Below are 144,179 nucleotides of genomic sequence, written 5' to 3'. Positions count from 1 at the left end.
AGCACCACTCACCACTACACACACCACTCACCACTACACAGCGCCACTCACCACTACACAGCGCCACTCACCACTACACAGCGCCACTCACCACTGCACACACCACTCACCACTACACACACCACTCACCACTACACAGCGCCACTCACCACTACACACACCACTCACCACTACCATACACCACTTACCACTACACACACCACTCACCACTACCACACACCACTCACCACTACACACACCACTCACCAATACACCACTCACCACAACACCACTCACCACTACACAGCACCACTCAACACTACACAGCACCACTCACCACTACACACACCACTCACCACTACACACTCCACTCACCACTACCACACACCACTCACCACTACACACACCACTCACCACTACACCACTCACCACTACACCACTCACCACTACACACACCACTCACGACTACACACACCACTCACCACTACACACACCACTCAGCATTACACACCCCACTCACCACTACACAGCACCACTCACCACTACACACACCACTCACCACTACACACACCACTCACCACTACCACACACCACTCACCACTACACACACCACTACACACGCCACTCACCACTACACAGCGTCACTCACCACTACACACACCACTCACACTACACACACCACTCACCACTACACCACTCACCACTACTACACACCACTCACCACTACACAGCACCACTCAACACTACACACACCACTCACCACTACACACACCACTCACCACCACACACACCACTCACCACTACACAGCGCCACTCACCACTACACAGCATCATTCACCACCACACACACCACTCACCACTATACACACCACTCACCACTACCACATACCATTCACCACTACACAGCACCACTCACCACTACACAGCACCACTCACCACTACACACACCACTCACCACTACACACACCACTCACCACTACACAGCGCCACTCACCACTACACAGTGCCACTCACCACTACACAGCGCCACTCACCACTACACACACCACTCACCACTACCACACACCACTCACCACTACACAGAACCACTCACCACTACACACACCACTCACCACTACCACACACCACTCACCACTACACACACCACTCACCACTACCACACACCACTCACCACTACACACACCACTCACCACTACACCACTCACCACTACATAGCACCACTCACCACTACATAGCACCACTCACCACTACACAGCACCACTCACCACTACACACACCACTCACCACTACACAGCGCCACTCACCACTACAAAGCGCCACTTACCACTACACACACCACTAACCACTACACACACCACTCACCACTACACACACCACTACACACACCACTCACCACTACCACACACCACTCACCACTACACCACTCACCACTACACACACCACTCACCAGTACACACTCCACTCACCAGTACACACACCACTCACCACTACACACACGACTACACACACCACTCACCACTACACACACCACTCACCACTACACAGCGCCGCTCACCACTACACAGCGCCACTCACCACTACACAGCGCCACTCACCACTACACAGCGCCACTCACTACTACACACACCACTCACCACTACACACACCACTCACCACTACACAGCACCACTCACCACTACACAGCACCACTCACCACTACACAGCACCACTCACCACTACACAGCACCACTCAGGACTCACCACTACACACACCACTACCACACACCACTCACAACTACACACACCACTCACCACTACACACGCCACTCACCACTACACACACCACTCACCACTACACACACCACTCACCACTACACACACCACTCACCACTACACACACCAGTCACCACTACACACACCACTGACCACTACTACACACCACTCACCACTACACAGCACCACTCAACACTACACACACCACTCACCACTACACACACCACTCACCACCACACACACCACTCACCACCACACACACCACTCACCACTACACAGCGCCACTCACCACTACACAGCATCATTCACCACCACACACACCACTCACCACTACACACACCACTCACCACTATACACACCACTCACCACTACCACATACCATTCACCACTACACAGCACCACTCACCACTACACACACCACTCACCACTACACACACCACTCACCACTACACACACCACTCACCACTACCACACACCACTCACCACTACAAAGCGCCACTTACCACTACACACACCACTCACCACTACACACACCACTCACCACTACACCACTCACCACTACACACACCACTCACCACTACCACACACCACTCACCACTACACCACTCACCACTACACCACTCACCACTACACCACTCACCACTACACACACCACTCACCAGTACACACTCCACTCACTAGTACACACACCACTCACCAGTACACACACGACTATACACACCACACACCACTCACCACTACACACACCACTCACCACTACACACACCACTCACCACTACACAGCGCCGCTCACCACTACACAGCGCCACTCACCACTACACAGCGCCACTCACCACTACACACCACTCACCACTACACACACCACTCACCACTACACAGCGCTACTCACCACTACAAAGCGCCACTTACCACTACACACACCACTAACCACTACACACACCACTCACCACTACACAGCACCACTCACCACTACACAGCACCACTCACCACTACACAGCACCACTCACCACTACACAGCACCACTCAGGACTCACCACTACACACACCCCAACCACACACCACTCACCACTACACACACCACTCACCACTACACACACCACTCACCACTACACACACCACTCACCACTACACACACCACTCACCACTACACACACCACTCACCACTACTACACCCCACTCACCACTACACAGCACCACTCAACACTACACACACCACTCAACACCACACACACCACTCACCACTACACAGCGCCACTCACCACTACACAGCATCATTCACCACCACACACACCACTCACCACTACACACACCACTCACCACTACACACACCACTCACCACTACCACACACCACTCACCACTACACAGCGCCGCTCACCACTACACAGCGCCACTCACCACTACACAGCGCCACTCACCACTACACAGCGCCACTCACTACTACACACACCACTCACCACTACACACACCACTCACCACTACACAGCACCACTCACCACTACACAGCACCACTCACCACTACACAGCACCACTCACCACTACACAGCACCACTCAGGACTCACCACTACACACACCACTACCACACACCACTCACAACTACACACACCACTCACCACTACACACGCCACTCACCACTACACACACCACTCACCACTACACACACCACTCACCACTACACACACCACTCACCACTACACACACCAGTCACCACTACACACACCACTGACCACTACTACACACCACTCACCACTACACAGCACCACTCAACACTACACACACCACTCACCACTACACACACCACTCACCACCACACACACCACTCACCACCACACACACCACTCACCACTACACAGCGCCACTCACCACTACACAGCATCATTCACCACCACACACACCACTCACCACTACACACACCACTCACCACTATACACACCACTCACCACTACCACATACCATTCACCACTACACAGCACCACTCACCACTACACACACCACTCACCACTACACACACCACTCACCACTACACACACCACTCACCACTACCACACACCACTCACCACTACAAAGCGCCACTTACCACTACACACACCACTCACCACTACACACACCACTCACCACTACACCACTCACCACTACACCACTCACCACTACACACACCACTCACCACTACCACACACCACTCACCACTACACCACTCACCACTACACCACTCACCACTACACCACTCACCACTACACACACCACTCACCAGTACACACTCCACTCACTAGTACACACACCACTCACCAGTACACACACGACTATACACACCACACACCACTCACCACTACACACACCACTCACCACTACACACACCACTCACCACTACACAGCGCCGCTCACCACTACACAGCGCCACTCACCACTACACAGCGCCACTCACCACTACACACCACTCACCACTACACACACCACTCACCACTACACAGCGCTACTCACCACTACAAAGCGCCACTTACCACTACACACACCACTAACCACTACACACACCACTCACCACTACACAGCACCACTCACCACTACACAGCACCACTCACCACTACACAGCACCACTCACCACTACATAGCACCACTCAGGACTCACCACTACACACACCCCAACCACACACCACTCACCACTACACACACCACTCACCACTACACACACCACTCACCACTACACACACCACTCACCACTACACACACCACTCACCACTACACACACCACTCACCACTACTACACCCCACTCACCACTACACAGCACCACTCAACACTACACACACCACTCACCACTACACAGCGCCACTCACCACTACACAGCATCATTCACCACCACACACACCACTCACCACTACACACACCACTCACCACTACACACACCACTCACCACTACCACACACCACTCACCACTACACAGCGCCACTCACCACTACACAGCGCCACTCACCACTACACAGCGCCACTCACCACTACACACACAACTCACCACTACCACACACCACTCACCACTACACAGCATCACTCACCACTACACAGCACCACTCACCACTACACACACCACTCACCACTACACAAACCACTCACTACTACCACACAGCATCACTCACCACTACACACATAGCATCACTCACCACTACACACACCACCACTCACCACTACACACACCACTCACCACTACACACATCGCTCACCACTACCACACAGCACCACTCACCACTACACAGAACCACTCACCACTACACACATCGCTCACCACTACCACACAGCACCACTCACCACTACACACACCACTCACCACTACACACATCGCTCACCACTACCACACAGCACCACTCATCACTACACAGCACCACTCACCACTACACCACTCACCACTACATACACCACTACCACACACCACTTACCACTACACACACCACTCACCACTACACACACCACTCACCACTACACAGCATCACTCACCAATACACAGCACCACTCACCACTACACAGCACCATTCACCACTACACACACCACTCACCACTACACACACCACTCACCACTACACACACCACTCACCACTACCACACACCACTCACCACTACACCACTCACCACTACACCACTCACCACTACACACACCACTCACGACTACACACACCACTCACCACTACACACACCACTCACCACTACACACACCACTCACCACTACCACATACCATTCACCACTATACAGCACCACTCACCACTACACACACCACTCACCACTACACACACCACTCACCACTACACAGCGCCACTCACCACTACACAGCGCCACTCACCACTACACACACCACTCACCACTACCACACACCACTCACCACTACACAGCCCCACTCACCACTACACACACCACTCACCACTACACACACCACTACCACACACCACTCACCACTACACACGCCACTCACCACTACGCACAACACTCACTACTACACACACCACTCACCACTACACACACCACTCATCACTACACACACCACTCACCACTACACAGCGCCACTCACCACTACACACACCACTCACCACTACACACACCACTCACCACTACACAGCGCCACTCACCACTACAAAGCGCCACTTACCACTACACACACCACTCACCACTACACACACCACTACACACACCACTCACCACTCACCACTACACCACTCACCACTCACCACTACACCACTCACCACTACACACACCACTCACCACTACCACACACCACTCACCACTACCACACACCACTCACCACTACACCACTCACCACTACACCACTCACCACTACACACACCACTCACGACTACACACACCACTCACCACTACCACATACCATTCACCACTATACAGCACCACTCACCACTACACAGCACCACTCACCACTACACACACCACTCACCACTCACCACTACAAAGCGCCACTCACCACTACACAGCGCCACTCACCACTACACAGCGCCACTCACCACTACACACACCACTCACCACTACCACACACCACTCACCACTACACACACCACTCACCACTACCACACACCACTCACCACTACACACGCCACTCACCACTACACCACTCACCACTACACACAACACTCACGACTACACACACCACTCACCACTACACACACCACTCATCACTACACACACCACTCACCACTACACACACGACTACACACACCACACACCACTCACCACTACACACACCACTCACCACTACACAGCGCCACTCACCACTACACACACCACTCACCACTACACACACCACTCACCACTACACAGCGCCACTCACCACTACAAAGCGCCACTTACCACTACACACACCACTCACCACTACACACACCACTCACCACTACACCACTCACCACTACACCACTCACCACTACACCACTCACCACTACACACACCACTCACCAGTACACACTCCACTCACCAGTACACACACCACTCACCACTACACACACGACTATACACACCACACACCACTACACACACCACTCACCACTACACACACCACTCACCACTACACAGCGCCACTCACCACTACACAGCGCCACTCACCACTACACAGCGCCACTCACCACTACACACACCACTCACCACTACACACACCACTCAGGACTCACCACTACACACACCCCAACCACACACCACTCGCCACTACACACACCACTCACCACTACACACACCACTCACCACTACACACACCACTCACCACTACTACACCCCACTCACCACTACACAGCACCACTCAACACTACACACACCACTCAACACCACACACACCACTCACCACTACACAGCGCCACTCACCACTACACAGCATCATTCACCACTACACAGCATCATTCACCACCACACACACCACTCACCACTACACACACCACTCACCACTACACACACCACTCACCACTACTACACCCCACTCACCACTACACAGCACCACTCAACACTACACACACCACTCACCACTACACAGCGCCACTCACCACCACACACACCACTCACCACTACACAGCGCCACTCACCACTACACAGCATCATTCACCACCACACACACCACTCACCACTACACACACCACTCACCACTATACACACCACTCACCACTACCACATACCATTCACCACTACACAGCACCACTCACCACTACACACACCACTCACCACTACACACACCACTCACCACTACACACACCACTCACCACTACCACACACCACTCACCACTACACAGCGCCACTCACCACTACACAGCGCCACTCACCACTACACAGCGCCACTCACCACTACACACACAACTCACCACTACCACACACCACTCACCACTACACAGCATCACTCACCACTACACAGCACCACTCACCACTACACACACCACTCACCACTACACAAACCACTCACTACTACCACACAGCATCACTCACCACTACACACATAGCATCACTCACCACTACACACACCACCACTCACCACTACACACACCACTCACCACTACACACATCGCTCACCACTACCACACAGCACCACTCACCACTACACAGAACCACTCACCACTACACAGCACCACTCACCACTACACAGCACCACTCACCACTACACCACTCACCACTACACACACCACTACCACACACCACTTACCACTACACACACCACTCACCACTACACACACCACTCACCACTACGCCACTACACAGCATCACTCACCAATACACAGCACCATTCACCACTACACAGCACCACTCACCACTACACACACCACTCACCACTACCACACACCACTCACCACTACACCACTCACCACTACACCACTCACCACTACACACACCACTCACGACTACACACACCACTCACCACTACACACACCACTCACCACTACACACACCACTCACCACTACCACATACCATTCACCACTATACAGCACCACTCACCACTACACACACCACTCACCACAACACACACCACTCACCACTCACCACTACACAGCGCCACTCACCACTACACAGCGCCACTCACCACTACACAGCGCCACTCACCACTACACACACCACTCACCACTACCACACACCACTCACCACTACACAGCACCACTCACCACTACACACACCACTCACCACTACACACACCACTCACCACTACACACGCCACTCACCACTACACCACTCACCACTACACACAACACTCACGACTACACACACCACTCACCACTACACACACCACTCATCACTACACACACCACTCACCACTACACACACCACTACACACACCACACACCACTCACCACTACACACACCACTCACCACTACACAGCGCCACTCACCACTACACAGCGCCACTCACCACTACACACACCACTCCCCACTACACACACCACTCACCACTACACAGCGCCACTCACCACTACACAGCGCCACTCACCACTACAAAGCGCCACTTACCACTACACACACCACTCACCACTACACACACCACTACACACACCACTCACCACTACCACACACCACTCACCACTACACCACTCACCACTACACCACTCACCACTACCACACACCACTCACTACTACACCACTCACCACTACACACACCACTCACGACTACACACACCACTCACCACTACACACACCACTCACCACTACACACACCACTCACCACTACCACATACCATTCACCACTATACAGCACCACTCACCACTACACAGCACCACTCACCACTACACACACCACTCACCACTACAAACACCACTCACCACTCACCACTACACAGCACCACTCACCACTACACAGCGCCACTCACCACTACACAGCGCCACTCACCACTACACTCACCACTACCACACACCACTCACCACTACACAGCACCACTCACCACTACACACACCACTCACCACTACACACACCACTCACCACTACCACACACCACTCACCACTACACACGCCACTCACCACTACACCACTCACCACTACACACAACACTCACGACTACACACACCACTCACCACTACACACACCACTCATCACTACACACACCACTCACCACTACAAACACGACTACACACACCACACACCACTCACCACTACACACACCACTCACCACTACACAGCGCCACTCACCACTACACAGCGCCACTCACCACTACACAGCGCCACTCACCACTACACACACCACTCACCACTACACAGCGCCACTCACCACTACAAAGCGCCACTTACCACTACACACACCACTCACCACTACACACACCACTCACCACTACACCACTCACCACTAAACCACTCACCACTACACCACTCACCACTACCACACACCACTCACCACTACACCACTCACCACTACACCACTCACCACTACACCACTACACACACCACTCACCAGTACACACTCCACTCACCAGTGCACACACCACTCACCACTACACACACGACTATACACACCACACACCACTCACCACTACACACACCACTCACCACTACACAGCGCCGCTCACCACTACACAGCGCCACTCACCACTACACAGCGCCACTCACCACTACACACACCACTCACCACTACACACACCACTCACCACTACACAGCGCCACTCACCACTACAAAGCGCCACTTACCACTACACACACCACTAACCACTACACACACCACTCACCACTACACAGCACCACTCACCACTACACACACCACTCACCACTACACACACCACTCACCACTACACACACCACTCACCACTACTACACCCCACTCACCACTACACAGCACCACTCAACACTACACACACCACTCAACACCACACACACCACTCACCACTACACAGCGCCACTCACCACTACACAGCATCATTCACCACCACACACACCACTCACCACTACACACACCACTCACCACTACTACACCCCACTCACCACTACACAGCACCACTCAACACTACACACACCACTCAACACTACACACACCACTCACCACCACACACACCACTCACCACTACACAGCGCCACTCACCACTACACACCATCATTCACCACCACACACACCACTCACCACTACACACACCACTCACCACTATACACACCACTCACCACTACCACATACCATTCACCACTACACAGCACCACTCACCACTACACACACCACTCACCACTACACACACCACTCACCACTACCACACACCACTCACCACTACACAGCGCCACTCACCACTACACAGCGCCACTCACCACTACACACACAACTCACCACTACCACACACCACTCACCACTACACAGCATCACTCACCACTACACAGCACCACTCACCACTACACACACCACTCACCACTACACACACCACTCACTACTACCACACAGCATCACTCACCACTACACACATAGCATCACTCACCACTACACACACCACCACTCACCACTACACACACCACTCACCACTACACACACCACTCACCACTACACACATCACTCACCACTAAACACACCACTCACCACTACACAGAACCACTCACCACTACACAGCACCACTCACCACTACACCACTCACCACTACACACACCACTACCACACACCACTTACCACTACACACACCACTCACCACTACCACACACCACTCACCACTACACACACCACTCACCACTACACCACTACACAGCATCACTCACCAATACACAGCACCACTCACCACTACACAGCACCACTCACCACTACACACACCACTCACCAATACACACACCACTCACCACTACACACACCACTCACCACTACCACACACCACTCACCACTACACCACTCACCACTACACCACTCACCACTACACCACTCACCACTCACCAGTACACACTCCACTCACCACTACACACACGACTACACACACCACACACCACTCACCAATACACACACCACTCACCACTACACAGCGCCACTCACCACTACACAGCGCCACTCACCACTACACAGCCCCACTCACCACTACACGCACCACACACCACTACACACACCACTCACCACTACACAGCGCTACTCACCACTACAAAGCGCCACTTACCACTACACACACCACTAACCACTACACACACCACTCACCACTACACAGCACCACTCACCACTACACAGCACCACTCACCACTACACAGCACCACTCACCACTACCACACACCACTCACTACTACACACACCACTCACCACTACACACACCACTACACAGCACCACTAACCACTACACACACCACTCACCACTACACACGCCACTCACCACTACACAGCGCCACTCACCACTACACACACCACTCACCACTACACACACCACTCACCACTACACACACCACTCACCACTACACCACTCACCACTACTACACACCATTCACCACTACACAGCTCCACTCACGACTACACACACCACTCACCACTACACACACCACTCACCACTACCACACACCACTCACCACTACACAGCGCCACTCACCACTACACAGCGCCACTCACCACTACACAGCGCCACTCACCACTACACACACCACTCACCACTTCACACACCACTCACCAGTACACTCCACTCACCAGTACACACACCACTCACCACTACACACACGACTACACACACCACACACCACTCACCACTACACACACCACTCACCACTACACAGCGCCACTCACCACTACACACACCACTCACCACTACACACACCACTCACCACTACACAGCGCCACTCACCACTACAAAGCGCCACTTACCACTACAAACACCACTAACCACTACACACACCACTCACCACTAAACAGCACCACTCACCACTACACAGCACCACTCACCACTACACAGCACCACTCAGCACTCACCACTACACACACCACTCACCACTACACACACCACTACACAGCACCACTAACCACTACACACACCACTCACCACTACACAGCGCCACTCACCACTACATACACCACTCACCACTACACACACCACTCACCACTACACAGCACCACTCAACACTACACACACCACTCACCACTACACACACCACTCACCACTACACAATCCACTCACCAGTACACACACCACTCACCACTACACACACGACTACACACACCACACACTCACCACTACACACACCACTCACCACTACACAGCGCCACTCACCACTACACAGCGCCACTCACCACTACAAAGCGCCACTTACGACTACACACACCACTAACCTCTACACACACCACTCACCACTACACAGCACCACTCACCACTACACAACACCACTCACCACTACACACACCACTCACCACTACCACACACCACTCACCACTACCACACACCACTCACCACTACACACACCACTCACCACTACACACACCACTACACAGCACCACTAACCACTACACACACCACTCACCACTACACACGCCACTCACCACTACACAGCGCCACTCACCACTACACACACCACTCACCACTACACACACCACTCACCACTACACCACTCACCACTACTACACACCACTCACCACTACACAGCACCACTCACCACTACACACACCACTCACCACTACACACACCACTCACCACTACACACACCACTCACCACTACACACACCACTCACCACCACACACACCACTCACCACTACACAGCGCCACTCACCACCACACACACCACTCACCACTACACACACCACTCACCACTATACACACCACTCACCACTACCACATACCATTCACCACTACACAGCACCACTCACCACTACACACACCACTCACCACTACACACACCACTCACCACTACCACACACCACTCACCACTACACACACGACTACACACACCACACACCACTCACCACTACACACACCACTCACCACTACACAGCGCCACTCACCACTACACAGCGCCACTCACCACTACACAGCGCCACTCACCACTACACAGCGCCACTCACCACTACACACACCACTCACCACTACACACACCACTCACCACTACACAGCGCGACTCACCACTACAAAGCGCCACTTACCACTACACAGCACCACTCAGCACTCACCACTACACACACCACTCACCACTACACACACCACTCACCACTACACACACCACTCACCACTACACACACCACTCACCACTACACACGCCACTCACCACTACACAGCGCCACTCACCACTACACACACCACTCACCACTACACACACCACTCACCACTACTACACACCACTCACCACTACACAGCACCACTCAACACTACACACACCACTCACCACTACACACACCACTCACCACCACACACACCACTCACCACTACACAGCGCCACTCACCACTACACAGCATCATTCACCACCACACACACCACTCACCACTACACACACCACTCACCACTACCACATACCATTCACCACTACACAGCACCACTCACCACTACACACACCACTCACCACTACACACACCACTCACCACTACCACACCGCCACTCACCACTACCACACCGCCACTCACCACTACACAGCGCCACTCACCACTACACAGCGCCACTCAGCACTACACACACAACTCACCACTACCACACACCACTCACCACTACACAGCATCACTCACCACTACACAGCACCACTCACCACTACACACACCACTCACCACTACCACACACCACTCACCACTACACACACCACTCACCACTACACCACTACACAGCATCACTCACCAATACACAGCACCACTCACCACTACACAGCACCACTCACCACTACACACACCACTCACCTCTACACACACCACTCACCACTACACACGCCACTCACCACTACCACACACCACTCACCACTACACACACCACTCACCAGTACATACTCCACTCACCAGTACACACACCACTCACCACTACACACACGACTACACACACCACACACCACTCACCACTACACACACCACTCACCACTACACAGCGCCACTCACCACTACACAGCGCCACTCACCACTACACAGCCCCACTCACCACACACCACTACACACACCACTCACCACTACACAGCGCCACTCACCACTACAAAGCGCCACTTACCACTACACACACCACTCACCACTACACAGCACCACTCACCACTACACAACACCACTCACCACTACACAGCACCACTCACCACTACACACACCACTCACCACTACCACACACCACTCACCACTACCACACACCACTCCACAGCACCACTAACCACTACACACACCACTCACCACTACACACGCCACTCACCACTACACAGCGCCACTCACCACTACACACACCACTCACCACTACACACACCACTACACACACCACTCACCACTACACACACCACTCACCACTACACCACTCACCACTACTACACACCACTCACCACTACACAGCACCACTCACCACTACACAGCACCACTCACCACCACACACACCACTCACCACCACACACACCACTCACCACTATACACACCACTCACCACTACCACATACCATTCACCACTACACAGCACCACTCACCACTACACACACCACTCACCACTACACACACCACTCACCACTACCACACACCACTCACCACTACACACACGACTACACACACCACACACCACTCACCACTACACACACCACTCACCACTACACAGCGCCACTCACCACTACACAGCGCCACTCGCCACTACACAGCGCCACTCACCACTACACAGCGCCACTCACCACTACACACACCACTCACCACTACACACACCACTCACCACTACACAGCGCGACTCACCACTACAAAGCGCCACTTACCACTACACACACCACTAACCACTACACACACCACTCACCACTACACAGCACCACTCACCACTACACAGCACCACTCACCACTACACAGCACCACTCACCACTACACAGCACCACTCAGCACTCACCACTACACACACCACTCACCACTACACACACCACTCACCACTACACACACCACTCACCACTACACACACCACTCACCACTACACACGCCACTCACCACTACACAGCGCCACTCACCACTACACACACCACTCACCACTACTACACACCACTCACCACTACACAGCACCACTCAACACTACACACACCACTCACCACTACACACACCACTCACCACCACACACACCACTCACCACTACACAGCGCCACTCACCACTACACAGCATCATTCACCACCACACACACCACTCACCACTACACACACCACTCACCACTACCACATACCATTCACCACTACACAGCACCACTCACCACTACACACACAACTCACCACTACCACACACCACTCACCACTACACAGCATCACTCACCACTACACAGCACCACTCACCACTACACACACCACTCACTAGTACCACACAGCATCACTCACCACCACACACACAGCATCACTCACCACTACACACACCACCACTCACCACTACACACACCACTCACCACTACACACATCACTCACCACTACCACACAGCACCACTCACCACTACACAGAACCACTCACCACTACACAGCACCACTTGCCACTACACCACTCACCACTACACACACCACTACCACTACACACACCACTCACCACTACACACACCACTCACCACTACACAGCATCACTCACCAATACACAGCACCACTCACCACTACACAGCACCACTCACCACTACACACACCACTCACCACTACACACACCACTCACCACTACACACGCCACTCACCACTACCACACACCACTCACCACTCACCACTACACACACCACTCACCAGTACATACTCCACTCACCAGTACACACACCACTCACCACTACACACACGACTACACACACCACACACCACTCACTCACCACTACACAGCGCCACTCACTACTACACAGCGCCACTCACCACTACACACACCACTCACCACTACAAACACCACTCACCACTACACAGCGCCAATCACCACTACACACACCACTCACCACTACCACACACCACTCACCACTACCACACACCACTCACCACTACCACACACCACTCACCACTACCACACACCACTCACCACTACCACACACCACTCACCACTACACACACCACTCACCACTACCACACACCACTCACCACTACACACACCACTCACCACTACACACACCACTACACAGCACCACTAACCACTACACACACCACTCACCACTACACAAGCCACTCACCACTACACAGCGCCACTCACCACTACACACACCACTCACCACTACACCACTCACCACTACACAGAACCACTCACCACTACACACACCACTCACCACTACACACACCACTCACCACTACACACACCACTCACCACTACACACACCACTCACCACCACACAGCGCCACTCACCACCACACACACCACTCACCACTACACACACCACTCACCACTATACACACCACTCACCACTACCAAATACCATTCACCACTACACAGCGCCACTCCCCACTACACACACCACTCCCCACTACACACACCACTCACCACTACACACACTACTCACCACTACCACACACCACTCACCACTACACAGCGCCACTCACCACTACACAGCGCCACTCACCACTACACAGCGCCACTCACCACTACACACACCACTCACCACTACAAACACCACTCACCACTACACAGCGCCAATCACCACTACAAAGCGCCACTTACCACTACACACACCACTAACCACTACACACACCACTCACCACTACACAGCACCACTCACCACTACACAGCACCACTCACCACTACCACACACCACTCACCACTACCACACACCACTCACCACTACACACACCACTCACCACTACCACACACCACTCACCACTACACACACCACTACACACACCACTACACAGCACCACTAACCACTACACACACCACTCACCACTACACAAGCCACTCACCACTACACAGCGCCACTCACCACTACACACACCACTCACCACTACACCACTCACCACTACACAGAACCACTCACCACTACACACACCACTCACCACTACACACACCACTCACCACTACACACACCACTCACCACTACACACAGCGCCACTCACCACCACATAGCGCCACTCACCACCACACACACCACTCACCACTATACACACCACTCACCACTACCACATACCATTCACCACTACACAGCACCACTCCCCACTACACACACCACTCACCACTACACACACCACTCACCACTACACACACCACTCACCACTACCACACACCACTCACCACTACACAGCGCCACTCACCACTACACAGCGCCACTCACCACTACACAGCGCCACTCACCACTACACACACCACTCACCACTACACACACCACTCACCAGTACACACTCCACTCACCAGTACACACACCACTCACCACTACACACACGACTACACACACCACACACCACTCACCACTACACACACCACTCACCACTACACAGCGCCACTCACCACTACACAGCGCCACTCACCACTACACAGCGCCACTCACCACTACACACACCACTCACCACTACACACACCACTCACCACTACACAGCGCCACTCACCACTACAAAGCGCCACTTACCACTACACACACCACTAACCACTACACACACCACTCACCACTACACAGCACCACTCACCACTACACAGCACCACTCACCACTACACAGCACCACTCACCACTCACCACTACACACACCACTCACCACTACACAGCATCACTCACCACTACACACACCACTCACCACTACACACACCACTCACCACTACACACACCACTCACTACTACCACACAGCATCACTCACCACTACACACACAGCATCACTCACCACTACACACACCACCACTCACCACTACACACACCACTCACCACTACACACATGACTCACCACTACCACACAGCACCACTCACCACTACACAGAACCACTCACCACTACACAGCACCACTCGCCACTACACCACTCACCACTACACACACCACTACCACACACCACTTACCACTACACACACCACTCACCACTACCACACACCACTCACCACTACACACACCACTCACCACTACACCACTACACAGCATCACTCACCAATACACAGCACCACTCACCACTACACAGCACCACTCACCACTGCACACACCACTCACCACTATACACACCACTCACCACTACCACACACCACTCACCACTACACCACTCACCACTACACCACTCACCACTACACACACCACTCACCAGTACACACTCCACTCACCAGTACACACACCACTCACCACTACACACACGACTACACACACCACACACCACTCACCACAACACACACCACTCACCACTACACAGCGCCACTCCCCACTACACAGCGCCACTCACCACTCACCACTACACACACCACTCACCACTACACACACCACTCACCACTACACAGCGCCACTCACCACTACACACACCACTAACCACTACACACACCACTCACCACTACACAGCACCACTCACCACTACACACACCACTCACCACTACCACACACCACTCACCACTACCACACACCACTCACCACTACACACACCACTCACCACTACACACACCACTCACCACTACACACACCACTACACAGCACCACTAACCACTACACACACCACTCACCACTACACAAGCCACTCACCACTACACAGCGCCACTCACCACTACACACACCACTCACCACTACACACACCACTCACCACTACACCACTCACCACTACTACACACCACTCACCACTACATAGCACCACTCACCACTACACACACCACTCACCACTACACACACCACTCACCACTACACACACCACTCACCACTACACCACTCACCACTACACCACTCACCACTACACACACCACTCACCAGTACACACTCCACTCACCAGTACACACACCACTCACCACTACACACACGACTACACACACCACACACCACTCACCACAACACACACCACTCACCACTACACAGCGCCACTCCCCACTACACAGCGCCACTCACCACTCACCACTACACACACCACTCACCACTACACACACCACTCACCACTACACAGCGCCACTCACCACTACACACACCACTAACCACTACACACACCACTCACCACTACACAGCACCACTCACCACTACACACACCACTCACCACTACCACACACCACTCACCACTACCACACACCACTCACCACTACACACACCACTCACCACTACACACACCACTCACCACTACACACACCACTACACAGCACCACTAACCACTACACACACCACTCACCACTACACAAGCCACTCACCACTACACAGCGCCACTCACCACTACACACACCACTCACCACTACACACACCACTCACCACTACACCACTCACCACTACTACACACCACTCACCACTACATAGCACCACTCACCACTACACACACCACTCACCACTACACACACCACTCACCACTACACACACCACTCACCACTACACACACCACTCACCACCACACACACCACTCACCACTACACAGCGCCACTCACCACCACACACACCACTCACCACTACACACACCACTCACCACTATACACACCACTCACCACTACCACATACCATTCACCACTACACAGCACCACTCACCACTACACGCACCACTCACCACTACACACACCACTCACCACTACACACACCACTCACCACTACCACACACCACTCACCACTACACAGCGCCACTCACCACTACACAGCGCCACTCACCACTACACAGCGCCACTCACCACTACACACACCACTCACCACTACACACACCACTCACCAGTACACACTCCACTCACCAGTACACACACCACTCACCACTACACACACGACTACACACACCACACACCACTCACCACTACACACACCACTCACCACTACACAGCGCCACTCACCAATACACAGCGCCACTCACCACTACCACACACCACTAACCACTACACACACCACTCACCACTACAAAGCATCACTCACCACTACACAGCACCACTCACCACTACACACACCACTCACCACTACCACACACCACTCACCACTACCACACACCACTACACACACCACTACACAGCACCACTAACCACTACACACACCACTCACCACTACACAAGCCACTCACCACTACACAGCGCCACTCACCACTACACACACCACTCACCACTACACCACTCACCACTACTACACACAACTCACCACTACACAGAACCACTCACCACTACACACACCACTCACCACTACACACACCACTCACCACTACACATACCACTCACCACCACACACACCACTCACCACTACACAGCGCCACTCACCACCACACACACCACTCACCACTACACACACCACTCACCACTATACACACCACTCACCACTACCACATACCATTCACCACTACACAGCACCACTCACCACTACACACACCACTCACCACTACACACACCACTCACCAGTACACACCCCACTCACCACTACACACACGACTACACACACCACACACCACTCACCACTACACAGCGCCACTCACCACTACACAGCGCCACTCACCACTACACAGCGCCACTCACCACTACACACACCACTCACCACTACACACACCACTCACCACTACACAGCGCCACTCACCACAACAAAGCGCCACTTACCACTACACACACCACTAACCACTACACACACCACTCACCACTACACAGCACCACTCACCACTACACAGCACCACTCACCACTACACAGCACCACTCAGCACTCACCACTACACACACCACTCACCACTACACACACCACTACACAGCACCACTAACCACTACACACACCACTCACCACTACACACGCCACTCACCACTACACAGCGCCACTCACCACTACACACACCACTCACCACTACACACACCACTTACCACTACCACACAGCATCACTCACCACTACACAGCACCACTCACCACTACACACACCACTCACTACTACACACACCACTCACTACTACCACACAGCATCACTCAACACTACACACACAGCATCACTCACCACTACACACACCACCACTACACACACCACTCACCACTACACACATCACTCACCACTACCACACAGCACCACTCACCACTACACACACCACTCACCACTACACCACTCACCACTACTACACACAACTCACCACTACACAGAACCACTCACCACTACACACACCACTCACCACTACACACACCACTCACCACTACACACACCACTCACCACCACACACACCACTCACCACTACACAGCGCCACTCACCACCACACACACCACTCACCACTACACACACCACTCACCACTATACACACCACTCACCACTACCACATACCATTCACCACTACACAGCACCACTCACCACTACACACACCACTCACCACTACACACACCACTCACCAGTACACACCCCACTCACCACTACACACACGACTACACACACCACACACCACTCACCACTACACAGCGCCACTCACCACTACACAGCGCCACTCACCACTACACAGCGCCACTCACCACTACACACACCACTCACCACTACACACACCACTCACCACTACACAGCGCCACTCACCACAACAAAGCGCCACTTACCACTACACACACCACTAACCACTACACACACCACTCACCACTACACAGCACCACTCACCACTACACAGCACCACTCACCACTACACAGCACCACTCAGCACTCACCACTACACACACCACTCACCACTACACACACCACTACACAGCACCACTAACCACTACACACACCACTCACCACTACACACGCCACTCACCACTACACAGCGCCACTCACCACTACACACACCACTCACCACTACACACACCACTTACCACTACCACACAGCATCACTCACCACTACACAGCACCACTCACCACTACACACACCACTCACTACTACACACACCACTCACTACTACCACACAGCATCACTCAACACTACACACACAGCATCACTCACCACTACACACACCACCACTACACACACCACTCACCACTACACACATCACTCACCACTACCACACAGCACCACTCACCACTACACAGAACCACTCACCACTACACAGCACCACTCGCCACTACACCACTCACCACTACACACACCACTTACCACTACACACACCACTCACCACTACCACACACCACTCACCACTACCACACACCACTCACCACTACACACACCACTCACCACTACACCACTACACAGCATCACTCACCAATACACAGCACCACTCACCACTACACAGCACCACTCACCACTGCACATACCACTCACCACTATACACACCACTCACCACTACACACACCACTCACCACTACCACACACCACTCACCACTACACCACTCACCACTACACCACTCACCACTACACAGCGCCACTCACCACTACACAGCGCCACTCACCACTACACAGCGCCACTCACCACTACACAGCGCCACTCACCACTACAAAGCGCCACTTACCACTACACACACCACTCACCACTACACACACCACTCACCACTACACACACCACCACTCACCACTACACAGCACCACTCACCACTACACAGCACCACTCACCACTACACACACCACTCACCACTACCACACACCACTCACCACTACCACACACCACTCACCACTACACACACCACTCACCACTACACACACCACTACACAGCACCACTAACCACTACACACACCACTCACCACTACACAAGCCACTCACCACTACACAGCGCCACTCACCACTACACACACTACTCACCACTACACACGCCACTCACCACTACACAGCGCCACTCACCACTACACACACCACTCACCACTACACACACCACTCACCACTACACAGCACCACTCAACACTACACACACCACTCACCACTACACACACCACTCACCACCACACACACCACTCACCACTACACAGCGCCACTCACCACTACACAGCATCATTCACCACCACACACACCACTCACCACTACACACACCACTCACCACTACCACACACCACTCACCACTACACACACCACTCACCACTACCACACCGCCACTCACCACTACACAGCGCCACTCACCACTACACAGCGACACTCACCACTACACAGCGCCACTCAGCACTACACACACAACTCACCACTACCACACACCACTCACCACTACACAGCATCACTCACCACTACACAGCATCACTCACCACTACACACAACACTCACCACTACACACACCACTCACTAGTACCACACAGCATCACTCACCACCACACACACAGCATCACTCACCACTACACACACCACCACTCACCACTACACACACCACTCACCACTACACACATCACTCACCACTACCACACAGCACCACTCACCACTACACAGAACCACTCACCACTACACAGCACCACTTGCCACTACACCACTCACCACTACACACACCACTACCACACACCACTTACCACTACACACACCACTCACCACTACCACACACCACTACACACACCACTCACCACTACACCACTACACAGCATCACTCACCAATACACAGCACCACTCACCACTACACAGCACCACTCACCACTACACACACCACTCACCACTACACACACCACTCACCACTACACACGCCACTCACCACTACCACACACCACTCACCACTCACCACTACACACACCACTCACCAGTACATACTCCACTCACCAGTACACACACCACTCACCACTACACACACGACTACACACATCACACACCACTCACTCACCACTACACAGCGCCACTCACCACTACACAGCGCCACTCACCACTACACACACCACTCACCACTACAAACACCACTCACCACTACACACACCACTCACCACTACCACATACCATTCACCACTACACACACCACTCACCACTACCACACACCACTCACCACTACCACACACCACTCACCACTACACACACCACTACACAGCACCACTAACCACTACACACACCACTCACCACTACACAGCACCACTCACCACTACACACACCACTCACCACTACCACACACCACTCACCACTACCACACACCACTCACCACTACACACACCACTACACAGCACCACTAACCACTACACACACCACTCACCACTACACAAGCCACTCACCACTACACAGCGCCACTCACCACTACACACACCACTCACCACTACACCACTCACCACTACACACACCACTCACCACTACACACACCACTCACCACTATACACACCACTCACCACTACACACACCACTCACCACCACACAGCGCCACTCACCACCACACACACCACTCACCACTACACACACCACTCACCACTATACACACCACTCACCACTACCACATACCATTCACCACTACACAGCACCACTCCCCACTACACACACCACTCACCACTACACACACCACTCACCACTACACACACCACTCACCACTACCACACACCACTCACCACTACACAGCGCCACTCACCACTACACAGCGCCACTCACCACTACACAGCGCCACTCACCACTACACACACCACTCACCACTACACACTCCACTCACCAGTACACACACCACTCACCACTACACACACGACTACACACACCACACACCACTCACCACTACACAGCGCCACTCACCACTACACAGCGCCACTCACCACTACACAGCGCCACTCACCACTACACACACCACTCACCACTACACACACCACTCACCACTACACACACCACTCACCACTACACAGCGCCACTCACCACTACACACACCACTAACCACTACACACACCACTCACCACTACACACACCACTCACCACTACACACACCACTCACCACTACACACACCACTACACAGCACCACTCACCACTACACACACCACTCACCACTACACACACCACTCACCACTACACAGCGCCACTCACCACTACACACACCACTAACCACTACACACACCACTCACCACTACACAGCACCACTCACCACTACACACACCACTCACCACTACCACACACCACTCACCACTACCACACACCACTCACCACTACACACACCACTCACCACTACACACACCACTCACCACTACACACACCACTACACAGCACCACTAACCACTACACACACCACTCACCACTACACAAGCCACTCACCACTACACAGCGCCACTCACCACTACACACACCACTCACCACTACACACACCACTCACCACTACACCACTCACCACTACTACACACCACTCACCACTACATAGCACCACTCACCACTACACACACCACTCACCACTACACACACCACTCACCACTACACACACCACTCACCACTACACACACCACTCACCACCACACACACCACTCACCACTACACAGCGCCACTCACCACCACACACACCACTCACCACTACACACACCACTCACCACTATACACACCACTCACCACTACCACATACCATTCACCACTACACAGCACCACTCACCACTACACGCACCACTCACCACTACACACACCACTCACCACTACACACACCACTCACCACTACCACACACCACTCACCACTACACAGCGCCACTCACCACTACACAGCGCCACTCACCACTACACAGCGCCACTCACCACTACACACACCACTCACCACTACACACACCACTCACCAGTACACACTCCACTCACCAGTACACACACCACTCACCACTACACACACGACTACACACACCACACACCACTCACCACTACACACACCACTCACCACTACACAGCGCCACTCACCAATACACAGCGCCACTCACCACTACCACACACCACTAACCACTACACACACCACTCACCACTACAAAGCATCACTCACCACTACACAGCACCACTCACCACTACACACACCACTCACCACTACCACACACCACTCACCACTACCACACACCACTACACACACCACTACACAGCACCACTAACCACTACACACACCACTCACCACTACACAAGCCACTCACCACTACACAGCGCCACTCACCACTACACACACCACTCACCACTACACCACTCACCACTACTACACACAACTCACCACTACACAGAACCACTCACCACTACACACACCACTCACCACTACACACACCACTCACCACTACACACACCACTCACCACCACACACACCACTCACCACTACACAGCGCCACTCACCACCACACACACCACTCACCACTACACACACCACTCACCACTATACACACCACTCACCACTACCACATACCATTCACCACTACACAGCACCACTCACCACTACACACACCACTCACCACTACACACACCACTCACCAGTACACACCCCACTCACCACTACACACACGACTACACACACCACACACCACTCACCACTACACAGCGCCACTCACCACTACACAGCGCCACTCACCACTACACAGCGCCACTCACCACTACACACACCACTCACCACTACACACACCACTCACCACTACACAGCGCCACTCACCACAACAAAGCGCCACTTACCACTACACACACCACTAACCACTACACACACCACTCACCACTACACAGCACCACTCACCACTACACAGCACCACTCACCACTACACAGCACCACTCAGCACTCACCACTACACACACCACTCACCACTACACACACCACTACACAGCACCACTAACCACTACACACACCACTCACCACTACACACGCCACTCACCACTACACAGCGCCACTCACCACTACACACACCACTCACCACTACACACACCACTTACCACTACCACACAGCATCACTCACCACTACACAGCACCACTCACCACTACACACACCACTCACTACTACACACACCACTCACTACTACCACACAGCATCACTCAACACTACACACACAGCATCACTCACCACTACACACACCACCACTACACACACCACTCACCACTACACACATCACTCACCACTACCACACAGCACCACTCACCACTACACACACCACTCACCACTACACCACTCACCACTACTACACACAACTCACCACTACACAGAACCACTCACCACTACACACACCACTCACCACTACACACACCACTCACCACTACACACACCACTCACCACCACACACACCACTCACCACTACACAGCGCCACTCACCACCACACACACCACTCACCACTACACACACCACTCACCACTATACACACCACTCACCACTACCACATACCATTCACCACTACACAGCACCACTCACCACTACACACACCACTCACCACTACACACACCACTCACCAGTACACACCCCACTCACCACTACACACACGACTACACACACCACACACCACTCACCACTACACAGCGCCACTCACCACTACACAGCGCCACTCACCACTACACAGCGCCACTCACCACTACACACACCACTCACCACTACACACACCACTCACCACTACACAGCGCCACTCACCACAACAAAGCGCCACTTACCACTACACACACCACTAACCACTACACACACCACTCACCACTACACAGCACCACTCACCACTACACAGCACCACTCACCACTACACAGCACCACTCAGCACTCACCACTACACACACCACTCACCACTACACACACCACTACACAGCACCACTAACCACTACACACACCACTCACCACTACACACGCCACTCACCACTACACAGCGCCACTCACCACTACACACACCACTCACCACTACACACACCACTTACCACTACCACACAGCATCACTCACCACTACACAGCACCACTCACCACTACACACACCACTCACTACTACACACACCACTCACTACTACCACACAGCATCACTCAACACTACACACACAGCATCACTCACCACTACACACACCACCACTACACACACCACTCACCACTACACACATCACTCACCACTACCACACAGCACCACTCACCACTACACAGAACCACTCACCACTACACAGCACCACTCGCCACTACACCACTCACCACTACACACACCACTTACCACTACACACACCACTCACCACTACCACACACCACTCACCACTACCACACACCACTCACCACTACACACACCACTCACCACTACACCACTACACAGCATCACTCACCAATACACAGCACCACTCACCACTACACAGCACCACTCACCACTGCACATACCACTCACCACTATACACACCACTCACCACTACACACACCACTCACCACTACCACACACCACTCACCACTACACCACTCACCACTACACCACTCACCACTACACAGCGCCACTCACCACTACACAGCGCCACTCACCACTACACAGCGCCACTCACCACTACACAGCGCCACTCACCACTACAAAGCGCCACTTACCACTACACACACCACTCACCACTACACACACCACTCACCACTACACACACCACCACTCACCACTACACAGCACCACTCACCACTACACAGCACCACTCACCACTACACACACCACTCACCACTACCACACACCACTCACCACTACCACACACCACTCACCACTACACACACCACTCACCACTACACACACCACTACACAGCACCACTAACCACTACACACACCACTCACCACTACACAAGCCACTCACCACTACACAGCGCCACTCACCACTACACACACCACTCACCACTACACACGCCACTCACCACTACACAGCGCCACTCACCACTACACACACCACTCACCACTACACACACCACTCACCACTACACAGCACCACTCAACACTACACACACCACTCACCACTACACACACCACTCACCACCACACACACCACTCACCACCACACACACCACTCACCACTACACAGCGCCACTCACCACTACACAGCATCATTCACCACCACACACACCACTCACCACTACACACACCACTCACCACTACCACACACCACTCACCACTACACACACCACTCACCACTACCACACCGCCACTCACCACTACACAGCGCCACTCACCACTACACAGCGACACTCACCACTACACAGCGCCACTCAGCACTACACACACAACTCACCACTACCACACACCACTCACCACTACACAGCATCACTCACCACTACACAGCATCACTCACCACTACACACAACACTCACCACTACACACACCACTCACTAGTACCACACAGCATCACTCACCACCACACACACAGCATCACTCACCACTACACACACCACCACTCACCACTACACACACCACTCACCACTACACACATCACTCACCACTACCACACAGCACCACTCACCACTACACAGAACCACTCACCACTACACAGCACCACTTGCCACTACACCACTCACCACTACACACACCACTACCACACACCACTTACCACTACACACACCACTCACCACTACCACACACCACTACACACACCACTCACCACTACACCACTACACAGCATCACTCACCAATACACAGCACCACTCACCACTACACAGCACCACTCACCACTACACACACCACTCACCACTACACACACCACTCACCACTACACACGCCACTCACCACTACCACACACCACTCACCACTCACCACTACACACACCACTCACCAGTACATACTCCACTCACCAGTACACACACCACTCACCACTACACACACGACTACACACATCACACACCACTCACTCACCACTACACAGCGCCACTCACCACTACACAGCGCCACTCACCACTACACACACCACTCACCACTACAAACACCACTCACCACTACACACACCACTCACCACTACCACATACCATTCACCACTACACACACCACTCACCACTACCACACACCACTCACCACTACCACACACCACTCACCACTACACACACCACTACACAGCACCACTAACCACTACACACACCACTCACCACTACACAGCACCACTCACCACTACACACACCACTCACCACTACCACACACGACTCACCACTACCACACACCACTCACCACTACACACACCACTACACAGCACCACTAACCACTACACACACCACTCACCACTACACAAGCCACTCACCACTACACAGCGCCACTCACCACTACACACACCACTCACCACTACACCACTCACCACTACACACACCACTCACCACTACACACACCACTCACCACTATACACACCACTCACCACTACACACACCACTCACCACCACACAGCGCCACTCACCACCACACACACCACTCACCACTACACACACCACTCACCACTATACACACCACTCACCACTACCACATACCATTCACCACTACACAGCACCACTCCCCACTACACACACCACTCACCACTACACACACCACTCACCACTACACACACCACTCACCACTACCACACACCACTCACCACTACACAGCGCCACTCACCACTACACAGCGCCACTCACCACTACACAGCGCCACTCACCACTACACACACCACTCACCACTACACACTCCACTCACCAGTACACACACCACTCACCACTACACACACGACTACACACACCACACACCACTCACCACTACACAGCGCCACTCACCACTACACAGCGCCACTCACCACTACACAGCGCCACTCACCACTACACACACCACTCACCACTACACACACCACTCACCACTACACAGCGCCACTCACCACTACAAAGCGCCACTTACCACTACACACACCACTAACCACTACACACACCACTAACCACTACACACACCACTCACCACTACACAGCACCACTCACCACTACACAGCACCACTCACCACTACACAGCACCACTCAGCACTCACCACTACACACACCACTCACCACTACACACACCACTCACCACTACACACACCACTACACAGCACCACTAACCACTACACACACCACTCACCACTACACACGCCACTCACCACTACACAGCGCCACTCACCACTACACACACCACTCACCACTACCACACAGCATCACTCACCACTACACACACCACTCACCACTACACACACCACTCACCACTACACACACCATTCACCACTACACACACCACTCACTACTACCACACAGCATCACTCACCACTACACACACAGCATCACTCACCACTACACACACCACCACTACACACACCACTCACCACTACACACATCACTCACCACTACCACACAGCACCACTCACCACTACACAGAACCACTCACCACTACACAGCACCACTCGCCACTACACCACTCACCACTACACACACCACTACCACACACCACTTACCACTACACACACCACTCACCACTACCACACACCACTCACCACTACACACACCACTCACCACTACACCACTACACAGCATCACTCACCAATACACAGCACCACTCACCACTACACAGCACCACTTACCACTGCACACACCACTCACCACTATACACACCACTCACCACTACCACACACCACTACACACACCACTCACCACTACACACACGACTACACACACCACTCACCACTACACACACCACTCACCACTACACAGCGCCACTCCCCACTACACAGCGCCACTCACCACTCACCACTACACACACCACTCACCACTACACACACCACTCACCACTACACAGCGCCACTCACCACTACACACACCACTAACCACTACACACACCACTCACCACTACACTGCACCACTCACCACTACACAGCACCACTCACCACTACACACACCACTCACCACTACCACACACCACTCACCACTACCACACACCACTCACCACTACACACACCACTACACAGCACCACTAACCACTACACACACCACTCACCACTACACAAGCCACTCACCACTACACAGCCCAACTCACCACTACACACACCACTCACCACTACACCACTCACCACTACTACACACCACTCACCACTACATAGCACCACTCACCACTACACACACCACTCACCACTACACACACCACTCACCACTACACACACCACTCACCACTACACACACCACTCACCACCACACACACCACTCACCACCACACACACCACTCACCACCACACACACCACTCACCAGTACACACTCCACTCACCAGTACACACACCACTCACCACTACACACACGACTACACACACCACACATCACTACACACACCACTCACCACTACACAGCGCCACTCACCACTACGCAGCGCCACTCACCACTACACACACCACTCACCACTACACACACCACTCACCACTACACAGCGCCACTCACCACTACACAGCACCACTCACCACTACACACACCACTCACCACTACCACACACCACTAACCACTACACACACCACTCACCACTACACAGCATCACTCACCACTACACAGCACCACTCACCACTACACACACCACTCACCACTACCACACACCACTCACCACTACCACACACCACTCACCACTACACACACCACTCACCACTAACCACTACACACACCACTCACCACTACACAAGCCACTCACCACTACACAGCGCCACTCACCACTACACACACCACTCACCACTACACCACTCACCACTACTACACACAACTCACCACTACACAGAACCACTCACCACTACACACACCACTCACCACTACACACACCACTCACCACTACACACACCACTCACCACCACACACACCACTAACCACTACACAGCGCCACTCACCACCACAGACACCACTCACCACTACACACACCACTCACCACTATACACACCACTCACCACTACCACATACCATTCACCACTACACAGCACCACTCACCACTACACAGCACCACTCACCACTACACACACCACTCACCACTACACACACCACTCACCAGTACACACACCACTACCCACTACACACACGACTACACACACCACACACCACTCACCACTACACACACCACTCACCACTACACACACCACTCACCACTACACACACCACTCACCACTACACACACCACTCACCACTACACAGCGCCACTCACCACAACAAAGCGCCACTTACCACTACACACACCACTAACCACTACACACACCACTCACCACTACACAGCACCACTCACCACTACACAGCACCACTCACCACTACACAGCACCACTCAGCACTCACCACTACACACACCACTCACCACTACACACACCACTACACAGCACCACTAACCACTACACACACCACTCACCACTACACACGCCACTCACCACTACACACACCACTCACCACTACACACACCACTTACCACTACCACACAGCATCACTCACCACTACGCAGCACCACTCACCACTACACACACCACTCACTACTACACACACCACTCACTACTACCACACAGCATCACTCACCACTACACACACCACCACTACACACACCACTCACCACTACACACATCACTCACCACTACCACACAGCACCACTCACCACTACACAGAACCACTCACCACTACACAGCACCACTCGCCACTACACCACTCACCACTACCACACACCACTTACCACTACACACACCACTCACCACTACCACACACCACTCACCACTACCACACACCACTCACCACTACACACACCACTCACCACTACACCACTACACAGCATCACTCACCAATACACAGCACCACTCACCACTACACAGCACCACTCACCACTGCACATACCACTCACCACTATACACACCACTCACCACTACACACACCACTCACCACTACCACACACCACTCACCACTACACCACTCACCACTACACCACTCACCACTACACACACCACTCACCACTACACAGCGCCACTCACCACTACACAGCGCCACTCACCACTACACACACCACTCACCACTACACACACCACTCACCACTACACAGCGCCACTCACCACTACACACACCACTCACCACTACACAGCGCCACTCACCACTACAAAGCGCCACTTACCACTACACACACCACTAACCACTACACACACCACTCACCACTACACACACCACTCACCACTACACACACCACTCACCACTACACAGCACCACTCACCACTACACAGCACCACTCACCACTACACACACCACTCACCACTACCACACACAACTCACCACTACCACACACCACTCACCACTACACACACCACTACACAGCACCACTAACCACTACACACACCACTCACCACTACACAAGCCACTCACCACTACACAAGCCACTCACCACTACACAGCGCCACTCACCACTACACACACCACTCACCACTACACACACCACTCACCACTACACCACTACTACACACCACTCACCACTACACAGCACCACTCAACACTACACACACCACTCACCACTACACACACCACTCACCACTACACACACCACTCACCACCACACACACCACTCACCACTACACAGCGCCACTCACCACCACACACACCACTCACCACTACACACACCACTCACCACTACCACATACCATTCACCACTACACAGCACCACTCACCACTACACACAACACTCACCACTACACACACCACTCACCACTACCACACACCACTCACCACTACACAGCGCCACTCACCACTACACAGCGCCACTCACCACTACACACACCACTCACCACTACACACACCACTCACCAGTACACACTCCACTCACCAGTACACACACCACTCACCACTACACACACGACTACACACACCACACACCACTCACCACTACACACACCACTCACCACTACACAGCGCCACTCACCACTACACAGCGCCACTCACCACTACACAGCGCCACTCACCACTACACAGCACCACTCACCACTCACCACTACACACACCACTTACCACTACACACACCACTCACCACTACCACACACCACTCACCACTACACACACCACTCACCACTACACCACAACACAGCATCACTCACCAATACACAGCACCACTCACCAATACACAGCACCACTCACCACTACACAGCACCACTCACCACTGCACATACCACTCGCCACTATACACACCACTCACCACTACACACACCACTCACCACTACCACACACCACTCACCACTACACCACTCACCACTACACCACTCACCACTACACCACTCACCACTACACACACCACTCACCACTACACAGCGCCACTCACCACTACACAGCGCCACTCACCACTACACACACCACTCACCACTACACACACCACTCACCACTACACAGCGCCACTCACCACTACAAAGCGCCACTCACCACTACAAAGCGCCACTTACCACTACACACACCACTAACCACTACACACACCACTCACCACTACACACACCACTCACCACTACACAGCACCACTCACCACTACACACACCACTCACCACTACACAGCACCACTCACCACTACACAGCACCACTCACCACTACACACACCACTCACCACTACCACACACCACTCACCACTACCACACACCACTCACCACTACACACACCACTACACAGCACCACTGACCACTACACACACCACTCACCACTACACAAGCCACTCACCACTACACAGCGCCACTCACCACTACACACACCACTCACCACTACACACACCACTCACCACTACACAGCACCACTCACCACTACACACACCACTCACCACTACACACACCACTCACCACTACACACACCACTCACCACCACACACACCACTCACCACCACACACACCACTCACCACCACACACACCACTCACCACCACACACACCACTCACCACTACACACACCACTCACCACTACCACATACCATTCACCACTACACAGCACCACTCACCACTACACACAACACTCACCACTACACACACCACTCACCACTACCACACACCACTCACCACTACACAGCGCCACTCACCACTACACAGCGCCACTCACCACTACACACACCACTCACCACTACACACACCACTCACCAGTACACACACCACTCACCACTACACACACGACTACACACACCACTCACCACTACACACACCACTCACCACTACACAGCGCCACTCACCACTACACAGCGCCACTCACCACTACACAGCGCCACTCACCACTACACAGCACCACTCACAACTACACAGCACCACTCACCACTCACCACTACACACACCACTCACCACTACACACACCACTCACCATTACACACACCACTACACAGCACCACTAACCACTACACACACCACTCACCACTACACACGCCACTCACCACTACACAGCGCCACTCACCACTACACACACCACTCACCACTACACACACCACTCACCACTACACACACCACTCACCACTACTACACACCACTCACCACTACACAGCACCACTCAACACTACACACACCACTCACCACTACACACACCACTCACCACCACACACACCACTCACCACTTCACAGCGCCACTCACCACTACACAGCATCATTCACCACCACACACACCACTCATCACTACACACACCACTCACCACTATACACACCACTCACCACTACCACATACCATTCACCACTACCACACCACTCACCACTGCACATCGCCACTCACCACTACACAGCGCCACTCACCACTACACAGTGCCACTCACCACTACACACACAACTCACCACTACCACACACCACTCACCACTACACAGCATCACTCACCACTACACAGCACCACTCACCACTACACACACCACTCACTACTACCACACAGCATCACTCACCACTACACACACAGCATCACTCACCACTACACACACCACCACTCACCACTACACACATCACTCACCACTACCACACAGCACCACTCACCACTACACAGAACCACTCACCACTACACAGCACCACTACACACACCAAATACCACACACCACTTACCACTACACACACCACTAACCACTACACCACTCACCACTACACCACTACACAGCATCACTCACCAATACACAGCACCACTCACCACTACACAGCACCACTCACCACTACACACACCACTCACCACTACACACACCACTCACCACTACACACACCACTCACCACTACACAAGCCACTCACCACTACACAGCGCCACTCACCACTACACACACCACTCACCACTACACACACCACTCACCACTACACCACTCACCACTACTACACACCACTCACCACTACACAGCACCACTCACCACTACACACACCACTCACCACCACACACACCACTCACCACCACACACACCACTCACCACTACACAGCGCCACTCACCACCACACACACCACTCACCACTACACACACCACTCACCACTACACACACCACTCACCACTACCACATACCATTCACCACTACACAGCACCACTCACCACTACACACAACACTCACCACTACACACACCACTCACCACTACACAGCGCCACTCACCACTACACAGCGCCACTCACCACTACACACACCACTCACCACTACACACACCACTCACCAGTACACACTCCACTCACCAGTACACACACCACTCACCACTACACACACGACTACACACAACACACACCACACACCACTACACACACCACTCACCACTACACAGCGCCACTCACCACTACACAGCGCCACTCACCACTACACATCGCCACTCACCACTACACAGCGCCACTCACCACTACACAGCACCACTCACCACTACACAGCACCACTCACCACTACACACACCACTCACCACTACACACACCACTACACAGCACCACTAACCACTACACACACCACTCACCACTACACACGCCACTCACCACTACACTCACCACTACACACACCACTCACCACTACACAAGCCACTCACCACTACACAGCGCCACTCACCACTACACACACCACTCACCACTACACACACCACTCACCACTACACCACTCACCACTACTACACACCACTCACCACTACACAGCACCACTCACCACTACACACACCACTCACCACTACACACACCACTCACCACCACACACACCACTCACCACTACACAGCGCCACTCACCACCACACACACCACTCACCACTACACACACCACTCACCACTACACAGCACCACTCACCACTACACACACCACTCACCACTACACAGCGCCACTCACCACTACACAGCGCCACTCACCACTACACACACCACTCACCACTACACACACCACTCACCAGTACACACTCCACTCACCACTACACACACGACTACACACACCACTCACCACTACACACACCACTCACCACTACACAGCGCCACTCACCACTACACAGCGCCACTCACCACTACACAGCGCCACTCACCACTACACAGCACCACTCACCACTACACAGCACCACTCACCACTCACCACTACACACACCACTCACCACTACACACACCACTACACAGCACCACTAACCACTACACACACCACTCACCACTACACATGCCACTCACCACTACACACACCACTCACCACTACACACACCACTCACCACTACTACACACCACTCACCACTACACAGCACCACTCAACACTACACACACCACTCACCACTACACACACCACTCACCACCACACACACCACTCACCACTTCACAGCGCCACTCACCACTACACAGCATCATTCAACACCACACACACCACTCACCACTACACACACCACTCACCACTATACACACCACTCACCACTACCACATACCATTCACCACTACACAGCACCACTCACCACTACTACACCCCACTCACCACTACACAGCACCACTCAACACTACACACACCACTCAACACCACACACACCACTCACCACTACACAGCGCCACTCACCACTACACAGCATCATTCACCACCACACACACCACTCACCACTACACACACCACTCACCACTACACACACCACTCACCACTACCACACCACTCACCACTGCACATCGCCACTCACCACTACACAGCGCCACTCACCACTACACACACAACTCACCACTACCACACACCACTCACCACTACACAGCATCACTCACCACTACACAGCACCACTCACCACTACACACACCACTCACTACTACCACACAGCATCACTCACCACTACACACACAGCATCACTCACTACACACACCACCACTCATCACTACACACATCACTCACCACTACCACACAGCACCACTCACCACTACACAGCACCACTCACCACTACACCACTCACCACTACACACACCACTACCACACACCACTTACCACTACACCACTCACCACTACACCACTACACAGCATCACTCACCAATACACAGCATCACTCACCAATACACAGCACCACTCACCACTACACAGCACCACTCACCACTACACACACCACTCACCACTACACACACCACTCACCACTACACACACCACTCACCACTACCACACACCACTCACCACTACACCACTCACCACTACACACACCACTCACCAGTACACACTCCACTCACCAGTACACACACCACTCACCACTACACACACGACTACACACACCACACACCACTCACCACTACACACACCACTCACCACTACACAGCGCCACTCACCACTACACAGCGCCACTCACCACTTCACACACCACTAACCACTACACACACCACTCACCACTACACAGCACCACTCACCACTACACAGCACCACTCACCACTACACACCCCACTCACCACTACACACCCCACTCACCACTACACACACCACTCACCACTACTACACACCACTCACCACTACACACACCACTACACAGCACCACTAACCACTACACACACCACTCACCAATACACACGCCCCTCACCACTACACACACCACTCACCACTACACAAACCACTCACCACTACACCACTCACCACTACTACACACCACTCACCACTACACAGCACCACTCACCACTACACACACCACTCACCACTACACACACTACACAGCGCCACTCACCACCACACACACCACTCACCACTATACACACCACTCACAACTACCACATACCATTCACCACTACACAGCACCACTCACCACTACACACACCACTCACCACTACACACACCACTCACCACTACCACACACCACTCACCACTACACAGCGCCACTCACCACTACACAGCGCCACTCACCACTACACACACCACTCACCACTACCACACACCACTCACCACTACACAGCATCACTCACCACTACACAGCATCACTCACCACTACACACACCACTCACCACTACACAGCACCACTCACCACTACACACACAAACTCACCACTACCACACACCATTCACCACTACACACACCACTCACCACTACACAGCGCCACTCACCACTACACAGCCCAACTCACCACTACTCACACCACTAACCACTACACAGCACCACTCACCACTACACAGCACCACTCACCACTACACACACCACTCACCACTACACACACCACTCACCACTACCACACACCACTACACAGCATCACTCATCACTACACACACCACTCACCACTACACACACCACTCACCACTACCACACACCACTCACCACTACCACACACCACTCACCACTACCACACACCACTCACCACTACACAGCATCACTCACCACCACACACACCACTCACCACTACCACACACCACTCACCACCACACACCACTCACCACTACCACACCACTCACCACTACACAGCACCACTGACCACTACACACACCACTCACCACTACCACACACCACTCACCACTACCACACACCACTCACCACTACACACACCACTACACAGCATCATTCACCACCACACACACCACTCACCACTACACACACCACTCACCACTACACACACCACTCACCACTATACACACCACTCACCACTACCACATACCATTCACCACTACACAGCACCATTCACCACTACACACACCACTCACCACTACACACACCACTCACCACTACCACACACCACTCACCACTACACACACCACTCACCACTACACACAGCACTCACCACTACACAGCATCATTCACCACTACACACACCACTCACCACTACCACACACCACTCACCACTACACAGCATCACTCACCACTACACAGCACCACTCACCACTACACACACCACTCACTAGTACCACACAGCATCACTCACCACTACACACACAGCATCACTCACCACTACACACACCACCACTCACCACTACACACACCACTCACCACTACACACACCACTCACCACTACACACATCACTCACCACTACCACACAGCACCACTCACCACTACACACACCACTCACCACTACACACACCACTCACCACTACACACACCACTCACCACTACACACACCACTACACAGAACCGGTCACCACTACACAGCACCACTCACCACTACACACACCACTCACCACTACACACACCACTCACCACCACTCACCACTACACAGCACCACTCACCACTACACACACCACTCACCACTACACAGCACCACTCACCACTACACACACCACTCACCACTACACACACCACTCACCACTACACAGCACCACTGACCACTACACAGCACCACTCACCACTACACACACCACTCACCACTACACAGCACCACTCACCACATGTAGTAGCTACTACTACACATGTAGTAGTAGCTACTACTACTAAATGTGTAGTAGCTACTACTACTAAATGTGTAGTAGCTACTACTACACATGTAGTAGTAGCTACTACTACACATGTAGTAGTAGTAATAGTTACAACATATATAGTAGCTACGGGCCCCGCACTTCCAAGGGCCCTGCGCTAAATGCTTTAAAGCTATCAATTCCGGTTCAGTGATTCTACACTTGCACTATTATTATAGTACTATAGTGCCTTCAACTTTTATGAACGACTGGGTGTTTAAGGTTAGCGATTTGTCGTATTATCCGGCTGTATAGCAAAATGAAAAAAAAAAGACAATTACTTTTCTATGCAACTTTAAAATCTGTGTTTTCATATTTACGTGTTTTTTTTTAGGACCCCTTTATAACATCATGCTACAGGCCCGGCACTCGCTTCATCCGGCACTGGGTTGGACTAATCCTGACAGATCACGCTCTGAGTGGGGGACTGTGAGACACGCGGGGACTGTGAGACACGGGGGGAAACTGTGAGACACGGGGGGAAACTGTGAGACACGGGGGGGGGGACTGTGAGACACGGGGGGGACTGTGAGACACGGGGGGGGGGACTGAGACACGGGGGGACTGTGAAACACGGGGGACTGTGAGACACGGGGGACTGTGAGACACGGGGGGACTGTGAGACACGGGGGGGGACTGAGACACGGGGGGACTGAGACACGGGGGACTGTGAGACACGGGGGACTGTGAGACACGGGGGGACTGTGAGACACGGGGGGAGTGTGAGACACGGGGGGACTGTGAGACACGGGGGGGGGACTGTGAGACACGGGGGACTGTGAGACACGGGGGACTGTGAGACACGGGGGGGACTGTGAGACACGGAGGGGGAGTGTGAGACACGGGGGGACTGTGAGACACGGGGGGACTGTGAGACACGGAGGGGGACTGTGAGACACGGGGGGACTGTGAGACACGGGGGGACTGTGAGACACGGGGGGAGTGTGAGACACGGGGGGAGTGTGAGACACGGGGGACTGTGAGACACGGGGGGACTGTGAGACACGGAGGGGGACTGTGAGACACGGGGGGAGTGTGAGACACGGGGGACTGTGAGACACGGGAGACTGTGAGACACGGGGGGAGTGTGAGACACGGGGGACTGTGAGACACGGAGGACTGTGAGACACGGGGGGACTGTGAGACACGGGGGGACTGTGAGACACGGGGGGGGGGGGACTGTGAGACACGGGGGACTGTGAGACACGGGGGGACTGTGAGACACGGGGGGACTGTGAGACACGGGGGGACTGTGAGACACGGGGGGGGACTGTGAGACACGGGGGACTGTGAGACACGGGGGGACTGAGACACGGGGGGACTGTGAAACACGGGGGGACTGTGAGACACGGGGGACTGTGAGACACGGGGGAGTGTGAGACACGGGGGGACTGTGAAACACGGGGGGACTGTGAGACACGGGGGACTGTGAGACACGGGGGACTGTGAGACACGGGGGGACTGTGAGACACGGGGGGACTGTGAGACACGGGGGGACTGTGAGACACGGGGGACTGTGAGACACGGGGGAGTGTGAGACACGGGGGGACTGTGAGACACGGGGGGACTGTGAGACACGGGGGACTGTGAGACACGGGGGACTGTGAGACACGGGGGAGTGTGAGACACGGGGGGACTGTGAAACACGGGGGGACTGTGAGACACGGGGGACTGTGAGACACGGGGGACTGTGAGACACGGGGGAGTGTGAGACACGGGGGGACTGTGAGACACGGGGGGACTGTGAGACACGGGGGGACTGTGAGACACGGGGGACTGTGAGATACAAGGGGACTGTGAGACACGGGGGGACTGTGAGACACGGGGGGGGGGACTGTGAGACACGGGGGACTGTGAGACACGGGGGGACTGAGACACGGGGGGACTGTGAGACACGGGGGGACTGTGAGACACGGGGGGGGACTGTGAGACACGGGGGACTGTGAGACACGGGGGGACTGAGACACGGGGGGACTGTGAGACACGGAGGGGGACTGTGAGACACGGGGGGAGTGTGAGACACGGGGGACTGTGAGACACGGGAGACTGTGAGACACGGGGGGAGTGTGAGACACGGGGGACTGTGAGACACGGAGGACTGTGAGACACGGGGGGACTGTGAGACACGGGGGGACTGTGAGACACGGGGGGGGGGACTGTGAGACACGGGGGACTGTGAGACACGGGGGGACTGTGAGACACGGGGGGACTGTGAGACACGGGGGGACTGTGAGACACGGGGGGGGACTGTGAGACACGGGGGACTGTGAGACACGGGGGGACTGAGACACGGGGGGACTGTGAAACACGGGGGGACTGTGAGACACGGGGGACTGTGAGACACGGGGGAGTGTGAGACACGGGGGGACTGTGAAACACGGGGGGACTGTGAGACACGGGGGACTGTGAGACACGGGGGACTGTGAGACACGGGGGGACTGTGAGACACGGGGGGACTGTGAGACACGGGGGGACTGTGAGACACGGGGGACTGTGAGACACGGGGGAGTGTGAGACACGGGGGGACTGTGAGACACGGGGGGACTGTGAGACACGGGGGACTGTGAGACACGGGGGACTGTGAGACACGGGGGAGTGTGAGACACGGGGGGACTGTGAAACACGGGGGGACTGTGAGACACGGGGGACTGTGAGACACGGGGGACTGTGAGACACGGGGGAGTGTGAGACACGGGGGGACTGTGAGACACGGGGGGACTGTGAGACACGGGGGGACTGTGAGACACGGGGGACTGTGAGATACAAGGGGACTGTGAGACACGGGGGGACTGTGAGACACGGGGGGGGGACTGTGAGACACGGGGGACTGTGAGACACGGGGGGACTGAGACACGGGGGGACTGTGAGACACGGGGGGACTGTGAGACACGGGGGACTGTGAGACACGGGGGGACTGAGACACGGGGGGACTGTGAGACACGGGGGGGACTGTGATACACGGGGGGGGGGGGGGGGCTGTGAATCACGGGGGGACTGTGAGACACGGGGGGACTGTGAGACACGGGGGACTGTGAGACACGGGGGAGTGTGAGACACGGGGGGGACTGAGACACGGGGGGACTGTGAGACACGGGGGACTGTGAGACACGGGGGGACTGTGAGACACGGGGGGACTGTGAGACACGGGGGGGACTGTGAGACACGGGGGGACTGTGAGACACGGGGGGACTGTGAGACACGGGGGATTGTGAGACACTGGGGGATTGTGAGACACGGGGGGAGTGTGAGACACGGGGGACTGTGAGACACGGGGGGAGTGTGAGACACGGGGGACTGTGAGACACGGGGGACTGTGAGACACGGGGGGGGACTGTGAGACACGCGGGGTGGGGGGGTGGGGACTGTGAGACACGGGGGGACTGTGAGACACGGGGGGGACTGCGAGACACGGGGAGACTGTGAGACACGGGGGGACTGTGAGACACGGGTGGGGGGGACTGTGAGACACGGGGGGGGGGGGGGACTGTGAGACACGGGGGGACTGTGAGACACGGGGGACTGTGAGACACGTGGGGGGGGACTGTGAGACACGGGGGGGGACTGTGAGACACGCGGGGGGATTGTGAGACACGGGGGGACTGTGAGACACGGGGGGGACTGTGAGACACGGGGGGGACTGTGAGACACGGGGGGGGGGACTGTGAGACACGGGGGACTGTGAGACACGGGGGGACTGTGAGACACGGGGGGGACTGCGAGACACGGGGGGACTGTGAGACACGGGGGGAGTGTGAGACACGGGGGGACTGTGAGACACGCGGGGGGGGGGGGGGACTGTGAGACACGGGGGGACTGTGAGACACGGGGGGGACTGTGATACACGGGAGGGACTGTGAGACACGGGGGGACTGTGAGACACGGGGGACTGTGAGACACGGGGGGACTGTGAGACACGGGGGGACTGTGAGGCACGGGGGGGGGGGGACTGTGAGACACGGGGGACTGTGAGACATGGGGGGGGACTGTGAGACACGGGGGGACTGTGAGACACGGGGGGACTGCGAGACACGGGGGGACTGCGAGACACGGGGGGACTGTGAGACACGGGGGGACTGTGAGACACGGGGGGAGTGTGAGACACGGGGGGACTGTGAGACACGGGGGGGGACTGTGAGACACGCGGGGGGGGGGGGACTGTGAGACACGGGGGGACTGTGAGACACGGGGGACTGTGAGACACGGGGGGAGTGTGAGACACGGGGGGACTGTGAGACACGGGGGGGGACTGTGAGACACGCGGGGGGGGGGGACTGTGAGACACGGGGGGACTGTGAGACACGGGGGACTGTGAGACACGGGGGGAGTGTGAGACACGGGGGGACTGTGAGACACGGGGGGACTGTGAGACACGGGGGGAGTGTGAGACACGGGGGGACTGTGAGACACGGGGGGGGACTGTGAGACACGCGGGGACTGCGAGACACGGGGGGGACTGCGAGACACGGGGGGACTGCGAGACACGGGGGGACTGTGAGACACGGGGGGACTGTGAGACACGGGGGGGGGGGGACTGTGAGACACGGGGGGAGTGTGAGACACGGGGGGACTGTGAGACACGGGGGACTGTGAGACACGGGGGGGGGAGGGGACTGTGAGACACGGGGGGGGGGGGGACTGTGAGACACGCGGGGGGATTGTGAAACACGGGGGGACTGTGAGACACGGGGGGACTGTGAGACACGCGGGGGGACTGTGAGACACGGGGGGGGGGGACTGTGAGACACGGGGGGGACTGTGAGACACGGGGGGGGGGGACTGTGAGACACGGGGGACTGTGAGACACGGGGGGACTGTGAGACACGGGGGGGGGGGACTGTGAGACACGGGGGAGTGTGAGACACGGGGGGACTGTGAGACACGCGGGGGGACTGTGAGACACGGGGGGGGGGACTGTGAGACACGGGGGGGACTGTGAGACACGGGGGGGGGGGACTGTGAGACACGGGGGACTGTGAGACACGGGGGGACTGTGAGACACGGGGGGGGGGACTGTGAGACACGGGGGAGTGTGAGACATGGGGGGACTGTGAGACACGGGGGACTGTGAGACACGGGGGGGGAGTGTGAGACACGGGGGACTGTGAGACACGGGGGGACCGCAGTCCCGTGGCTGTCTCGGTGGCCACCACTGTGGAGGAGGAGCGAGTGGAGGAAACGTTGGTTCGTAGCCCTCGCTGAGTGGAGAGGGTAGGCGGCCTACTCGGCCGGTGTGGAGGAGAGGCGAGCAGCGTGAGTTGTGTGGAGGGGACGGTGGAGGGGACGTGCCCGCCAGAGTCGAGAGAGAGAAGCGAGGGCGCTTCCCAGTTGCTATGGGTGAGGGGCAGGGGTCGTCAACCTGCAGCTCATGAAGGACGGCTCCGTGGCGTCGTTTATTCAGGCCCCCACCGTCTCGTCTTCACCGCGTGCATTGCGCCTCTTGAAATATTCTTGAGTTTCTTGCCGAATTCGAACAAAAAATGCCTCCTCTTGTTATATTGGTTGCCGGCCCTTGGGTTAGGGAGTCATGCACGTGACTCTGTCTACGCGTTATCACGCTATTATTTCCCTCGTTACGTTGTCAATAAATATATATATATAAAATCGCAAATCTGTCTGTCTGTGTGTGTGTCTGTGTGTCGCCGGACCATACGCAGTTTCATTGGACGGCGGTTGCCCCTGGCAACGGGTAGCGACGCATTCGCTGCGGGGTGGACGCCATTTTTAATTCCCGTTAAAAATATGCGCACGCATTAACACGCGACTCTGAGGTAAATTCATCAAAGTTTCACGTCCTCTTCACTCCCCTCCCACCCCAATGTGTGCAATTACTATTATAGGGTCGGTAGATAATAAAATTATAGCGATTAGACAGTATTATTTTAGCGCGGGGGGGGGGGGAACGGCACCCGTACCCAGCCTCAGCTGGGTGGGCAATTTAGGCGAGGCCGGAGGCTCTGCACGGTACTAGGCCTCGACACCCACCACGCGACTCTGAGGTAAATTCATCAAAGTTTCACGTCCTCTTCGCTCCCCCCCACCACAATGTGTGCAATTACTATTATAGGGTCGGCAGATAATAAAATTATAGCGATTACACAGTATTATTTTAGCGCGGGGGGGGGGGGGGGGTAACGGCCCCTGTACCCAGCCTCAGCCGGGTGGGCAATCTAGGCGAGGCCGGAGGCTCTGCACGGTACTAGGCCTCGACACCCCACCCGTGTCAAGCGACGACTTTGTGGTATAAAATCCATATACCCGGCGTTGCCCGGGGTGAAAATACATTTAAAATCTTCTGAAAACTTTAAACATTACATAGCAATGAAAATACAACTGTGTAATTACTTTTAAACCCGACGCGCCAAGAATCGATTCTCTGAATCGCGCAAAGGAATCGAAGGTTGTAGATTCCTTTAGATTCGGACGATTCCCGTTTACTATAAGTTGGTTAAAGTCGATATAAACTGCTACGAACGGGAAATATTCGGCGTTGACCGGGGCAAAAATGTAATTAAAAACTCCTGAAAACATTAAAACATAACATAACAATGAAAATGAAACTCTATCATTCAAAATGTAAACCCCCAACATGCCAGGAATCGATTCTTTGAATCGCACAAAGGACTAATCGAAGGTTGTAAATTACTTTAGGATCGCGCTTCCTGTATCATATAAGTTCGTTATAGAGTTGATATAAACTGCTACGAATGGGAAATATCCGGCGTTGACTGGGGCAAAAATATAATGGTGAGGGCGGTTGTGAGTGGCGATTGTGAGTGGTGATTAGTGAGTGGTGAGGGGAGGTTTAGTGGTGAGGGTGAGGGTGAGTGGTGAGGGTGAGTGTTGAGGGTGAGTGGTGATTGGTGAGGGTGTGATTGGTGAGGATGAGTGGTGAGGGAGAGTGGTGAGGGAGAGTGGTGAGGGTGTGATTGGTGAGGATGAGTGGTGAGGGAGAGTGGTGAGGGTGAATGGTGAGGGTGAGTGGTGAGTGGTGAGGGTGAGTGTTGAGGGTGAGTGGTGAGTGGTGATTGGTGAGGGTGTGATTGGTGAGGATGAGTGGTGAGGGAGAGTGGTGAGGGAGAGTGGTGAGGGTGAATGGTGAGGGTGAGTGGTGAGTGGTGAGTGTGTGGATATATGTAAGGTTATTAAGAAATATATTTTTCACCCGGGCAACGCCGGGTACTTATGCTAGTCTGTGTATATATGTAAGGTTATTAAGAAATATATGTTTCACCCGGGCAACGCCGGGTACTTCTGCTAGTAAATAAATAAAAGCTTCATTTCAGTGCATTCTCTCGCCAGCCTCCGTCATGACGGTGGAAGGGAAGACCACCCCGAGCTTCGTGTGGAGCGATAGGCTAGGCAGCGTCCACACCGCGACACGATGGTCAACAACAACAACCGCCATTCGCCATTAAGTGGTGGTGACGTCACCACGACGCTTGTGCCAGGCTATGTGCACGTTGAGGCCACGTGAAGTATCGAACGCCCGCTGGCACGAGGTCACGGGGAAGATGATGCACCACCTGTGCCCCCTACTGTGCCAACTTGCTGTGCTTTATCCACCAGGCGCTCCGCTCATTGTTGTGAGCATCGCTCCTCCGCCCTCCGTTGTTGTTGGAGGGCGACTGCCTCCAACTGCCCAGTAGCGTCCTTCACGAGCCTCCTCCACAGAGGCCGATCTTGACACCGCTGGTACCAGTCATCGGCAAGTCCACTCAGCTCCACGTCCTCCTGTACCACATCACTCTATCTCTTCTATAGCCCGTCACGCGCCCGTTTTGCCCCGTCGATCCGGCCAAACAAAAGCTGTTTAGGCATGCGGTGGCTGGGCATGCGGGCTACATGACCCAGCCAACGCGATGGTCAAAGCACACAGAGACAGAAGACAGCCGCCTCACTGATTGCCAGCACCGAGGGCACGGAAGCAGCAAGACGCCAGCATCATTAGAAATCCACAAATGTTTAAACATTTTGGAGAACGACAGACCATCGTTCACGACAGATTTCTAATCTTTTTTTTTATTACAACTATATATCCCAAGAATCGGACCAATTCACCGATGGAAGAGGAGGCTCCCTAAGTCACACGTGGAGCAGACAGCCGTGCCCTTTTACTGGATACAGACGGGGAATAACGTCTTAACCGGAGAGTTGAACCGTGGACGTCATCAGAGAGGTGGGAGCAGCTTCGCGGCCCCTAAAACTCGAGAACCTGTTCCGTGAACGTTTGACAAATGAAGTCATTAAATACCGCAACCACGGAACGAGGCCTCGATCATTCTTCGATGTAAAGAGGGTGATAAAACCGACTCGAAGAACTGAAGACACGTGACTAGTCACCTATCACACGTGTGTGTATATTTACATTGTTCGCGAATGTTGTTGGGACCGGAATCACGGATCATTGGAGCACTTAGAGCATTCGCGATTTCGGAAAGGTGTCTCTCCCATCGACCACATATAAACCATCGGTCAGGGTGCTGGAAGAGAGCAATTGCGTTTCAGACGGCACTGCGTCTCGCCTTTCGTGGACTCTGCCAGCAAGCCCTCGCAAACCCAAAGGGCCAACAATGAGGAAATTTTTGAAATTATAAAAAACATCCCATTGACATCAATGAAACAGCTGCACGAAAGATGACACGAGGAGGTGGGGGGGGGAGTCGGACGAGACGACGCGGCGCTGTCACCTCTGAAAAAAAAGAGCTCACGGCTCAGTGGGCTGTACCTGCCAACTACGATCATGGCCTCGTGGGGAGAGATCGATACGTCAGCTGGGTGAATTGCTCAGCGCCTCGACTTACGGATGGATTGCGCACGGACGCGGAACTGGAAATGAGGTCGCGCACTACTTCACGCAATTGAGGGACAACTCGATAGTCAGGCTGCCCGGATACTCCTCGCGATTGTCCGACGTTTCACGCGGGGGGGGGGGGGGGACCCCGCCAGGGTGTGATCTCCAAACGCGGCACCTGCCTCACCGCGTGGTGACCGCGAGCCGCGAGGAGGATCATTGTTTCTCGTGATGCGTGATGGTGGCGGTGCTGTGGTGGCGATCATTTCGTGAATATCGTGATCTTTGTGACGATGATCACGTGATAATACTGCGATAATACTGTGAAAATGCTGTGATAATACTGTGGTGGTGGTGATGATGATGATGGTGCTGATTACGGTGTTGGTGGTGGTGGTTGGGCGAGTTACCTGCAGACTCCGTCTCCAGCCTCGAGGACTCCAGCCATGTGAGAGACGATTCACTCTCCTCTCAGATCTCACCGCTCCACGGCACTCACCCAGCCCCTCCCCCTCTCTCCCAGCCCCTCCCCTCTCACCCAGCCCCTCCCCTCTCACCCAGCCCCTCCCCTCTCACCCAGCCCCTCCCCTCTCTCCCAGCCCCTCCCCTCTCTCCCAGCCCCTCCCCTCTCACCCAGCCCCTCCCCTCTCTCCCAGCCCCTCCCCTCTCTCCCAGCCCCTCCCCTCTCTCCCAGCCCCTCCCCTCTCACCCTGTCACCTTCCAACTCATCCCTCCCCTCCCACACAGCCCCTCCTCTCACTTACCAACATCAACGACAGCAGCCGGCATCCTCCACGAAGTGACAGTGGCATCACCACGGCGCTTGTGCCAGGCTCAGGTGCACTTTGAGGTAATGTCAAAATGTCCAAGGCTCGCTGGCAGGTCACGGACCAGAGCCAGCTCCTCCCTGCTGCGCTCCCTCCAGTGCTGCTCGTTGTTGTGAGCGTCGCTGTTCCGCCCACCGCTTGTTGTTGAAAGGCGACTGCCTCCAACTGCCCAGTAGCAGCGTCCTTCACGAGCCCCCTCCACAGAGGCCAATCGTGACACTGCTGGAAAGTTCACTCAGCTCCACACCCTCCTGTACTGCATCACTCCATCTCTTTAGCCCGTCCCGCTCTCGTTCCTATATCCGGCCAAACATAAGCTGATTGGGCATGCGGTTTACATGACCCAGCCAACGCAGCCTCGCATCGTAGGCAGGCCACCCTAAATGTTTCTAACGGGCGCAGATGCTCCTTTAGAGGACTCCGCGTTTCACAAACAGAGAGGAGGGAGGGCATCACTGACTGAGAAGACCCAGAGATTCGTATGATGCGATAGACCAGGAATCTCCCACACAGCGTTACGCAGATGATGAAAAGATAATGCCGTTCGACTGATTCGGAGTGAGACGTCTGCTGCCGAATCGGAGCTGGTCATAAGCACACAGCCCAGGTACGGAAATGTCTACACGCTTTCCACAACGTCCCCATCTTTCATGGGGAGTTGAGGGGGTGGAGTGTTTGATGACACAATACCACTCAGGTGCTTAGTTTTGCTCGAGCTGATGTTAAGGCCCCCATCTCGTGGCACGCTCCAGGTACAGCAGCAGAGCCTACAGCAATCATAGTGAGCAGCAATAACCAGATCATCGGCATACATAACGTGGTTGCACCCAGGCGTTGATCAGCCTCTCATTGTATCTGTACCAGATATAAATTCCGCCGGAACAGCCACGGAAAGATTCTCGAACGACGTGGTCGAAAGCACGAAGAATAACCCAGAGCCCTGGGCTATTGACGGTATCATAGTCATTGACCAGGCCAATAAAGGTCCCGTTCAATTTCCTACACATCGCACTCTTCCCCTCCCACCCAAACTACCCCCCTCTCATCCCTCCCCTCTCACCCCCCCTCTCACCCAGCCCCGTTCAACCCTCCCCTCTAATCCAGCCCGCAACACCCTCTCACCCAGCCCACACCCCCCTCTCACCCAGCCCCTCCCACCCAGCCCCCCTCCTCTCACCCAGCCCCTCCCACCCAGTCCCCCCTCTCACCCAGCCCCTCCCACCTAGCCCCCCACTCTCCCCCCAGCCCCTCCTACCCACCCAGCCCCCCCCTAACCCCCCCCCTCTCACCCAGCCCCTCCCTCTCTCTCTGGAGGACCATGTGTGGCTGGTTCCACGGTCCCTGCCCCGTGGATGTGCAGTGTCCGCGGCGCAGGTGAATGCTGATGTCGCTTCCTCTCGTGCACGACAAACAGAAGCGATAATTGCAGCAATTACTCAGCCGGCTATTAATGCCTCGCCGCCGCAGCCGCCGCGCTAATGCAAGCGGCGGCTCGTGATGGAGCCACGAGGAGCCGCCCCCGCAGGGCCGAGGTGGGGGGCACCACACGGAGCCTCTTGGTCAGCGTGAGAGCGCGGCCGGCACCACCGCCACACCGGGCCGTGGTGGCCACGCTGCTGCACGTGGCCGCTGCCTCTCTGCGTGCTCCAGCGCTGTGGAGGCAGCAGCGAGGGTTGGTGGATCGCCGATGTTGTGAAACTCCCTTCCTGTGGGCGTCGAGGTGGCGCCATACCCTGGCTCGCCAGGAGACAGCGGTACAGCACGCGGACTAACCTCTATCTGTTCCATTTGCAGGGGGAAAGAGTGTTTCGCCTTCGCGCAAGGCGTGGGGGTTTTCTGCGGGTGCTCCGGTTTCCTCCTCCCACACGTGAATAGTAAACACAACTCATGAATGAAGACAACTTGTCATCAGTCGACTGAAAACATCTTACTAATAAAAATCCAGTGGCAGGATGCTCCTGAAAAGGAGTCGTATGACCGAGTGCGGCTCTCCTGGATTAAGAAACAAAATTTCCCACGACAACAACAATCACCAAACCACACGAGGAGGCCGCGTCTGCCGCTCTCCGAAACAGCTCCAAGCCCTCGCTGCCCAGCCGAACCTAAAACTCATTTTTAAACTAAGCGGCTTTTATTTTGCCAGATATAAAGCTCACTGAGCTATATGGCTATTGTTCAGAAGTGAGCTGGCTATCACAAATGATAGCTCAACGTATTGGCTTATCATTGCGTGGAAATGTAACCAAATACTCTTTGGTTCTTTCGGTAAAGTCACGTAGGTATAAAATAAAATAAAATCACGACGTTTTGGGCGCAACACAAGCGTCCGTCATAAGGTGGGACAACCACAGCAAGAAACAATTGCTGAAGTGGGCAAATGGGCTGCTGTAACAAGAGGCTATCAAGGTAAGAGAGGGGGGAGGAGCCAGGGAGGAGAGATAGAGAGGGGGGTGTGGGGTAGGGGGATTAGGAAAAGGGCGAGCACGGTCCGATTCAGTACAGTACACAAAATCCGTGATATAATCCCATCTGTGAAGGATGTCATTCCTGACATGCAATATCCTGGCGTCTACAAACTATGTTGCACCTGTGGTGGGTGTTACATTTGTAATAAAGGACTTTGCCACGCTTTGCTTGGTCTCCGTCTACTCTTTATTTAGGTCAACACTCGCACCCTGCTGGTCCCGACACTGGACCAGCTGTTCCTCGCGACGCGCTCTGCACGCGCTCTTCCGTCAGTCTTTCCAGCTCCCCCTGCTCCGCACACCGCTGGCCTACGGTGTGCAGAGCCCCTGCAGCAACGTGGCTGATGGCGCGAATTCCCTCCGGCCACCCAACGTGGTCCCGCTTCTTCACTCCAACAACTGACCCGGAGCCCTTCCGGGCTCCCACCTATATCCCCTTTACCACGTGACCCTGTCTCCTCCCTCACACCACGTGCCTTCAGATCTCGCCTCTCCATCGCGTCCTGCTGGCTCCGCCCCTAGGTTCCGCCCCCACTCACCTCGCTTCCGATTGGACCCGAGGTGAGCGGGGACCTTCACATACGCCCCCATACTGGCTCCGCCCCCCAATACCCCGCCCATATGATTGGCCCAAAGGCCAGCAGCGAACCCCGCTTGCGCTCACATTACATGACCCCCCCCCTGATGTAAAGGACCAGCCGTCCCGGCTTAATCAGGATGGAATAATGCGAGCGACAGGCCACAACAAAAACGATGGAACAAACCAACGACGAATAGAATCAACGAAAGGGAAGGGATCTGGAACGAGTGTGGGCCGCCGGACCGTCCTTCACGAGAACCGGCGCCCTCGGAGATCGCAGTTTGGACGGGGTTTTAGGAGCGACGGAAACGGAATCATCCGCCGCTGGTGGAGGCCCGTCCTTTGCAGAATCCCACACATCAAACCGGCCCGAAATCGGGCCGTCTTGCAGCCACAGCCTCGGCGGGGTCAGAGGGGCGGCGGAAACAGGTGCTCCCGTCGCCGTGGTAGGCCCACCCGGTGCAGAAATCCCCGTGTCTGGTAGGATCACCGTCGGCCGGTCTACAGGAGGCACGATAGGCGCGCTTGCAGGTTGAACAGGCAAGGGCAGTGGCACGTCGGACTCGACAGACACTGGCAAGGCAACGTTAGGAGATGACGCATCGACACGAGGGGCAATGTAGGGCTTCAACCGGGACATGTGGACGTACCAATGGCGCGACCCAACACGAACGCGTGCAGACTGGGAACTAGGAACCTCAATGAGCACCACTGGGCCATGCCAGGGTTTGTGCAATTTAGGGGAGGTCCCCACCGGCACCTGTGGGCAGTGGAGCCAGGCCATGTCCCCCACCCGCCAAGGGGACACACGATGAGAGCGCCGGGCACACCGTTCGTTCCGAGCCTGGGTCTTGGCCGTAGCCAATCGGGCCATGTCCCGCGCTACCGCCACATGCCAAACCGACTCGCGAATATATTCAGGGAGGGTTCTAACAGGACCCTTCGCCCGCGTGTCAAGTTGCACTTCCACAGGCTTCACATTCTCGCGACCCCGCAAGGCCGCAAGCGAGTCATCGAGCAATTGTTCCTGAACCCACACGGAACGCGGCAAATTCCAAACCCCATCAGTCGGCTCCGGACACGTGGAGTCCGCGGGCTTCTCCACAGCGGATATGACCGGCCTCGGGGGCCATGGAACCCGCGTGCACCTATTCGTGCCCGAGGCACACGCGCAGGCGGACCCATGCGGCAGTCGGGAGAGTGCGTCCGCATTAGTGTGACGCGAACCCCTACGGTAATGAATGTCAAATGAGAACTCCTGCAAAGTTTCCAGCCATCGTGCCAGCTGGCCAGATGGCTAGTCAACTTTCAGGGAGTATTGCAAAGCTGCATGGTCCGTGCGTACAATGAATTTCCGGCCATACAGATACGTACGGTATTGGCGGACAAAATGCACGATAGCTAACAATTCCTACCGGGTGACGCAATAGCGTGTCTCTGCTGGAGAGAGAACGCGACTCCCGTAAGCCACAACGCGTCCGACGCCCCCTTACACTGCGATAGGATAGTGCCAATACCCGTGTTACTAGCGTCGGTATCCAAAATGAAGGGCAAAGCGAAATCAGGGTAATCCAGCGTCGGCGCTGAAGCCAATCGATCGAGCAGGCCGCGAAACGCCTTCTCCTCCTCCGGCCCCCATTTGAACCGCTGATTCTTCGCCGTAAGGAGGTGCAGCGGCCTAGCGATCGTAGCAAAATTTGGTACAAATCTGCGGTAATAGGAAGCGAACCCGACAAATCGACGTACGTCACCCACCGTGGCCGGAGTTGGCCAGTCCCGAACGCAGGCCGTCTTGTCCGGGTCCATGGCCACACCATCAGGGCTGACAATGTGACCCAAATAGTGCAACAGAGTGTTGCAAAAGGTGACACTTCTTGGGCTTAAATTTCAAATTAGCGGAACGCACCCTAGCGAAAACAGCATCCAATCTGATAATTGTTTTTTTACCCTTCTATCTGGCAACAAAACTGACACCTTTTTACAAGGAGTCATGTGTGCATAGACCACAATACCTGCAGTCATAATGCAAACAAAAAACATAACTCTGATAATGTGCACTGTCCTTGAAGTTGATTGGTCCACACCTGAGACAGCTTTCCTTAGAGCCTAGTCTCACATGGGTTGGACCAGATGACGCCAAAAGGCGCATGCCTTATGACTGCAGGTATTGTGGTCGATGCAAACATGACTCCTTGTAAAAAGGTGTCAGTTTTGTTGCCAGTTAGAAGGGTAAAAAACCAATTATCATATTTTTACTGGCAAATGAGGTTCCCATGGAGCATCCAATCTCTGAAGATGCTCCTCAAACGTGCGACTGAAAACAATGACGTCGTCCAAATATATCAGGCACGTGTCCCACTGCAGGCTGGTCAACACGAGTTCCATTAACCTCTGGAACGTAGCAGGGGCGGTGTTCAATCCCATCGGGAGACAATTAAATTGAAAAGCCTCTGCGCGTACGGAAAGCCGTCTTTTCCCTCGAGGACTCGTCCAGGGGAAGCTGCCAGAACCCCCAGGAGAGGTCGAAGGTCGAAAAATATTTCGTCCCAGACAAGGCATCGAGGTAATCATCCATACGCGGCAAGGGGTACGCATCTGCAACCGACACCTTATTTAGCTTCCGAAAATCTACACAAAATCGCAGGCTACCATCCTTCTTCTTCACCAGAACAACTAGAGCACCCCATGGGTTATTGGACAGAGAGATAATGTCAGTGGCCAGCATATCATCCACTGCACTGCGGACGTGATCCCTCTCCGAGGTGCTCAACCGATGCGGATTCATACGTATGGGGCTAGCATCCCCGGTATCAATGTGATGGGAAAGCAGCGAGGTGCGTCCCAGATCGAAATCATCCTTGCTAAGGACGTCGGAATATTTGGACAGCAGCGCGCGAAGCGCGGACCACTGGTACGTAGTCAAGGACGCGCTTTTCTGACACAACCCGGCGATCCATCGATCGTCCGGCAACGTAGAAGCCAAAACCCCCGCCATGAGACCCTGGCAATCCCCTTCAGCGTGGGCTGTAAAAGCGGTAGTGGCATGGGCCAAGACTGTACCGGCTGGCACCACAACATTGTCCGCGCCTCCATTCAAAACTTGCAACAACGGAGGCTGACCCGGCCGAACAATCATCCGGGCTGCGACTAGCGCCAAGCCGCCCGTAACGGCGTTGGACGGCGACAGCAACACACCCGCCGCCCCCTGAACCCCAGGCACGGGTTTCCGATAGCGCAGCGGAATGAGCATCAGCGAACCCGGAGGAATGTCGACTGAGACGTCGGCCAGCGCCTGCACCGGGAGGTCCGGGGCGGACCGGCCCCACGGCGACGGCAGAAAGAAAATCTTACGGCCCGCCGGTAACTCAATGTAACCCTGATCGACCCTTTTCTTAATTGGCATCTTTGCCAGGAAATCGGTCCCCAACAAGCAAGGTACCGCGAGGGACCTGGAGATCAACACCGTCCCCGAAGCCGACACATCCCCAATGGAAATGCGTGCTTCCACCTGACCCACGATGCCCATACTCCCCCCGTTAGCAGCAACACATGATTCGAAAACCGGACGTACCCGCGACGGCGGAATAGATAGGAGATGGAAAATGACATCCGAGACGATAGTGGCGGACGCGCCCGAATCGACCAAAATCCACACGTCGACCCCTTGTATCGAGCCCGGCACGGTCGACGACCCTGTGGCTGCTGCAACGACCCTGCGAGCCAGTTTCCGCCACTGCGTCAATGCCCAGGTCCTTGGACAACTCCAACATCTTCCCCAGTATCAAGGGCTCCAACAAGTCGGTCTCGGTCTCGGGGTACGCGGCCATGGCCAGCACAATCACAGCGCCACGGAAGGCCATGGGTGATTCCTCTGGTGCCCGTTGCCTTTGGACAAATCTGTGATGAGCGTCGTCCGGTGGCTCGTATGCTTCCGCCATTTCGTCGAAAGCCCCCTTTAGCGTCGCCTTCCTAGCAGTCGGGATGGAGCGGAAAAACTTCAAAGATGCGTCATCGAGGAGCGTCGGCAGAACCTCCAAGGCCTCCTCATCCGTCCACTTGGCAGAGCGGACAGCTGATTCGAAACGCCAAGCGAATGCGCTCCAATCCCCACCAACGGCAAATTCCTTCATAGTCGTCAGACAGTGGCTGCGGGTCCCGCCGCTGCTGTCACCCGAAGCGGCCGTCCCACGCGGCGGTGACAAAATAGCGGCTTCCCGCCAGTCGGTCGTGACCGCGCCCAAGATGGCAGCGTCTTGCCGCGTGTCAGGGAAAACGTGAAGCCTCGCAGAGGCCGCAATGGCGGACGGCCAGGGCCCACCCAAAGCTTCCCCCCTCAGAGGCCCGACGCAAGGTTGTCCCGGCGCCGGCGCCGGCGCGACCAGGGTGACCAAGTCCAGCAAAACGGCCCGCAGCGAATCAATCTGCTCCGCCATGAGCCGCCAGCTGTCCTAGGCGCCCGAAGACGTAGACGGGCCGGCTCCCGCGATGACATCTTGCACTCCCGCAGTGTCGCCTGCCGCCAACTCTTCCGCTCCCTCCCTGTCCGGGACCGCTACCGAAGAAGGCGTTGGTTGATTCTTCTTTTTGAGATGTTTTGACATCTCAAACCACTTCTTGCACCAGTGTAATATAAGACTTTGCCACGCTTTGCTTGGTCTCCGTCCACTCTTTATTTAGGTCAACACCCGCACCCTGCTGGTCCCGACACCGGACCAGCTGTTCCTCGTGACGCGCCCCGCACGCGCTCTTCTGTCAGTCTTTCCAGCTCCCCCCACTCCGCACACTGCTGGCCGACGGTGTGCTGAGCCCCTGCAGCCACATGGCTGATGGCACGGATTCCCTCCGGCCACCCAACGTGGTCCCGCTTCTTCACTCCAACAACTGACCCAGAGCCCTTCCGGGCTCCCACCTATATCCCCTTTACCACATGACCCTGTCTCCTCCCTCACACCACGTGCCTTCGAACCTTCCAAATCTCGCCTCTCCATCGCGCCCTGCTGGCTCCGCCCCTAGGTTCTGCCCCCACTCACCTCGCTTCCGATTGGACCCGAGGTGAGTGGGGACCTTCACATATGCCCCCATACTGGCTCTGCCCCCCAATACCCCGGCCCATATGATTGGCCCAAAGGCCAGCAGCGAACCCCGCTTGCGCTCGCATTACACATTGGGGAAACGAAACGACATATATCAGACTGTGTTCGCGAGCACAAATCAGATCTGAAACACGGCAGAACCAATACCTCCACCGTGGCTGACCATTGCTATAACGCTGTGGGCTCTCATGATATTGTTTTTTTCCGAGACTAAGGTACTCTGCAAACCTTCGGACTACTATCAAAGGTTTGTTCATGAAGCCATCCAGATATATAAACATAGACATTACTTCAACCGAGAAGATGGATACAAATTGAGCAATCATTGGAAGGATGTTGTTAACCAGGTAAAACCTTAACTGCTTTATGGTGTTGCCTTCATATCCGCATCTCCAGTTTCTTCAGCCTCCCACTCTCAGCCCCGTTCATCCCACCCCCCCCCCCCCCCGGCATTTTGCTGTTCTCGCCCTTTCTCCCTGGCTCCTTCCCCCCTCTCTTACCTTTATAGCCTCTTGTTACAGCAGCCTTTTTGCCCACTTCAGCAATTGTTTCTTGCTATGGTTGTCCCACCTGATGACGGAAGCTTGTGTTGTGCCCGAAATGTCGTGATTTCATTTTATTTTATACCTACGTGACTTTACCGAAAGAACCAAAGAGTATGGATCCCTGCAGTCACGAAAACTTCAAATCTAGAATGTAGCCAAATACTCTAAAACGCACGTCGATTCTAAATGTGTAGGGAAAAACCACATGACCCAGAGAAAAATCCACACGATCACAGGGAGAGAGAGAGACGCAAACCCCAAATATACAGCATGAGTCAGGGTCTGGATCGAACCCACGACCTCCTGCACATCAGGCGAGAGAGTTAACATCTCCTTGCCACTGGGATGATGATGACAGAAAGAGACACGCAAACTCCAAATATACAACAGGCGTCAGGTCGGGATCGAACCCACGGCCTCCTGCATATCAGGTGAGGGAATTCACATTTCCTAGCCACCGCTGCGTCTGTCGTTAAAAACAGGGGTGCAACGACTTATATCAACTACGGATAGTTTTAAGCCCATATACAATACCGTCTAGGCTATAACTATATATCCATAATAGAGTTTTCTTTGGGTTAGATCTCGCAAATATATAAATGTGTCGTTAAACCCGCCACAACCCGACACAGCCAACTAGTAAGGGTTGTTATGTAAACAGAATGTACCAATTCGTTACTAGTGTAGTGACATCACAGGATTTCAGCGTGCAGTGCCGGCCCTAGAGGGTCCCGGTGAGCGCTGGTTGATAGCGCTGGATGGCACCACGCTTGGCGTGCAGTGCCAACCCCTACAGGACAGGGTGTGTGAGTGCGGCCGAAGGTTGAGGTTACTCGAGGCCTTGGCACTCTGGTTGACCTGAGAGGACACGTGACCAGTTAAGTCTACAAAGGGGATCAAAGTGGGGGTTAGGGGTGGTCACGTGATTGGGACCCAGATCTTTCCCGAGGATTCTGGAAGGTGGCCGTGGCCAAGGGCGGAGCCAGCCACGCCGCAGAGAATAGAAGCCGGGTCCCCAGAGGGACCAGGGTTGTTGTTCATCCTGGAAGAAACCTTCGTCGACGTTCTCCGTTCAACGAGTCTCCAACACGTGGACCCCGGACCCGAGCTGTGGTCCCGGCCCATAGTAGCAGTTACGTTGTAACTAGTGTAGTTAGCCTGGTGGTCACCACCATAGGTTGTTACTCTGTTAAGGGGAAGTTACCCCGTGTGTTGGAGTTGAATACATGTTTTGCCTCCAAGTCTACGTCTGCGACTCAGTTGAACCCTTTACACTAGTACAGCACACCGGTGTGTTGTAGAGAAAATCCACCCCATTTACAATCTGAGTCCTTCTATATATATTGTTCTCATTTTTTAAAACATGTTGTTATTTGTTTTTCTGTCGAATCAGGCCCTCCCCTTGTCGCCTACTGAGCCCCTATGTGTCGCATAACGCTGCCACATACTGGCTACCCCCCCCCCCCCATAGTTGCGCTCCTGTGCACACCACAGTCTGTCACTCTCTGGCTCAGCATTGCGCACCATCATCCCACGCTAGCCCTTCGCCTGCGTATTTGTCAATTTACTCGCGGCATCACGAGACATCGCAACGGTGGCTTGACGAGAGGGAAAGCCACAGTCGGTACCTCCGGCTCGTTCGGGCAGGAATACCGTGGATAATTTGGGAGGTGGCCAGGAGTTGGCGTTAACAACAATTGCCCAAGGTCTGGGGTTTGCCAGTTGAGCGGGTGGGGAGGTAAGGGGAGCAAAATTTCGAAAACTTGGTCGGTGACGCTGGCACACAATGGGCTACTCTTGCGAAGGACGTCACGGCATCTTTAACGTCCCCTGTAAAACAGACGACGCGTAGTTTTGCTGGAGCCTAATAATAATTTAAAAAATCTGAATACACCCGCATTGTTAATCAAGTCACCCGTTGGATTCGAACCGGAAATCTCTGCAATAAGTGGCGAGCGTCGATTATGGACGGCGTTCTTCACTCATGTTCAGAGGGGGGGGGCACTTTCGCCGATAAGACATCATCGGTGCGAGTGAGGGCCGCCACTCAATGGAACCATTGTGGGGTTGACAGCAGCACGATGATGATGGGGGGGGGGGGGTGGTCTCACTCTTTGTTTATTGTCGAGGGGCCGCACTAAAGGCCACCGGGGGGCCGCCAGTGACTTCTTGCCAGGTCCCCCTCCCAAAAGAGGTTTTTAACTTCAAGGGTTAATTAAAGGTGAAATGACCCGCGAGCCTTGCAATAAAGAATCCTGCGTTTGGGTCAGGTCACGTGTCACCGTCCCCGGGCATCACACGGAGAGTTCGCAGCGCGCCCACCGCCCCCCACCTCCCAGTCATGGAGTGAATTCCCCCTTCCCCACTGCCCTCTTTGTGTGGGGGGAGGAGGGGAGCTGAGCTGGGGCTCAGGTGCGAGTTGCCTGCGCCGCTCTTCATCCCGCGCTCCGCAACAATCAGCGCGGACGCTCTCAGCCCCATTCACGCGGCGCGAGGCGAGCAATTTCCTCTCTCATTTCCATCGTTTTATGTTCCCGCATTAACATCGCATTTACAAACACATCACAGGTTGCTCCGCGGTGGCAGCGGCGGCGGCTCGTGTACAGAGGTGGTTGCCTTTGTACCACTCAGGTTCCCATTGCAGTGTCACAGCGTCGGCCAGTGTTTGTGTGTGTGGACTATAGTTTGTGAACTATGTGTGTGGATGATGGTGTGCGTGGACTACGGTACTGTATGTAGACTATATTGCGTGTCAGGAGCGGTTATCGCGCTGCGCTACCAGCCTGGCGACACGAGTTCGATTCCCGCTCATGGCCAACACCGGTGACAATTATCTGAACCGGTCCTGGGCCTCCCGTACGTCAACTCAGCCTCAAATGAGTGCGGTGTTTAAAACATCGTTACTCCGGAGACAAAGGTGGTGTTTGCCACCCACCCCCTCGTGTGCCGTGGCGTGCCGGCCTTCAGAAGTCCTCGTGAAGAGTACCTGCCCCAACAGTCTTTTAAGGCTAGACGGGAGATTTTTGTCGTTGTGTTAACGATATGTGTAGACGACAATAGGTGTGTGGACTTTAGTGTGTGTGTGTGCTTGCTAGTGGATGTGTTTTGACCTTCATCTTGGATTGACCCTGCTAGGGCTGCCGTGCCTGAATTTTGGAGGAAGTATCCACTCCCTGTGAGTGGTTGGCTGATGTGCCATCTGTTCAAGAAGTACGAAGGGCGATCCGGAGCTTCAGACCGTGTAGTTGGCGAACTGCTGAGGGAGGGTGGCGTTTGTGTGCAGACTGCGTTTTGTGCCATCATCACAACTGTCTTGTCTACAGAGCAGGTTCCGCAGGATTGGAAGGATGCCCTGGTGGTCCCTATTTTTAATAGGGGAACCGCACTGATTGTAACAACTCCCATGGAATCTCCCTCCTCAGTATGCCGGGAAAGGTCCTGGTAACAATTATTCAACATCGCCTTGCCAGACAAGCTGAAGAGAGGCTTGCAGCTCTGGATTATTATTCGTACTTTCTCAGCCCTAAACAATCTGCTCACAATCATTAGGAACCTTCGTGATGGTGGGCAGGCCCGGATAAATCTGCGTGGCTGGGGGTCGGAGCTAATTTCTGTTCACCTTGTGGTGCGACGGGACGTCCTCTGGCCCCTACACTCACTAACATCTTCTATGACCATGAAATTCGAGAAGCATTCCATGGGTGTGTAATGACTTCGGAGACACGGACTGTATAGGGTTTATTTATTTGTATACACACAAAGACGACTTGAGCACATAACGACGACTGACGACGTAACGACGACAGTGCGGGGGCCGACGCCCGTCTCCTCCACTCGCCCCTCCTCCTCGTCGGCCGCCTCCGCCGATCGGGTGATCAGCCTCACCGCGCCAGCGCCCTCTCTGAGGGACATGGCTAATTGGCTGGCTCACCACCGCCCGGGGTTATCTCGCACACGCCCACGTACACCACCCCAAAAGCGAACGCGGTGGCATGCACGCGCACGCCCCTGCAGGCGCATATTTCCCACACACGCGCGTAACCATGAGCGCCCCTGCAGGCGCTCGTTTTACACAAAGGCTAGCGCTAAAGAAAACGGTGATATGAATATGCGCGCCCACTTCCGGGTGGTTAAGCCCTAATCCGCTTGCACACAAAGGCGAGCACTTAAAACGGCGGTATGAATATGCACGCGCACCTCTGGGGGGTTAAGCCCTCGCCCGCTTGCACACAAAGGCTAGCGCTAAAGGGCTGCGCGAATTTTTGCGCACCTCGCCATTAATGCTATTGCCGCTGCTTAAACACGCGCGAGCGTCGGCGACCTTGTATGTTTTAATACACGCGCGCCTCACACACCCCCTCAATTTACCAACACCACGCCGGGGTTCCAGCCCTGCGCTCGCTCTCCCGCGCACACCATCACTCACCCTAATGCGGCGCACCACGGCACGACCGCACCCACGCCTGCAGCAATCTCCTCTCAGCACGTGCGCACACGCTGCAGCTCCACGCTCACTCTCTCGTGCACACCGTCCCCCCGCGCAGTCGCACCACACACAAATCGCAGACACCACGCCGATGTTCTACCCACACACACAGAAATCACACTGCACCGATACTCTGTACTAACGTTTATTAACGGCGCAAATACACACTACCTGGAGGGGGAATACCTTGCGAGAAGAGCTTAGCCTGACTCTGCCTACGAAACCAGTCACTCAAACCTCCTACCACGTACCTCGTAGCTGTACTCATGGTGTCGCACGGATGCTGTGAGAGTCGTCGGGAGAAGGACGAGCGAAAACCTCACCTATCACTGCCTCGTAGCAGCACTCGCTGGCATCACACAGATGCTGCGAGTGGCACGAGGAGGCAGGACGGCAGGGAGTGGGTCTTGACGGCCTGGAGGTTGACAACTGACTAAAATCGTCTTGGGCTACTCTTTTTATATCCTTAACTTCAAAGGCCCAGGGTGCCATTGTACCGCACAGTCAATCATGTGCTTACCCGCGCCGCCGTCCCTTTCCACCATCTCTACCATGGCCTAATCCCCTCACTTCAAAGGCCCAAGGTGGCATTGTACCACGCGGCCAATCATGCGCTTACCCACACCGCCGTCCCTTTTCTTGTGACTGGCGGGTGGCGGCGGCCCCCATTGTCCCTTTGTTTTGTACCCTTCTTGCTCAGGGTTCCATCCTCCGTTCTCCCCCCCCCCCCCCCCCGAGTTGTACCTCATTGCGGTTGGCCCAGGGAACCTTTTCTTTCTGCGCCCATACAATTTTAAAACAATTTTAGGGGCATCGCAATGTCACCTGCCCTGCGAGGGTCGGCCAATCTCCTGGCACCGGGAAACCGTGGGACTTTCCCTCTAAGGGCCCTTCAGATTAAAACCCGATGTGCCAGGCAATCCCCCGCCAGAACACTACGTGGGTGCGCTGCGTGCGGGTGTGTGTTTTAGTGCAGGGGCCGGAAGGGCATCACGGCGCTTGTGGAGTTGCTCCACGGTCGTGGCACAACAGCGATGGCAGCGACGACAGCATTGACCCCAATTCCCACGGCAGCCCAGAACCCCACTTCTCGCCCCCTTTTATCCCCCAGCGTGGCCCATGCCTCCGCCCCTGGACACGCCCATCTTCTCGAACTCTCTCACAGGTTCCTGAAGCTCCCAGATCGTTCTCGTCTTTGTTCCCTGGCCTGGTTATTCCCCCTTGTGGCCGCTAGTCGTATATACTGTCTCTGTTGTTACCACTCGTCTCCTATACTGTCTCCACACCCGTAGTTAACACTTGTGGCTGCTAGTCCACGCACCATCTCTACAGATGTACCCGTAGCATTTCCATCTGGTATAGATCCAATGGGAGGCTGATGATGCTCGGGTTAAGTCAAGGGATGGCTCCCTATTGCTCAACCATGGTATGTGTGCGGATGATCTGGTAATTACTGCCCACTCTGAGGAGTTGAATACGCTACTGCTGATCCTGGAGTGTGCTACTAAGAGATGAGGCCTTACCCTCAACTCCACAAAAACAAATCACCTGCCTGGGTAGTTTACGTCATCGAATGCTCCCCTCCCCCCACTCTGCATGAGTGATGGGTCAGTTGTGGAAAGTGTGGAGAAGTTTCCGTACCTGGGCAGTGAGCTTATGACCAGCTCCGCTTTAGCAGCAGAGGTCTCACTCCAAATCAGTCGAGCAGCATTATCATTTATATGGTTGTGTAACGCTGTGCGCTATCTGGTCTATCGCTCCCTACGAAGCTGCGGGTCTTCTCGGCAACAGTTCTGGCCTCCGTTTATGCTTATGAAACGTGGACCTTTCTAAAGGAACATCTGCGCCGGTTTGACACATTCAGGCTGGCCCTGCCGACGATCCATCCTGAGTTTAAACAGACTGGATTGTGTGAGGAGCTCATATATCCTTGAAGACAGTCCCATTCGTGAGCTCCTCCAGCAGGCGAGGCTGCGTTGGCTGCTTCTGTTTCGCCGGATAGAGGGGGCTAAACGAGCACGACATGGGCTGGAGCAGAGATGGAGTGATGCGGTACGGGAGGATGTGGAGCTGCGTGGACTGATACCAGCGGTGTCAAGATCGGCCTCTGTGAAGGAAGCTCGTGAAGGACGCTACTGGGCAGTTGAAGGCAGTCGCCCTCCAACAACAATGGAAAGCGGAGGAGCGATGCTCACAACGAGTGGAGCGCCGGGCGGCTAAAACACAGCAAGTTGGCAAAGTAGGGAGCACAGTTGAGGAATCTGCGTTCGACACTTCACGTGGCCTCAAAAGTGCACCTAGCCTGGCACAAGCGCCGTGGTGACGTCACCGTCGCTCAGTGGCGAATGGCGCCTGCTGTCGTGGTGTGAGGGAGATTCAGCGCTGTGTTGTAGGTGCTTGTGCCGTAGTTCAGTCGCTCAGTTCGAGTGCAGGCGCGCACGGGAGCGTTCACAGAATGGCGAGAGCGCCCTACCCTGGACATTAACGCAAATGGGACATTTTCATACTCCAGCTGATCATCGATTATCCGGCAGCTTCCAACATTGATCCGGCGGTCCCGGGCCGATCCAGCAAAACCGCTCCGAAGGCTGTAACCAGTCCGGCGATCGTCAAACACAAATCTGTCAACCCCTTATCAGTGCCCTACCTTATTTCAGACCAATTCCGACCGTATTGGTCACCCCGTGCCCTTTATAATCTCAAGGTTCATCCAACAAAGTCCCATCACGAGGGAGAAACAAACAAATCGGTTTTTTTGCCCGCATTGAAACGTCTGTACGCCGTATGGACCTGGAAACTCAATTTCCCTGTACAAGAATACGGGGACACCGCGTGGGTTGACAGGCATGCAAACATACGTGAATCATGGTTGTCTTGAAACAAGAGCGTAGTACTCCGTACATCACCCCATGCAGAGTCTTCGACATTGGAGTGGTAAGTATGGTACACTAAATATGGTAACGTATTACAGAAGGATGTTTATTTGTGTCTATTTGTACGTTTATTTACGCTAATTTCAAATAGTAAACAAACTTAAAGCACAAAAAAACGCAACAGCTAAAAACAGCGTTATACCATAATGTGCAAAAATAAGCCATTTAAAATAATGATGTAGTCATTATCCGGCGTCTTTGAAAATCCGACGCCCCCATCGATAATTATCGATGGACGATCGACTGTATTTTCTTTCACGTGAATAAAGGTGGACGTGGCCACGGTGTGTCACTTTGCTTTCAGCGGAGGCGGCTTAGCTCCGGCTGTCGCCCAGTGTCCTTCGCTCATTTTCAGAGCGGTGGGGGGGGGGCACTTTGGCCGATAAGACATCATCAGCGGTGTGAGGGCCGCCACACACTTGAAACCATTGCAGGGTTTTGACAGCAGCACGTCGATGATGATGATGATGGGGAAGTGTTGTCACTCGTGTGTTGTCGGTGGGGCCAGTGGCCCGCGGAGGCTTGCAATGAAGAACCACCGCTGTTGGTGCAGACCGGGCAGGAGATGATAACTTCTCCTCGCCCTGTGTCATCGCCCCTGCAAAATTCTCCGGCACGTGTCGTGACGGGCACCGCAAGATCCCAGCCATGCCCGTCCGGCGCTCGCCGAGCTGCTTGGGTCTCCGGTTGCTGAACGAACACATTGTTATCAGGTCAAGAGACAAGACCCAGGTGTTATGGACGAAGTCAGCTGAAATGACCCCCAGAGATCACAACCCCTTGTACTCTTGTCGAGATATTTACACACACATACACCCTGTCTATCATCCTTGAGGGATGTGTCTGCACGAGTCACTCACACCTGTTTTTACTTTCTCTCTCCACACACACTCCCCTCTATCTATCTCCTTACCCCTTGAGGGACGTCTCCACGAGCCTCAGGTACACGAACACACATTTATCCTCATAAACACACACACACCCCTGTCCTTCACTACTAATAAGAAGTCTCCAGGAGGCTCAGGTAAACAAACCTCTCCTCACCTCACCTCATACAGCAGCCGACGTTTGCAACCAAGGCGAAGGATGTCTAACACTCAGCTGGCTTCTGGTTCCTGGATCGTCGGCTTCGGCTCCAAAGACGCGACATGATGGAGGAAATATCCATGATGTTGTTTTTGAAGAGTGACATTTTAGCTATATATAGTATTCGCAAATCCTTCTTCAGTGCAATTGTCAAGGTTTTGAATCTTTTCAGATAAAAAATTTCCGAAAGATTTAATTTTACAACTACTACACACCTCAGCAAGACGCTATGGAGGCAATACATATGATGTATTTAAAAGTGTAATTGCATTATCTTGTATGTCTATCTTCCATCTTCTTTTATATATTTATTTAACATACATCTTCCCAATTATATATCTTTAAATGCATATTTGATTTGAAAATATAAGTTTAAAAAAATGTGTGAATCTGTATTTAAGATCTGCTAGATTGACGAATGCCAAGCCGGGTCGAGCTGGTACCGTAACTTAAAGTGCGTCGTTCTTACCGGCAGGCTCCCACGGTTCGGTCATCATCTGAAGCGGGCCCAGCCCTCGCCGTCTCCCCGCCGCTCGCATCGGGGCAGGCAGCCGCAGTTGCTGCACGCGGCCACCAGAGGACGGCGCCCGCTACGGTCGCCCACACAATTTGCTGGCGGATGATCATCGCAACGGCGCGCGTAATGAGGCAACGCGGGGCGGGGGGCGTCGCGATAAATTGTTGCTCGGGTTTCTCCACCCTTCCGAAATGTTTCACCTTGCCCCGGGAGACACTCGGTGATACAGGAGCGAGTGTGCCTTGCAAAACACGGAGCTGGATGGCACAGCGATTCCAAGACGCCATCACTGTCCGAGTTAATTGAATAGAACCACTGCCTTCTTGCCTGATTGTCTCCTCTGTGTCTACCTCCCAGTGGGATTCGATGTCCGCGTCTCTGTTCTTGTCCGTGACTGTGTCTGTGTGTGTCTGGCTGCCTCTGAGTCCCTTAGCCGTGTCTGTCTCTCGCTGTGTTTGTCTCTCGGTGTCTCTTCGTGCCCTTTGTGTCGTGAGCCTCGTCGTGGTCTGTCTCACTCCGTGTCTCTTTCTGTGTCACGATCCGGGCTGGCTTCGTCTCGTTCTTACCGTCTCATTTGGATTGTTTAACGAAAGACCCTAAGAATTTGCACTATACAGCTTTGTTTGCTCCGTGGGAACGTGCAAACAACCAGCCGCGTGAACGTGGTGCATATGCATGATACATGCGAATGGATTTTAAATCCACATTAAAAAAAAAAATTCTTTAGAAATGCTTTTTGTTTAGTGTTGTTATCCTCACCCCCGCACCTCCGATGGGCACGGTTGGCTACGTACGGTGCGAAAGAAGTTCAACAGACACCAAGTTGACACCATGGCTGAGTGATTACATGGTGAGTGTAATCACCAGTTACCATCCACCAGTGTGTGGACCATTACATGGGCGGTGCGCGGTGCGTGGCAGACAGGAGCCACGGGGGTCCATTCAAGTAAAACGAATCGTACTCTTCTTGCTTCTTTCGGTAATGTCACGTAGAAGGGAAGTAATAAAATAATAAAAATAAAACATAATAAAATAAAATAATTCTCACGACGTTTCGGCTACAACGCAAGCAGCCGTCTTCAGGTGAAGAATGAGACACTACCAAGCTAGGAGCTTATATATAAGCTGGGTTGGAGGTGGAAGAGCGCCTTAACAAAAAGAATGTGCATATGAAGAGGAATTTAGCATATTCATGGGAAATGCGTAGGAGGTGGGCGGGGGGGTTTCAAAGTCATATTATGCCCATGCATTATGCAGGATCAGCAGCACCAAGGGGGGGTGCAGGGAGTAGCATTAACAAAGGAAAGGAATGTTAATGATATGTAGCTGCAGTTACTAAACAACCACGTAGAAAACTAAAGTATAAACTACATAAAAAACTAGTTTAAACTGCATAGCACCATCAGTATACTTACTATACTCTACAATAAGCTGAGTTACTAACCGCAAGTAATACATTACACTTCTACGTCGTAAAAATTATATAATATGCTTCCATCTAAACTTTATTCTCTTACATCACACGAGCATATACCGTACTATATACTGCCATAGATAAACCCAACATTAAATTATATACTGTATTGCTATAAACCACCCTATACCTACATTTTAATATAACACTATGTATTATTCTACCCACCCTAATGTGTATCAAAATATTTTATTACGTCCTTCCAATGATTGCTAAGCCAGAATCCATCTTCTCGGTTAAAATTTTCTCGGTGTTTGTATATGTGGATCGCCTCATGAACGAATCTCTCATGATAGCCAGATGGCTTGCAGAGAACCTCTGTCTTGGAGAAGTCAATGTCATGTGAGCCCACTGAGTTGTAACAGTGATCTACCACGGCTGAGTTGTTTGTCCTACCGTGTTTCAGGTCAGCTTTATGTTCACGGATGCGGTCCGAGACATGTCGTTTGGTTTCCCCAATGTAACTGCTACCACAGAGGCAACTTAGTTTGTAGACGCCAGGGTACTGTATGTCTGGAACCACATTTTTTACAGACGGTACCAGATCACGGATTTTATGTACTGTGTTGAATCGGACCTGGATCTTGTGTTTAATCAGGATTTTGGAGATCTTTTTTGTGACCCCAGCAATGTAGGGTAAGGTGATGGTCTTGAAAGGCTCCTCAACAGGATCCTTCTTGATGGTTGGAGTGATGGCTTTGCGGATTGTGTAGTCGGAGTAACCATTAGCCTTAAGAGCTTGGCGTACGTGTTTGAGTTCACTGGAAATGTGTTCATGGTCGGAGATGCATTGGGCTCTATGATATAGAGTCTTGATGAGGGAATTCTTCTGGGATGGATGGTGGTGGGAATCCGGTTTTAGGTAAGCATCCGTATGGGTGGCTTTCCTGTAGACAGAGTGGCTCATTGAACCATCAGGTCTCCTTTTGATTAGGACATCCAAAAAGGGTAGCTTGCCATCTTTTTCGACTTCCATGGTGAATCGGATGGCTGGGTGTATGGAATTGATGTGGTCGAGAAATTGGTCTAGAGCAGGCCGGCCATGTGGCCAGATGACAAAAGTGTCGTCTACGTACCTCTTCCATAAGGTCGGGCGTAGAGTGGCAGTCTGGATGGTGTCCGTCTCAAATGTCTCCATGAAGATGTTGGCTACAACCGGAGATGGGGGGAGCCCATTGGGGTGCCCTCAGTTTGCTTGTAGAAAGTTTCATTCCAGGTGAAGTATGTATTGGTTAAGCAGTGTCTCACCAGGGGGGGTACCCCAGCATTCAGTCCTTGATGAACCAAGTCTTCAATGATTGCGATGGTGTCAGGTACAGGAACCTTGGTGAATAAGGAAACCACATCAAAACTGACAAGCAGGTCGTCTGGAGACAGGGCAATCCCCTTGATTGTCGATACCAGGTCAGTAGAGTTTAGTACCGCAGAGGTGGTTTTTCCAGTGAAAGGCCGTAGGATTTCAGACAAAAAACGAGCCAATTTATAGGTGGGGGAGTTGATAGTAGAGACAATGGGACGAAGAGGTGTATCTTCTTTATGTATCTTTGGCAAGCCGTATAATCTTGGTGGCCTGGCTGCAGAAGGTTTCAACGAGAACTGTTTGGTCTGATCAAATAATGCGGTTGAATCAGAAATGATTTTGTTGGTTTTAGTGACGAGGCTGTTGGTGGGGTCTCTTTTTATTTTTGTATAGCTGCCATCGTTGAGTAGTTGTTGAATTTTGTTGTTGTATTCTATTTTGTCCATGATGACAGTGGCATTGCCTTTGTCGGCTGAGAGGATGACAATGTCATCCCTCTTTTTTAATTGAGCTAATTCAAAACGCTCATCTTTGCTGATGTTGCTAGCTGGCATCTTAGCGTTTTTGAGGGTTGCAGAGATTTCAGATCTTGCTACGTCTGCAGCGATGTGACTCAAGCCCTTGAGAGCTACATCTACTCGAGCAATTATATCATTAACTGGTATGTGTCTAGGTGTGACTGCAAAGTTTAGTCCTTTAGCTAAAACGGATTTCAGACATTCAGAAATAGAACTGTTACTGCGATTAATTACGACTTTGTTAACATCTAGCTTTTCAATGTGTGGGTCCGGTTTCTTGTTTGAGAGGCGGTTGAATTTGGAAATCAAGTTGTCCTTACATTTAGTCGACATAGCGGCAGCTGAAGAGGCAGTCATTTTTTCTCTACATGTTCCCAATCCGATGTGGACATTGTTGCACTCAAAGATAAGTGTGATTTGTAGAGTGTCTTGTCTAACTGATCTAGTTCGGTGCGCGTAAGTCTGATTTTCTCTGAGATAAGAGCTAAGCTAGTTTTAGACAGAATTCGTTTCGCATTAGAAGAAGTTACAGCAGTAGATGTTAGTGTAAATGCGTTTGATAGTACCTTAGAGTCGCGGCATCTCTTCAGAAAGGTGAGAGACTCGATTAGCTGAGCCTTCTTATCACGGAGCTTGTTGAAGGATCTCAAAGTTATGTGGAAACCCTCCCCGTAGAGGCGGTTAAATTTCGATTTAAAGCTTTCGTGACTGCAGGGATTCATCTTCTTGGTTATTTCGGTAAAGTCACGTAGAAGGGAAGTAATAAAATAATAAAAATAAAACATAATAAAATAAAATAATTCTCACGACGTTTCGGCTACAACGCAAGCAGCCGTCTTCAGGTGAAGAATGAGACACTACCAAACTAGGAGCTTATATATAAGCTGGGTTGGAGGTGGAAGAGCGCCTTAACAAAAATAATGTGCATATGAAGAGGAATTTAGCATATTCATGGCAATGCGTAGGAGGTAGGTGGGGGGGGGTTTCAAAGTCATATTATGCCCATGCATTATGCAGGATCAGCAGCACCAAGGGGGGGTGCAGGGAGTAGCATTAACAAAGGAAAGGAATGTTAATGATATGTAGCTGCAGTTACTAAACAACCACGTAGAAAACTAAAGTATAAACTACATAAAAAACTAAAGTTTAAACTGCATAGCACCATCAGTATACTTACTATACTCTACAATAAGCTGAGTTACTAACAGCAAGTAATACATTACACTTCTACGTCGTAAAAATTATATAATATGCTTCCATCTAAACTTTATTCTCTTACATCACACGAGCATATACCGTACTATATACTGCCATAGATAAACCCAACATTAAATTATATACTGTATTGCTATAAACCACCCTATACCTACATTTTAATATAACACTATGTATTATTCTACCCACCCTAATGTGTATCGAAATGGTTTATTACGTCCTTCCAATGATTGCTAAGCCAGAATCCATCTTCTCCTGTTGAGGAGCCTTTCAAGACCATCACCTTACCCTACATTGCTGGGGTCACAAAAAAGATCTCCAAAATCCTGATTAAACACAAGATCCAGGTCCGATTCAACACAGTACATAAAATCCGTGATCTGGTACCGTCTGTAAAAGATGTGGTTCCAGACATACAGTACCCTGGCGTTTACAAACTAAGTTGCCTCTGTGGTAGCAGTTACATTGGGGAAACCAAACGACATGTCTCGGACCGCATCCGTGAACATAAAGCTGACCTGAAACACGGTTGGACAAACACCTCAGCCGTGGCAGATCACTGTTACAACTCAGTGGGCTCACATGACATTGACTTCTCCAAGACAGAGGTTCTCTGCAAGCCATCTGGCTATCATGAGAGATTCGTTCATGAGGCGATCCACATATACAAACACCGAGACAATTTTAACCGAGAAGATGGATTCTGGCTTAGCAATCATTGGAAGGACGTAATAAACCATTTCGATACACATTAGGGTGGGTAGAATAATACATAGTGTTATGTTAAAATGTAGGTATAGGGTGGTTTATAGCAATACAGTATATAATTTAATGTTGGGTTTATCTATGGCAGTATATAGTACGGTATATGCTCGTGTGATGTAAGAGAATAAAGTTTAGATGGAAGCATATTATATAATTTTTACGACGTGGAAGTGTAATGTATTACTTGCTGTTAGTAACTCAGCTTATTGTAGAGTATAGTAAGTATACTGATGGTGCTATGCAGTTTAAACTTTAGTTTTTAATGTAGTTTATACTTTAGATTTCTACGTGGTTGTTTAGTAACTGCAGCTACATATCATTAACATTCCTTTCCTTTGTTAATGCTACTCCCTGCACCCCCCCTTGGTGCTGCTGATCCTGCATAATGCATGGGCATAATATGACTTTGAACCCCCCCCACCCACCTCCTACGCATTTCCCATGAATATGCTAAATTCCTCTTCATATGCACATTCTTTTTGTTAAGGCGCTCTTCCACCTCCAACCCAGCTTATATATAAGCTCCTAGCTTGGTAGTGTCTCATTCTTCACCTGAAGACTGCTGCTTGCGTTGTAGCCGAAACGTCGTGAGAATTATTTTATTTTATTATGTTTTATTTTTATTATTTTATTACTTCCCTTCTACGTGACTTTACCGAAAGAATCAAGAAGATGAATCCCTGCAGTCACGAAAGCTTTAAATCGAAACGAATCGTACGGTACAGCACACGGTTATTGAAACAAGTTTTGCTGGCTGGCGGGAGGAACGGACGGGCAGACGTTCACGTCCAAGGGACGTTGGAATCAACAAGGTGCATTGGTCGTGATACACAACCCCTCCACTAGGTAGACCCCACTGAGGTACTCTATAGCTCACTTTCAGAAACGACCTGGCCACAAATGATAGCTCAACGGAGTGGCTTGTCACGTGGAGATTTATAGCAACCGAATACTCGAAACGTATGTGTTGGCTCTATATGTGGAGGGAAAAACCCGGGGGGCCTGGAGAAAAGTCCACGCGACCACGGGGAGAAACACGAAAACTCCAAATATGTGGCAGGCGTCAGGGTCGGAATCGAACCCACGACCTCCTGAACACCAGGCGAGGTAGTTAACATCTCCTAGCCACCGTGATGATGAGAGAAAGAGACTAAAACTCCAAATATGCAGCAGGTGTCAGGGTCGGGATCGAACCCACGATCTCGTGCATACCAGGCGAGGTAGTTAACATCTTCTAGCCACCGTGATGATGAGAGACTAAAACTCCAAATATGTAGCAGGCGTCAGGGTCTGGATCGAACCCACGATCTCGTGCATACCAGGCGAGGTAGTTAACATCTTCTAGCCACCGTGATGATGAGAGAAAGAGACTAAAACTCCAAATATGTAGCAGGCGTCAGGGTCGGGATCGAACCCACGATCTCGTACATACCATGCGAGGTAGCTAACATCTCCTAGCCACCACCTCCATCGCCAACGCTGCCACGTGGCATGAGAGACAGGGTAGGGACATCATCTGAGTAAATATTCCTCAGAGAGTCTGTGGACTGATGGGAGTTGTGCCTGGAGACTGCACGTTAGCGTGTGGCGCCTGAGTTGGTCGCACACGTTCTGAACGCAGTTGACGCGTGAGACGGTGTTGGATTGACATGAGCAGTTGCCATTATTAGACATGGAGCAGAAAACAAACCATGGACCCCCATCCGATGAGTAACTAAGGGGGGCCAAGGAAGGATATTGAGGGTAAAACGTACGGCTTGCCATAGGGGAAGCAGCTGTCTCCTCTGTCTCTTGTTCCCTCCATCACGCGAACGTGTTTATGTGGGCACGTGCTTTCTTGTCAGCAGACTGCGCTATGATGCCAGCAACCCAAGTTCAATTTGGGACAGTGGTGCATCCATCAATCATCACTGGCAGCTGCTGTGAACACTTTCATTAACAAGCCGTGTTGGACGAGACTCAAAGTTAAAACTGGTTCAACACAGTTGAAACCCACGCTTGTCTGTGGATTTTTATTTATTTATTTATTTGTGATTTTACTTCTTGTAGCCTTCTGGCTCACCCTGAATTGTGCTTCACTCCGAGTCTGGCTTCTCTAGATTTGATAGGCTGATATCTTCCCTGTGAATAGCCACATCATGGGCACTGCAGGATGCAGGTCTGTCTATTCTTCATTCTGATTATTTGCCATATTCAATCCTCCTCTGGATCACCCATGTTCTATCCACGACTATGCCGCCCCATGTCATCAGTAATGGCCACAATGGGCCCACCATAGGATGATGGCCTCTGTACATGGCCATGACCCCTCAGTCTTGCAATGGCACAATCCATCTCATTCCTGCACGGGAACTCGTCTCATTGAGATGCAGCGATCATCCGTGCGGGCGCGATCTCTCATTTGGATTCCATTCCACTACTACGAGTCTCGTTCATCGGCCATCATTCCTTCTGGCGATGAGTCCAAACCCATGTACTTGTTTTGCAAGCCGACATGCGCCAGCTCCATGAGCGCGCCTCAATGGAGACTCCAACACGAAAGGACCACAGTGTCTGGTCAACGCATCATGGCCACAGCCCTTAGTGCCACCACGCATCGCCAAACATCTCGGAGCGGTGACAGACAGGCGCGTGTCTACACGCGACGACGCTGAGGACAGCGCTCACACGGACAACACCACCACCACCACACAGGCACCGTAGCGTGCGGGGCAGGGGGAACGTAGAGGGTAGGGGCTGTAGCCAAAGGGGTATGAGCTATAACCGAGGGGGTAGGAGCTATAACCGAGGGGGTAGGGGCTATAACCGAGGGGGTAGGGGCTGTAACCGAGGGGGTAGGAGCTATAACCGAGGGGGTAGGGGCTGTAACTGAGGGGGTAGGAGCTATAACCGAGGGGGTAGGGGCTGTAACCGAGGGGGTAGGGGCTGTAACCGAGGGGGTAGGGGCTGTAGCCGAGGGGGTAGGGGGTGGAGGGAGGGGGGGATGGAGGAGGGGGGATGGAGGGAGGGGGGGGATGGAGGGAGGGGGGGGATGGAGGGAGGGGGGGATGGAGGGAGGGGGGGATGGAGGGAGGGGGGGAATGGAGGGGGGGGCATCGCGCACGGACAGGGAGTGTTGTACGGTACTTCCTCTGCTGCAATTACGTACAAACAATGAGAAGAAGAGGAACGGGCAGCTACGACAGAAGATGCAGCAGTAGCAGCAGCAGCAGCAATGGTAGCAGCAGCAATTGTAGCAGCAATAGCTGTAGTGGCAGAAGTAGTAACAGCAACAGTAGCAGTACAATAGTATCAAGAGTAGCAATAGTAGAAGCAGTAGCAACAGTAGCAGCAATTGTAACAGTATTAGCATAAGGAAGAGCAATGGCAGCAATAATATCAGCAATAATAGCAGCAGTAGCCACTGCAACAGTAGCAGCAGTAGTAGCAGTCGTCATAGGAGCAGCAATAGTTGCTCGCAGTCGTCGTAGCAATAGAAGCAGCAGAAGTGGTAGTCGTAGCAGCAGCAGAAGCAGCAGTAGCAAACATAATTAGCAGCAGTAGCAACATAATTAGCAGCAGTAGTAATTGCAGTGGCAGTTATATCAGCAATAGCAGCAGTAGTAGCAATATCAGTAGCAGCAGTAGAAGCAGAAATAACAGTAGTAGCAAAAGCAGTAGTAACAGCAATAGCAGCAGTAGAAGCAGCAGTAGTAGAAGCAGTAGCAGTTATAGCAGCAGTAGTAATTGCAGTGGCAGTTATATCAGCAATAGCAGCAGTAGTAGCAATATCAGTAGCAGTAGTAGAAGCAGAAATAACAGTAGTAGCAATATCAGTAGTAGCAGCAATAGTAGCAGTAGAAGCAGCAGTAGCAACATCAGTACCAGCAGTAGTCATAGCAGCACCAATAGTAGCAGTAATAGCAGCAATAACAGCAGTAGTAGCAACAGTAGTAGTCATAGCACCACCAATAGTAGCAGTAATAGCAGCAGTAGTACCAATAGTAGAATCAGCAATAGCAGCAACAGTAGTAATAGTAAAAGCAGCAATAGCAGCAGCAGTAGCAGCAGCAGTAGCAGCAATAGTAGAAGCAGCAATAGCACCAATAGTAGAATCAGCAATAGCAGCAGCAGTAGTAATAGTAGAATCAGCAGTAGTAGTGCCATTACTAGAAGCAGTAATAGCAACAGCAGTAGTAGTAGCAATAGTAGAAGCAGCAGCAGTAGTAGTACCATTACTAGAAGCAGTGATAGCAGCAGCAGTAGTAGCAATAGTAGAAGCAGTAGTAGTAGTACCATTACTAGAAGCAGCAATAGCAGCAGTAGTAGCAATAGTAGAAGCAGCAGTAGTAGTACCATTACTAGAAGCAGCAATAGCAGCAGTAGTAGTACCATTACTAGAAGCAGCAATAGCAGCAGTAGTAGCAATAGTAGAAGCAGCAGTAGTAGTACCATTACTAGAAGCAGCAATAGCAGCAGTAGTAGTAGTACCATTACTAGAAGCAGCAATAGCAGCAGTAGTAGCAATAGTAGAAGCAGCAGTAGTAGTACCATTACTAGAAGCAGCAATAGCAGCAGCAGTAGTAGTACCATTACTAGAAGCAGCAGCAGTAGTAGCAATAGTAGAAGCAATATCAGCAGCAGCAGAAACGGGAGTGCGAGCGCCGCGCGTGTCCGAGCCGCAGCATTGGCGCATGCGCCCACACGCCCAGTGCCATATTGGAACAGAGGAGGAGAGGTGGCGCTCGTCCGGCCGCTGCTGCTGCTGCCGGGGGGACCCCGTGGCGGGAGAGGTTCAATTCGCGTCGGCTGGAAAACACTTCCCTCGCCTGCTCCGAAGGTAGGGACGCGATGAGCAGAGCCTCTCAACCCCCCACCACCACCTCCCAAAGACTCGCCCGGGGGTACGCGCGCTCCCCGCGCCCCGAGTCGCGTGAAGGATTCTCCGCCTCGGCTCCGCTCGGCTCTGCCGTCTGCGCACTAATTCCGCGTTCATTCATTATTTACGCAGTTGCACGGAACGCGTCGAAATAATTTCGCCGCGCTGTTGATGTGGGGGGGGGCGAAGAGACTTTGTGATGCGCCGAGTCGAGTCGGCGTGTGTCACGCACGCGTGTGCGATTCAAACGCGCTCCGTACAGTGTGTCGCTTCCTTGTCGGGAGAATATCGTGTGTAAACCATCGACACGAGCAGCAGCAGCAGCGACAGGGTGATCCGCAAACGCACCGATCCCGAGAGTGGCGTGGGGATGGGCCCTGAGCAAGGAAGTGATGATGGGTCCCCTGCGAAATCTCTCCCCGACGAGACCCCCCCAAGCCCCCCATGAGAGATGCAACGCCGGCCACTCGCTCCAGCAGGGATAATTCGAAGGCTTCCTACCCCCTCGGCTGTAGCGCATATCCCCTCGGTTACAGCTCTTATCCCCTCGGATACAGCTCTTTACCCCCTCTGTTACAAATCTTACCCCCTTCGCTGCATAATAAATAACCCCTTGGCTACAGCTCTTACCCTCCTCCGCTATCAGCTCTTACCCCTTCCGCTAACAGCTCTTTACTCTTACAAATCTCACCCCCTCGGCTACAGCTCATAACCACCTCCGCCACAGGATCCTATCCCCGTCGGCTCCAGCTCCTTGATGAGAGAAGAGTTCTGCGACTGTCGCCTGCCCGACTCTGTGGGCCGCGCGTCGCGTGCGAACTCCAGGTCGCCCTGCCCGTGCACCGGGGGGGAGGGGGGAGAGTGCGGGGACAACGCCACCCCTCCTCCTCCTCCCCCCAAGACATCTGCGTCGACGCGGAACAGGAGGCCAACATAGTCCGGAGGGGCTCTCTAGGGCTCCATCTGGTGGAGGAGGCCCTTCCCGCCAGCGGGGCCGTGAGCGGGAACCTTGCAGGGCTGCGGCTCTACCCGAGTTGCGTCTGTGTTGTTCCTTGTGTCTGTGGTGTTCTTTGTGTCGTCTGTAGTGTTCCTTGTGCCGTCTGTGGTGTTCTTTGTGTCGTCTGTAGTGTTCCTTGTGCCGTCTGTGGTGTTCCTTGTGCCGTCTGTGGTGTTCCTTGTGCCGTCTGTGGTGTTCCTTGTGCCGTCTGTGGTGTTCCTTGTATCGTCTGTGGTGTTCCTTGCGCCTTCCGCGTCACACTTTCACAACCTTGCCAAACAACCCAGTTGATGTGGATTCGCGTTTCATCGCTCGCCCTTCGTGCCCACAGCTAGACACGCGCGCGCACTTTGTCGCACCTCCGATTAGCACGGTTGGCGACGTACGGTGCGAAAGAAGTTCAACGTACATACTGGACATACGTTACAATCCCCCCCGCCCCGTGCCCTGCACAGATCTCTAGACTCTCAGCGCCTCGCTCCACACTGCTGGCTTCCATCTAGTTGAGTGGAAACTCACCGCAAGATGCTTTCTTCTAAGGGGGATGTTGTAGCAAAAATATAATTAATGGACACTGAACTTTGTATGTGGATTACCTGCCTACGTATACTCTATCTCACTCTGCCTTCTTACTCAAAAACAACATCTCAGCCTAATTCTAGATTTGAAGCTTTCGTGACTGCAAGGATTCATATTCTTAGGTTTTTTCGGTGAAGTCACGTAGGTAAAAAATTAAAATAAAAAAAAATCACGACGTTTCGGAGGCAACACAAGCTTTCGTCTTCAGGTGGAACCGTCACAGCCACGACAGCTGTATCAAGTAAATGAGAGATTACAAGAGATACCACTCCGTATATATAATGGTTGAGGGGGGAAGGGCCATATTAATAAAAGTGTGCCGTTCCTGGCCCTTCCCCCCTCAACCATTATAAATACGGAGTGGTATCTCTTGTAGTCTCTCATTTACTTGATACAGCTGTCGTGGCTGTGACGGTTCCAACATCTCAGCCGTTGCATTATTATGCAATGCCTGACGGACAAAATATTGTGGGGTGATCTTTCCAGCAACTGATTCGAAGGTTTGGTAGTTCCGGCCCTTCAGAGTTCTCGGCAAATAGGTTCGATTGAAGTCACATTTCAGTTTTCTAGCCCTTCTTGGAGCATGGTGACAATGTACATCACCAAAAGTGACAAGGATGTGGAAAATACTTTATATCATTGTAAAGGTTTGAACAAGGACACCTTCAGCTACTACCGCCAAATTCAAAGTGCCTCACTGCTCACACAATGATTGACGTGGTGTGGTGCTCAACTCCTTGAGCCAATGGTCTAAATTCCACATTACGATGGCAGGGCCCAGTTTACCCATTGTACAATTACTGTTGGATTCCTAAAAGGTGGAACTCCTTTAAAATACCCCGTAGACAGAATGATGGGCACTCCCAGGGTGCAATGCCTAGCACATAGCATGTTGGCTGTTTGTATTGAGCAGCAATGTGACACCATGAATTAGCATGGTTGGCTACGTACGGTGCGAAAGAAGTCCAACATACATGAAAACGTGTACATATTCTGTGTACAGTCTGTTTAATTATGTTTTAATATAAAGTTCTTCGTACGCAATTATAATACTTAATCCTGACATGTTCTATGAATAAATGTTTGAATATGGTCAGCAATGTGGAGAGGGTTGGATAGTTGATATTTTATATCGGGTGCCATTCTGTTGTCTACTAGTGCAGGAGAGACTTTCTACCCCTTGGCTCTCTTGAGCAAGGCACACCTTGACGCCACGAATAATACTGAGTGATAATGGCCTTTGTTTTCTAGACTCACCGAGACCCAAGACTCAGGAATGTTCCTGCATTGGGATGGTTGGCCACTGCTATGAATCGGTGTTTATGGTATGGGGAGGAGGAAGTTAAAGTTACTGGAGTACATCTCTGCATGCGAGGGTACAGAGTATTTGCCTGCTATACATTTTCACGTGATAAGCCACTTCGTTGAGCTATCATTTGTGGGCAGGTCGCTTCTAAAAAAGAGCTACGTAGCAGCTCAGTGGGCCCTACCTGGTAAAATAAAAAATAGTTTTAGTTTATAACATTCAACACTTTGCGTATGCAGTATTAAACATATGTCTGTACTGCCATCATCTCTAGGCCACATAATAACCCAAGCCCACATTTCGTATTTCCTCTGTCCACCTACAGCTACCCAGGATCAAACCAGCTTAACTTTTGAGAGTTGATGAGATCGAGAAATGTCATGGTGATTTAGTCACGGGCAGTAAATGGTATTTGTTATATCGTGCCGGTGTTTTGGTTAGGATTAGGTTGGGGCATTGAGTTAGCGATACAGTTCAGGATAAGGGTACGTTGGTATTGAGGTATAAGTAATATAGTTAGTATTAGTCATGCTCTACGTATGTACTGTTGAACTTCTTTCGCACCGAATGTAGCCAACCGCGTTAATCGGAGGTGCGGGGGAAGGATACCGCTTCCAATTAGAAGTTGCTATCAGCGAATCCACATTCTCGTCTCACATTTTAATAGAATGCTCTCAAGGCTTCTGAGGCGCATCCTGCCCCCTTCAGCCACCAATCCATCGGCCGCCAGACTCGCCTCCCGGCCACGACATGGGCTTCGCGCACCCTGCCAGAGCGCCACTTCCACTTGGCCGAGGTCTTGGCGACGTCTCGAGTTGTCGGCGGTGCCTGGGCCCCCGATGGCGCACCATCATTATTAAGCCCCTCCGTGTGGTTTACAAGCAGGCGTCATCTCTCCGCACACCTTTGAACCTGCTGTAGGTTTCGTGCCTCGTCGGTGTACAATGCGCGTATACGATGACCCCCGGACCAGCCGAGTCGGATTAACCGCACCCGGCCACCAACACAGGCGACAAAGATCTCAACCGGTCCCCGGGTTCTCCCTAGGTCGACTCGGCCTCAAACGAGTACCTGGTGTGGTGTGTAAACGTCGCCACTAAGGGGGGAGACCAAGGCGACCGGGCGTGTTTTCTGGGCCACCCACCCCCTCGTGTGCCACAGTGCCGGCCTTCGTAGGTGCTGCCGCTCGAGCACGGCACTTGCCCCAACAGTCTGTGAAGGCTACACGGGGGAACTTTGTCTCTTGTTTCCACCGGAGTTGAAATTCGTCTCGGCGGCCGTGCAGAAGTGGATTTTGTGGCGCGCAGCGAAGCACCAAACACTACGTCGTGAAGCACCAAACACAACGCCGTTTAGACCCTGCAGTTGATTAACACTCTCAGACAGCACGGCCAGTGATGAACGCGGAGAGAGGCGGTCACAGCATCGGGGCTGGGGGAGGGTTCGTGTTCGTCAACGTGAGGCGTTAGGTGGCTACAGGTTTAATGGTGGTGAGTGCTAAGCAGTTAAGCATTGGGGTTCGTGGCTAGCGCATTCGTGTTTTTATGTTGAAAGATATGGATGGGGGGGGGGGGGTCGTGTTTGTAAATCACAGTATTTAAGCGTTATGGTTCGCATGTCGGGGACAAAGCGGCCAGGGTTGGTAGTCGTGATCCCGTCGGGTTCGGGTCAGCGAGTCGTTGTGGGTCGTGGATGGGGCGAGCGCTCGTGAGTCTGCAGCGCTGCTGCGCTCGAGGTTTTACAGGCGGGGGGGCGTCGTGAAGTGGCAGTGGGGCTGGAGACGTGGAGGCGGCCACCGGTCCCGTGGCCGCTCGTTTCCCCGCGAGCCGCGGGGCCCCCACGGGGCCTTGTGACCTCGTGGCTCGCGAGCGGTGAACGCGCGGAGGGCCCCGAGGCGGCGGTTGTTTGGTGGTTGTTTGGTGGTGGCGGCGGTGGTTTGGTGGGAGACGACTCGGGGTGAAGAAGACGAACCTCGCTCGTGGCGCCATCACACGGCGTCTTGCCGCTGCTACAGGCAGCGAGCCGGGCAGCCAGGCGGGGTGGGTGAGCGCTGCCGCCGAGCTGCCGGCAAACTGCGGTTCGACCGCCGCCGCGCGGTTGAACGCAACGACGGCGCTGGGACGGCGCTTTAACAACCAAACACACCCAGCCCCCCATTATATTTGTTGTTCTTAAAACTGAATCGCGTTGCGAGAGTCGTGTTGCGTGACTTGCGGGGATGGTGGTTTAACGCGCTCTGCTCAATTCTCAATTCAAAGGCAGTGGTTGTCATGAGCGGCAGACGTTGCCGCGATCTGATGGAATAACGCGCTCTGCCTCGCTCGCTCTGCCCCGCTCGCTCTGCCCCTCCACGTAATTGAGGAAACGCAAACAATGGGAAGAGTCGCCGTGACTTCGTCTCTTTTTTTTAAGTCACCGCCGGACCTCGTCCAGGGCGATAGCGGATTGCAAGGGCTCGTAATGGCAAATGCGTGGAGGCCAGTGAAGGCCGGACGCGGCCTGGCCCTGCCCGGGGCCCTGGCTCCGAGCTGGGGCCCTCCGTGGTGTCCGCGATTCCATCGACAGGTTGAGGAGGGAGGGTGAAAACAAAGCGCCCATCGATTCTCGAACGTTGTTCACTGGCGAGACCCCTCCAGGGTTGATACAGGAGGAGCTCTCCGCTTCATTGGACCCCCTGCCCCCCATCACGCGTTACAGAGTTCAATCTGTGGGGCCACAGGGGGCCCGAGACAGCCGAGCCACCAGCCACGGACGGCGCTCTCGATCAACGTTGCAGTATATAAATTGACACGCGTGTGTATGTGTGTGGGTTGAGCAAGGTTGTAATTGTTATTTTATATATATTATTTGTATTACAAGGTAAGGCCCACTGAGCTTTATGGCTATTAGAAGCGAGACTGGCCATCGCTAGTGATAGCTCATCGTGTGGGCGTTTATAACAACCAAATAGTCTAAAAGTGTGTGATGTTGATTCTGAATGTGGAGGAGGGAAAAATCGGAGGGTCCGGAGAAGAATCCAGGGAGAAAATGCAAGCAAAAAATATACAGGTTTGGCATCGAACTCACGACCTCCTGTATACCAGGCGAGGTAGTTAACATCTCACCGCCGTGGCGAGCTGTTTTTCGAGTGTAGTTATACAATAATCATCTCCTGTCAAACTTAGGGCATTTATATCTGTTGCTATGTTTGATTATTTATACATGTTTTAATTTCTTCAAAGTGTTCAACTAAAGTCATTTAGTATACTGTATTCTCAATCCACGCGACCGCGGGGGTATAGAGAGAGACGCAAACTCCACAACAGCAGGCGTCAGAGGGCTTGGCAAACGAGACGATATGGGAGGGGGCACAAGCATCTGCGTGTGACAGTGGTGTGAGCACCATATGTGGGGCGTATCTCGACAACATTGCAATGCGTTATCTTTCTATATGTTTGATAATTGACCATGTTTCATACCTCTAATTATTTCATATGTTGTCGACATTTGAGGACGCTTTTATTTAATGTTGCCCATATTATAAATAAGATTTGTACTTACAGTATATTGGCAAAGATGAAGCGTGAAAAAAACATTAAAGCATAGCAAATGTCGTGCCATGCATGTTGCGAATTATTGTGTGTATGTTGAACTTCTTTAGCACCATACGTAGCCATCCGTGCTAATTGAGGACGTACTAACGGAATAATCTCATTAAATTATATTGTCGAAAACCAAATATATGTAAAGAATCAAACATAGCAACAGATGTCATGCCATCATTAGATAATTTAATGAGGAGTAAGCTTTACACCATTTTTTAAACGATTCTGCGTTTTTTGTTGTGCAATGTTGTGGATTGATGGCACTTTTAATGCCTAATATTGCACTTTTTTATTCCTTAATTGGCTAAAACTTTTAAAAGAAAAACATTTGAAACTATATGATTTACCTTTTAAAAATTAATTTGCATTAATCAGTATTTTTTCTCTGTGTAATGTCTGTCATTAAACGATGTGGTTCATATTGATGAAACCTGACGACCAGAAAACAAAGACGGATCACGCATTGCCACGGATAGTTGTATACGGCTAGTTGTACACGGCTAGTTGTACACAGCGTACTCCTGCAGGTGAAACGTGTCCGTGTGGCTGCCACGTGGAGTGCTGCAGTGGGTACATGGTTCGATTCTGACAGGCTGGCCCCGGTTAATATTCTGGGCATATTAACCGTCAAAAAAATACGCACAACCTGCTTCACAATGGATGTAAACAACAACTAAAAATCGTGGCAATTTGAAAAAGAGTAGGCTGTTGCGTTTCTGCGTCGTGGCCCAAATATGCCAAATGTACAATAAAATGAGTCGCGACTGAGTCACTTAATTGTTATACTCCTCTACTGCAAAACCACTGAGCAGTACCCTCCTGAAACAGAGTATTGAGATTCCGTGAGGCCGTTTTAAGTGTGTCTGCGTGTGCATTTATCTGTATGTGTGGTAAGCGGTAGTGTAGCGGTTAGTGTGCTACACTACGAACCCGGCAACCCAAGTTCGATGCCAGTGGCCAACACCAGTGACGAATATCTGAACTGGTCTTGGACCTCCCCGATGTCGTCTCAGCCTCAAATGAGTACCGGGTGTGGTGTGTAAACATCACCACTCGGGAGACAAAGGCGATCGAGCCTTGTGCTGGCCACCAACCCCCTCGTGTGCCATGCCGACTTTCATAGGTGCTCGCTAACAACACTTGTCCCAACAGTCTGTTAAAGGCTATATGGGGGATCTTTGTCTTTAGTCTCTGTCTTTATGCGTGCATGTGTGCTTGACTTTGAGGGTGATACTTGGCAGCTTTTTTGGAACCAACGATGCTGTTTGCTGCTCTCTGTTGACTCAGCCAGACCTGCGCCCGGGCAGAAGTGATGCCTTCTGCCTAGGGAGCCGAGAAGCGCGCGATGGAGAGCGAGGCGGACACCGCAGCCAGAGAAGCGTCGCACGGCCATCCTGAGGCTCAGACTGCTACGTGGGCCCCGGCCCATGCCAGTGAGTCAGGTAGGCAAGGCGTTTATTTCAGCACCATTGTCTTTATCAAAATCATCAGCTGTCGGTCACCTCCTTATCACTCTGCTATCGTTACTACCATGGTTACTGTTTCCATTCAATTATTTTGTTAATTCGTCCACCCATGTTGAAGACTCGGTCTACCACCAGCCTGTTTTTGTCTCTTCCACACTGTTCAACCACCACGCTGTAGGTCACAACAACTAACTCACCCACCCATTCACTTGCCACACTGCTGCAGGTCACAGGACGTGTTTTTCTGATACTTCCCTCCCACTGCTCCACTGCGGAATTCCCTCCCATCCTCTCTGTTTTCCCCAGGCGATTATAATACAGTAGTCCCTCGGTTAGCGTTTTTAATCCCTTCCACGAAAACTGCTGTTAACCGAAATAACTGTTAATCGAATTCACTTATAAGTTGAAAAATAGGTAAAAGTCTGCAAGAGAGCTGTTTCCACTGGCAAAACAGAAAACACTGTAAACAAAGCCAGTCTCGAAGTCTAAAAGTTCATAAATGGGCATCGCTGATGAGCTGAGGCACACTCTGCCCCACCAATGAGCATTCGGATTTAACGTCAACATACCGTTAATCAACATTTTAAAGTTAGTCAAACCATGGGGTTCTATGGGAGGCGAAACGTTAACCAAAAAACCGTTAACTGATGTCACTTAACCGAGGGACTACTGTAATAACCTTGTTCGATTCAAGCATCTCATTAACTCTTATTCCGCATGTTTGATAGCGCTGTTTGTTGCTGGCCAGTTGATACTTTAGGCCTTTGTGTGCCTGCTTATTGTTTCTTTGCCTAGGCGTGTGCTGCAGTGAGGAGGGCGAGGAGGAGGAGGAGGAGGCTTGGTTCGGCTGGGAGGAGTACCTCGACGAGATAGGAGCCATCGCTGCGCCACACACCAGCTTCTTGCACGTGCGTGCACACGCCGGCGATGGGTCGGTTATTGAGGATATACTAAATGACTTTAGTAAATACTATGTAGAAATTAAAACATGTCTAAATAATTAAACATAACAAGAATTATAAATGCTCTAAGTTTGACAGCCCATGATTACTTTGTATCTACACTCGATTAACTGCTCGCCACGGTGGCGAGATGTTAAATACCTCGCCTTCTCTGAGTCCTCCGGTTTTTCCCTCCACATTTAGAATAAACATCATGCGTTTAGAGTATTTGGCTGCGATAAATGTCCACTTTGATAATCCACTTTGTTAAACTATCATTTGCGATAGTTAGGTCACTTGTGAAAAATAGCTTCATAGCTCAGTGGGCCTTACCTGGTAAAATCCTTCCCTAAATCTCGAGACTCTCAGGAGGGTCCTGCTGAGCTTGCACACTAGGGGGTGATGCGCCTATTGCTAAGAAAACGAACCCCAGGTGGCGGTGGTGGTGATTATGACGGTGATGATGACGATGCGCCGCCACCCCCCACAGGTGGAGCGGAGCCTACAGAGCAGTCTCAGCGCCGGCATGCTTCTGGAGGTGGCGAACGGTGGCGCGCCGCCCGCCACGTTCTGGCCAGCGGAGGTGGTGATGACTTGCGGCCCGCTGCTGCTGCTGCGCCCCGTCGGGCACGGGGGCGACCGCAGTGCCGACTTCTGGCGCGACATCCTGACGGCCGAGCTGCACCCCGTGGGGTGGTGCGCCCGGCACCAGCGCAGCCTGGTGCCACCGTGCGGTAAGTTACGTGGCGGGTCCCCGACTGTGGCGGTGGGGGGTGCGGAGGGTGGCACGGGAGAGGCCGAGGGCCGAGCAGGAGGAGGAGGAGTGGCAGGGAGCGGACCGGGTGGCTGGCTGCGTCAGCACTCGCAGAGGAAGTGCTGATATTTTCGTTGTGGGAATTTTCCCGAAATGTAATTCAAATCTTGTATGTATGTTAAACTTCTTTCGCACCGTACGTAGCCAACGGTGGTAATCGGAGGTGTAGTGGAAGGGGACAACAAGCTAAACACAAAATCCGTTCTAAAGAAATTCGTTTTCAATCTCTTTTTAAAAGTGCATAGTTTCAGTGGCTTACAAATATCGGACAGAAGAGAATTCCAGATAGCTACAGAAACGCATATGAAAGCGGGCGATGCAGTGACCGTCTTTATTCGACGTCTATTTTCTTTAGATAAGATGGGCATTGTGCCACAGGAGAGGGCATCATACGGATCCTCCACCCTGTGATGGAGAAAGGCCCATGGAACCAGATACCACAGAGCTACCTCTGAAAGCCCTTGAATATGTTCTCTGGTCCACACAGTAGGAGGCTGAATTTTCCCACTCACCCTGCATATCAGAGTAATGTTCTCCATAATAAAGGTTTTTTGGGTTAGATCGCGTAAATATGAATGTGTGGGTAAACCCGCCACCACTCGACACAGCCAATTAGTAAGGTTTGTCACGTCAACAAAATGTGTCAATTCGTTACGACTAATGCACACAGGTGTGTTGGAGAGTAATCCCACAACATTTTACGTGATCTAACCCTAAAAACCTAATATTGGTCAGAAAAGCCTACGTGTTAAAGAGAGTAATGTTTTTCACGTGACAGTTAAATCCATATTTTAATACTGATAGGAACCTCCTGGTTGCACCAGCCCACAGGGGATTATGGGGTCCGTCGTGCAGGGAGGGGCTTGGTGCGGAGGGAGGGGCTGCGTGGGGAGGGGCTGGGTGGGGAGGGGCTGGGTGGGGAGGGGCTGGGTGGGGAGCGTGGGGAAGGGTTGGGTGGGTAGGGTGGGGCTGGGTGGGGGGGGTGGGAGTGGTGGGGTTGGGCTGGGTGGGGTGGGGTTGGGCTGGGTGGGTTGGGGTGGGGCTGGGTCGGGTGGGTCTGGGCGGGTTGGGGCTGGTCACCCCGTGGTGCCCTTATACAACTCAACGTTTAACCTACTCACTCCGGCTTGTGGCTGCCCTCACAGTGGGGCATATTTACGGAATACACCACGCCGCCGTTGACCCTGGCAATTGACCGAGCAACCGAACGTTCCTACTAGCTTCCCCCGCAGGAATGTGTTTCTCAGAGCTGGAATTGTGGTGCAATTTATTGCGTAACGAAGTTGTATCCGATGGGTTTATTTCATGTGGTGGTAATTGAATTGGCCAAGACCATTGACACACATTGCACTTGAGCATTCCTTTTAATTACAGGCAGCTGCCTGGAATCGGCGTACCTGGAGATAACCCATGCTTATGAGAGGACAAGCACAAGTAGTACAGGTTGAAAAACCAATCTTGCTGTACTACCATCTTCAGGCCAACTGCTTTGCCTGACTGTCGAGAACAGTATATTTGAGGTAAAAGTATTATCCGGAATGCTGTGTGGATCAGAGCTAGACTCTGACGAAGCAGCTCGACGGGAGACTCGGCCGATAGCCGAGACCGGCATCGGAGTGGTCTCCAAGAGTCCGGGGACCAAAGGGAAGAGAAGGCCTAAGGCCAGGTGGTGGGAGACGGTCGGGGCAGATCTATTTCGCAGGTCGTGCTGCGTGTCCACTGCGAGCAGGCGTGGGGCCTGGCGGAGGAGGGTAGAGGGGAGCGGTGGGGCATTGATGGCTTTGTCCCCAATGGCGCCCCGATCTCGATCTCGTCCGTTCCCTGCAGCGATCAGAGAGAAGCACCCGCACTGGGAGGCGCTGCTCGCCGAGGGCCTCGCGAACGCCCGCACCGCACCGCCCAGCCTCCTGGAAGGGGTGAGCCGCTGCCCGTCACGCGCATGGCGCCGTCCGCCTTTGAGGGCGGGCGCCTTCTGTCCACATTCGTCTCTCCGCACGACAAGCACGAGACTTGGTTTACACATCCCCTGGTCCACGCGGCCTTCTGGGAGTGAATTTCTTTTCAGCAGCATTGGTTTAATAAATGCAAACTCTTGCCCGGTTTCAACATTGAGTGTCTTGTCAACAGTCAGGGTTGATTTAGGTTAGGGACTCCTTTCTGTTAATTATTGGTCCTTGTTCGATGCGAGCAGTCTACCAGCATTGGTTTAAGTAGCTTCACTCTCAGTGGTAGAGTGACAAAAGCTAAAATCCTGAACTGAGCCCATCATCCCTGTGAAGTCAATAAAAATGAGTAGGACTTAGTGGAGAGGTCAACAACAGTCTCTTATGTAGACAACCCCCAACGTCATAGGAATGTGGAATTTCCATCGCTGGCTACGGGCTGTAAACCGGAGCACCGTTGCCTCAATGCTCGTCGTTACATTATTCGGGTTGTCTCTCCGAAACGGGAGCGGTCGGGCTCACGGGGTCTACGCCTTCCCTTACCGGGGCGTCTCTTGCCCGCAGCCCAACCGTGGGCGGCCGCCGGTGGAGCTGATTGTGCCGGGCGATCGGCTGGAGGTGCGGGAGGCCACGGGGCGCGAGTTGCGGGCGTGGCCGGCGGCCGTGGTGCGCAACGTGGGCGGCCGCCTTCGGCTGCGGCCGTGCGGGCTGGGCCCCGAGGAGGCGGCGCGCGACGCGTGGCTCTTCTACCTCCACCCGCGCCTCCACCCGCTGGGTTGGGCCCGCGGGAACCGGTGCGCCGTGGAGCCCCCGGCCGGTGCGTGGCAAGCCGTCGCCGCCTCGTCTGCTCGCCCACCCCCCCACCCCTCGTGTGCTTTGGTTTCGTGTTCGGCGTTTTTAGGACGGCAGTGCGGTGGTGACGTTCGCGCCACGCGTCGATAAGCGCTGCTTGGGTTTCCGGTACTGACCCAGGCACCGTGTGGCGTGGAGTTTGTATGTTCTCTTCCCCCCCCCCACCTGTTCGACATGAGTTTCCTTCGGGTTCTCCAGTTTTACTCCTCCGTAGAAAAAGCCACACACATACATTGCCATTGGTATTGGCCAAATTCTAATTACATTGTCTGTAATTGGTATTATAACTTGTCAATGACATCCCATTGACATCCCAATGCTGAAAAAAGTACTCAATTGGGATCATACACACAGCAGCAGCATCACCCCCAACTGCGGAAACTTGGCAGGAGCCTCCTTAAAAAGAGTTGACACCCAGGGAGGCTTTCCTGGGTAAACAAGCAGAATCGTAATAATGAGTGAAAGAACGAGGCTCTTTGCACGGTGATGGTGTCGTCATGGCGGGGTTGATGATGATGGTGGTGGCCGCGGTGACGGTGAGCTTTGCGGTGGTCATGGTGGTAGTCTCGGCGGTCTCGCACCACATCGCTCGCTGACTCCTCGGCCGCCGTCGCCGCCCTCCTCTCTGTGCCCCCACAGCCGTCGCTTCTCTGCGCACAGCGGAGCAGTGGGAGGCGGCGCGTCGGGAGGTGTACGACCCGGACGCGCGGGACGCGGTCCCCCCAGAAATCTTCAAGGTGCGGGGCGTGCGGACGTTGCCGCTCTTCTTACTCAAGCGGAGACGCGTCACACAATGGCGTCTCTTCTTTGGATGATGCCACGGGATCTCTATTGTTACACCCTTTAGCAGATGGCACTTGGCGTGCTTTGGTTTATATGCAGCGCACTATTGTATTATTTTTTACTTCTTTCGCACCGGACGTAGCCAACCTTGCTAATCGAAGGTGCGAGGGAAGGACAACAAATTAAACACAAAAGGCAGTTTTAAAGAAATGAGTTTTCAGTCCAGATTAAAAAGTGCATAGCTTCAGTGGGTTTCTAATATTGGAAGAAAGAGCATTCCAGACAGCGCGCAATGCAGTGACCATCTTTGTTTGATGGTTAGCCTAAAGCTGCTGCGAGGATGACCGGAGTTCGCGTGATGGTGGTTTATGCTCCTTGACGAGATCAGCAAGGTATTGTGGTTCATTTGTGGCAAGCGCTTTGTGTGGAATGAGTGCGACCTTATAACACTATTCGTTCAGCAACCGGAAGTCAATACAGCTCAGCAAGCACCGGATAGACATGGGCGGATCTTCCAGTACCCGTCACGACACGTCATGTGCCGAAGAATTTTGTACAGGCTGCAGCTTGCTGTTGTATTTTGCTAGACGTCCCGTAGAGGAGTGAATTGCAATAATCGAGCATTAAACGCGCTTTGCCGGCCGCTGGGCCCGTGCGCCACCGCCCCGGGCACTCGACGTGCGACTCGATTGTCCGTTTTGTCTCCAGGAGGTGGCGGAATCGCGAAGCCATCGCTTCAGCCAGGGCATGAAGCTGGAGGCCGTGCACCCAACGCTGCCCTTCAGCATCGCCCCGGCCACAGTCACCAAGGTGCGTTCGCCGACGCACAGCGACAACGGCCGCTGGCTCCTGCCGCTGGCTCCTGCCGCTGGCACGGGTATGCAGCTCAGATGAGAGAGGGAGCTACTCTCCCGCTCCTTCTCTGCCTCTCGCCACCGCGGGGCGCTGCGGTGGCGAGACGCTGACTCCCTTCGCCTGGGTATGCCGGAGGTCGTGGGTTTGCGTGTTCTCTCTCCCTGTGGTGGTCGCGTGGACTTTCCTCCGGGTCCTCCGGTTTTTGCCCTCCACATTTTTAAACATGCGCTTGTGCCAGACTAGGTGTACCCTGAGGCCACGTACATTGTCGTAGGCTCGCTCACTGACAGGACGTCACGGAACTGACGTCACGCTCACGTGCAGTAAGCGATCAGGTCTGTTGTGAAAATCATCGTGGCTGCAGCCATTACACTGACCACTTCCCCGGTCTTGCGGAGTACCAGAGGTGCGCAGACCACAGGTTGGAGAAGCCACTGGTTTAGAGGCTATGGAGGCCTGATTTATGACATTCATGGATATTCTTATTCCTGGACATGCAGCCCAGCGAGCTCACTATAACCAGGCAAAGAAAGGGCCCGGCTCGGCCTTTGAATGGTCGCGTGGAGTTTTCTCCAGCTCGTCCGATTTTTCCCTCCACATTTAGAAACACACGTTTACAGTATTTGGCTGCTATAAATTTCCACGTGATAAACCACTTTGTTGATCTATCATTTGTGATATCCAGGTCACTTCTGAAAATGAGCTATCTAGCTCAGTGGGCCTTACCTGGTAAAATAAAACATGGTTTAGTTTATAGAATACAATAAATATATAAGACTTGGCAGAGAAACAAAGAGAAAATATAAAAATCTGATTTATATAATCAATTTGAGTCTTCCTAATCCAGTATTTATGTAATCATTAAACATATCATGTCTGTCATAGGTGAAGGCCTGGGCTGCACAGTGGAACCTGGCCCTCCAATCTTACTTGCCAGCGTGAATGTGGCATTCGTTTTGTTCTTTGAGCCTTAGGCGTTTCCGCTGAATCCTGAGCAATCCGAGGAAGACCACCACCACAGTACCCTGGTGTCTACAAACTAAGTTGCCTCTGTGGTAGCAGTTACATTGGGGAAACCAAACGACATGTCTCGGACCGCATCCGTGAACATAAAGCTGACCTGAAACACGGTAGGACAAACACCTCAGCCGTGGCAGATCACTGTTACAACTCAGTGGGCTCACATGACATTGACTTCTCCAAGACAGAGGTTCTCTGCAAGCCATCTGGCTATCATGAGAGATTCGTTCATGAGGCGATCCACATATACAAACACAGAGACAATTTTAACCGAGAAGATGGATTCTGGCTTAGCAATCATTGGAAGGACGTAATAAACCATTTCGATACACATTAGGGTGGGTAGAATAATACATAGTGTTATGTTGAAATGTATAAGGTATAGGGTGGTTTATAGTAATACAGTATATAATTTAATGTTGGGTTTATCTATGGCAGTATATAGTACGGTATATGCTTGTGTGATGTAAGAGAATAAAGTTTAGATGGAAGCATATTATATAATTTTTACGACGTAGAATTGTAATGTATTACTTGCTGTTAGTAACTCAGCTTATTGTAGAGTATAGTAAGTATACTGATGGTGCTATGCAGTTTATACTTTAGTTTTTTATGTAGTTTATACTTTAGTTTTCTACGTGGTTGTTTAGTAACTGCAGCTACATATCAATAACATTCCTTTCCTTTGTTAATGCTACTCCCTGCACCCCCCCTTGGTGCTGTTGATCCTGCATATTACATGGGCATAATATGCCTTTGAAACCCCCCCCCGCCCACCTCCTACGCATTTCCCATGAATATGCTAAATTCCTCTTCATATGCACATTCTTTTTTGTTAAGGCGCTCTTCCACCTCCAGCCCAGTTTATATATAAGCTCCTAGCTTGGTAGTGTCTCATTCTTCACCTGAAGACGGCTGCTTGCGTTGTAGCGGAAACGTCGTGAGAATTATTTCATTTTATTATGTTTTATTTTTATTATTTTATTACTTCCCTTCTACGTGACTTTACCGAAAGAACCAAGAAGATGAAGACCACCACCGCCCAGACAAGCTCAAGCCTGTGGCAGGCCCTCTCGTCTTGGTACAGCTAACACCTCGGGAGTAGTTCTCATTTGACGTTACCATGGCGAAGACCAGTGCACCGCAAGACGGACTTGCTGCAAGCGCGTGTTTACATGTGTGTGTTTTCGTGTGTGTTTGCGTGTGTGTGTGTGTTTGTGTGTGTGTTTGCGTGCGTGCTTTTGCCTGTGGGGAGCGGTTGCACAGTGGTTTGTGCACTGTGCTACTAACCCGGTGACTGGCGTTCAATTCCCTATCATGGCCAAGACCAGTGACGATCATCTGAACCGGTCCTGGGCCTCCCCTAGGTCGACTCAGCCTCAAATGAGCACCTGGTGCGATGTGTAAACATCACTACTAGGGAGACAAAGACGGTCGGGCCTGGTGCTGGCCCCCCACCTCTTCGTGTGCCATGCCGGCTTTCATAGGTGCTCGCTAACGGTACTTGCCCCAGCAGTCTGTTAAGGCTATAACGGGGGATCGTTGTCTTGTGTGTGCATGTGTGTGCATTACAGTGTGTGTGTGCGCGCGTCAGTGTGTGCCAGACGTGGTGCTGGCCAGGCCCACCCTCTCGTGCGCCGTGCCGGCCTTCACAGGTACCGCTCGCTAACAGTACTTGCCCCAGCAGTCTGTTAAGGCTATCCGGGGGGGGGGGTTTCTTTATGCTTGTGTCAGGTGCTAAGCGAGCGGTTTTTCGTGGTGGAGATGGACGCGGCGGGTGGGGAGGTGGCGCCGCTCGCCCCCCTCGTGTGTTCCCTCGATGGCCCCATCACTCTGCCAGCGCAGTGGAGCCTCAAGAACGGGGTGCCCTGCACGCCGCCCCCCGGTACGGCGATTGTGGATCTGAGAACCAAACCGCCGGTGTGGCAGTGCCACGGGCGAAACTATGCCGTAGGTTTGTCCTGGCAGTGTTTACGCCGTTTGCCTGCATCGGTAGTTGTGTCCGTCGTGAGGCGAGACTCGCCGAGTCCCAAGACTATCTTTCAGGACCCGTGGAGAGAATTTTGGCCAGTTGCATGAATGGGTGCATTTGATGCATTGTGCGTATGTATGTTCAACCTCTTTCGTGCCGTACCGAGCCAACCGTGCTCATCGGAGGTGTGTGTGCCACATCCATTGTGGGAGAAGGCCAATGGGTTCCCTGGCCCCTCATTCCTGTCCTTCCATCCCGTGGGTACCGCTGTGAGCGCCCACAAACCTGCAGGATCCCCAGGCCTCGGCCTGCGTCGTGCTGGAACACAGGGTGTGCGTGTGTCACGTCCGTGTGTGTTTGTGTGTGTCACGTCCGTGTGTGTTTGTGTGTGTCACGTCCGTGTGTGTTTGCGTGTGTCACGTCCGTGTGTGTTTGCGTGTGTCACGTCCGTGTGTGTTTGCGTGTGTCACGTCCGTGTGTGTTTGTGTGTGTCACATTTGTGTGTGCTGCGTGTGCGCCACATCCGTGTGTGTGTGTACGGGAACCACTTTTATGTCAATGTTGGCAGAACATTTTCCAAACTTGTAGAGAATAGGGATTTGTCTCACCGTCTCTTTAAGTGCCCTCAAAGTGCACCTAGCCTGGCACCAGCACTATAGTAACGTCACCATCACCTAGTGGCGATTGGCGGCTGTTGTGTATGTGTCTGCACTCGTTATGTCTGTGTTGTGTTTGTGAATGCCCTATGTCGACTCAGCCTTAACTGAGTACCTAGTGTAGTGTGTAAACATCGCCACTGGGGAGATAAAGGCGGCCGGGCGTGGTGCTGGCCACCCACCCCCTCGTGTGCTGTGCCGACCTTCATCGGTGCTTGCTAACAGCACTTATCCCAACAGTCTGTTAAGGCTATACGGGCATTTTTGTTATATTTGTTGTGTGTGTTTGGCAGTGTGTAAGTGCGTGTATGTGTCTTAGTCACGGGCCTCTGCTAGGTCGACACAGCCTGAAATGAGTACCTGGTGCATTGTGTATAAAACATCAGCCCTGGGGAGACCAAAGTAGCCGGACGTGGCACTGGCCACACCACCCCCTTGTGTGCCATTCTCGCCTTCGCAGGTGCTGCTCGCTAATGGCATTCGGCCCGACAGTCTGCAAGAGGCGACACGGAGGCATCCTGGTGCGTGCATGCTCACGAGCGCCGGTGTGTGTTGGTGTGCGTGGTGTGCGTGGTGTGCGAGCGGCAGGCTACGAGGGACAGGATTTTGACTGGGCCGAGTACTTGAAGAGCTCGGGAGCGGAGGCGGCGCCTGGCTCGTGCTTCCTGACGGTACGCTTCACTTCCCGTGCGCTGTCACATTCGTGGGAAGCCACGGCAGAGGCAGGGCCGCTCCGCTGGACCGCAAAGTGGCCAAGAGGTGGCAGTACAGCAAGTAGATCACATTTGCCTAAAGACAAGGCCTATGTTATTTCCTAGTGTTCGTGCGTGTGGTTGGTCGATTGCCCGCCGAGTTGCCACGGTCGCTCGCGGTGAATGCGTTGCTGGCAACGGTTGCCGCGACCTCCAGGCCTCCACCGGCGGAGACGCCGCCCCCTGTCCACGCCGCACCGGGAGGCAGTGGTCGCCCAGCTGTGTGCAGCGCTTTTCTCCGCTCGTTTGTTCGAGGTTCGCGGTTCGAATCCGGCGGCCGCCCTGCGCCCTGGTTAATGCTGCGGGAGTGCGAACGGTAAATGTACGCGCCCGTCCGTTTCACGGTGGACGGTTAAGGATCCTGTGACGTCATTCGAAAAGAGGGGGCGTCATGGACAACATTTGTAAAATTTGAAAAATGACCCCGCAAATTACAGTCTGTTCACCTATAACGCGATAAACGGGCCCAATTAGCACCCGACGTTCCGGACAATAACCCTTCTTCATGTGTCGGAGAACGACTCTGAGTACTTGTGCTGTGAAGAAGGGCCATTGCCTGAAACGTCATCTATTATACAGTCTATTCTCCTGTAACGTGGCGGTAATAGTTGTGCTTCTGAAGGACACCACGTTATGGAAAAATCGCGTTATAATAAATGATAAGCAATGTAGGGTAAAGCACGGTCCGCGACAACACGTGAGATGCGTACGCAAGATGAACAAAGACTGAGGTGCGTGGGTAGCATCTAGAAGCATCCAGCAGCATCCCACCTTCTGGGATGCTATGCCGAGGCAGCCGCACTACTGCTTATTCACTCGATCGCGTTATACCCATATTCGCATCTGCGTAATAAAAAAAAATGTTCCCGAATGCATTCCTCGCGTTATATCCGGCACGCGTTATGAAAGCAACACGCGTTACAGGAGAACGGACTGGACTCGACTACCATTACACACTCGGCAACATCTCCCCCTTCCTGGGATTGCCCCCGCGCACGTTACAACGATAGCCGGCGGTACCAAATGTGCTCGCGATGGCGATGGTGAACGTGCGCGTGTGCATGCGTGTGCCGCAGGACGAGCCGCAGCACGGGTTCATCCAGGGGATGCGCCTGGAGGTGGTGAACCCACTGCTTCCCAGCGAGCTGTGCGTGGCCACCGTCACGCACCTCCGCCACCACCTCATGTGGCTGCGTCTGGAAGGTAAGGTGGCGGTGGCGGCGGCGGCGGTGGTGGTGGTATTTTTAATTGTTGGGCGGCAGAGCCTCGGGTTCGATTCCCGACTCGGGGTGCCTTTCTGCATGGAGCTTGTACGTTCTCTCTCTCTCTCCCCTTGTTCTGCGTGTTTTTCTTCAGGGTTCTGCGGTTTCCTCCTCATAATGAACCCCCACCCCTCCAATGTCGAGGCAGCTCTCGCTTTATCGCTCGAGATGCGTTCCTGGAGAAGTGAGCGCTCGCCGAATCAGCACTAAAAGGGGTCGTTATTCCATTGTTGTAAGTGGGGATGCGTTCCCGACAGCGTTATATTTGTTACGTATGAGCAATATTTATGAGGGCTTCTTCGGGGTATCGGTAATAGCACCAATAATAATACAGATGGTAATCATTAGTTCATAGCTAAAAAGAATACATTCTTATAACACCATCAAGTAAGCATTACGTACTGTACTCACGAAAGCATTCTACTATACTCCGACATGGCAGCGGTGGGAGAGGAGGTTGGAGGAGCTGCTGATTCTCTCCCAGTCCGGGGTCACTCTCAGAGAAGGGTTGCAGGCCCTCCGTTGTCTTTGCGATGCCTTAGGTCTACATTTCTATGCTGAGGTTTCTTTTAGGCGTAGTGAGACTTGATCTTGGTCTCGTGAGTTCTCACCTGACTAAATAGATTTAACTGGAATTGGCCAAACATCCCCGCTGCTGACAATTTACTGGCAGGACTCTGCCAAGCTTTCGCGAGGCTCTCCCGGGTACACAACGCAGTGGTAACGAGAGGAAGAAATCCACGCAGGGCTTCTCCGTGCCCACGTTCCCTTGCGCGTTCGACTCCTCCAGCAGGGAGCGGAGAGAGGCTCTCTCTGTGCATTGGCTTGCAGCTTGCCCGTCCGTTTTGTGCCACGCGTGTGCGTGCAGGCCTGCAGCAGCCGCAGCCCGACTGCATAGTGGACGTGCGCTCCATGGACATCTTCCCCGTCGGGTGGAGTGAGTCCAACGGTTACCCGCTGCGGGCGCCCCGTCGCTCCCCACGTGAGCACCGGGGACGCACGGGGGACTCGCACGGGAAACACGGGGTGACGTGAGGGAGACGCGGGGTGACGCGAGGGAGACGCGGGGTGACGCGAGGGAGACGTGGGGTGACGCGAGGGAGACGTGGGATGACGCGAGGGAGACGCGAGGGAGACTCTGGGTGACGCGAGGGAGACGCGGGGTGACGCGAGGGAGACTCGGGGTGACGCGAGGGAGACACGGGGTGACGCGGGGGAGACACGAGGGAGACACAGGGTGACACGAGGGAGACGCGAGGGAGACACGGGGTGACGCGAGGGAGACGCGGGGTGACGCGAGGGAGACGCGGGGTGACGCGAGGGAGACGCGGGATGACGCGAGGGAGACGCGAGGGAGACGCGGGGTGACGCGAGGGAGACACGGGGTGACGCGAGGGAGACGCGAGGAGACGCGAGGGTGACTCGAGGGAGACGCGAGGTGACGCGAGGGAGACACGAGGGAGACACGGGGTGACGCGAGGGAGACGCGAGGAGACGCGAGGTGACGCGAGGGAGACGCGAGGTGACGCGAGGGAGACGCGGTGTGACGCGAGGAAGACGCGGGGTGACGTGAGGGAGACGCGGGGTGACGCGAGGGAGACGCGAGGGAGACACGGGGTGACGCGAGGGAGACGCAGGGTGACGCGAGGGAGACGCGAGGGAGACGCGGGGTGACGCAAGGGAGACGCGGGGTGACGCGAGGGAGACGCGAGGGAGATGCGGGGTGACGCGAGGGAGACGCGGGATGACGCGAGGGAGACACGGGGTGACGCGAGGGAGACACGGGGAGACGCGAGGGAGACGCGGGGTGACGCGAGGGAGACGCGAGGGAGACACGGGGTGACGCGAGGGAGACACGAGGGAGACGCGGTGTGACGCGAGGGAGACGCGGGGTGACGCAAGGGAGACGCGGGGTGACGCGAGGGAGACGCGGGGTGACGCGAGGGAGACGCGGGGTGACGCGAGGGAGACACGAGGGAGACACGGGGTGACGCGAGGGAGACACGGGGTGACGCGAGGGAGACGCGGGGTGACGCGAGGGAGACACGGGGTGACGCGAGGGAGACGCGGGGTGACGCGAGGGAGACACGAGGGAGACACGGGGTGATACGAGGGAGACGCGGGGTGACGCGAGGGAGACGCGAGGGAGACACGGGGTGACGCGAGGGAGACGCGGGGTGACGCGAGGGAGACGCGGGGTGACGCGAGGGAGACGCGGGATGACACGGGGTGACGCGAGGGAGACGCGGGGTGACGCGAGGGAGACGCGGGGTGACGCGAGGGAGACACGAGGGAGACACGGGGTGATGCGAGGGAGATGCAGGGGGGACACGGGAGAGACGTGCGGGGGAGATGCATGCACTAACGCAGGGGAGATGGGGGAGACGTGGGGGAGACCCGGGGAAGTTGTGGGGGAGTCGCGGGGGAGACGCAGGGGAGACTCGGGGGAGATGGGGGGGAAGTGCATGCGAAAACGCTGGGGGGACACGGTGGTGATGCAGGCAGGGATGCGGGGGAGACGCGGGGAGACGCCGTTCTCATCTTTCACCGCGTCGCTGCCTCTGAGATTTTAACCCCTTGACTTTGAGTCAGAGTCTGGTACTCGGCTGGGTTGCAGCAGGCGCCGTTAGGTTGCGCCCCTGCTTCTAGCCGGAAAGTTTTGCCGCGGATCTCTGCGCATCCCCTTCACGTGGTAGCGGTGGTCGTGGCGTGAAACTAGCAGAGAGGAGTGCAAACCGGTTGCGTTCGTTGAGCACGGCCTGTATCCTCACGGCTCGGTTCTGGCTCGAGTGAGAGCCGTCCCAAGCCAGGCGTTTAACTTGAGCCGCCGCTGCTCACGAGTCTGTGGAAGCAACCGAGCGGGTCGAGCCATTGGGCTAGAGGGGGTGGAGGAAACTGCTCGCGCCGCGGGGAGGGTGACGGGCGTGGGCGTTCTTCTGTCTTGCAGCTGTCGGCGTCGCCCACAGGAAGATTGCCGTTGTGCAGCCGAAGCAACAGTAAGAGAGCGTGCACGATCACAGAGAGCACACGAGTCCGTTCTTCTCTGCACACAAAATATAGATGAAGTTCACTGCAACAGCTTTGCGGGTCTTCGTGCAAACCTCGTACGGGTTTTGACCCTCGGAATCTCGCCATCATCATCGGGCCCGTTAGGTACTTGCTGCCGCGTCCGGCAGCTGTTGATGACGACCGTCTCGCTCGATCGGTCGGTGCGGAAGTGGATTTACAGAGTGCCGAGCGTGGCGATGATCGTCGATCAGCCACTCTGTTTGGAGGTGGCCTCTCCGGTCTTGTTCGACCGGCATTGGCTCGAGCGAGCCTGACTCTGCTGATGAGACACTGAATGTTAAAACCGGGCCAGAGTTTGCTTGTTCCCATCAACGCTGTCCAAAATACCTGTGTGCTCCCAGAAGGCCATGCTGCCAATGCGGCTCGTAGGGATGCTTCATATTGTTGACGCGCGCGCACACGCGCACACGTGCATGCACGTAGGGGGGGGCTCATTCATTGGACCGTGAGCGCGCCTCTTAGAAACGCGCCCACTTGGCTCTTAATAGAGACTCGCCGGTGTCTGTGGCCTCGCTGTGGCGCTTCCTGACCTGTGTCTGCGCAGTGCGAACGCGGTGTAAGGGGACGATGCCCCGAACGTCACCGTGCCTGAACGGTCACCGGCGGCCGTCGACAGCGCGTCCCGCCGCGTGTGCCCGATCTCTGCTCTGCGGTGTGCAGAGTGCCGGTGCCATTTGCCGCGGGGGAGACGCGGGCGCGGAGGGAGCTGTCGCTGCAGCCAAGCGACACGGGTAAACGGTGGCGGAAGGGGAGATCTGCTAATCCACCCAGGGCGACTTCACGAACGCTCCGGTCACGTCCGTTGTTAATGGGTGGTACATCGGCTCTAGAGAGGGGAGACTATTTAAAAGCTATGTTTTATTTTATTAGCTAACACCCACTGAGCTATATAGTTATTTTTCATAAGCGACCTGGCCACAAATGATAGCCCAATTAAGTGGCTTATCACGTGGATATTTATAGCCGCAAAATGCTCTAAACGCACTTTGATTCTAAATGCGGAGGAAAAAAACGGACTACCCGGAGAAAAATCCACTCGACCACGGGGAGAGAGACATGAAAATTCCATATATACAGGCGTCAGGGTCAGGATCGTACCCACAGCCTCCTGCATATCACGCGAGAAACAGGGTACCCAAAATATACCCACCGTTCAGACAAGGAGACCGTGCTCTCAAAGCTCCGCACAGATTCATTCAATAATCTGTCGCCCCTCTCATGGCCACCTTGCAGCCCAGTAGAAGTGAGGGACACCATAGGTGAGGTGGAATCAGCCGTGGTTTGTGGAATCATCGGCACGGTGCGCATGGAAGCACTGCTCTGGACAGTTAATCGGGACATTTATTTATGACCGAATTAAGAAACTGGCTCCCCAGTGGCTGCGTGGCTGTGCCTGTGACGAGGCTGGTGTGGCCGACAGCACGGTAGGCAAATGCGGTCCGCGCGTGCCGACGCGGCGATGCCCTTGCGATCGTGCGATCGGTGTGCCCCCAGGACCCGGCAGTGGCAAGTACTGCTGCCCCAAGATCTTCATCAACCACCGCTGCTTCTCGGGGCCGTTCCTCAACAAGGGCCGCATCGCCGAGCTCCCCCAGTCGGTCGGGCCGGGCAGCTGCGTCCTCGTCCTGCGGGAGGTTAGGGCCGGCCTCGTCTTGCATGAGAGCATGATCACCACCACGACCGCAGTGACCACCACGACGATGACTACGACCACGATGTCGACCACGATGACGACCACGATGACGACCACGATGACGACCACAACAACAACCACCATGACGATGACCGTGATGACGCCGTTTGTGTCGCGGTCTCGGTGTGGCGACGTGCGCAGGTCCTGTCGCTGCTCATCAACTCCGCGTACAAGCCCAGCCGCGTCCTACACGAGCTACAGCTAAAGGGACAGCCGCAGTGGGGAGGTCAAGAGGAGACGATCAAAGCCAAGTACCATCCCCCCCCCCCCCTCTCGTTTGTTCATTCGTTGCCGAGTTCGCTCATTATCTCGCTTGCAAAGTTGCTCATTCACATAGCCACTCGGTTAATGTTGTTCTCCCTTACCCTTTCCGAAACGACTTCAAGTTGTAGCTGAATCTCGGCTCGGCGTAAATTTTATTGAGAGAGGCGTAGCAGCGCCGTTGTTTTCAAAGACGTGGTACTCACCGCAGAGAACCGTAGTGACACATGACCTTGTAGAAGCCTCGGTACCAATAAAGTTTAAACATTTTCTTCTGGAATCAGAAGAAAATTGATGATGTATACATACGTCATCAGAACGGGAAAGGGTTAATGTGTTTTGTTCTCTCAGCACCATTTTTGCCTGCACCTCCGACGCTCTTTGTTCCGTTGCTGCCTGTTCCCCTGTACGGATAGCTCTGACGTCGCAGTATTTGCCCTGTGCTGATAACCCCACGGATCTCCCTCGCAAGCCAGCCTTGGTAAATTAGCTACACGGGATTTTCCACGTAACAAATAAATATCGATTATCCATTAGCTCTTCAATCGTGTGACTCGTTTAGTTTTGGGTCAGGTCGCGTGGGTGCGATTGCCAGTCAGAGCCGCGTGCCCTCCACCACCCGACACAGCCAAACAATGGAAGTTGTCGCGTGGTGGACAAACAGGCCAAGGGATTGTGGTGTTTTTCGGCAAATGCGGCCGCGCGTGGGCGCAAGCAGAATTCGACAAATACGTTTGGCGTCTCGCCGGAGGTTACAGCCGGCATCAGCGGGCATGAGAGAGCGCAGTCGCTCGGTCTGAGCTCGGGGGGCCACACGTGCAGTTCTTTTCGGTGGTCTGCGCAAGGCTGTGACGTTAACCCCCCCGCCTCGCCCCCCTCCACCGCATGCATGTGCCCAGGTACAGCGGGAAGCGCTATCGTGCCAAGGTGGAGCTGGTGCGCATGGCGGAGCAGGTGGCGGACTTCTGTCGCAGCACCTGCGTCCGCCTGCAGTGCTGCCCTCTGCTGTTCGGCCCGGCCTCCACCACAAGCTGCTGCCCCGAGAGCTGTCACACCCGCACCAAGACCAAGTACAGTTGAGTCCCGGGTTCACGATCGTCAGCTCCTTCCCCCGGAGGGGGGTTGGGGGGGAGGATACACTGAGAGACGGCAGGAAGAGGAGCACGTGGATTCTAGAACGCACGAAGGTTCATGATATTGTCCAAACATCGACTATTTTTTTTTTACCTTACCAGGTAAGGTACACTTAGCTGTCTAGCGCTTTTGCAGAAGCGACCTGACTATCAGAAATGATAGCTCAATGAAGTGGCTTATCATTACGTGGACATTTATAGCAGCCAAATACTCTAAACGTGTAATGTTGATTCCATGCGACCGCGGGGAATGACGCGCAAACTCCAAATATACAGCAGCAGGCGTCAGGGTCAGGATCGAACCAACAACCTCCTACAGGCGATGTAGTTAGCATCTCCTAGCCACTGCGGCACCCGTTGGGAGTATTAAGTGGGGCTTGGGGCAGCAGGACGCGTCGCGGTCAGCAAGGACGATGGCCAACGGTCAAAATAACTACGGAGTTGCTGGCAGCCAGGAGAGGGAACGCAGAATCCAAAGAGCACGTCCAGCGTGGAGACGGAGTCAGTTGGTGTGCACGTGCTGGATGGATTGTTTACACCGCAGGATCGTGAGACGATGCAACGGCCTAGGAAGGCCTTTATCTAGCAGCGTATTGATCGTGGCTGATGATAAGGATGACGATCCGCATACGGGAGGAAATGGAGAGTAGCCAGAGAAATTTAGTTTTATAATAAAAGATTTTCCTTTGGTCAAGACTTTCACCCATTGTGCCTCTATTTCACCTGAATTCCCATGCAACGGAGGAGCAGCGTCCCTGAGTCCGTCACCGGGCCGTAAGTGGTCGAGGTGGGAGGATTGGGAAGCAGACAATGTCAAGCCACAACATTTACAATCTGAACACGACATTAATCCCCCCCCCACTTTGCGCAAGGGTGCAGAAGTGTGGTCACCACATCTACGCCTCTAAATAAGGAACGAAACAGGTGGACTTCTCCACAAATCTGGCTGTCGCCTGATGAAGCAAGTTGTAATTACTGGCAAAACGTCGTGCTCAGATTGTAAATGTTGCGGCTTGGCTCTCCAACACATCGGTGTGCTGTACTAGTGACGAATTGGCATGCTCTGTTTACATTGCAATCCTTACTAGTTGGCTGTGTCGGGTGGTGGCGGGTTTTAACGACATTTTAATATATTTACGCGATCTAGCCCAAAAAAACGATGTCATGCCACTGATAATGTCCGAGTGGTGGCAGGGGGGTGCCTCATGGGTTCTTGGTCATGACCAGGAATCGAACTCGGGTCGCTGCCGAGTTCGTAGTGCAGCGCGCTCCCGCTACACTACCGCTCCCCACGCGGCCTCGTGGACTCTTAACGGTCCTGTCAGATCAGACACCTGCTAGGTCCCTGTTTTTGAACCCACGTTGCAGCCACCCGTAATGAAATCAGGTTCTCAGGGTGGAGCCGGGTAACGCAGTCGGCCCATTCACGTAATCCAACTCCGAGAATCAAGCAGTTCTGGTTGACGTCCATGCGGCGCACACTTATGCTTTTGACGTGGGCACAGTGTGCCCCCCACTTGGGCATGGAGGCCAATTGAAGCCAATTCGGAAGTGGCGTGCGACATCCTATCTGCATGTCCGGACACAAGATGGTGCACGTGATGTGGCTGATCGCATAATCGGGGAACATATTACATAGAATTCTGACGTGGAGTCGTGTGATATAAAAACATCGTTGAATATGATCGGTCCACTGCTGGATGAATCTGCTCCTCCGATTAGCACGGCTATGTACGGTGCGAAAGAAGTTCAACAAGCCGTCGCCATCTCGAGCGGTGCGATGCAAAGCCACCCAACTTCACCGTTCCATCTCCGCGTCGGTCGTTCAACCCGTCCACCGTAGTCCCGCCGATTGCGCGGTGGCTCACGGTAGCCGCGTCGCCTGTGTCCCGCAGCGTACCACCACGGCAGGAGGCGGTGTCGGCGCGTCGTGCCGAGGTTGGCGAGCGACGGCAACGACCGGGGCCCGAAGCTGGCGCCGCGGAACGGCCTCAAGAGGACGGGCACCGCCTCCAGCGTGGACAGCTCCTGCGCCGGCTCCCCGCAGGTAAGCGCTCACTGCGCCGTGACCCTGCGCGCGCTCCGCTTTTCCGCCAATTATTGGCGCTTTCCCGTTATCCGCATATGGGTAAAAGGTCAAGGCGCGGCTCTTCGCCAATGCTCGCACGTGCCCCTGCGGCAGAAGGGCCTCCACTGGAGCGAACGCACGAGGCCTAATTTGTCCGGCCCCGTCTCACACGGCCCCGTCTCACACTGCCCCGTCTCACACGGCACCGTCTCTCGTCTCACACTGCCCCGTCTCACACTGCCCCGTCTCACACGGCTCCGTCTCACACTGCCCCGTCTCACACGGCCCGTCTCACACGGCCCCGTCTCACATGGCACCGTCTCTCGTCTCACACTTCCCCGTCTCACACTGCCCCGTCTCACACGGCCCCGTCTCACACTGCCCCGTCTCACACGGCCCCGTCTCACACTGCCCCGTCTCACACGGCCCCGTCTCACACGGCCCGTCTCACACGGCCCCGTCTCACACGGCCCCGTCTCACACGGCCCCGTCTCACACGGCCCCGTCTCACACGGCCCCGTCTCACACGGCCCCGTCTCACACGGCCCCGTCTCACACGGCTCCGTCTCACACTGCCCCGTCTCACACGACCCCGTCTCACACTGCCCCGTCTCACACGGCCCCGTCTCACACTGCCCCGTCTCACACGGCCCCGTCTCACACTGCCCCGTCTCACACGGCCCCGTCTCACACTGCCCCGTCTCACACGGCCCGTCTCACACGGCCCCGTCTCACACGGCCCCGTCTCACACGGCCCCGTCTCACACGGCCCCGTCTCACACGGCCCCGTCTCACACGGCCCCGTCTCACACAGCCCCGTCTCACACGGCTCCGTCTCACACTGCCCCGTCTCACACGGCCCCGTCTCACACAGCCCCGTCTCACACGGCTCCGTCTCACACTGCCCCGTCTCACACAGCCCCGTCTCACACGGCTCCGTCTCACACTGCCCCGTCTCACACGGCCCGTCTCACGGCCCCGTCTCACACGGCACCGTCTCTCGTCTCACACGGCCCCGTCTCACACGGCCCGTCTCACACGGCCCCGTCTCACACGGCCCGTCTCACACGGCCCCGTCTCACACGGCCCCGTCTCACACGGCCCCGTCTCACACGGCCCCGTCTCACACTGCCCCGTCTCACACTGCCCCGTCTCACACGGCCCCGTCTCACACTGCCCCGTCTCACACGGCCCCGTCTCACACTGCCCCGTCTCACACGGCACCGTCTCACACTGCCCCGTCTCACACTGCCCCGTCTCACACGGCCCCGTCTCACACGGCCCCGTCTCACACGGCCTCGTCTCACACGGCCTCGTCTCACACGGCCCCGTCTCACACGGCCCCGTCTCACGCGGCCCGTCTCACGCGGCCCCGTCTCACACGGCCCCGTCTCACACGGCCTCGTCTCACACTGCCCCATCTCACACTGCCCCGTCTCACACTGCCGCGTCTCACACGGCCTCGTCTCACACTGCCCCATCTCACACGGCCTCGTCTCACACGGCCCCGTCTCACACGACCTCGTCTCACACGGCCCCGTCTCACACAGCCCCTATCACTGCGCTTGTTTACCCAGGAAAGCCTCACTAAGTCCCAAGCACCTATTTGAGGCAGTACCTGCCAAGTGTTTGCAGTAGGGGGCGATGTTGTTATATTTCCTAATTAAATACATTTCTAGTTGTAACTTTTCGCCCGATCTTCTAGAAGTAATGCCACGGTATCTTTTCCGTCCACCTGCGATGCACACGGCGCGTAGTATTTTATAATGGACATGCGCTGTAATATTAACCAGGGCAGCTTTACGGATTTGCACTACCAACCTCTCCATCAAGAGGTGACCGTGCTACACCTGGGCCATGAAATGTATTGTATTATCCACTGTCGTCACTACGTTATGTCGTGGCACATCATTATGCAGTGTCGTGTTATGTATTGTCGTGTTACGTAGTGTCGTGTTGGATTGCATCCTCGTGTTCCGCTGTGCGGTCACCACCAGAACGGGACACATGGGCTGGAGGGCGAGGAGTGCGACGAGGTGGATGAAGAGGATGAGGAGTCCGGCAGCAGCAGCAGCGCCGCGTCGTCATCGTGGGCGGGCGAGGAGCCGGCGTCCGCGGTCGCCGCGGCGACCGCCGGCGTCCTCTCCTCCTCCTCCTCCTCGCTGGCGGCGGCGCGAGGAGCCGGAGTGACGCGCAAGCCGCCCCGGAGCGTCGCGGCAGCTTCGCGGCCAGCGCCGCAGCTGCCGACGCTGCTGGTGCTGGAGCGGACCAAGCGCAAGCGCAAGATTCGCTCGTTCTCTTCGGATGACGAGCAGAGTAAACCGCGGCGCAGCGGCGGCGCAAAGGTACGGCGGCAGCGAGACAGTCGCGCGTGCTCCATGTAGGGCCAGGTGGGGGGCATTGCAGTCGATCGACCAACACGGATTGTGTGTGTGTGCGTGTGTGTGGGGAGCGGTATTGCAACGGTTATGACGCTGCGCTACGAACCCAGCGAGTTCGGTTCCCGCTCACGGCCAACACCAGTGATGATTATCTGAACCTGAACCGAACCTGGGCCTCCCCTAGGTCGACTCGGCCTCAAACAGGTGCCCGGTGCGGTGTGTAAACATCACCACTGGGGAGACAAAGATGGTCGGGTGTGGTGCTGGTCACCCACCCCCAGTACCGGCCTTGATAGGTGCTCGCTAACGGCACTTGCTCCTGCAGTCTGTTAAGGCTACACGTGGGGATCTTTTTATTTCTCTTTGTGTGTGCGTGTGTTTGGGTGTTGTAGGTTTGTGCGTGTGTTTGGGTTTGTTTTTGTGCGGGGGTGTGGCCTCAAAGTGCACCTACCCTGGCACAAGCACCGTGGTGACGTCATCGCCACTTAGTGGCGAATGGCAGTCGTGTTTTTGTGTGTGTTTGTCTTTGTTGACGTGTGCGCGCGCGAGTGTGTGTGTGTGTAATGGGGTTGTGACGTGGCCCAGCCTGAGCGTGTTCACCGCTTGTTGCAGAGGTTTGAATTCAGTAGTCCGCCCTGGTTAATACTGCGGGTGTATTAACCACAAGATAAGTGTCATCTGCTGCACAGTGGATGTTAAAAGTTCCCGTGACGTCATTCGCGTTTTTTCAGGGTAATGAATCGATGCACTTTACTACCTGGGGTATCGGAGTAAACCGCAGATTACATGAATGTGCATTGTGTTATGGTCCGAAGTATGTTTTACACCCCTCACAAAGACAAAGATCCCATGAGTAGCCTGCTTAAAATGCTGGGGCAAGTGCGGTTAGCAAGAACTTCGTAATGCCAGCGCAGCCAGCACTAAACCCGTTCACCGTTGTCTCCCTGGTCGTGACGATTACACACAGCACCTGGTACTATTTTAAGGCTGAGTCAACCTAGGAGATGCCCATGACCGGATCAGATATTCGTCACCAAATTTGGTGGCCGTGAGCGGGAATCAATCTCGCCTGGTTCGTAGTGCAGCGGGGCTAACCGTTGCAATACACATACACACACACGAAGACACAAAAGACAAAAGATCCCGCGTATAGCCTGAACAGACTGTAGGGGCAAGTGCTGTTAACCAGCACCTATGAAGGCCGGCACGGCACACGAGGGGGTGGGTGGCCAATACCACGCCCGGCTGCTTTTGTCTCCCCAGTGGCGATGTTTACACATCGCACCAGATACTCAATTGAGGCTGAGTCGACCTAGGGGGAGGCCCAGGACCGATTCAGATAATCGTCACCGGTGTTGGTGGCTGTGAGCGGGAATCGAACTCGGGTCTCCGGGTTCGTACCGCAGCACACGAACTGCCACACTACCGCTCCCCAGATTCATGAGGTCACACACACACACGCGCACACACAAATACCGGGGCGACCGCATTCCTGCACACACTGCGACTTCCTGCTCCACGTGCCCCATGGCGAGCGCCGGCCGCGGGGGCCCACTTGGCCCTGGGGGGGGGGGGAGGCCGTGCCATCTCGACGATAGGAACCGTTCCAAGGTTGTTGACCCTCGGAGAGCGACCAGGAAGGGCCGCTGACATCGCCATCTCCGCCGTCGCCGCCGCTGCCGCCGCCGTTCTGTCGTCGTTATCATTATTATTATTACTACGTTCGCTGCGGTTTTCAGATTCATGAGGCCGCATTGTTCAAATGCGTCAACGGCGACGCGTGGACGCCCGTTTCGATTAATTTTTTGCGCACAAACGCTCCCGAGACGAGCGGCCTCGGAGCGCCGGCGCAGAGCCGCCAGCGCCGGCGATGCTGCGCGCACGGAGCGCGGACACGTGCAGGGGGGGGGGGGGGGTGGTGGGCGGCCGCGGGCCCCTTCGGGCCCCCCGCGTGATGCTGTGGCGGGCAATGGTGGCGCCGGGCCTGGTCGCTGTTCGCTGACGACGTGCGCACCCAGCAGAGTGCCTGGAGGATGCGTTTACGCCGACGCCTCAACGCCCGGAGAAGCACCGTGTGCATTGCGCCGCTGCCGCCGCCGCTTTGTATGCCTTTCGTGCGTCTGCTGTTTTGTTTGCTGGCGTTATGTCTGTTGTATATCTGCGATCGGGCTGTCGTGAGTCTCGCCGGCGGACCGGTGGGCAGCAAATGAATAAAAAGCCGTTGGCGAGCGTTGACTTCCTTGTGAAACGTGGTTGGTTTCCTGATTTTGGCCCAGGGAGACGGTGGGGGGGGGGAGGCATTTGACCAACTCCGCTATACTATGAGATCTCTTTTACCAGTGGCAAAATATAATAGTAGGTTTTTACCCTTTTAAACTGGTACAAAACTGTACCAGTTTAAAAGGGTAAAAACCTATTATTACATCTCCGCTATGTTTCAGGATCGTAATAATGATGATGGTCGTTATTTTTCTACATTGGGATGGTTGGGGCGATGATCCCATGAACGAGGAGAGGTTTGACTTTGTGTGGGAGGAGACCTCACAATGGGGCAACACTCAAAGCTCCGCACAGATAGATTTTAGAATCCATGGCTGTGCTGCCTTCTGGCCCGACGCACGGCTGAAACCCACAACACCGGTGTTTGCCAAACAAAGGACCACGGGGTCCCCACCCGCCTCGCTTGCGATGCTTTTTTTCTGGCGCGAGCGACGCCGGACAGTCCACACGCTTGCCCTGCTCTGCACGTACGTTGAACTTCTTGAGCGCCGTACGTAGCCAACCGTGTTGCTAATCGGAAGTTCCGGGGGAAGGACAACAAACCGAATGCAATAAGCAATTTGGAAGAAATCGAGTGGCCTCGACGCGGGGTTGGTGGATCGTGCAGAGATGGGGCCCACGGTGCGCGCGACGCCTCCCCTGGGCACGGCAACGAAATGCCAGTTGGGAAAATCGACGGTAATTGTAAAGATTTGATCACAGCAAGAAACTGGAAACACTGCAAATGTTGACGCGTCGGGCGGTCCACATTGCCGCCGTTTCAAGGACCGTTTAAAAACGAGGCGGACGGTGTTAAAGTGTTTTCGTGGTTGGCAGCAGCGTCCTCGTCGCCATCGTCGCCCGTCGTAATGCGACGACGTGTAACGTCGTTATTAACATCACCATCGTCACTAGGGCATTACAATCAACATGCGGTCGTAATCGATCGATGCCATGGCCACGATCGCTTTCAATTGTTATCATTGATCATCGTCGTCAGTTTGCGGCCGAAACACGTTTGCGTTACGGACCAGTGATGTAGCTTTCGGGGCCTATCCTGCACTGATTTTAAAGGCCACTCAAAGTTAACCGGCGGTTATGATCTATTAACTCCGGGATGAAGGCCTTCCCTGGTCCGCCGTACGAATCCCACGATGACGCAGTCGATCTAAAACTTTTTTAACACATTTTTTTATTTTACCAGGTAAGGCCCACTGAGCTTTTTAGCTCTTTTTAAATCCTTTATATTAAGTTCACTTGCTTGCTTGCTTGCGTGCTTGCGTGCTTGCTTGCTTGCTTACGACCGTGCAAATCTTTCGGTCGTTTTTTATCCCACTTCCCGTGATCCAATCGAGCTGACATTTTGCACACAGACTCGATGTGCATGACAATTAATTTTCGTGAAATTTTTTTCTCCAAAATTTTACACTGTTTAGGGAATTTTTTTTTTTTATATTTAATTACCAATTACTTAATGGTGGCAGACAATCATCTGACCCATAGGTGGAAGCCATCTCAAGCCAGAGGACGAGAGGACTCTAGCCGCCCGTTTCATGATGACGCAAATGTTGACTAACCACATGGCATGAAATCCCTGCCCCCACGCTGTACAATGGAGACTATAGAGCAGTTAAATTGAAGCCGCCAGGTTCTTGAAAGTGGTAAAACCGGTCAACGCTAGTGCCCTCGGGAATATACGGGGCATATCAAGAGGTGATCTTACATTTTTAAATCCTTTATATTAAGTTCATTTGCTTGCTTACTCAAGAAAAACAGAATTGAATAATAAAATCAAACCGATGCCACGCATATAAAGGATTTATAGTGAAAAACTTTGTTTTTACGGGTAAATTTTTTCAGAAGTGACTTGGCTATCACGAACGGTAGCTCAATGAAGTAGCTTATCATTCGGAAATTCATTAGCAGCCAAATACTCCAAATGCGTGATGTTGATTCTAAATGTGGAGGGAATAACTGGAGCACCCGGAGAAAAATCCACGCAACCATGGGGAGAGAGACACGCAAACTCGGGATCTAACCCTCGTTCTCCTGTACACCATGCGAGGTAGTTAACATCTCCTAGCCACCGTGATAATAATGAGAGAGAGAGACACGCAAACTCCAAATATACAGCAGGCGTCAGGGTCGGGATCGAACCCTCGACCTGTACACCATGCGAGGTAGTTAACATCTCTTAGCCACCATGAAGATGATGAGAGAGAGCACGGAAACTCCAAATATACAGCAGGCGTCGGGGAGCTTGGCAAACGGGACGATATGGGAGGGCAGAAGTATCTGAGTGTGACAGTGGTAATGTGAGTTTGTGGTTTTGAGCCCGACCCTGACGCCTGTATATTTGGAGTTTGCATGTTCTCCCCATGGTGGCGTGGACTTTTCTCCGTTTCTTCCTTCCACATTTAGAATCAACATTACTCGTTTCGAATATTTGGCTGCTATAAATTCCCACGCGATAAGCCACTTTGTTCAGCTAGTGACCAGGTCGCTTCCGAAAAATAGCTATATAGCAGTTCAGTGGGACTTACCTGGTAAAAAAAATAAATTGTTTAGTTTTAGTATAACGGTCCCATCGCTCCCACCGTCGCAGCCACCCCCGGCACGGTGGCCATCGTCGTGCTGCGATGTTCCCTCCACCGGCTGCCGTCCTGTCGCCAGTCTCGTCCACTCTCGTAGCGTCCGCTCTGGCGTCATTGTCGCGGTGCCTTAGCCCGCTCGTCTTCCCCGACCGTCGGCGTGCGGTCTCTCTCATTGGTAAGGAGAGAATCGGGCTTCTTTGGCTTGAACCAATGCTGGTGAGCTGCCAGATTTTTATAGGCAGGTATGGAGTCGCTGTACCTAACCCGAACCCACGCCGAGTGTTGTTTTAGCCAAGTGCTACTGCCGTCGGCGGCTGAAGAAAAACTCCGTTGCATCGCTCGTGTCGACCTCCGAGTCGTTGTGAACGACGCGGTGACACTCGCGGCAAAAAGCCGCCTGGGTTTGATTCCCGACTCGGTGGCCTCTTTGTGCGGAGTCTCCATGCTCTCCCCCTGGTTCTCCGGTTTCCCCCCATAGCTACAATACAATAACACACGATGTAACAAACAACGTTCAGAGTGCCAAAATAAATACCAGCAAAATTACTCTAAACTAAACTATTTTCATTTTACCACGTAAGGCCCCACTGAGTTCTATAGCTCTTCTTCAGAAGCGACCTGGCTTTCACAAATGATAGCTCAACTAAGTGGCTTATTGCATGGAAATTCATAGCGTATATTTATTCTAAATGTGGAAGGAGAATCCGGAGGACCTGGAGAAAAATCCGCGCCACTACGGGGAGAGAGACGCATGCAAACTCCAAATATACAGCAGCAGGCGTCAGGGTCGGGCTTGAACCCACGACCTCCTGCATACCAGGCGAGGCAGATAACATCTTGCCACCGTGGCGGCCCTACTCGCTTGGAATCACACAACAGCAGCAGCAGCAGCAGGAACATCGCCCCCCGTACTGCGCACACTTGGCAGGAGCTTCCCGAACGCGTGTCTTGAGACTCCTCGGTGAGGCCGTCCTGGGCGATAGCGCGTCCCTGGACTCTGATCAACGTCCCGGTCGCCTGCTTTCCGCTCCCCTCCCCTCCCCGGGACCCCTGCTGGCTACCCGGAACGGCGCCGCGCACCGCGGATCTGCGCGCCAGCGGCCCAAGCAGGAGAAGCCGGAGCCGGCGGCCGAGTCAACGCGGCAGCCGGTGACGACGCCGCAGCAGCAGCAGCCATCGGCGGCGTCGGCGCCAACGCCGGCGCAGCAGGAGTTTGCGCTGGAGAGCAACCCGCTGGGGTGGAGCGTGGCGGACGTGGTGCGGTACATCAAGAACACCGACTGCTCCCCCATGGCACGGCTCTTCCTCGAACAGGCGAGCCATCGCCATCACCGCCATCACCGCCATCATCGCCGATGTCATCGCCGTCATCCACCCCAGTCGCTCGTAGTCCACCACCGTCGTCATCTTGCGTTGTCTAAACCGGCGGCTACCGCCCACCGACTACGCGCCGTTGCTGGCCTGCAAGGCCATGGTCCACGGTGCTGCCGTGGATTTGACAATATATATTTAACAATATATAAATGTCGTTTCCATATTGTAAATGTGTATTTGCTCTCCAACACACTGGTGTGCTGTGCTAGTAACGAATTGGCATGTTCTATTTATCTTACAAACCTTACTAATTGGCTGTAGCGGGTTTGAGGACACATTTACACAATCTAACCCATAAAAAACCCTATATTATGGATATATATTTTTTTACTTCTCATTGCACAACTATTTATGTATTCGGCAATAAACGGAAAGCTAGCAATTTTTATGGCCTTAGAATTAACTAACTTGTTACAGGTGTTTTTTGAGCAGTTTGAATTATGAAAAATGGTGCGTCGGCGAGAGCGTTGGCGGTGATCGGAGGTCCAGAAACGTTGGCAAGCATTGCTCAATGCTACATCCATCACCATCATCATCGTCATCATCATTGCTCCAGGTGCCACAATCAGGACTGGAATTTCCACCGCTGACTTGGGTCCACCACCCGCGGACGACCAGCTCCCCTCCCCTCCCCCACGTGTCACGTGACCCACAGTTTCTTCCCCCACTGTCCTGACGACGCACGCCGGTGCCGCCACCCCCCCCCCCGCCCAGCAGGAGATCGACGGGCAGGCACTGCTGCTGCTCACGCTGGCAACGGTGCAGGAGTGCATGGACATCAAGTTGGGCCCCGCCGTCAAGTTGTGCCACCACGTGGAGCGGCTCAAGGCCGCCTTCTACCGCCAGTTTGCACGCTAACGAGCTTGCTGGCGAGCTTGCTGGCGCGGTGACTGGCGAGGCGGCTGACGGAGGTGGCTGGCGACGTGGCTGGCGACGTGGCTGGCGAGGCGGCTGACGGAGGTGGCTGGCGACGTGGCTGGCGACGTGGCTGGCGACGTGGCTGGCGACGTGGCTGGCGAGGTGGCTGGCGACGTGGCTGACGACGTGGCTGGCGACGTGGCTGGCGACGTGGCTGGCGACGTGGCTGGCGAGGTGGCTGGCAAGGCGGCTGGCGATGTGGCTCAGGGGGCTTGGTTTACAATGGCCGTGTCGGGAGGTACCCAGCCACCGAGCCGGCATGAAGGGATGCGTGGGTTTGGCAATCGCCGTCGTTTCCTCCACTGCGGATGCTCGCACGACAGAGTCATGCGTGTGTGATCCATGTTCGTTTTTGGGTTCGGCCCCACGTAGTTTGTTTTAGTTAAATTCCAAAATTATTGTCGTTGGCCCTCCACCACCCGACGTGGTTGCCACGTTTACACAGGTGTTCAGTTACACGCGTTGCTAGTGTACCGATCATATTCTGACCGATGGGGATCATTAGGTGGCTCTCGAGGTCTTTTCTGGACAGCATTCACCACGAACGACGTACGACGACGCTCGGCTAAATAATAATAACGACGCCTGTGTGAACGTGCCGATCTCGTTGGACGGTGGAGGGTCATGACGATAATCTTGGCATGAAGACAAACCGCCGTGCGGTTCGACCCAAAAAACAAACGCCGGACCCGTTGCGCTGGCCACCAGGGCCTCTAGCACGTTAAGTCTCAACGGGTTGATTCTCGAATCGGTATCGCGGGTCTTGCAACGCGGGACGGTTGATCTGAACCCGCCGCTCAGACGGGGTACGTCTCAAACCTACGTGGCCGTGACGTGCGGTACAGATTTCGATGGAGCAGCAGCGCACTCGCGGCGTTGCGTGCGCGGCAGCTCTCGGCCTCGATGCAGAGCCACCGGTTCGGAAGAACCCCATCGTGGTCACCATTGTCTCTCCAGCTGCCAACTCGATACACGTGGACAACCGACACGTGGCGCAGAGTGAAGCGAAGACACGACCGTCGAGCGGTTTCGTCCTCCTTGTTCAGACTCGTCAGTGCAGCATGGCCAGCAATGTTCGCTGCTGCCACTTGCCCTGGGAACCCTTACATGGAGAGAACTTGTACCCCTACACTCTCCCCATTAGCTCTCTCTATTAACTCTCTCCCATTAGCTCTCTCCCATTAGCTCTCTCCCATTAACTCTCCCATTAGCTCTCCCCGTTAGCTCTCCCCATTAGCTCTCCCCATTAGCTCTCTCCCATTAGCTCTCCCCATTAGCTCTCTCCATTAGATCTCCCGATTAGCTCTCCCCATTAGTTCTCTCCATTAGATCTCTCGATTAGCTCTCCCATTAGCTCTCCCATTAACTCTCCCCATTAGCTCTCTCCAATAACTCTCCCATTAGCTCTCCCCATTAGCTCTCCCCATTAGCTCTCCCATTAGCTCTCCCCGTTAGCTCTCCCCATTAGCTCTCCCCATTAGCTCTCCCCATTAGCTCTCTCCATTAGATCTCCCGATTAGCTCTCCCCATTAGTTCTCTCCATTAGATCTCTCCATTAGCTCTCCCATTAACTCTCCCCATTAGCTGTCTCCATTAACTCTCCCATTAGCTCTCCCCATTAGCTCTCCCCATTAGCTCTCCCCATTAGCTCTCCCATTAGCTCTCCCATTAGCTCTCCCCATTAGCTCTCCCCATTAGCTCTCCCCATTAGCTCTCCCATTAGCTCTCCCCATTAGCTCTCCCCATTAACTCTCTCCCATTAGCTCTCCCCATTAGCTCTCCCATTAGCTCTCCTCATTAGTTCTCCCCATTAGCTCTCCCCATTAGCTCTCCCATTAGCTCTCCCCATTAGCTCTCCCCATTAGCTCTCCCCATTAGCTCTCCCCATTAACTCTCTCCCATTAGCTCTCCCCATTAGCTCTCCCCATTAACTCTCTCCCATTAACTCTCCCCCCGTTAGCTCTCCCCCCGTTAGCGCTCTCCCCGTTAGCTCTCTCTCCCCGCTAGTGCTCGCCTCTAGGCGCTAATAACTCGGATAGCTTTGGTTCATGCGATGCACACATGTGTTTACACTCCGGCCTTCCACCCGTCACTCTGCTATGATGGGTTGTCTTGTCACTGATGAATCTGAGGTTCACCGCACTGGAACAGGTGGAGGAATCGGCTCGGGTCGATACGTTGAAGAATCATAGTTCCACGTATCCCGAAGCGGCCGGTCACCCCAGGGGGCCGATACCTTCCAGAGATGCTGAGCCATCACCGCCGAGATCCGAGCTCTGAATCTGCACGTCAGCCGCCCCCGTTAATTAAACTGGAATTCTCCAGAGCAGCCACCATTTTATTTGGTTTTATAATGTAAGAATATACTTGGGCATATTCCGGCTTGGGGGGCGATGAAGGGTTTCCATTTGACCGCCGTGATCCCTGTCCAGCGCCTCCATTGCAGAAAGCAATATATATAGAGCCCCCGAGACGTTTTTATCGCTAATTCTTTTGAACGAGAATCCGCTATGTCACGGAGATTGTTTATACCTGGCCGAGTTTTGAATCGCTGTAGCTGCCGACGTTGTGCAGTCGTGCCTGCCGGTGCTGCCTCGCGATTTAACCTGATCGTTTTAGTGGCGGCTTCACGCGAGTTGCATTTTAACCCTTGCCCATTCCGATGACGTACGTGTGTACGTCCTACATTTTTCTGTTGACTCCATTCTGATGACGTACACGTACGTGATCGTAACGGAATAGGAAGAAAAATTATAAAATTACTTTATCGGTACCGAGGCTCCCACAAGGCCATGCGGGTGGGCGTGAGGCACGGTTTGGCGCCTGCTATCGTAGAGTGGCTGCGGTCGCATCGCTACGGTTCTCAGCGGTGAGTAATAACGTCTTTAAAAAAGGGCGCTGCTGCTGCTACGTTTCTCGAAGTAAAATGACCGCTGAACCGCTCACGCTTTCCGAGATTCGGCGGTGAACGGGACCCACCCACCCGGCAACTCGGCGTCTCCACGTCCCTGACGGTTCGCGCCGTTTGGTTTGCGCGCGGGGGGGGATCTGGCGTCGTGCGTTCGAGTCGACGCGGGGAGGAGATCTCCCCGACGCAGACTCGCCCATGGCACACCGCACCAGCCATCGCCCGACAGCAGACGCGGTCGCGAGGCTTTTTTGTTTGTTTGTTTTTACAGAAACGACAGGAATGTGCCGATCTGCACGAGCTCAGTTATTTCAACGGCACTCGAGTGGCATTAACGACGACGTCAATTCACTGGGGTTATGATCCCGGCGGCGGAAAGAAACTCGTAATCACACTTAACGCACAGCGGCTGCGGCGTGTTTGCTCAGGCAGTTTTTTTGCGATTCACAATTCATGCCTTGGGCGAGGCCGCGGAATGATCGGACCAAACATTGCTTTGAGAAATTGCTCTCGGGCAAGGTGATTTGACACGATGAACGCTTGTTGCACGCGAGCGTTTCTGTCGTTTGGATGTATGGGTTAGCTGAGGAGGGTCTTGAGGACACAAATACGGCCGGATCATCACCGTCGCCTGACCCACCCGAAAGTTTAACTGCGAATCGTGATAGCGACACGTTTAGATTGCGCCTGAAGAGCACAGTCTCGCTCGAGTGCAGCTTCACTTGAGCCGCCACCGTCTTTCTGTCCGGCAGTGGAACTTATGAACTTGTTCCCCCGGTGCGATCGTCGTCACGACGGTGCCCTCTGTTCTTGTTACACGGCCGCGTTTTGTACAAAACTTTTCGATTAGACCCCCCCTCCGCCCCCGAGTCTGCGCCAGGGAGCACCATGGCCCGGCCAGGGCCCGGCCACGGCCCGGCCACGGCCCGGCCACGGCCCGGCCACTGCCACGGCGGGAGAGGGGGAGAGAGATCCCACTGCTGCTCGTGCCAAATGTGGGCCCCGTTTTTATTTTGGCCTACCCGTAGTTTGTCTGATTTCGGTCTGGAGACTCACTTTTCCCCGAGTCTCAAGACTCACTCTTCAAGGTTGGGGGGGCCCTGCTTCCGGCCGATTAGCCAATGTTCCTGAAGGATGGAGAGACCAGCGATCCTACATCACTCTGTCGTGCCTCCTACAGTCAGTGTGTCTCAAGCACACGGGGACATCGGCGATAGTGGTGGTGGTGGTGGTAGTGGTGTCAGAGGTGTTCGCTTGCAGCACTTGCCCCAGCAGTCTGTTCAGGTGATACAGGGGGTCTTTGACTTTGGTGTCAGCGTGAGCCACCAACCCTGCCCTCCGAGCGTCTGGAGGGCATGTTTGGTGGGTCATGCCGTGATGCTTTGGCCAACACCATGGCAACTCGTACACGCATGCGGGATGGGCCTGCTGTGGGGTTAACGCGGGTTTGTACCGGCAGCAGCGTCCGACTACCCAGGATCATGGAGGAGGAGGGGGGGGGGATGGCCCACGTGTGGAACAAAGCACAGGTGGAGGAGGAGGAGGCCCCGTCGCGATGCTCGTGTACAGCTGGGGGTTGTGGACGAGGGTGTCCCCTGCTCTGTGCCATTGCTGTTTTGTAACTGCGCCTGTTCACCCAGGAGAGCCCTCGTCGAGTTGCAGGGATCTCTCAGGAGGGGGTCCCCGCTCAGGTTTTGTTTTTAATCGTCTGGTGGGGGGGGGGGGGCGATGCTCACCGAGCGTTTCCCCAAATCGGTGATCTGCGAGCAAAGAATGTTTTTTTTTTTTACAAGTTTGGAGCACAACGGCGGCGGCGGCGTTGGCACGTAGCAGCTCTGGGGAGGCAGCAGACTGTGCATATCCCCGGCAAGGCAGCCCCGGCTAACACCGCCGGTTGTATTAACCGGGGCGGTCCGCTGGACTCTCAAACTGCAAACCTCTGCAATGAGAAGCAAAGTCATTGCCTCCCCGTGGTTTTCAAAGCCGCCGGTTCACCTGGTGGCGTCTTGTTCGTGGGAGCCTTGCGCCTTTTGGACTATAAAGCCCCGGCGTGTTGAGTAAGAATATTGATTAATTGTATGCGTGTTGAACTTATATTTTAAGTACGGTTACTTCCGCAGCCCGGATGATGATCAGCGCACAGGTAATGGAGGTTTTCGCTGTCGTTAACAAACCAATGGCCATTTACAAATCGATGTGACGGACCAGAACTGACCTCGCGGGAAGCGGCTACGCATTTATATTTGCACCTTAAACAAACAAAAAATGCCGAGAGAAAACAAAAAAAAATCAATGATGAATCCCCAACGCTGCCTGCGCATCTACGTCGGTTGTGCGTGAAGCTCCCCACCTCTGTCGGACTGTGCCGGAGAGAGAGAGACAGCGCGCACAAAGTTCTCTCTGTCAGACTTGCGGAGTTCAATTCCACAGCTCAGCAACCTCCCTCCTCCTCCCTCTCTCCCCACGGGGGGAGCAGGTTAGCCCAGGTGAACGGGCCGAATGCGTGAGCTGTAAATCCCGCTGATGTGGGTCGGCTTAACGAACTGGATGCGAGCGGAGAGGGGTGGGTGCGTGCTGTTGATTGATCTATCGGTGACGCTTCGACAGAACGAAGAACCGGCCCGCTGCATGACCCTTCGGCGCGATTCAAAAGCAGCAGGCGCGCCCGTCGTGTTGCGTCGGCCAGAGGTCCTCGGGCGCTGCGTTGGCGCTGCGTGCGTATTAATGCAACGCGCGTACGTTAAATGCCGTATGCGGGTGGCAACGCATTGAATGTGCGGTGAAAGCTGCTCTCGCGGAGTGCGATAATGTACGATACAAACCACTTTTGTTGTTACAACGGGAAAATTATATATATATTTTATGCAGGATATTTTCGATTTTAAATCTGCCATTCCCCTCCGCGCTCTTAATATGAATATATTCCCGATTTATTAAAGAACCACCATCACTATGTCGACGATTGCTCTGGTGTGTGTGTGTGTGTTTTTCCCCATCCGCGTCGAGTACAATTTTATTAGCAGTAGTAGTATTAATAATACTAATGCCATTTGTTTAAGCAGTGAAGCTCCATTGAGTCTCAAGGCATTCAGTGGGAAGGCAGGTGGGGACCCCAATGCCATTCGTGAGCGCTCGGCCCGTGGGAGGAAACTCGCTTTGCGTTCACCGCTCGTCACAGAGGTTCGCGGTTCAAATCCAGCAGCCGCCCTCATTCACAGCGACACTGTGGGGTCGCGTGCCGACCGTGAACGTGCAATGACTCCCGCTTCAAGGCGAGCTCTCAACATCCCGTGGACCAGATCTCAAAAACTGATTTTAAAAACAAATCTCCGCGAAACGGCTCGAAGGGGATCGTACGGCGCGATCGAGGCCCGCTCCTCCCCCCGGCTGCCAACAACAACTTGGCAGAGCCCTCTCGCGAGACGACTCGGCGAGTCAGAAGAACGACAAATGAAAACAACACGCGCACTTGCACACCAATAGTAGTGCCCGCCATTCGCCACTCAGTGACGGTGACGCCACCACGGCACCTGTGCCAGGCCAGGTGCACTTTTGGGCCACGTGAAGTGCCGAAGGCTCGCTGTGAGGAGGTCACGGGATTAGACCGAGGTGCTGATATGACTGGCAGATTACTCAACTGTGTCAACTTGCTGTATTTTAGACCCCCGGTGCTGAGCTCGTTGTTGTGAGCGTCGCTCTGCCCTCCTTTGTTGTCGGGACAGACCCAGGTGCCATGGGTTGGCTAACCGAGATGACCGGTAGATGCACCACCTATGCCTCCTACTGTCAAAGTCCCCCCGTGTAGCCTTAGACTGTAGGGGCAAGTGCTGTTAGCGAGCACCTACCTCTCATACACACACACACAGTCACACTCATACACAGTCACACCCATATACAACAACCGCCATTCGCCACTAAGTGACGGTGACGTCACCACAGCACTTGTGCCAGGCTATGTGCACGTTAACACCACGTAAAGTGTCGAACGCCCGCTGGTAGGAGGTCAAGGGGCAGACCCAGGTGATATAGGTCAACTGACTGAGATGAGTGGCCGATGCACCACCTGTGCCCCCCCCCCTACTGTGTCAACTTGCTGTGTTTTAGCCGCCTGGTGCTCCGCTCGTTGTTGTGAGCGTCGCTCTGCCCTCCGTTGTTGTTGGAAGGCGACTGCCTCCAACTGCCCAGCAGCGTCCTTTACGAGCCTTCTCCACAGAGGGCGATCTTGACACCACATGCGCGCACACACACAAAGACAAAGATCCCCCGTATAGCCTGAACAGACTGTTGGGGCACATGCTACTGGCGAACACCTTTGATGGCTGGCACGGCACACGATGGGGTGGATTGGCAGCACCACGTCCGCCCAGGCCGCATTTGACTCCCCAGGTGCTCATTTAAGGCTCAGTCGATCGAGGGCAGCCTCAGGACAGGTTCAGATAATCGTCACTGGTGCAGACCGTAAACGGGAATCGAAATCGGGACGCCGGGTTCGTAGCGCAGTGTGGGGCTGAGGTTGAGACCCACGGGGGGGGGCTAAGTTTGAGATCCATGGGGCGGGGGGGGGGGCTGAGGCTGAGACCCACGGGCAGGAGGCGGTAGGGTGAGGATTGGGAGGCGTTCAATGCGTCCCCTGCCCGGACCGGACCAGCCGGTTTGCGTTGAGCTTCCTCGTTCCACCGCGGCATTGAGCAACCGGCGGAGGGCTGCCAGTCGCGTTCCCCCGTCGGCAGCGAGAACGAGGAAATGGTCGCCTTCGGGGGGGGGGGGTCTCGACGAGATTTGTATTTTTATGGAAGGCGGCTTGTAAAATACCACGACCGTGACTTTGCTCGTAAATGAGACAAAGTGAATTCATCCTCCAATGAACATTTTAGGGGTGCCTCCTCCCCGAGCCGGCGGTGGAAGTTCCACGTTACTGTGGCGGGCGGCGAGTCCGTCCATCGGGCAACCACCGTCAACGTCCCCGACCACGCGGCGCTCGTGTTCGTGAAGCCCCGACAGGGAGGCGTGATGGGAGCCACACTTGGGATGTGCAGCACTGGGATGTTTCACGGACACCGCTACTGATATATATACATTCCCACGTGTGGTGGTGATGATATCAGCCACTTCCATGAGCGATCGCGTGTGGCCAGGTCGACTCTGGAGGCAATAACTGAGTGGGGTTCACGGAGTTAATGCAATGTCAGAGCGCTTCGGAGTCCTGGGATCGAGTGCAGATTTCGGTCTTTGTCAAACCGCTTCTCGGGTGAATGACGGCGCTGGTTTCAAGTCAGAGACCAATGAACCGCAAACAAAGAGAAGCGTAGGTCAACGTTGCACTTAACTTGCCTTTGGGGGTGATCCGTGCGCGCGACCACCACCACTACCACCGCCGCCTCGTGTAGGGATAACAGGCTTCAGAAGTAGTTCTGTCACATCATCTTCCGCGGTCGCTCTCTCTCTGTGTGCCCTGGCTTACCGCGAGCAGAGTGCGGCCGTGAGTGTCGCCATCTAGCCACTGGTGGCCGAGTTGCTTCAGCTGGGGGACAGCTCGAAGCAAGAAGCGGGGAGTGAGCTGGCGAGAGCGGGGGGAAGGGGTGAAGAGGTGGTGTGTTGACTATGGCCCGTGTGGTGATGAGGAGGAGGTGGATTGACTCTGGCCCGTGTGGTGATGAGGAGGAGGAGGTGGATTGACTCTGGCCCGTGTGGTGATGAGGAGGAGGTGGATTGACTCTGGCCCGTGTGGTGATGAGGAGGAGGTGGATTGATTGTTGCCCGTGTGGTGATGAGGAGGAGGAGGTGGATTGACTCTGGCCCGTGTGGTGATGAGGAGGTGGAGGTGGTGGATTGACTCTGGCCCGTGTGGTGATGAGGAGGAGGAGGTGGTGAGTTGACTGTGGCCCGTGTGGTGATGAGGAGGAGGTCGAGGTGGTGAGTTGACTCTGGCCCGTGTGGTGATGAGGAGGAGGTGGTGAGTTGACTGTGGCCCGTGTGGTGATGAGGAGGAGGAGGTGGTGGTGGATTGACTGGCCCGTGTGGTGATGAGGAGGAGGAGGAGGTGGTGGATTGACTGGCCCGTGTGGTGATGAGGAGGAGGAGGTGGAGGTGGTGAGTTGACTATGGCCCGTGTGGTGATGAGGAGGTGGAGGTGGTGGATTGACTCTGGCCCGTGTGGTGATGAGGAGGAGGAGGTGGTGAGTTGACTGTGGCCCGTGTGGTGATGAGGAGGTGGAGGTGGTGAGTTGACTGTGGTCCGTGTGGTGATGAGGAGGAGGAGGTGGATTGACTCTGGCCCGTGTGGTGATGAGGAGGAGGTCGAGGTGGTGAGTTGACTCTGGCCCGGGTGGTGATGAGGAGGAGGTGGTGAGTTGACTGTGGCCCGTGTGGTGATGAGGAGGAGGAGGTGGTGGATTGACTGGCCCGTGTGGTGATGAGGAGGAGGAGGAGGTGGTGGATTGACTGGCCCGTGTGGTGATGAGGAGGAGGAGGTGGAGGTGGTGAGTTGACTGTGGTCCGTGTGGTGATGAGGAGGAGGAGGTGGATTGACTCTGGCCCGTGTGGTGATGAGGAGGTGGAGGTGGTGGATTGACTCTGGCCCGTGTGGTGATGAGGAGGAGGAGGTGGTGAGTTGACTGTGGCCCGTGTGGTGATGAGGAGGAGGAGGTGGTGAGTTGACTGTGGCCCGTGTGGTGATGAGGAGGAGGTGGTGAGTTGACTGTGGCCCGTGTGGTGATGAGGAGGAGGAGGTGGTGAGTTGACTGTGGCCCGTGTGGTGATGAGGAGGAGGAGTAGGTGGTGAGTTGACTGTGGCCCGTGTGTTGATGAGGAGGTGGATTGACTCTGGCCCGTGTGGTGATGAGGAGGAGGAGGTGGTGAGTTGGTTCTGGCCTGTGTGGTGATGAGGAGGTGAGTTGACTGTGGCCCGTGTGGTGATGAGGAGGAGGAGGTGGTGAGTTGACTGTGGCCCGTGTGGTGATGAGGAGGAGGTGGATTGACTGTGGCCCGTGTGGTGGTGAGGAGGAGGAGGTGGTGAGTTGACTGTGGCCCATGTGGTGGTGAGGAGGAGGAGGTGGAGTGGTGGGTTGACTGTGGCCCGTGTGGTGATGAGGAGGAGGAGGTGGTGTGTTGACTGTGGCCCGTGTGATGATGAGGAGGTGGATTGACTCTGGCCCGTGTGGTGATGAGGAGGAGGAGGTGGTGAGTTGGCTCTGGCCCGTGTGGTGATGAGGAGGTGGTGAGTTGACTGTGGCCCGTGTGGTGGTGAGGAGCTGGTGAGTTGATTGTGGCCCGTGTGGTGATGAGGAGGAGGTGGATTGACTGTGGCCCGTGTGGTGGTGAGGAGGAGGTGGTGAGTTGACTGTGGCCCGTGTGGTGGTGAGGAGGAGGAGGTGGAGTGGTGGGTTGACTGTGGCCCGTGTGGTGATGAGGAGGAGAAGGTGGTGTGTTGACTGTGGCCCGTGTGGTGATGAGGAGGAGGTGGTGTGTTGACTGTGGCCCGTGTGGTGATGAGGAGGAGGTGGTGGTGGGTTGACTCTGGCCCGTGTGGTGATGAGGAGGAGGAGGTGGATTGACTCTGGCCCGTGTGGTGATGAGGAGGAGGAGGTGGATTGACTGTGGCCCGTGTGGTGATGAGGAGGAGGAGGTGTATTGACTCTGGCCCGTGTGGTGATGAGGAGGTGGAGGTGGTGGATTGACTCTGGCCCGTGTGGTGATGAGGAGGAGGAGGTGGTGAGTTGACTGTGGCCCGTGTGGTGATGAGGAGGAGGAGGTGGTGAGTTGACTCTGGCCCGTGTGGTGATGAGGAGGTGGTGAGTTGACTGTGGCGCGTGTGGTGATGAGGAGGAGGTGGTGGATTGACTGGCACTTGTGGTGATGAGGAGGTGGAGGTGGTGAGTTGACTGTAGCCCGTGTGGTGATGAGGAGGAGGAGGTGGTGAGTTGACTGTGGCCCGTGTGGTGATGAGGAGGAGGAGGTGGATTGACTCTGGCCCGTGTGGTGATGAGGAGGAGGAGGTGGTGAGTTGGCTCTGGCCCGTTTGGTGATGAGGAGGAGGAGGTGGTGAGTTGACTGTGGCCCGTGTGGTGGTGAGGAGGAGGAGGAGGAGGAGGTGGTGAGTTGACTGTGGCCCGTGTGGTGATGAGGAGGAGGAGGTGGTGAGTTGACTGTGGCCCGTGTGGTGGTGAGGAGGAGGAGGAGGAGGTGGTGAGTTGACTGTGGCCCGTGTGGTGATGAGGAGGAGGAGGTGGTGAGTTGACTGTGGCCCGTGTGGTGATGAGGAGGAGGTGGTGGTGGGTTGACTGTGGCCCGTGTGGTGATGAGGAGGAGGAGGAGGTGGTGAGTTGACTGTGGCCCGTGTGGTGGTGAGGAGGAGGAGGTGGTGAGTTGACTGTGGCCCGTGTGGTGGTGAGGAGGAGGAGGTGTATTGACTCTGGCCCGTGTGGTGATGAGGAGGTGGAGGTGGTGGATTGACTCTGGCCCGTGTGGTGATGAGGAGGAGGAGGTGGTGAGTTGACTGTGGCCCGTGTGGTGATGAGGAGGAGGAGGAGGTGGAGGTGGTGAGTTGACTCTGGCCCGTGTGGTGATGAGGAGGTGGTGAGTTGACTGTGGCCCGTGTGGTGATGAGGAGGAGGTGGTGGATTGACTGGCCCGTGTGGTGATGAGGAGGAGGTGGAGGTGGTGAGTTGACTGTGGCCCGTGTGGTGATGAGGAGGAGGTGGTGAGTTGACTGTGGCCCGTGTGGTGATGAGGAGGAGGAGGTGGATTGACTCTGGCCCGTGTGGTGATGAGGAGGTGGTGGGTTGACTGTGGCCCGTGTGGTGATGAGGAGGAGGTGGTGGTGGGTTGACTGTGGCCCGTGTGGTGATGAGGAGGAGGTGGTGGTGAGTTGACTGTGGCCCGTGTGGTGGTGAGGAGGAGGAGGAGGTGGTGGGTGGGTTGACTCTGGCCCGTGTGGTGATGAGGAGGAGGAGGTGGTGAGTTGGCTCTGGCCCGTGTGGTGATGAGGAGGTGGTGAGTTGATTGTGGCCCGTGTGGTGATGAGGAGGTGGTGAGTTGACTGTGGCCCGTGTGGTGGTGAGGAGGTGGTGAGTTGATTGTGGCCCGTGTGGTGATGAGGAGGGGGTGGATTGACTGTGGCCCGTGTGGTGGTGAGGAGGAGGAGGAGGTGGTGAGTTGACTGTGGCCCGTGTGGTGGTGAGGAGGAGGAGGTGGAGTGGTGGGTTGACTGTGGCCCGTGTGGTGATGAGGAGGTGGTGTGTTGACTGTGGCCCGTGTGGTGATGAGGAGGAGGAGGAGGAGGTGGTGTGTTGACTGTGGCCCGTGTGGTGATGAGGAGGAGGAGGTGGTGTGTTGACTCTGGCCCGTGTGGTGATGAGGAGGAGGAGGAGGTGGAGGTGGTGAGTTGACTCTGGCCCGTGTGGTGATGAGGAGGTGGTGAGTTGACTGTGGCCCGTGTGGTGATGAGGAGGAGGTGGTGGATTGACTGGCCCGTGTGTTGATGAGGATGAGGTGGAGGTGGTGAGTTGACTGTGGCCCGTGTGGTGATGAGGAGGAGGAGGTGGTGAGTTGACTGTGGCCCATGTGGTGATGAGGAGGAGGAGGTGGATTGACTCTGGCCCGTGTGGTGATGAGGAGGAGGAGGTGGTGAGTTGGCTCTGGCCCGTATGGTGATGAGGAGGAGGAGGTGGTGGGTTGACTGTGGCCCGTGTGGTGGTGAGGAGGTGGTGAGTTGATTGTGGCCCGTGTGGTGATGAGGAGGAGGTGGATTGACTGTGGCCCGTGTGGTGGTGAGGAGGAGGAGGTGGTGAGTTGACTGTCGCCCGTGTGGTGGTGAGGAGGAGGAGGTGGAGTGGTGGGTTGACTGTGGCCCGTGTGGTGATGAGGAGGAGGTGGTGTGTTGACTGTGGCCCGTGTGGTGATGAGGAGGAGGAGGTGGTGAGTTGACTGTGGCCCGTGTGGTGGTGAGGAGGAGGAGGAGGAGGTGGTGAGTTGACTGTGGCCCGTGTGGTGATGAGGAGGAGGTGGTGGTGGGTTGACTCTGGCCCGTGTGGTGATGAGGAGGAGGAGGTGGATTGACTCTGGCCCGTGTGGTGATGAGGAGGAGGAGGTGGATTGACTGTGGCCCGTGTGGTGATGATGAGGAGGAGGTGTATTGACTCTGGCCCGTGTGGTGATGAGGAGGTGGAGGTGGTGGATTGACTCTGGCCCGTGTGGTGATGAGGAGGAGGAGGTGGTGAGTTGACTGTGGCCCGTGTGGTGGTGAGGAGGAGGAGGTGGAGTGGTGGGTTGACTGTGGCCCGTGTGGTGATGAGGAGGTGGTGAGTTGACTCTGGCCCGTGTGGTGATGAGGAGGAGGTGGAGGTGGTGAGTTGACTGTGGCCCGTGTGGTGATGAGGAGGAGGAGGTGGTGAGTTGACTGTGGCCCGTGTGGTGATGAGGAGGTGGAGGTGGTGGATTGACTCTGGCCCGTGTGGTGATGAGGAGGAGGAGGTGGTGGGTTGACTGTGGCCCGTGTGGTGATGAGGAGGAGGTGGTGAGTTGACTGTGGCCCGTGTGGTGGTGAGGAGGAGGAGGAGGAGGTGGTGAGTTGACTGTGGCCCGTGTGGTGATGAGGAGGAGGAGCTGGTGAGTTGACTGTGGCCTGTGTGGTGATGAGGAGGAGGTGGTGGTGGGTTGACTGTGGCCCGTGTGGTGATGAGGAGGAGGAGGTGGTGAGTTGACTGTGGCCCGTGTGGTGGTGAGGAGGAGGAGGAGGAGGTGGTGAGTTGACTGTGGCCCGTGTGGTGGTGAGGAGGAGGAGGTGGTGGGTGGGTTGACTCTGGCCCGTGTGGTGATGAGGAGGAGGAGGTGGAGTGGTGGGTTGACTGTGGCCCGTGTGGTGATGAGGAGGTGGAGGTGGTGGATTGACTCTGGCCCGTGTGGTGATGAGGAGGTGGTGAGTTGACTGTGGCCCGTGTGGTGATGAGGAGGAGGAGGTGGAGGTGGTGAGTTGACTCTGGCCCGTGTGGTGATGAGGAGGAGGAGGTGGTGAGTTGACTGTGGCCCATGTGGTGATGAGGAGGTGGAGGTGGATTGACTCTGGCCCGTGTGGTCATGAGGAGGTGGTGGGTTGACTGTGGCCCGTGTGGTGATGAGGAGGAGGAGGTGGTGAGTTGACTGTGGCCCGTGTGGTGATTAGGAGGAGGTGGTGGTGGGTTGACTCTGGCCGGTGTGGTGATGAGGAGGAGGAGGTGGATTGACTCTGGCCCGTGTGGTGATGAGGAGGAGGAGGTGGATTGTCTGTCGCCCGTATGGTGATGAGGAGGAGGAGGTGTATTGACTCTGGCCCGTGTGGTGATGAGGAGGTGGTGAGTTGACTGTGGCCCGTGTGGTGATGAGGAGGAGGAGGAGGTGGAGGTGGTGAGTTGACTCTGGCCCGTGTGGTGATGAGGAGGTGATGAGTTGACTGTGGCCCGTGTGGTGATGAGGAGGAGGTGGTGGATTGACTGACCCGTGTGGTGATGAGGAGGAGGTGGAGGTGGTGAGTTGACTGTGGCCCGTGTGGTGATGAGGAGGAGGAGGTGGTGAGTTGACTGTGGCCCGTGTAGTGATGAGGAGGAGGAGGTGGATTGACTCTTGCCCGTGTGGTGATGAGGAGGAGGTGGTGAGTTGGCTCTGGTCCGTGTGGTGATGAGGAGGAGGAGGTGGTGGGTTGACTGTGGCCCGTGTGGTGGTGAGGAGGAGGAGGAGGAGGAGGTGGTGAGTTGACTGTGGTCCGTGTGGTGATGAGGAGGTGGTGAGTTGACTGTGGCCCGTGTGGTGATGAGGAGGAGGAGGAGGAGGTGAGTTGACTGTGGCCCGTGTGGTGGTGAGGAGGAGGAGGTGGTGGGTGGGTTGACTCTGTCCCGTGTGGTGATGAGGAGGAGGAGGTGGAGTGGTGGGTTGACTGTGGCCCGTGTGGTGATGAGGAGGAGGAGGTGGATTGACTGTGGCCCGTGTGGTTGTGAGGAGGAGGTGGAGGTGGTGGATTGACTTTGGCCCGTGTGGTGATGAGGAGGAGGAGGAGGTGGTGGATTGACTGTGGCCCGTGTGGTGATGAGGAGGAGGTGGTGGATTGACTGTGGCCCGTGTGGTGGTGAGGAGGAGGAGGAGGAGGTGGTGGATTGACTGTGGCCCGTGTGGTGATGAGGAGGAGGAGGTGGTGTATTGACTGTGGCCCGTGTGGTGATGAGGAGGAGGAGGTGGTGAGTTGACTGTGGCCCATGTGGTGATGAGGAGGTGGAGGTGGATTGACTCTGGCCCGTGTGGTGATGAGGAGGAGGAGGTGTATTGACTCTGGCCCGTGTGGTGATGAGGAGGTGGAGGTGGTGGATTGACTCTGGCCCGTGTGGTGATGAGGAGGAGGAGGTGGTGGGTTGACTGTGGCCCGTGTGGTGATGAGGAGGAGGAGGTGGTGGGTTGACTGTGGCCCGTGTGGTGATGAGGAGGAGGAGGTGGTGAGTTGACTGTGGCCCGTGTGGTGAGGAGGAGGAGGAGGAGGAGGTAGTGAGTTGACTGTGGCCCGTGTGGTGATGAGGAGGAGGAGCTGGTGAGTTGACTGTGGCCTGTGTGGTGATGAGGAGGAGGTGGTGGTGGGTTGACTGTGGCCCGTGTGGTGATGAGGAGGAGGAGGTGGTGAGTTGACTGTGGCCCGTGTGGTGGTGAGGAGGAGGAGGAGGAGGTGGTGAGTTGACTGTGGCCCGTGTGGTGGTGAGGAGGAGGAGGTGGTGGGTGGGTTGACTCTGGCCCGTGTGGTGATGAGGAGGAGGAGGTGGAGTGGTGGGTTGACTGTGGCCCGTGTGGTGATGAGGAGGTGGAGGTGGTGGATTGACTCTGGCGCGTGTGGTGATGAGGAGGTGGTGAGTTGACTGTGGCCCGTGTGGTGATGAGGAGGAGGAGGTGGAGGTGGTGAGTTGACTCTGGCCCGTGTGGTGATGAGGAGGAGGAGGTGGTGAGTTGACTGTGGCCCATGTGGTGATGAGGAGGTGGAGGTGGATTGACTCTGGCCCGTGTGGTCATGAGGAGGTGGTGGGTTGACTGTGGCCCGTGTGGTGATGAGGAGGAGGAGGTGGTGAGTTGACTGTGGCCCGTGTGGTGATTAGGAGGAGGTGGTGGTGGGTTGACTCTGGCCGGTGTGGTGATGAGGAGGAGGAGGTGGATTGACTCTGGCCCGTGTGGTGATGAGGAGGAGGAGGTGGATTGTCTGTCGCCCGTATGGTGATGAGGAGGAGGAGGTGTATTGACTCTGGCCCGTGTGGTGATGAGGAGGTGGTGAGTTGACTGTGGCCCGTGTGGTGATGAGGAGGAGGAGGAGGTGGAGGTGGTGAGTTGACTCTGGCCCGTGTGGTGATGAGGAGGTGATGAGTTGACTGTGGCCCGTGTGGTGATGAGGAGGAGGTGGTGGATTGACTGACCCGTGTGGTGATGAGGAGGAGGTGGAGGTGGTGAGTTGACTGTGGCCCGTGTGGTGATGAGGAGGAAGAGGTGGTGAGTTGACTGTGGCCCGTGTAGTGATGAGGAGGAGGAGGTGGATTGACTCTTGCCCGTGTGGTGATGAGGAGGAGGTGGTGAGTTGGCTCTGGTCCGTGTGGTGATGAGGAGGAGGAGGTGGTGGGTTGACTGTGGCCCGTGTGGTGGTGAGGAGGAGGAGGAGGAGGTGGTGAGTTGACTGTGGTCCGTGTGGTGATGAGGAGGTGGTGAGTTGACTGTGGCCCGTGTGGTGATGAGGAGGAGGAGGAGGTGAGTTGACTGTGGCCCGTGTGGTGGTGAGGAGGAGGAGGTGGTGGGTGGGTTGACTCTGTCCCGTGTGGTGATGAGGAGGAGGAGGTGGAGTGGTGGGTTGACTGTGGCCCGTGTGGTGATGAGGAGGAGGAGGTGGATTGACTGTGGCCCGTGTGGTGGTGAGGAGGAGGAGGAGGTGGTGGGTGACTTGACTGGCCCGTGTGGTTGTGAGGAGGAGGTGGAGGTGGTGGATTGACTTTGGCCCGTGTGGTGATGAGGAGGAGGAGGAGGTGGTGGATTGACTGTGGCCCGTGTGGTGATGAGGAGGAGGTGGTGGATTGACTGTGGCCCGTGTGGTGGTGAGGAGGAGGAGGAGGAGGTGGTGGATTGACTGTGGCCCGTGTGGTGATGAGGAGGAGGAGGTGGTGTATTGACTGTGGCCCGTGTGGTGATGAGGAGGAGGAGGTGGTGAGTTGACTGTGGCCCGTGTGGTGATGAGGAGGAGGAGGTGGTGAGTTGACTGTGGCCCATGTGGTGATGAGGAGGTGGAGGTGGATTGACTCTGGCCCGTGTGGTGATGAGGAGGAGGAGGTGTATTGACTCTGGCCCGTGTGGTGATGAGGAGGTGGAGGTGGTGGATTGACTCTGGCCCGTGTGGTGATGAGGAGGAGGAGGTGGTGGGTTGACTGTGGCCCGTGTGGTGATGAGGAGGAGGAGGTGGTGAGTTGACTGTGGCCCGTGTGGTGGTGAGGAGGAGGAGGAGGAGGAGGAGGTGGTGAGTTGACTGTGGCCCGTGTGGTGATGAGGAGGAGGAGCTGGTGAGTTGACTGTGGCCTGTGTGGTGATGAGGAGGAGGTGGTGATGGGTTGACTGTGGCCCGTGTGGTGATGAGGAGGAGGAGGTGGTGAGTTGACTGTTGCCCGTGTGGTGGTGAGGAGGAGGAGGAGGTGTTGAGTTGACTGTGGCCCGTGTGGTGGTGAGGAGGAGGAGGTGGTGGGTTGGTTGACTCTGGCCCGTGTGGTGATAAGGAGGAGGAGGTGGAGTGGTGGGTTGACTGTGGCCCATGTGGTGATGAGGAGGTGGAGGTGAATTGACTCTGGCCCGTGTGGTCATGAGGAGGAGGAGGTGGTGGGTTGACTGTGGCCCGTGTGGTGATGAGGAGGAGGAGGTGGTGAGTTGACTGTGGCCCGTGTGGTGGTGAGGAGGAGGAGGTGGTGAGTTGACTGTGGCCTGTGTGGTGATGAGGAGGAGGTGGTGGTGGGTTGACTCTGGCCCGTGTGGTGATGAGGAGGAGGAGGTGGATTGACTCTGGCCCGTGTGGTGATGAGGAGGAGGAGGTGGATTGTCTGTGGCCCGTGTGGTGATGAGGAGGAGGAGGTGTATTGACTCTGGCCCGTGTGGTGATGAGGAGGTGGAGGTGGTGGATTGACTCTGGCCCGTGTGGTGATGAGGAGGTGGTGAGTTGACTGTGGCCCGTGTGGTGATGAGGAGGAGGAGGAGGAGGTGGAGGTGGTGAGTTGACTCTGGCCCGTGTGGTGATGAGGAGGTGATGAGTTGACTGTGGCCCGTGTGGTGATGAGGAGGAGGTGGTGGATTGACTGACCCGTGTGGTGATGAGGAGGAGGTGGAGGTGGTGAGTTGACTGTGGCGCGTGTGGTGATGAGGAGGAGGAGGTGGTGAGTTGACTGTGGCCCGTGTGGTGATGAGGAGGAGGAGGTGGATTGACTCTTGCCCGTGTGGTGATGAGGAGGAGGTGGTGAGTTGGCTCTGGCCCGTGTGGTGATGAGGAGGAGGTGGTGGGTTGACTGTGGCCCGTGTGGTGGTGAGGAAGAGGAGGAGGAGGTGGTGAGTTGACTGTGGCCCGTGTGGTGATGAGGAGGTGGTGAGTTGACTGTGGCCCGTGTGGTGATGAGGAGGTGGTGAGTTGACTATGGCCCGTGTGGTGATGAGGAGGAGGAGGAGGAGGAGGTGAGTTGACTGTGGCCCGTGTGGTGGTGAGGAGGAGGAGGTGGTGGGTGGGTTGACTCTGTCCCGTGTGGTGATGAGGAGGAGGAGGTGGAGTGGTGGGTTGACTGTGGCCCGTGTGGTGATGAGGAGGAGGAGGAGGTGGATTGACTGTGGCCCGTGTGGTGGTGAGGAGGAGGAGGAGGAGGAGGAGGTGGTGGGTGACTTGACTGGCCCGTGTGGTTGTGAGGAGGAGGTGGAGGTGGTGGATTGACTTTGGCCCGTGTGGTGATGAGGAGGAGGAGGTGGTGGATTGACTGTGGCCCGTGTGGTGATGAGGAGGAGGTGGTGGATTGACTGTGGCCCGTGTGGTGGTGAGGAGGAGGAGGAGGTGGTGGATTGACTGTGGCCCGTGTGGTGATGAGGAGGAGGAGGTGGTGGATTGACTGTGGCCCGTGTGGTGATGAGGAGGAGGAGGTGGTGAGTTGACTGTGGCCCGTGTGGTGATGAGGAGGAGGAGGAGGTGGTGGGTGGGTTGACTCTGGCCCGTGTGGTGATGAGGAGGAGGAGGTGATGAGTTGGCTCTGGCCCGTGTGGTGATGAGGAGGTGGTGAGTTGATTGTGGCCCGTGTGGTGATGAGGAGGTGGTGAGTTGACTGTGGCCCGTGTGGTGGTGAGGAGGTGGTGAGTTGATTGTGGCCCGTGTGGTGATGAGGAGGAGGTGGATTGACTGTGGCCCGTGTGGTGATGAGGTGGAGGTGGTGAGTTGACTGTGGCCCGTGTGGTGATGTGGAGGAGGTGGTGGTGGGTTGACTCTGTCCGGTGTGGTGATGAGGAGGAGGAGGTGGATTGACTCTGGCCCGTGTGGTGATGAGGAGGAGGAGGTGGATTGTCTGTGGCCCGTGTGGTGATGAGGAGGAGGAGGTGTATTGACTCTGGCCCGTGTGGTGATGAGGAGGTGGAGGTGGTGGATTGACTCTTGCCCGTGTGGTGATGAGGAGGTGGTGAGTTGACTGTGGCCCGTGTGGTGATGAGGAGGAGGAGGTGGAGGTGGTGAGTTGACTCTGGCCCGTGTGGTGATGAGGAGGAGGAGGTGGTGAGTTGACTGTGGCCCGTGTGGTGATGAGGAGGAGGAGGTGGATTGACTCTTGCCCGTGTGGTGATGAGGAGGAGGTGGTGAGTTGGCTCTGGCCCGTGTGGTGATGAGGAGGAGGAGGTGGTGGGTTGACTGTGGCCCGTGTGGTGGTGAAGAGGAGGAGGAGGAGGTGGTGAGTTGACTGTGGCCCGTGTGGTGATGAGGAGGTGGTGAGTTGACTGTGGCCCGTGTGGTGATGAGGAGGAGGTAGTGGTGGGTTGACTGTGGCCCGTGTGGTGATGAGGAGGAGGAGGAGGTGAGTTGACTGTGGCCCGTGTGGTGGTGAGGAGGAGGAGGAGGTGGTGAGTTGACTGTGGCCCGTGTGGTGAGGAGGAGGAGGAGGTGGTGAGTTGACTGTGGCCCGTGTGGTGGTGAGGAGGAGGAGGTGGTGGGTGGGTTGACTCTGTCCCGTGTGGTGATGAGGAGAAGGAGGTGGAGTGGTGGGTTGACTGTGGCCCGTGTGGTGATGAGGAGGAGGAGGAGGAGGTGGATTGACTGTGGCCCGTGTGGTGGTGAGGAGGAGGAGGAGGTGGTGGATTGACTGTGGCCCGTGTGGTGATGAGGAGGAGGAGGAGGTGGTGGATTGACTGTGGCACGTGTGGTGATGAGGAGGAGGAGGAGGTGGTGGATTGACTGTGGCCCGTGTGGTGGTGAGGAGGAGGAGGAGGAGGTGGTGGATTGACTGTGGCCCGTGTGGTGGTGATGAGGAGGAGGAGGTGGTGGATTGACTGTGGCCCGTGTGGTGATGAGGAGGAGGTGGTGGTGGGTTGACTGTGGCCCGTGTGGTGATGAGGAGGAGGAGGTGGTGGATTGACTGTGGCCCGTGTGGTGGTGATGAGGAGGAGGAGGTGGTGGATTGACTGTGGCCCGTGTGGTGATGAGGAGGAGGTGGTGGTGGGTTGACTGTGGCCCGTGTGGTGATGAGGAGGAGGAGGTGGTGGGTTGACTGTGGCCCGTGTGGTGATGAGGAGGAGGAGGTGGTGGATTGACTGTGGCCCGTGTGGTGATGAGGAGGAGGAGGTGGTGGATTGACTGGCCCGTGTGGTGTTGAGGAGGAGGAGGAGGTGGTGTGTTGACTGTGGCCCGTGTGGTGGTGAGGAGGAGGAGGTGGTGGATTGACTGTGGCCCGTGTGGTGATGAGGAGGAGGAGGAGGAGGTGGTGTGTTTACTGTGGCCCGTGTGGTGGTGAGGAGGAGGAGGTGGTGGGTTGACTGTGGCCCGTGTGGTGGTGAGGAGGAGGAGGAGGTGGTGAGTTGACTGTGGATCGTGTGGTGGTGAGGAGGAGGAGGTGGAGTGGTGGGTTGACTGTGGCCCGTGTGGTGATGAGGAGGAGGTGGTGGATTGACTCTGGCCCGTGTGGTGATGAGGAGGAGGAGGTGGAGGTGGTGGGTTGACTCTGGCCCGTGTGGTGATGAGGAGGTGGTGGGTTGACTCTGACCCGTGTGGTGATGAGGAGGAGGAGGTGGAGGAGGTGGTGAGTTGACTGTGGCCCGTGTGGTGATGAGTAGGAGGAGGAGGTGGTGGGTTGACTGTGGCCCGTGTGGTGATGAGGAGGAGGTGGTGGTGGTGGGTTGACTGTGGCCCGTGTGGTGATGAGGAGGAGGAGGTGGTGAGTTGGCTCTGGCCCGTGTGGTGATGAGGAGGAGGAGGTGGTGGGTGGGTTGACTGGCCCCTGTGGTGATGAGGAGGAGGAGGTGGTGGATTGACTCTGGCCCGTGTGGTGATGAGGAGGAGGAGGTGGAGGTGGGTTGACTGTGGCCCGTGTGGTAGTGAGGAGGATGAGGTGGAGGTGGTGAGTTGACTCTGGCTCGTGTTGTCGCGTTTCATTCTCGTCACCTCTTAATTCCCCATTGCCGGGGCTGCTGCTGGGCAGCTGGCGGGGGGCTGGGGTGGAGGAGGAGGGTGAGGAGGAGGAGGAGGGAGGCGGACATCTCCCGTGGAGATTGGAGACAAATGGAATGACCTCGCCCCCTGATTGCGCGTGCGGCTCGGCGCGTCGCTCGCCGTCTGCACGGAACGGGGCAGCGCTGCAGGGAGACGGCCGGGATGGCGGCACCACACGGCCACGTTCACAAACTCATACACGAAGCGTGCACCTGCGTGTATCTGCGTGTATCTGCTAGTATCTGCGTGTATCTGCGTGTATCTCTGTGTATCTGTGTGTATCTGCGTGTGTCTGTGAGTACCTGCGTGTATCTGCGTGTATCTGCTAGTATCTGCGTGTATCTGCGTGTATCTCTGTGTATCTGTGTGTATCTGCGTGTGTCTGTGAGTACCTGCGTGTATCTGCGTGTATCTGTGTTTATCTGCGAGTATCTGTGAGTATCTGCGAGTATCTGCGAGTATCTGTGAGTATCTGCGAGTATCTGTGAGTATCTGCGTGTATCTGCGTGTGTCTGCGAGTATCTGCGAGTATCTGCGTGTGTCTGCGAGTATCTGCGTGTATCTGCGAGTATCTGCGAGTATCTGCGTGTGTCTGCGTGTATCTGCGAGTATCTGCGAGTATCTGCGTGTGTCTGCGTGTATCTGCGAGAATCTGCGTGTGTCTGCGTGTATCTGCGTGTGTCTGCGAGTATCTGCGAGTATCTGCGTGTATCTGCGTGTATCTGCGTGTGTCTGCGTGTATCTGCGTGTGTCTGCGAGTATCTGCGTGTGTCTGCGTGTATCTGCGTGTATTTGCGTGTGTGCGTGTGTCTGCGAGTATCTGCGTGTGTATCTGCGTGTATCTGCGTGTGTGTATCTGCGTGTATTTGCGTGTATCTGCGTGTATCTGGGTGTAACTGGGTGTATCTGCGAGTATCTGCGTGTATCTGCGAGTATCTGCGTGTATCTACGTGTATCTGCGAGTATCTGCGAGTGTCTGCGAGTAAATGTGTGTGTCTGCGAGTATCTGCGTGTATCTGCGTGTCTCTCTGAGTATCTGTGTGTATCTGCGTGTGTCTGCGAGTATCTGCGTGTGTCTACGTGTATCTGCGAGTGTCTGCGAGTGTCTGCGAGTATCTGCGAGTGTCTGCGAGTATCTGCGTGTATTTGCGTGTATTTGCGTGTATCTGCGTGTCTCTGTGTGTATCTGTGTGTATCTGCGTGTATCTGCGTGTATCTGCGAGTATCTGCGTGTCTCTGCGAGTATCTGTGTGTATCTGCGTGTATTTGCGTGTATCTGTGTGTATCTGTGTGTATCTGCGTGTATCTGCGAGTGTCTGCGTGTATCTGCGTGTATCTGTGAGTATCTGCGTGTATCTGCGTGTATATGCGTGTATCTGCGTGTATCTGCGTGTATCTGCGAGTATCTGCGTGTATCTGCGAGTATCTGCGTGTATCTGCGAGTATCTGCGTGTATCTGCGAGTGTCTGCGTGTATCTGCGTGTATCTGCGTGTGTCTGCGTGTATCTGCGTGTATCTGCGTGTATCTGCGAGTGTCTGCGTGTATCTGCGTGTATCTGTGTGTATCTGCGTGTTTAGCAAGTGAGCGCGCCGCGCTTCGAAACCCGACTTCGATTCCCGCTACACGGCCAACATCGGTGACGATTATCTGAACCGGTCCTGGTTGGCCTTCCCTAGGTCTACTCAGCCTCAAATGAGTACCTGGTGCGGTGTATAAACATCGCCACTATGGAGACAAAGGCGGCCAATTGTGATGATGACCAATTCACCCCCCCCCCCCCCCCCAGTGTACCATGCCGACCTTCATAGGTATTCGCTTAGAGCACTTGCCCTAAGAGTGTGTTAAGATGTTATATTGTGGGGGTCTTTTCCCTGTGTGCGTGTCCCTCTCTCAGTCAACCCATAACGCCTTAGCCGTCTCCCATGACCTATCAGGGAGTCTTAGACACTTCACGCGGCCTCAAAAGTGCACCTACCCTGGCACAAGCGCTGTGGTGATGTCACCGCCACTCAGTGGCGAATGTCGACTTGTGTATTACGTGTGTACGTGTGTGTATGTATATTTGTGTATATAAGTGGGGAGCGGTGGCGCAGTGATTAGCGCGCTGCCACGACGAACCCGACGATCCCAGTTCGATTCCCGCTCACGACAAATAACGGTGGCGGATATATTTAAACCAGTCCTGATTGATCTCCCCAAGGTCGACTCAGCCTCAAATGAGTACCTGGTGCGGTGTGTAAAAATAATCTCCATCGGGGAGACAAAAGCGGCCGGGCATCGTTGCTGGCCACGCACAGCCTCGTGTTCCGTGCCGGCTAACAGCACTTGCCCCAACAGTCTGTTGAGGCTATACGGGGACCGGGGGGGGGGGGTTATAGTGTCTTTGTCTTTGTTTATGTGTACACGTGTTGGTGCGCACGTGGAGACCTCGTTTGCATTTAGATGGAAGCAGGCCCCGGTGCTGCTGCTGCTGCTACGAGCTCTCTCTCATTTCCGCACCTATTTGTTTCCGAGCTCCCATCGCCTGCACCGCTCGCGATGCCAGGAGTGGGGGATACGGTGGCCTTTGGCCCCTCCGCATAAACACGGGCGAATTTCCACGTTTTATCCAATTGCCCCATACGCTGATGTCGCTTAGCTTAAACTTCCCAGTTTGACTCTCACCCAGCCACCCCAACTAACCCCAACCCACCCACCTCAAACCAACAACCACCCACCCCAACCAACCTACCCATTTACCCACCCCAACCAACCAACCCACACACCCACCCCAACTCACCCACCCAACCCACCCACCCATTCCAACCCATCCACCCACCCCAACCCACCCCAACCTCAACCCACCCAACCCACCCCAACCCACCCACCTCAAACCAACAACCACCCACCCCAACCAACCCACCCATTTACCCACCCCAACCAACCCACACACCCACCCCAACCCACCCACCAATTCCAACCCATCCACCCACCACCAACCCCAACCCACCCACCAACCCCAACCCACCCCAACAAACCAACCCACCCCAACAAACCAACCCACCCCAACCAACCAACCCACCCCAACCAACCAACCAACTCACCCCAACCAACCAACCAACCCACCCCTACCAACCAACCCACCCCAACCAACCAACCAACCCAACCCACCCCAACCAACCAACCCACCCCAACCAACCAACCCACCCCAACCAACCAACCAACCCACCCCAACCAACCAACCCCAACCAACCAACCAACCCCAACCAACCAACCAAACCCAACCAACCAACCAACCAACACCAACCAACCAACCAACACACCCCAACCAACCAACCCACCCCAACCAACCAACCCACCCCAACCAACCAACCCACCCCAACCAACCAACCAACCCACTCCAACGAACCAACCAACCCACCCCAACCAACCAACCCACCCCAACCAACCAACCAATCAACCCACCCCAACCAACCAACCCACCCCAACCAACCAACCAACCCACCCCAACCAACCAACCAACCCACCCCAACCAACCAACCCACCCCAACCAACCAACCAACCCACCCCAACCAACCAACCAACCCACCCCAACCAACCAACCAACCCACCCCAACCAACCAACCAACCCACCCCAACCAACCAACCAACCCACCCCAACCAACCAACCCACCCCAACCAACCAACCAACCCACCCCAACCAACCAACCAACCAACCCACCCCAACCAACCAACCAACCAACCAACCAACCAACCAACCCACCCTAACCAACCAACCAACCAACCCACCCCGACCAACCAACCAACCCACCCCAACCAACCAACCAACCCCAACCCAACCAACCAACCAACCCACCCCAACCAACCAACCAACCAACCCACCCCAACCAACCAACCAACCCACCCCAACCAACCAACCCACCCCAACCAACCAACCAACCCACCCCAACCAACCAACCAACCCACCCCAACCAACCAACCAACCCACCCCAACCAACCAACCAACCCACCCCAACCAACCAACCAACCAACCCACCCCAACCAACCAACCAACCAACCCACCCCAACCAACCAACCAACCAACCCACCCCAACCAACCAACCAACCAACCAACCAACCCACCCCAACCAACCAACCAACCAACCCACCCCAACCAACCAACCAACCCACCCCAACCAACCAACCAACCAACCCACCCCAACCAACCAACCAACCAACCCACCCCAACCAACCAACCAACCCACCCCAACCAACCAACCAACCAACCAACCCACCCCAACCAACCAACCAACCAACCCACCCCAACCAACCAACCAACCAACCCACCCCAACCAACCAACCAACCAACCAACCCACCCCAACCAACCAACCAACCAACCAACCCACCCCAACCAACCAACCAACCAACCCACCCCAACCAACCAACCAACCAACCCACCCCAACCAACCAACCAACCAACCAACCCACCCCAACCAACCAACCAACCAACCAACCAACCCACCCCAACCAACCAACCAACCAACCAACCAACCCACCCCAACCAACCAACCAACCAACCAACCCACCCCAACCAACCAACCAACCAACCAACCAACCCACCCCAACCAACCAACCAACCAACCAACCCACCCCAACCAACCAACCAACCAACCCACCCCAACCAACCAACCAACCAACCCACCCCAACCAACCAACCAACCAACCAACCCACCCCAACCAACCAACCAACCAACCAACCCACCCCAACCAACCAACCAACCAACCCACCCCAACCAACCAACCAACCAACCCACCCCAACCAACCAACCAACCAACCCACCCCAACCAACCAACCAACCAACCAACCAACCCACCCCAACCAACCAACCAACCAACCAACCCACCCCAACCAACCAACCAACCAACCAACCCACCCCAACCAACCAACCAACCAACCCACCCCAACCAACCAACCAACCAACCAACCCCAACCAACCAACCAACCCACCCCAACCAACCAACCAACCCACCCCAACCAACCAACCAACCAACCCACCCCAACCAACCAACCAACCAACCAACCCACCCCAACCAACCAACCAACCAACCCACCCCAACCAACCAACCAACCAACCAACCCACCCCAACCAACCAACCAACCAACCCACCCCAACCAACCAACCAACCAACCAACCAACCAACCAACCCACCCCAACCAACCAACCAACCAACCCACCCCAACCAACCAACCAACCAACCCACCCCAACCAACCAACCAACCAACCAACCCACCCCAACCAACCAACCAACCAACCCACCCCAACCAACCAACCAACCCACCCCAACCAACCAACCAACCAACCCACCCCAACCAACCAACCAACCCACCCCAACCAACCAACCAACCAACCCACCCCAACCAACCAACCAACCAACCCACCCCAACCAACCAACCAACCAACCCACCCCAACCAACCAACCAACCAACCCACCCCAACCAACCAACCAACCAACCCACCCCAACCAACCAACCAACCAACCCCAACCAACCAACCAACCAACCCACCCCAACCAACCAACCAACCAACCCACCCCAACCAACCAACCAACCAACCAACCCACCCCAACCAACCAACCAACCAACCCACCCCAACCAACCAACCAACCAACCCACCCCAACCAACCAACCAACCAACCCACCCCAACCAACCAACCAACCAACCCACCCCAACCAACCAACCCACCCCAACCAACCAACCAACCAACCCACCCCAACCAACCAACCAACCAACCCACCCCAACCAACCAACCAACCAACCCACCCCAACCAACCAACCAACCCACCCCAACCAACCAACCAACCAACCCACCCCAACCAACCAACCAACCCACCCCAACCAACCAACCAACCAACCCACCCCAACCAACCAACCAACCCACCCCAAC

General features: G+C 54.6%; 1 protein-coding gene across 4 annotated transcripts; it reads left to right on the top strand.

The window, feature by feature from the left end:
- Positions 1-78,995: 78,995 nt before the first annotated feature.
- LOC144946235 (scm-like with four MBT domains protein 2) lies at positions 78,996-122,549 on the top strand. 4 transcript variants are annotated; one of them, XM_078875113.1, is made up of 21 exons: positions 78,996-79,112; positions 86,909-87,059; positions 87,879-87,991; positions 88,515-88,758; positions 90,666-90,754; positions 91,346-91,598; positions 92,273-92,370; positions 93,125-93,226; positions 96,026-96,176; positions 97,508-97,590; positions 98,748-98,874; positions 99,802-99,915; positions 101,881-101,929; positions 102,663-102,733; positions 103,497-103,636; positions 103,837-103,946; positions 104,856-105,031; positions 106,985-107,136; positions 109,155-109,502; positions 115,502-115,705; positions 116,483-122,549. In XM_078875113.1, the coding sequence occupies exons 2-21, from the start codon at positions 86,963-86,965 to the stop codon at positions 116,621-116,623; spliced, it is 2,862 nt and encodes a 953-aa protein (XP_078731239.1). In that variant the 5' UTR covers positions 78,996-79,112; positions 86,909-86,962; the 3' UTR covers positions 116,624-122,549. The 4 variants fall into 4 exon arrangements, with proteins under 4 accessions (XP_078731239.1, XP_078731236.1, XP_078731237.1 ...); XM_078875110.1 differs by having other exon boundaries at positions 115,490-115,705; XM_078875111.1 differs by having other exon boundaries at positions 86,905-87,059; positions 115,490-115,705.
- The last annotated feature ends 21,630 nt before the right edge of the window (positions 122,550-144,179 follow it).

The sequence above is a fragment of the Lampetra fluviatilis genome, chromosome 40 (genome assembly GCF_964198595.1).
Source record: "Lampetra fluviatilis chromosome 40, kcLamFluv1.1, whole genome shotgun sequence".
NCBI classification, from domain to species: domain Eukaryota; kingdom Metazoa; phylum Chordata; class Hyperoartia; order Petromyzontiformes; family Petromyzontidae; genus Lampetra; species Lampetra fluviatilis.
Note: the sequence above shows the minus strand (reverse complement) of the source record. Positions and strands in the feature narration are given on the sequence as shown.

What these genes read in the sequence shown, in the direction of transcription:
- LOC144946235 (XM_078875110.1), top strand. Translation starts at nt 86,963, where the DNA reads ATGGAGAGCGAGGCGGACACCGCAGCCAGAGAAGCGTCGCACGGCCAT. An exon ending in GGCCCATGCCAGTGAGTCAG is followed by an intron (nt 87,060 to 87,878) that starts GTAGGCAAGGCG and finishes TTCTTTGCCTAG; the next exon opens with GCGTGTGCTGCAGTGAGGAG. An exon ending in CATGTGGCTGCGTCTGGAAG is followed by an intron (nt 98,875 to 99,801) that starts GTAAGGTGGCGG and finishes GTGTGCGTGCAG; the next exon opens with GCCTGCAGCAGCCGCAGCCC.